Below are 101,247 nucleotides of genomic sequence, written 5' to 3'. Positions count from 1 at the left end.
GCCGCTGAGCTGAATCCCCAGCCCTCTGTACTGGTTTTTAAGTTTATATTGCTCTGTCTTCACCTCTATTGCTTTTCTGTTTTTGCATTTTAATGTAGCATTATAACTACCAGTTTTTTGGCTTTTAGAGACAGGGTTTCACTATGCAGTGCAGGCTGGCCTTGAACTTACTTTGTAGACTCTGCCCAGCTTCTGTCTTCTCATATCCTTTTCAGTATCCTTTTTTGGAATATTGTAATTTTCAATGTAGAGATCTTTTATTTCCTTTGAAGGTGACTCTAAGGGATATTGAGTATTCCTTAGTATTGATTCATAAGTATTGCTAATTATTGATTCCTAAGAATTTTTTTGGATGCCGTTGGGAAGGATGTGGTTTTCCTAATTTCTCTCTCAGTGAGTTTGTTGTTTGTGTACAGGAATGCTATTGATTTTTGAGTGTTGACTTTGTATCCAGGTATGCTACTGAATTTAATTATTAAACCTATAATTCTTTTGTTAGAATTTTTGGGGTCTTCTATATAAAGTATTACATAGTCTGCAAATAATGATAATTTATTTTCTTCATGTCCTATCCATATTTATTTCATTTCTTTCTCTTGTCTAATTGCTCTGGATGAAGTTTCCAGAACTATATTAAACAGGAGTGGTTATAGTGGACCGCCTTGCCTTGTTTCTGATTTTAGAGTGAAAAGTTTCAGTTTTTGAGCACTTAGTATGATGCTGGCTGTTGGGTGTCATAAATGGCTTTTATCAGATTGAGGTAAAGATCATCTATTCCAATTTCTATAAGGTTTTTATGATGAAAGTGTGTTGGACTTTGTCAAATGTTTTTGTGCATCTATTGAGATCATATGATTTTTTCCCTTTGGTTCTGTTAATACAGCATATTAAGTTTATTGATTTGTGCATGTTGAGCCATTCCAGCATCTCTGGAATGAATCCTACTTGGTCATGGTGTATAATCTTGATTTGCTGCGTTCTGTTTGCCAGTATCTTATTAAGGTTTTTGCATCCATATTCATTAGGGAGATTGCTCTGTAGTTTTTGTTTATTTATTTTGTTTGTTTGTTTGTTTGTTTGGGTCCTTCTCTGGTTTAGGTACCAGGGTAATACTTGCTCCCAAGGATAATTTTTTTTCCAGGTATGATTTTAAAAGTATTGATTCTCTTTCAATTTCATTAAAGAATTTCAGCATTTAATGGCATTAGATCTCTAAATTTCTTGTAGAATTAAACAAGAATCCATCTGGCCCTGGGATTTTCTTTGTTGGTACATTTTTAATTATATTTTCAATTTCATTGACTGATATCAGGTTATTCAGAATTTTTATGTCTTTTTGATTCAGTTTTGGCAACTCATATGTGTCTAGGACTCTGTCCATTTCTTCTGTGTTTCTCATCTTATTCAAGTGTAGGTTCTTGAAGTAGATATTGATGATTTTCTCAGTTTCCACAAGATCCATTGTTGTTTCACCCTTTTTATTCCCAATTGCTTGAAGCTGAGTCTTATTTTTTTTCTTTTTGATAAAATTAGCTAGGAGCTTATCAATTTTATTTAATCTTTCAAAGAATCAACTCTTCCACTTATTGATTCCTTGTATTGTTTCTTTATGCTCTATTGCATTAATTTCTGCTCTGCTCTTTATAATTTTCTCTCTTATTTGAGCTTCGGGTTTGATTTGCTCTTCCTTCTGTAGGAGTTTGAGGTACAACAGTAAGTTGTTTATGTGAGCTTGTTCTGTTTTCCTGGTGTGAGAATTCACCACTATAAAGTTTCCTGCCAAGACTCCTTTCATTGTGTCTCATAAGTTCTGGTATATTGTATCAGCATTTTCATTTAATCTTAGATACTGGTTAATTTCTTCTGTGACCCACTGATTGTCCAGGAGAAAGTTATTTAATTTCCATGTATTTGTGTAGTTTCTGTGGTTTCTTTTGCCATTGATTCCAATTTCATTGCACTATGGTCAGATAACATGCATGGGATAATTTCAATTCCTTTGCACTTATTTAACCATGTTCTATGAGCTGGTCTATTTTGGAGAACATCCCACCTGCAGCTAAGAATGTGTATTCTGATGTTGTGGAGTGGGACACTCTATAGACATCTACTAAATTCATCTGTTCACAGATTTGTTTTATTCTGATATTTGTTTGTTGATTTTTTTTTGTCTAGTTGATCTATCTAATTGTGAGAGTGAAGTGTTAAGGTTCGCCCATGACAACTGCATTATTATTTAATTTTTCATGTCCATTAGTATTTGTTTTATATAGTTGGGTGCACCAGTATTTGGTGCATATATATTTATGGTTGTTATCTCTTCTTCTTGAAGTCTTCCCTTAGCAAGTATACTGTGAGCTTCTTTGTCACTTTTTATCATTTTTAACTTGAAGGTCACATTGCCTATAAATAGAATAGCTACCCTGCTTTTTTCTGGGATCCTGTGGCATGGAGTATTTCATTTTGAATTAAATATGTTTCTTGAATGCAACATAATGTCGAATCTTGCTTCTTGATCCATTCTGCCAGTCTGTTTCTTTTGATTGATGAATCAAGACCATTTAAATTGATGGTTGTATCAGATATGTATTGAATTATCTTTCTCACATTATTTTCTTTTTATTTCTTCCCTGTCTTTCCTCTGTTTACTTGTTTGCCATGCCTGGTGGCTTTTTTCTGTTGGTGTTCTTGTGACTGTGGTCTTTGTTTTTTCTTTCTACCATATGTTTCAGAGCAGCCTGAAAAGCTGATTTGGTGGTCACGAATTTCCACAAGTGTTCTCTGTCATGGAAGTATCTTATTTCTCCATAAATTATCAAAGATAGTTTAGTGGGGAACATCAATCTGGTTTGGAGGTTGTTTTCTTTTAGGGCTTTAAATACCTCATTCCAAGCTCTCCTTGACTGATGGTTTGTTCTGAGAAGTCTGCTGTGATTTTAATGGGCTTTCCTTTAGAGGGGATTTCTTTCCCTTCTCTAACTGCTTTTAATATTCTGTTTTTATGCTGAATTTCTGGAATCTTGATTATTTTATGTCTTGGTATAGATTATTTTGGTCATGGCTGTTTGGAGCTATATGCTTTGTTTATTTGTATGTCAAATTCTTAACATGTTTGGGTAGTTTTTTGCCATTATTTCTGTGAAGAACGATCTTTTTTATGGCATTTGCACTGTCCTCAGCTTTCTAATTTATACTAATCAACCTTCTGCTGTTCCTCTTTGCTTCTTGCAGCTGTTAGATTGATTTTTCATCATCTCTTGCTGTTTTTAAGATATATTTCTTTTCATGGCCACTAGTCACAGTTCTGTCTTCTAGATCTGATAGTCTATCCCCACCTTCCTTAAATCTGTTGCATATACTTCCAATGGATTATTTTAATCTGTTAGATTTCCATTAGGATGTGTTTCAAGGATTCCATTTCTTTCCTATGTTGGACATTTATGGTTTCCATCATTTTCCTAAGCTCTTTCACTTTTTATCTGTGTTTCTTCTAATATATTTCATTTTGATCATCATTTCTTTTTGTACCTATCTTAGTTGGGACAAAATATCCAACACCCAAAGATAAGGGGAGAAAGGTTTATTTAACTCACAATTTGTAAAGGGTCCAGCCTATAATAAACTGACTCCAAGGCAGGATGTCTTGGCAGGGGGAAACCATTCATGGGATGAAGATACCACAAGCATATGAAAGGAGAGAGTGAGAGGGAGAGAGAACTCTTTTTGGTCTTTTATCTTGTATGCATTCTACCCACTCTAATGTGGGTATAGCATTCACATTGTTAGTCCTAGCATTGAACCATGAATCAATCACAAAGTCTACAGACCCACCCCAATGACAGCATAAAGATTTGGGGAGGACATCTGGACATAAACCGTAACAGTATCTGACAGGTTTTTTTTTTTCCATTTGTTTTTTCACTTTTGTTGCTATCATTTTCTTTTATTTATTTATTTTTGGTACTGGGAATTGCTGTTATTTCAGAAAGTTCCAGTGCTTCACTTTAGATTTCTGTCTCGTTGAGCTCTGGCCTTATCCTGGGTGGGCTGGGAGGCTAGAGTTGCATTTTGCTACTGTCTTGTCATTTTCTATTTTATTTTGTTTTCTGTGTTAATGATTGTTGATTGCTTATAAAAGATAGCTTTTTCAATAGTATTAAACTTTTCCAAGAACACATCTGTTCTTCAGGTATGTCTTCAAGGTATAGATGGTTCTTTATGTCTGTCCCAGACACCTAACTTACCAATTTGTTAAGAATGAAAAGTTGGAACTTCTGGGAAGATGGCTGAGTGTCAAACAGCAGAGAAAACAGCCTTCCTGAGAGTCACCATCCAGACACTTGAGTATAGCACTGTGAGGAAGGAAAGAAGCAAGAAAATGGGCCCCCTGCACCTAGGAAGAATCTGAAGTGTGAGTTGAAACCCAGAGAGAGTGAAAATAAAAACTTCAAGGAAGAGGTGGGTATCTGGCAGCATCTTCGCACTGAGATTGTATCTACTCAGTGAGAGATGCTGTTTAAACCTGGGGATGCATGGTCACAGTGATGGTGATGGCTGGTGACCCCAGAGGCCTCTGCAGAGAGCTGCAGCAATGAAGGGGAACAGCAGACATGCAGGAATGTGCTGGCTGGTGCTGATGGGCCTGGTATTCTATGACTGAGATTAAGGATCACAGAAAATATGGTGGCACAGTGCCCAAGAACCAGGGACTAGGTAAAAAAAAGCAACAACTTCTCATCTCCAAAAAACTGAAGAGATAGGATCTTCCAACAGACTCAAAATCCAAAAACCAGCTACACTTGGAAGGTACCTCAGAGAAATAATCATCACCTAAGCATCCTAAATACTACCAATTAGCAATATACCACAGGCAACTTGCAAGCATCACCCCAGGAATTAAACTAAAAAACAGAGGAAAGGAAATGAGAAGACACTAAAGCAAAATGCAACCCAGACATCCAGTTCACCCAAGGCAAACCCAGAGAGCAATGAGGTGGGAGAATCAGAAAGTCCCCCACAAGGCTTCTCTGAAGTGGTAACGACAAAGCAATTTAATGAAGATTTGGGAAATAATGAAATCAGAAATAATCTCTTAGATAACTACAGAGATTACCAAAATACACACCATGATTAGTGACATTAGAGTAGACACAGACAAAAAATAGACAAGCTTAAGAAAATTATGGAAGATCAACATAGGAAAGAAAAGGAATCCATAAAACAGACTCATGCTGATATCCAGGAAAATAAAAACCCCATTGAAAGCATTTGAAGCAGATTAGGTCAAAGTGAGGGCAGGATGTCTATATTGAAGACATGCTTGCAGTTAGTGACCAGGAAAAGAAGGATTTCTCAAAAATAGAAGGGACCATGAGAAATCAATCCAGCAGCTGCTAGATGAGACAAAGAAGAATAATTTAAGTTTGACTGGAGTCAATGAAAAACAGAAGATACCACAAATGACATTTAAAAAATATTCACAGACATCATGACAGAAAATTTTCCTGATACAGAAAAAGAATTTGACATACAGATAAATAAGGCATACAGAGCTTCAATGAGCAATGATAAAAAAAAAATACAGCCTGGCATATCATAGTCAAGATCCCAGAAACTCAATACAAGATTAGAATCTTAAAGCTGTTAGAGAAAAGAAACAAATCACCTATGAAGGAAAGCCCATTAGAATTACTGCTGACTTCTCAGCACAAACTCTCAAGTCAAGGAGAGCTTGGAGTGAAGTACTTCAAATTCTAAAGGAAAATAGCTTTCAATCCAGATTGATGTACCCTGCAAATGATCTTTCTCTTTTTTTAAAATTTTATTTAAGGAGAAGAAGAAGAAAAAAAAAACAGAAAAGGGGTACAAGTTATACAGAATTTCAGAAAAAATAAACAGTAGGAAATCACTAGTTAATAGATTACATATTGTCATCTTAGAAATAGTTGTTCAAGTTACAAAATTAAAGCATATAAAGTGGACATTCAAACAGTGAGACTGCAAACAGTTCTGTTCAATGATCCAACAAAACGCAATAATATGTTTATCTATCTTATACACTTAAATATACATGCAGTTATATCCTTTAGAGCACTTTCTTTTCCTCTCTTTTGTACAATGACAATTACACATTTTGGGTTTTATTACCTCCCACAGTTCTTATTACTTTTTTTGAAGAGAATAAAACCAAATGTGACATAACAAAACAGAGTCAGTCAAATCAAAAGGATGGACATAATGCATAATGTAAAAACAAAATACAAGGTGATCAACAATGATTACCATAATGCCTCTTGCTATCTTAAAAAGAATTGCCTGTATCATCAGTTATAATAAAATTGAACAAAACAGTAAAGAACAAAACCAATAAAACCAAAACATTGGAGACATTATAAGACTTCAAAAGAAATAATAGTCAAACCAGAATGGGCGTCATAATGAATCTTATTGCCTTCACAGTTGTTGCCTATACTCTCGAACTTGGTAGTATCAAGCAAAACAGAATAGAGTAAAATCAGTCTAAACAAGATGGTGAGAGAAATACAGGGTTTCAAATCAAGTTAATAGGAAATCAAAGTGGGTTACTATAATACATCCTGCTTTTTTATTTTTCCTTAAATAAAAAAGTAAATAATAAAAAAGGAGATTGAGATAAAAGAGGACATAACAACAAAACAGCACATGTGAAAACATAACCATTTAAGCAAAATAGTGTTTCACCACCAGATATCCTGACATAAAAGTAAGTTACCATAGTGTCTCTGTCCTTGAAATCTTTGAGTATAATTTCATATACTGTAGCATCAAACATATCAAGACAATGTAAAACCATTCAAGAGAATGACTGTATTACAGGGTATTTAGAACCAACTAACAGAAAATGAACAATGGTTTCTGTATAATCTCCTTGCCTATAAAAGTTTTTGTTTATATTATCACATATAATAAAATCCAATAAGATACAACCTGTTAAGACTGATGGAGACAGAAGAACAAAAGCTTGATGGGACTTCAAAACAAGATGATATTAAATCAGCACTAGCTATTATGATGTCTTGTTTTCTCCAAAATAGCTATTCCTACCATCCAACCTTCTCTGCCTCATTTCTGTTGAGCTCTTTTTCTGTCATTAGTTGTCAGTTTGTCTTCATTTCGCTTTCTGCTCCATTCACTGTGGCCTCTCTGTCACTGTTTCTGGAATCTTGGTATTTTTCTTTTTTTAGAATGTCCTGTAGTATTCTCTGTAGAGTTGAATTGGTGGTTGCAAATTTCCCTAGTTACTCTTTATCCTGGGAGCACCTTGTTTTTCCATCAATTTCTAGGGACAGTTGTGCAGGATATATCAATCTTGGCTGGAGGTTATTATCTTTCAAAGCTTGAATTATTTTCCCCCACGTTCTTCATGATTTGATGGTCTGTGCCAAGAAGTCTGCTGTAATTCTGATGGGTGTTCCCTTGTAAGTGATCTGTTTCTTGTCTCTGACGGCTTTTAATATACTGTTCTTATATTGGATTTCTGGAATTTTGATTATTATATGCCTGGGTGTAGCTCTGTTTGGGTTGTATGTGGCTGGGGTCCTGTATGCCTCATACATCTGAGTATCTTTACCTTTTGCTAAATTAGGGAAATTCTCTGGGATTATTTCTGTGAATAGCTTTTGTAGTTCATTTGTTTGTGTCCCTACTCCTACTTTTACGTTCTTAAGTTATAGCTCCTCTTATCATCTTCTATCCTTTGTATTATTGCTGTTTGTTTTCTTGTTATTTTTAAGAAGTTTTTCATTTCATGCTCCCACATTACAAATCTGTCCTCCAGTTCAGATAATCTATCCTTAGTTTCTTTCAAGCTGTTATGCCAGCTTTCAGTAGAGTTTTTAGTTTCCTGGTAATCTCTTTGAACCTGCTTCACATATTCTATGTTTTCTCTATTTTCTCCATCAAATGATTCTCCCCTTTTTTTCTTTTCTTCCATTCTACCATCTGTTTTTTCTTGGGCGGTGCTTAGCATTTCTCTAACTATTCTACTTATATCTTGCTTTAGGTCATTAAATACTTCACTTTTGAACTCGTCTATGAGGCTCTGGAGATATCATTTTATGTCTATTGGTGCCATGTCTGATATTGCATGTTTTCTGTCCTCATTCTCCTTTGCATTTACCTTTCCTGGATCAGTGTTCTTAGGATTGGGGACTGAGGACCCTTTCTTGTTGCTCCCTCTTCCCATACTTTTTGTTCCTTCCATACAAGCGTATATAAGAGGGCCAGTTTCTTTCTTTGTCGGTTACAGTTTGTTTGAATCATGCCAGCTAGGTGTTACCACCCACTGCAGTGTACTAGGGAGACACAGACCTGGGTAGCCTCTGCTGGGCCCGCTCCTCCAGGTCAGTCAACCTACTGAAGTCTTCACTGCTAGGGTGCACCACCAGATCCTGGGACCTGGTTTGGGCTAGCCTACTAGGTCTTAGTCTGCAGCATCACCCAGGCCAAGCACTCCCCACCAATCCCGCCTGAGGGGGGAATATGTGACTGAAGTCACTGCAGCATCCTGTTCCGGCGAGTCTTCCCAGTCCCAGAATGTCCTCTGTTGAAGCCTCCTAGTCTATGGAAGCATCCCCGTTTCTCTCACTCACCACAGGTCGATGCAGAGCTCCCTGCCAGTCCTGCTCTCAACTCTGTTTGCCGATTTCTGCTCTCAGAAGTTTCGCCTCTCTGTCCCTGCTGTGCCGATTCAGACGCAGCAGCTGCAGCAAGAAATTCAAATCACAAGGGTTCCAGCTTTGGTGCTGAGATTTTATCTGTTCCAATTATAGCACTGGGATTGTATTTCCAGTTGATTTCTCCCAGCTTAGTTCGTTTCTGGGTCGGCAGGGTATATCTCCCCTTGCTTAGGACTCCTCACACTGCACCATTCCTGGATTCTAAGCTGGCTAACTCAGAGAGCCTCCATAGCTGCTGTTATCTATCTGCCATGTTCTCCCAGAAGGCCTGCAAGTGATCTTTCAAAATTGATGGAGAAATAAGATACTTTGATGACACAGAACATCTGAGGAATGTTATGACCACCAAACCAGCACTCCAAAATGTTCTGAAGGAAACGGTCTTAGTTACTTTTAACTTGTCAATGAGACAAAATACCTGATGACCAAAGTTGAGAAAGGAAAGGTTTATTTCTTACAGTTTTTGGAGGTTGCAGTCCATATTCAGTTGGCTCCAAGGCAGGGTGGCAGGGCGGGGCCACAGCTCATGGCAGCTGCAAACAGCAAGGCAGAAACCAGCAAGAGAGCAAGACACACCTTCTTCCTGCCATTACATCACATCCTGGCTCTACCCTTACGTGGATGTAGCACTGACACCATCAATCCAAGCACTATACAATGAACCAATCACAGATGCATAATGTAAATGCATGAGGCCTGGGGGCCATCAACATAAACCATGACAGACATTCTAGAAAGAGATAATAAGGATTGCAACTCCATGAATTCCAACAAAAGGAATCCACCAGGGAAGGCAAATAATTAGAGGGAAGGGGAAAAAAGCAGGGAGCCAACAACAGGAAAATAACATGATAAGGATAAGTCAGCACATATCAATTATAACCATCAATGTTAATGGTTGCAATTCATCAATCAAAAGACACAGACTGGCAGAATGGATCAAGAAGCAAGATCCAACAATATGCTGCTTATAAGAAACACATTTAATTAAAAAAAGAAATTCATAGACTGAAAGTCAAAGGATGAAAAACAATATTTCATGTGACAAGAATCTAGAAAAAAGCAGGGGTAACTATTCTGTTTGCAGACAAAGTGAATTTCAAGCCAAAACTGATTAAGAGATAAAGAAGGTCACTACATCCTTGTAAAGGGAATAATAACATTCATAAATATACACACAACAAATACCATTGCATTCAAATATATAAAACAAATAATAATGGGCATGCAAAATCAAATTAGCCCTAATATAAATGTATTGGGAGACTTCAAAACCCCAATGTCACAAAAAGACAGATCAATGAGGCAAAAAATTATAATGAAATATTACAACCAAATCAAATTTTTAAACAAATGGATTTAGTACAATTCTATAGAATGTTCTACCCCACAATATCAAAATATACTTTCTTCTCAGCTGCATACAGGATGGTCTCCAAAATAGATCACATAGTGGTTCATAGACCATGCTTAAGTAAATTAAAAGGAATTGAAATTATCCCATGCATACTATCAGACCACAGTGCAATGAAATTGGAAATCCATCCCAAAGGAAACAAGAAATTCACAAACACATGGAAAGTAAATAGCACCATACTGAACAACAAGTGGGTCACAGATGAAATTAAAGAAGAAATTAGTTTATATAGTTGAATGGTAATGACAATACAACATACTGGAATTTGTTGAACACAATGAAAGCAGTCTTAAGATGAAAATTTATAGCAGTAAATACCCATAGCAGGAAAACGGAACAAGTGCATATAAACAATTTAATGTTGAATCTCAAACTTCTAGAAAAAGAAGAGCAGACTAAGCTAAACGCTTGCACAAGGGAGGAAATTACAAAGAGCAGAACAGAAATCAACACACTGGAGACTAAAAGAATGTACAAAGGATCAAACAATTGAAGTTCTGCACAGTTAGGTATGAAAAGGGTAAAATCACAACAGATCCTGCAGAAATCCAGAAAATCATCTATACCTACTTTGAAAACTTATATTCTAATAAGATGGAAAATAAGAAGTGGACAGATTTCTATTACATGTGAATTGCCAAAGATGAAACAAGAAGATATATAAATTATAAATAATACAATATCAATGCGTGAAATTGAAGATGTAATTAAAAAATCAACAAAGAAAAGCCCAGGCCCTGACAGATCCACTGATGAATTCTACAAGCAATTTAGCAAAGAATCCCTCTTGATCTTCTTGATTATTTGCTGAATCTGTTTGCTAGCATTTTATTGTGGATTTTTATATCTATGTGCATTAGGAAGATTGGTCTGCAGTTTTCTTTTTTTTTTTTGGTTGGGTCTTTCACTGGTTTTGGTATCAAGGTAATACTTGTTTCCAGGAATGAGTTAGGATTGCTTTCCTTTCAATTTCATTAAAGAGTTTGAGGAGTATTAACATTAATTTTTTTCTAAATTTCTTGTAGAATATGTTGTACCCCAAAAAACAAGGCCCCAAGATGTTATTCAAGAAAAAGAAAAAAAAACAGGGCAAGACATCTTTTTAAAAAAAAAAGAGTGCTTTTATTTAAGCTGGCACCAGCGACACAGTGCAAATGGAGTTTGCAACGCTATGCAACTGGGTTAGAATTTTGACAGATTTTTTTATAGCAATTAAACTGCTAACATGATGAGAGCAAGATTGGGGAAGGCCTTTGTTCCCCTTTGCTTGAGGTCAGAGACCTTTTGCAGTTGGTGGTAGTCCTTTTTTTCTTCTTCTTCTTCTTAATTTACAGTCCTTGGTCTGCTAACTCCAGGAACTTTTGTTGCTCACAAAGCGAACAAAGGCTGACACAGCATCATTTGTCTCTCACAAAGGGAACAAAGGTTGACACAGCAAACAGGTTACTAAGGTAATGACACATACAGAACAGTATGGCAACGTGTCAGTTAATTAATCTATAACTACGTGGTCAGTGTTCCAGGTATATGGTTACTAGGGTGATAAGCATAGCAGAGAATGACAAAGCTCTTTGTGCTAACAAAAATCTTTTTAACTTTGCATTTTAGCTTTTTTGGGATGCTAGGATTACAGGCGTGAGCCACCACGCCTGGCTTGATCTTGTGAATTTTCACAGGTTTTGTAGTGATTTCACCCTTTTCATTCTTTGTTGCATGAATTTCGATTTTTTCTTTCCTTTTTGATAAGGTTGGCGAGAGGTTTATCACTGTTATTTATTTTCACTTTTATTTATTCTCTCAAAGAATCAGCTCTTTGATTCATTAATTTTTTATATTGTTTTCTTAGTCTCAAATGCATTTTCTTTTTCTTTTTCTTTTTCTTTTCTTTCTTTTTTTTTTTTTTTTTTTTTTTTTTTTTTGTCTTTTTCCTTTTTACTGGTACCGGGGATTGAACTCACGACTGCCTGCTTGCAAGGCAGGTGCTTATGCCGCTGAGCTAAATCCCCAGCCCCAAATGCATTAATTTCTGCTCTGATCTTTAAAACTTCCTTCCTTCTATGAGCTTTTAATTTGACTTGCTCTTCTTTTTCTAGATGCTCGAGGTACAGCATTAGGTTGTTTATTTGTGCTTGTTATATTTTCCCAATGTGAGAATTTACTGCTAAAAATTTCTCTGGTGGACTGCTTTCATTGTGCCCACAGATTCTGGTAAGTTGCATTTGCATTTTTGTTTGATTGTATATGTTGTTTAATTTCTTCTTTAATTTCACCTGTGGTCCATTGGTTTTTTGGGATGATGTTATTTAATTTCCATGCATTTATTGAGTTTTTTTGTTTCTTTTGCCACTAATTTCCAATTTCATTGCATTATGGGATATTATAATATGCATGGGATAATTTCAGTTCCATTGCATTTACTTAAACATGTTCTATAGGCTAGTATATGGTCTACTTTACAGAATGTCCCATATGCAGCAGCTGAGAATAATTCTGTTGTTCTGGGGTGGAACACTCTGTAAATGTGTACTAAGCCCATTTGTTCACAGATTTGATTCAGTTCCGTTATTTTTTGCTGATTTTTTGTCTAGTTGATCTATCTAATTGTGAGAGTGGGGTATGAGGTCCTCCATTATAATTATTACTTATTTGATTTTTCATATCTATTAATATTTTTCTTATATAGTTGGGTGCTCCTGTATTTGGTATGTATATATTTATGATTGTTATTTCTTCCCCTTGAATTTTTTCCCTAACAAGTATGCAGTGACCTTCTTTATGTTTTTTGATCATTGGCTTGAATTTCACATTGTGTAAAAACAAAATAGCTACTCCTGCTGTTTTTTGGGTTCCTGTTGCATGGAGTATTACTTTCCATCTTTTGACTTTTAGTCTATGAGTTCCATTTCAATTTAAATGTTTCTTGTATACAGCACATCACTAGATCTTGTTTCTTGATCCATTCTGCCACCTTGTTTATTGTGACAGGTGAATTGGGCCATTTATGATTATAACTGATATGAATTGACTTATCTTTGTCATGTTATTTTACTGCTGTTGTGGAAACATGTTTTAAAAAGATTCCACAGTGTCTGGGCCAGAGACATCTCTATCCCAGTTGGGACCTGTATTTGGGATTCATTAGTGTGGTGGAAAGAATGTGATCTTTGGAGCCAAAAGGGTGTGGATTTTACTTCAGGATGCTGTGTAGTTGCTTTTAAATAGCCATTTATTCAGTTGTAGAATAACTGATGAGCAGGAACAAGATGGGAAATAAGGTGTTCAGTAAGATGTGTGGTACAGTATATGCCACTAAATGGATTATCTTTTAATTTACTGAACAAAAAGCCTTGAAACCTAACTTCTCCCTTTCTTTCCTCAGTTGAATGTTCCTTGTGAAAGCCACACCCTGCTAGCTAGTCTCTGTTACCCTCCCTCCATTCCTCAAGTCATTTTGAACTTTTCCCAGTATCCTCAGGGGCCCCTGATATATATATATATATATATATATATATATATATATATATATATACCTTGCTTTCCCCAAGATAGTGACCCTTTTCATCTATTTAAATAGACAAATCCAGCTGAGTAGTGGTACATAGCTGCCATCCCAACTACGTGGGAGGCTGAGGTAGAGGACAGCAAATCAGAGTTCAACCCAGGTCACTTGGCAAGATTTGTCTCAAAATAAAAACTTTTAAAAAGGACTGGTGATGTAGTTCAGTGGCAGAGTACCTCCCCAGCATGTAAGTGCTATTCCTAGTACAGGGCTGGAGGATGCTGCTGTGGGGATGGATAAAACCCCATCAAATTCCATCTCGCTTTCTCTTCTGCAGTTAATCACTCTATCAGAACAGCTGAATATGTATTTTCTTAAATGGCGAAGGAATCTTTCACTGTTGGGTATCTATCTATCATTTATCTATCTATCTATCTATCTATCTATCTATCTATCTATCTATCTATCTACTATTCTCTTCAAGTTTACACCCTTCTACTTAAATAGATGAATAAACTGGCTTTACTTGTTAAAAACTCATCCTTCCAACTTACCATTCCATATTACCACTATCTTTGAAGTGTTCAATGAACTGTGCCTTGCTTGACTGTACTTTGTCATCTCCATTACCTGTTTTTGTTTTACTTCTATGCTGGGGATTGAACCCAGGACTCTGTGCATGCTAGGCAAATACTCTTTTTTTTTGTTTTTTGAGATAGGGTCTAACTATGTAGCTCAGGCTGATCTTGAACTTACTGTGTATCCAGGTTGGCCTCAAACTCACGGTGATCCTCCTGCCTCAGCTTCCCAAGTGCTGGGACTACAGGCATGGCACCACTCCTGGCCAGGCAAGCACTCTAGTGCTCAGTTACACCTCCAGCTCTTATTATTTTCAGACAAAGATCTTCCTGATTTCCCAGGCTGCTTTCAATTTGAATTTTTACTGACTTGGCCTCCCAAGTAGCTGAATTAAAATTATGCACTCTTATTTTTTAACTGCAAACTTGCTGTTTGTCTTCATATAACACTTCAAAAAAGACTTCCTAAAATCCAAATTGAAAGCCCTAATTTTTCAAGTTACCTGTCTCACTGAAAAGCTCTTTTGTTTGAAAAGCTCTCTTGACTTAGCTCCAGGGATATATTTTGACTTTCCAATCCAGTCTACAAAGAGTAATGTTTTAATCCTCCTAGTGCAAAGATTTAACAAGAGTATGCCTGAAAAATCCTTTAGGGCTACCTGCAACTATGGAATTAAACTTAAACCCTAGCTTACTGTTCAAGGCCCTGCAGCTGGAGTTTTCCTGACCTTTAATCCCATCTCTCTAAAATAGTCCCTTTATTCCATAATGGTTTGGCTTGGTATTCTTCATGTATTTCCAGAGCTTCACTGTCTCATTATTATGCCTGTTCTATTTTCTTGCTTTCAGTTAGGTCTCCTTCCAGGTTCAAATCAAATATTGCTTCTTGGCCTTTGGCTAAGATCAAGAGCAGATCAAATGCCACTTCCCAACTGGGCAGTGATGGCATGTGACTGAAGTCTAAGCTACTCTGGAGTGTGAGGAAGAAGAGTGAGGTGAGCCCAGGCTATCCGGGACAAAACAGCAAGACCCCACTTCACACACACACACACACACCCACACACACACACACACACACACACACACACAGACACACACACGGCTACTTCCGTCATGCAGCTAGTTAGATGTCGCATCTTAAGTATCTGTAGATAAAGTATTAACAAAACTGCCCTATAGACAAATTTGTGGGTTAATTTTCTAGCTTTATTCTTGGCAACACAGTGATATAGTGTATAATATAATAGGCAAAATTGTTCATGGTAAAAATGAGCCCTATTTGATAAATTACCACTAGAGTTGGAGAAGTTACAAATATCTGGAAGCCACAACCCTGTCTCTTGCAGAAATTTAGATATAATATCTAGAGTTCTGCTAAGAGAGGGCAGCTTTTGCATGTAAGGCTTCTTGGTCAGGTGGCTCTAGCAGTTGTGAACAGAGGGGAAATCTTGGATGGCCAGTGGGTCGCCAGGAGTGTTCCTGTGGAGGAGAAATGCTGGCTGCTGGGTCAGCCAGCTGTATGCCTCTGAGAAAAATAGTGTTAAGTGTGACCTCTTCAGGTCTTGTGAATCCAAACACTTGCTGGAGTCTAGAAAGGTTCTATTACCAGACATCAGATATCCATTATGTAGCTCAAAGCTGTTTATTTTATGGGGTTCCCCATACCCTTGGAGACTAAAAATGTCTCTTCTGTTTAGGAAAGTCTCTGTGGTAGCGCTATGCAAACTTGCTGCGAATCACTTAGACAATCTGAACCTATTTCTCTTTAATCACTTCCTATCTTGAAGAGTTGTTGTGGTGATTAAGGTAAGAAAGTATCTCCTTAGCAAAATGCTATGTCTGTTAACACTATCATCAGTATACTAACACATAAACTAATGTTTTCCCACTAATATAGTAATATTTATTGGACCTAATCAATCCATCTGCCAAATAGTAAAACTGATAAAAGGAGAGGGGTGTCCCCGATGCAAAGTTGAGGCAGCAATTTGGTCTGTCTTCAGGACAGTTCAGAGCTATCACTTTGTGCTTTGCTAAAACAGCAGCTGGGTGTGCTGGTGAACACCAGCAATCCCAGCACTCAAGAGGCTGAGGCAGGTGGGTCAGTCCTAGGTTTCAGGGCAGCCTGGGCTACATAGTGAGTTGAAGGCCAGCCTGCACTATGTAGGAGACAGTCGCACAAAACCAAAGAAACAGGATGTAAGATAGCTTGCCACCACTCCTACCCCAAACAGCAGGACCGAGAGCCACAATCTGCGCATTTAGTGAGTTGCTAGGAAATCTACTTAACCAGAGACCTGGAAATGGAATAATAGTTACAGTTTCCCTTCCATATTCCTGTGGCCTTAGGTCAACCACTGGACAGATGTAGCCATTACCGTAAACCATTTTACAAATTCTCAAGTACATGCACTGTTTCTTTTATATGAGAAACCCAAAATATAAATAATCAGCAAAACAGAAGATCTAGGACAATAGGAAGGAGATTTTTTTTCATATGGGAAAGGAAATAATGGAAGGGGGAAGGAGAAAAGGAAAGTAGATGGGGGAAAAAAGTAGAGCTGGGTGTGGTGGTGCATGCCTATAACCCCAGCCTTGGAGGCTGAGGCAGAACAAGGTAGGAGGATCTGAGTTCAGATGCCAGCCTGGGCTGCATGGTGAGTTCAAGGACAACCTGCACTACAAAGTGAGATCCTGCTCAAAAAAAAAAAAAAAAAAAGTTTAAGCAAACAAACCCTGCCAGAAATACATCTTTTGCAAATGTGAAGGGGACCGGGTACATTGGTGAATGCCTGTAATCCTGGCACTTGGGAAGCTGAGGCAGGAAGACTGCTGTGACTCTGAGGCCAATCTGGGCTGCACAGTGGGTTCAAGGCTAACTTGAACTACACAGGGAGACCTTGTTTCAAATAAAAAAGGAAAGGAGACCAAGAGTTGAAAGGAATACAGAGGGGAGAGGTAGAGTATCATAAGAAATTGAAATGTTACATGCATGTATCACATCCCCATGATAAATGTAAATTACTAACATATAGTAATAAAAACATTTTTAAAAAATGTTCTCAGGTATATAGAATAGGGTAGGTTATACAATCAGGAATTAAACAAAACTTTCCAACAGATTCCATGTACAGTTAACAGTCTTTCACCAACAGCCCCAAATCAAACCTGCATTACTTAAAAGTTGGGCAAAGGCAAGCAGTTTTCCAAACCTCACAGCATGCAGGCAGTGGTTGTGGTTCAGTCAACACTGGACGCTCTGCCTCAAATTTTACTTTAACATGAGTACTTTTTTTTTTCTTTTTGCTTTTTATTGGTACCGGGGATCGAACTCACGACTGCCTGCTTGCAAGGCAGGTGCTTATGCCGCTGAGCTAAATCCCCAGCCCCAGTACTTTTGTTCTTATACTGAAGAAATGTGTATTTCTCAGTATTTATTCCACTTTTTTTTTTGGTACCAGGGATCGAACTCATGACCTCACACTTGCCAGGCAGGCACTTAAGCCCCTGAGCTAAATCCCCAGCCCTATTTATTCCACTCTTTCATGCATTTTTTTTTTTTTTTTTTTTTTTTTTTTTTTGGTGCCAGAAATTAAACTTACAGTCTCCCGTTCGCCAGGTAGGGCTGATCTATATCCCTGAACCTCATATACTTTTAATGATATAAAACACTGCTCTCTTTGCTCCAATCACCCAATATTCAGGACCCAAATATTTTAGTCTTTTTTTTTGGTCTTTTTCGTTTTTATTGGTACCAGGGATTGAACTCACGACTGCCTGCTTCCAAGGAAGGCGCTTATGCCGCTGAGCTAAATCCCCAGCCCCAAATATTTTAGTCTTAAAAAAATAATCTCCTGCTAACCCAACTGTATGTATCTAGAATCAAGAGTGGCCATTCCCTCCAGATTTGCTGTAACTTTTTTTAAAAAATGTAACCAAGATCACTGTTAAAGACAAGTGAAAAACAGGATCACCTTAACCTTTGCTTGTGTTTTTTTTCTGAAATTTTACCTTTAAAATTTTGGTTGACTCAGCCAGGCTTGGTGGCACATGCCTGTAATCCCAGCACTCGGGAGGCTGAGGCAGGAGGGTCACTGTAAATTAGAGACCAGCCTGGACTACAAAGCAAGCTCAAGGCCAGCCTGAACTGCATAGTAAGACCCAGGCTCAAAAAACAAAAAAAGAAAAAAAAAATTGGCCTACTCAGTGAGACACACTGCTAAATTTGTTAGGTACCACAATTTTTATTTTTTGAAACAAGGTCTCATTTTGTGACAATCCTCCTGCCTCAGAACATTGTGCAGTCACAATGTTCAGCTAGTGTCCTAATTTTAATAATTTTTTCAGTGACACCATTTTTTAGCTGTTCTATTAAAGAATTAAGCACACATATATACTCAGACTTTGGTTTTGCATAGAACAGGGGAGGATTAGGCCAATCTTTTGATGTGTAGTGTCAACCGGTAAAGTGGTAAACAGAATCCAGGAGTATGCATGTACTTGATGACAGGATGTTTAATACAGTATGTTCAGCTGAGTGTGTGGCTCAGTAGTAGAGTTTTTGCCTTGCATGCAGAAGGCCCTGGGTTCAATCCCTAGCACTACCAAAAAAAAAAAAAAAAAAAGTATATTCAAGTCATACCACCACCTCATTCTTTAAAGTGAGATTATCTTGGAGTTTTCTGTGGATTTTCTCACCTTTACCGCTTCTATAGAGAAATGGGTAACTAGTACTGACTACTGCAGGTCTGAAAGGCACTAGGACCTCCCAGAGTACTTGCTCACCACTAAGGTGCTAACTTGGCTGTTGCTGCAAGCAAGCTATTTTACTAGTATTTTGCAGTCTGAAGGAAGATGGTGTGAAACCAACAGGCACTTGGTAGAAACTGTTCTTGAAATTGTGAAGCTTGATCTTTTCTCAGGCTAGCAATGTGCAATATCACAGTCTCTGATTCTGGGCAGGGAGCTGCAGTCAGTCGGCCACATGACCACAAGGAGGAACTCTCACCCTCTATCACTGCTGCTGAGCTGTAATGTGCTGTAAGTTCTGGTATCAAGTGCATCTGGACTTAACGACACTTTCAACATACAATGGGTTTACAGGACACAGCCACATTACAAGTCCACAAGTATCTGATGATGTCTGCATCAACATTAGATTAAACCTTAAAGCTACAATTGGGATTCACTAACCAGATAAATGAGGTAAAAGCATTATTAGTTTCCAATAAGCCACAAGAATATGTGTTGAGTACATAAACTTTCTTTGAATTGTTTTGAATATTGCCTACAGGCTTGAAAACTGATTGTGCTTTGCAAGAAAATTCAATGTTCAGAGACAATAAATAAAAAAAATCAGTCAGTGAGAAAATATAACTAAAGAACATTTATTTTTCACTAAGACATTTTCGTGAGGACATAACTAAACTTCGTCATCATCCCCATCCCATCTTAAAAGATTAGTACAGTGAATATTATAAAGCAGATATGAACAATCTGAAGGACTAGAACCAACACTGCCAAGGAAAAACTTCTATCTGAATCATCATAAAAATGTTTAAAAAACAAAAAAAAAAGAAAAGAAAAGAAAGAAAAAAGAAAAAGGGGCCAACGGGTTTTGGATGGAAGATCCTCACATCTAACATTTCATCTAACGCATTCAGGCCTGGCTAGAGTGTAACAAAATGGAAACAGGCTCACTATGATACAGAACTCCCCCTGCAACGCACTGTACACACTTGTGTTCCAGACCCACCCCCAGCCCCCTCATGTTTCCAGCCCAATTATTTCCCAGCCTGTTGGGCCTGCCGACGGAGGAGCACGTAGATCTTCTCTTTGATCCAGTCTTTGTTATAAGGCTGGTATGTCTGGGTATCAGCTCGGTAACTGAGGAATAGAAAAATCAAAGTTAGAGTGGTCAATTACTGTCATGTGTTTAAAACCCCAAATTATAACTTATTGAAATTGTGAAGCTTGATCATCTAGTATAATCTTAATAGTAAAATCATCTAGTATAATCTTAATAGTAAAAAGAAACAAACAAACAAACAAACCCCCAAGGCCTACAGCTCTTAAATGTACTATGTGTTAGGCATCTACTTCTCCACATAGTTCAACCAGAAAACATGTGTTCTTTCTCCCACATAGTTTTTAAAATAACTCCTTTAGTTATTAAAAAACAAACACTAGGACAAACTTTATTTTGGACAGTCTCCCTATGTTGTCTAGGCTGGCCTAGAATTTAAGGCGATCGATCCCTTTGCCTCCCAAGCGCCAGGACTATACATGTCTACCACATACTTGGCTTCAATTTGCTTTATTTCTCTTGAATTAACTAAGAAATGTCTAAAAACATTATTACAACAAAGATTTCTTGCTGTTTATCTTCCCCTGTAAAGTACTAATATAAGAACTTATAACCTATATTTTAGGATTTACTTTATAAAATACTAGAAATGTATGGAGGAGTTATGAGAAGACACAAACTCTAAATCATCTTTTATCACAAGACCAAGTGTGTGAAGGCTAACATAAGCAGCAAAACTCACACAGGATTCTGAAGGTTTTCAGAGCTCATGGTATACTCAATAGCCAGTCACAAGGAATTTTTACAGGACTAGAAAAATAGAAAAACCTAGCTGATCTGAAACTAAAATCTGGCAAGTTAAGTTATACACTCTTTCAGGAGTTCCCAAGAAGTTATAGAATAAAAAAGCAGACAGGCTAGCAATATAGCTCAGTGACATAAGCGCCTGCCTGGAAAGTACAAGGTCCTAAGTTCAATTCCTAGCACCACAAAAAAACACAATCCACTAGGGACTGCACAAATATAAAGCCCATATCAGTGTTTCAAAGCTCTGTGCCCAACTGGTGGGAACACTGCACAGCAACTGAGGTCAAAGATGTTAAAAATGAAGTTTACCTTACAGACAAGTTAGCTTGCCTAAAAAGATACCTCAGAGGCAGCCTAAAAAGTATCTAATTTATCAATGATTGTTTCACTGTGGCCAGAAGTGTTATTTTCTTATGTTCTATGCAAAAATTATGTAAGTGAAAATGATTAACTTGCCTTCAAGAACTAGATATTGCCTTGTTTATCTGAGTTAATTCACTTCATCCTTTTTATAAATCCACAAGTAGGTACAATTATTATTCCTTTTTATAAAAGCAACAAAAAAGGTTTAAAGAAGTAAAACAACCCAAGAGCTAGTGACACTGAACAGGTAGTAAACACGCTCAAAGTCAGTTCTCTCCCTTTAGTCCCTCAGCTAGAAATCTATGTGTCACATTTAAGCAAGGCAAACAAACTACCAAGTAGGCATGCTTTATATAATGACACCATATTCTTCCTCGGAATGTAAGATCAGAATCGACTTTATTAAAAATGCACAGGCTTTCTACTTTATAAACATCTCACCTTTGTTAATGCCCAGGAGCAGTATTTTAAAAAGTGAAATAATTTTGACTATAGCTTTGTTCATGCTTCCTCGTTACGTAAGTGCTGGTCTACTTTACTACTTCAGTGTGTGGTGAAACACATTAGAGTTACATTAACACTGACAAAAGACTCAAGGAGGAACCAAATTTCACAGAACTATCATACCTGAATGGTAGAGCTTATTTAGAACATTTCATGCCCCAACAAGGGTACTCTGGCTTGGTAACATTTCAGGATCTATTAACTTGCTTCCAACTCATGAAATAGCAATAAAGCTTTCTGTACAGAAAGCTGTGTTTTAATGTCTCTTAACTGGTAGTTGAAAATGAGACATTTAGATGGAAAGTATGTTTAACTGTCTGCAGAGGTGACTTTTTCAGCCTATTGTTACAGTCAATGAATGCAGCCTCATACAAGAACAGACTACAGTCAGGCATGGTAGCACATGTCTGTTACCCCAACACTTCGGAGGCTGAGGCACGAGGATTGCATGTTAAAGCCGAGACTGGCCAACTTAGGGAGAACTTCTCTCAGAATAATAAAGGGCTGGGGCTGTTGTTCAATGTGAAGGCTTGAGTTCAATCCCCAGTAACCCCCTCCTCCCCAAACACCAGATTCTGTGGGTCTAAACAGTGAAATCAGCAGGGTCTTCACTGAAACCAACTTGTCTGCCTGCTAGGAGGCACCTTTCATTACAACAACTGAGGATGAAAATCCTCTCACTGAAAATGATTATTTTCTTCTTAAAAGAAATATAGGTTACAAACAAAAATGATAAAACTTCTACTCCAATTATAAGGCATACCAACACTCTATGCCTAAATTTTATAATGTGTGCCCTGGGATTTGTCATGTCACAAAATAGAATCTTCCTCTTTATTTCTATAATGTTTTTTAGTGTAACAATTTTTTTTTCTTATGGTGCCAGGAACTGGACCTGGTGCCTTACACATGGAATATTCAAATAACCAATGGGACATAACCCAAATCGTGTTGGAAAAATGGTCCTAAATTTGAATTCAGTTCTCAAAATTTTCAGAGATTTGAAACAAATTTTCATCATTTGAGACAGAAACATGAGTTTAAACTGTACTTTAATATATGTCAGACTATAAACAGAACAACCACATGTATTACAAACTGATAAAGCCCAATAGTCATAGCTATACTGGTATCTTAATTTTGAGCTTGTTTATATTTAAATAATTTTAGTAAAATTTTTTTTCATTAAACACTTGGATGTTTTGAGCAAGTAAAACAAAATGACCCATCTGAAACACAACTAAGTATAAAAAGGAAAACTCAAAAACCCCAAGGAAATGATTGTCTTCCCCAGGAGCTGTTGAGGAGACAGCAAGCTGCAGCCTGCCTGGCTGCTGTGTGGATCCAGGATATGCTCGGGAGTAGGACCTGTATGCTCTCAACGCTGCTCCCTCAAGTTCCAGCACAGTGCCTAACATGTACTGTAGTAGGTGAACAAGCACCTAGGGCTGTCATTTCATCCTAAGGTGCTCCCATTTTCCTCTGTAAATTGAGCTGTTTATATTTTCTCATTCATGAATGGCTTGATGATTAAGTCTAGTAGTAGTAAGCAGATGGTCAAAACAAATGTTAACATGCATTAGAAATTCAAAAAATCTGAAGAATCTGAGAACAGAAAATATACAAGTCAAAAGAAAACTCCTCTGAATAAACCAAAATACATGTTTATCTAGAATAGGATTAAAATTAATTTCAATTCCTCTTATATTTAAGCTTTCCAAAAATGCCCTGAACAGTACTACTAGTTTTAGCCCTAAACCAACCGCTTTAAAACAAACACTGTAAGGAGGGCGTGTGTGTGTGTGTGTGTGTGTGTGTGTGTGTGAAGAACTATGAAAAGGATCATTATGTTTAGAAACAAAGATTGAGACACAGCTGGGCATAGTGGTACGTGCCTATAATCCCAGCACTACAAAGGCAGAGGGAGGCAGGCTGCCATGAATTTGAGGCCAGCCTGGGTTAGATAGTGAGTTTAAGGCCATCCTGAACTACTAGTGAGACCCATCTAAAAAAATAAACAAACAACAAAAAGAATCAGGATATTGAACTTCTGTATTCAAATTTACTGTATCAACTAGTAAAGTTTCTTAAGATATTCCTGTTCCTGACACTACGTTACCACTTTTATAATATGTAAGTGAAGTGTTAATTACCATACAGTATACAAAAAGCAAAGATTAGTAACAAGACAGTTAACCCGTAATACCATAAGTCGCCTCAAATAAGCAAACAGAAAAATACAAGTTAAGATATGGTGACTAATACTCACACAAGGCAACTGAGGTCTGCCAGATCATCAATAAAATCAAACAACTGACTGATATCATACGTGATAGAGGGGCTGTTGGGGTTCATTCTCTTCAGATGTTCTTCATACATTTTACAAACACCTAAGAGGAGGAGGAAAACTCAAGAATTTACAACTGCATAAATTATTACATGTTACGTTTATTTTATTAACTTGGGCTGAAAAACTTAAGTACTGCCTCTATCAGTTTAAAAAATTTTACAAATTCTTTGTAATGTTACTATTTTGTGTCTCAATAATAAAATGACTACTTCAGTGGAGCTAAAGGGACTTTAAAGCACTTGACTAGCAAGCATGAAGTCCTGGGTTCAATCCTGGGTAACACAGAAATCAACCAACCAAAACCAGTAACAAGTGCTTCTTAGTATCAGGTTGTTCAATAAATCTTTCTAAAGCCATAGGGTATATAAAGGAGACATCAAGTTTGTAAAGATGGATGAGAAATAAGACACTTTGGTGTTTTGCCTTCAAATTTTGGTGCACTGGTGAAACAAAAAAATCCAGCAATATGGCACCCAAGCTCCTAAGATTTAGAAACAGACAGACCTTAATTCCAACTCTGCCTTTACTAATCTTGAAATCTTGGGCAAACGACTCTACCTCATGAACTTTTACCCTTCAAACAGAAATAACAGTATGTCATAAGATTGTAAGGATTGTAAGAAACAAGGCATATGAAGCATGAACACATGTAAAAACTTATTATTTTAACCCAATAAAATGAGTGAAATCACACTATTAATGTAATTTGTACAGAATGCATTGCCCACTTTTATTTTTACTCAAGGAAACATTCCCCTCTCATATTCCATTCTACTATCTACTTTTTTTTCAGTACTGGTAATTGAACAGGTGGGCCTTCAGGCTGAGCTACATTTCCAGCCTTTCTTGTTTATTTCGAGTCAGTGTCTTAATAAATTGCAGTTACCCTGGCTGGCCTTGAACTTGCTATCCTCCTACTTCCCAGAATACTAAGATGGTGTGTACCATATGCAACTACCATGAAATACTTTTGAGACTACCATGATGAACCAGACAAAGCAACATAAATGTTAAATTACGTGGAGGATTGGATGTGGTGGTGCATGCCTATAATCCCAGCACTCTTGGATCTGAGGTAGGAGAATGGCAAATTCAAGCCCCACCTAGTAACTTAGTGACACCCTGTCTTAAAAAAAGTTACCTGGGCAAAACATGTTTTACACAGTAACCCACAGACCTTTATTGTACCTTACCTTTCTAAATTCCCTAATAAAAAGCAATATTCAATCACAGAACTATCAAGCAACTATCTTACAGTTTTTGATTGCTACTCATATACTACATTACACTCACCTATCACTCAGGAGTCACTGAACGGAAAGAAAATAAAAACCAGGAAAATGGATTCAGTGCTTATTTTAAAGAGGCAATGATCTACAGCTACCATTGTAATGGGAAAGACTGGATGCTTTTCTAGCAAGAAGACTGGACTATCTACTTCTTGCTGCATCTATTCAACATTTTACTAGGTTCTAGCCAGGTAGATCAGAACTGAAAAAGAGCTAACAGGCATTTCTATCAGAAAGGAAGAAGCACCATTATTTATATTTACAGATTACATAACCTTGTAGGTAGAAACTCTCAAGGAAGGAAACAAACACCCAGATATTCCTCATTTAATGACCGAATAGTGTCCTGCAACTTAGTAGACTTGGTCGCTAAATGAGGACTTCTATACAATAGGCACAGTACAATATTCAGAACAAAGAAATGGTCTGGAGATTCCAACCTGATGCCTTTGTTTTTATTTGTATAACTCTTACATTCAGTACTGTAATATGTAACAGAACATAAAACTACAGCATAGTGCTTGTCAGTGGCTTAGGGATGCGTGGGGCGGTATAGATAGATATGGGATTTTCAAACTAGTGAAATTATTCTGTATGATAGTCATGGTAGAAAAATGCTTTTATACATGTCAAAACCCTTAAAATGTTCAAAGTAAAGTGTGAACCCTAAAGTAAATTATGAGCATTAGTTAATAATGATAATGTACTGGTTTATCAACTGCAACAAATGCATCACATTAACACAAGATACACTAATAAAGGAAACTGGGAAGAGAAAAGAAAGGGTCTGTCAGATCTGTACTTTCTGATCAATTTTCCAATTTTCCCATAAAATTGCTCTAAAAGAAGAAAGACTATTTTTTCCCCAAATCCATTTATTTCAAGGAGAAAAACCAAAGGAAAAAACCCTAAAAATTTCAAAACATGTCAATCAGGGGCAACAATGGTACATATACTGTGCACTGTAACCCCCAAATCATTTACCCGGAGCACAAGACATTTGCATTCAATTGTCCGAACAACGCCAGCACAAATCTTTCTCTTTAGTGAATTCAGAGAAATCAGTAGTATAACTATCTTAACTATTTTTTAAATAAACATATACATATCCATACACATATGCTATTTCAAAGACAGACTATTAATTATAGAAAAAGTGAGGAAGCAGTTAGGGAGGAAAAGCTCTGCTTTACAGAGGAATATTAAGCGCAAGAAACAAAAACAGAAAATTACTATTCAGCAATCAACATGTATGGGAACTGACTCAATACTTACATTTTTACATTTCTTAATCTATTTTTTTTTTGAGGTGCTGGGGAATCAAGTATGTTAGGCAAGTAAGTTCTCTACCACTGAACTGTATCCCTAGACCCTCATTTTTAGAAACAGACAGACCTTAATTCCAACTCTCCTCTCCCCCAATCCTATACAGGTGACTAAATGCAAAACCTTATGTTCACTAGGCAAGTGCTGTTCTACTCACATCCCCAAGACATAAAACTATTTAAGTAGAAAATACACTACCATTTCTAGTGTAAAAAAATTATGACATTATGAAAACGTATAGAAGCTTACATGTATACTGTTGCATGAGAAAAGCCAGTAGGAAAAGACCAGGCATAATTAGGACATGCCTAATCCCAACCAGCTGCGAGACTAGGGAAGGAAGACAAATTTGAAGTCAGCCTAGGCAACTTAGTGAGAACCTGTCTCAAAATAAAAAGGGGGTGAAGATGTAACTCAGTGGTAGAGTTCTTCCCTAGCATGCATGAGATCCTGGGTTTAATTCCCAAAAGCAAGAGGAGTAGGGGAACAGAAAAAGTGAGACACAGAAAGGAGTATAGGTGTTAATTCAAACAAGTACACGCAGCCCTTCATTCACATGGGTCAACTAACTGAATCGATGGCATCTGGAGAAAAAAACTGCATCTGTACTAAACATACAGACTTTTGTATTTTCCTAAACAATGATGTTTTACAATTATTTATGTAGGACTTACACTGTACAGAGAATCATAAATAATCTAGAGATGATGTAAAGTATGTAGAAAGTAAGTGTAGAGTATATGTAAATACATTTTAGGTAACAGATTTGAGTATTTGCAGATTTTGCTATCTGCAAAAGGGTTCTGGAACAAGCCCCTCAAAAGGCACTGAGGAACAACCATATATGATAATCTAGAGAAGGCAGAATTATCAAGACAGTGAAGAGACCAGTGGCTCTCAGAGTTTGGAGGATGAGATAGAGAGAGACAAAAAGGTGAGACAAAGGATTTGTAAGATAGTGAAACTACTCTGTATGATACTGTAAGAGTGGATCCGATCTTGTGGATTTGGCAGAATGTATACAATTGTTGCAATTTTTTTTGTCTTTTTCTTCTTTTTTATCGGTAGCAGGGATCGAACTCACGACCACACACTTGCAAGGCAGGCACTTATGCCACTGAGCTAAATCCCCAGCCCCCGGGAATGTACACAATTGTACAAAGCAAAATAATGAACCCTAATGTAATATGGACTTTAATAAGGGAAGTCTATTTTCTGTTTCATTTTCCTACATCTTAAAGCATACTAATTAAAAAACACTGGAAAGATATGGAATTTTAAAAAAGGCTTTATAAAATCTACAATATGACGAGACAGTATCCCAGAATTAAAGATCAAACATGACAATTTAGATTCTATAAAGTTACATCAAGGGAGCAAATGCAGTTTACCTAAGTGCAAACAAAAATATCAGCAGAGGAATGAACTTGAAAAAGAGATCATGAAAGTTCCTTGTTCTTCTTTAAAATGAAAGGAAAAAAATCACAGCAGAATTTGATGGCAGTATGGACAGAATGACACCCTTTACCAGAAGGTATCCCTGGTTACAAATAGATTTTTTCACAGGTGTACTTACTGTTCGTTTTACTTAGATCATAAATCTAACCCAGTTAGTTTTGAATTATCAACAGTATTAAGGACATGTCCAACAGCAAAACAAAGTGACTATATAATCTTTGTGGAAGAAGTGAAGAATGGCTAGATGTGGTGGCATATGCCTGTAATCCCAAGAGGCTGAGAATCACTGGGAGTTCAATGCTAGCCTGAACTACCATACAGCAAGACCGTATCTCAAAAAATGGAGGGAGGAAAAAAAAAAAGGGGGAACAATGAATAATTTGCTAGAAAATATGTTAGGCGTGCATAATTGTTTAACTTGATATAAAGATTAAATGTAAGAATAAAACTAACTTATGAAAATCTAATTTATGTGCTCAATGATTTACTGAGTAAAAAAACTATAATCCTCTTCAGGGGGTGTCAGTTTATCAAATACACAATAAATTATGTTGATTTGTTCCATTAGCCCCTATTTTGTTTTATTTTCTAACACTGTGATGCAATGTATCCAAATCTCAATTTGGTTATTTAACAGGACTACTAGGTGCTAAAGGCATCCACAGAGGCCACCTTAACTCTATAGTGCTGGAATTTAACCAGAATAAACAAGATGCCGTAAAATATTTACATAATGAAGCACAGCATAATAAAAAGAAATTAACAGCTTTGGAAAGTCACTGAATATATGCATGAGCTTGATTTAAAATAATACCATAATCTTTGTAGCAGAAAAACATAGCATAATACATGAAATACCCCAAAATTACAGCTCATCCTACATACCTAGTTTCCTGCTCAGATTAACAATTCAAGAAATCTAGAGGGGGAAAAAACAAAACAAAACTAGTTTCGGGGGGTGGTGATGGTAGAGGGAGTTAACTGACTGACTGATTTTTCTATGTGTGGTACTGGGGACTGACCCCAAAGACACGCTACTCAAGCTGCATCCCCAGATCTTTCTACTTTTTAAGACAGCTGCCAACGCTGGCCTCAAACTTGTGTTGTTTCTGCCACAGCCTCCTCAGTAGGTGGGCAACATACTTAATAAGTATAGGCATAACACATTTTAAGAATAGCAGGGGGGAAAAAAAATCACTTAAAGATTTCTATACCTGGACTGGTGTGAAACTTACCTTCCATGCATTCATTAACAGATTCATAGTCAGCATAAGTTCTGCCTTCTGGCCTCTTGGTAGGTTGCACCAGCAAAATAGTATGAGACTGCAGGAGAAAAAAAAGATTTCAATTTAAGTTTCTAATTTATGGTTGAGAAATTCACAGTTGATAATAAAATTTAAATCTGTGACATGACTACTAGTTATTAAAACATAATTAGGCTATTCACCTTATAATATTTATGCCTTTGCTCAATTATTAGCAATTAAGATTTACAATTGCCTTACAGTCTTCCTTAGTCTCTAGGTCTTTAGTGATTGCTTTCTTGAATTCCAAGTATACTTACTGCCCATAAGTACTCAGCAAAAGCAACTTTCTACTGGCTTTTCTTTTGCTCCTTATCTTCCCAACCAAATTATAAACCTGTTATGGTTTTGTTTCTACGGGTCACCCCTTATGAAGTCCCTAATAAAAAAATTTAGATACTGGTGCATGAAAGGAGAGACAAAGGGACACATTGCAAACTTTGTATCTTTTTAAAAAAATAACAACAGTGGAATTACATTTTACCCAGTTGTTATACTCTAACATGGAAGTTTAAGGTAAACCAGCAATATAAACCAAATATATATAGTAAAAATAACCCTAAAAAACCTTTTAAGCTATCCACCTATTAGATCACTTACTTTAAATTGTTCTTATAACAAAATGAATGAGCAAATTAATTCATGCTCACTGATGCATGTTTTTGTTGGAGGGCCAATTTTAGGGTTCCTCAACGTTGACACTTTTTTTTGGTCTTTTTGAGATAGGGTTTCATATGCAGTTCAAGCTGGTCTTGAGCTCACTCATAGCTGAAGCTAATTTCCAATTTGCCTGCCTCAGCTTTCCCAGTGCTCGGATTATAGGCATGCACCACCCTACTGAAATTCTATCTCCATCCATTTTTTGGGGGGCAAGATTCATTACTTAAATACTAGTTTTATGCAATCATTGTAAACTCAATTTCAAGTTAAACTACTTACAATTTTTTTTTTTTCTTTTGCAATAAATTTTTTTTTGCTAAAAACATAAAATCTCATAATGGGCCCTTAGGGGTCAGAATTTTTAACTATCAACACATTGGAACTAAAATGACTGATATTTACTTTATGAATAACAGAAAAACAGCACTTGAATATTACATACAATTTGAAAGGTCATACTACTACTCCCTCCCCACTAACAACTAAGTAATTCTGATTAAAAGGTTGAGGGTTCTGAGTTAAAACTAGAACTTAGTGATGAGATAAACAGTAATTTTCACCTATAATGACCTGAACAAGGTATTTTGTTAAATTATGAGTAACAGACAAAGCAAAGCATTTTATTAGATTTGCTATAGAGCACACTTGGGGGGGGGGTACCAGGGATCAAACTTGAGACCTCATGCGTGCCAAGCAGGCACTTAAATCCCTGGCCCGAGCACACAATTTTTAATAAGCCAGTTATTCAAAAAAGGCAGTTTCAACATGTTGTTAAGAATAAAATCTTACAGAAACTACACTGGCATTTTTGGAAGAGCTTGTCCTGCACACTAGCTGTAGTACCTACTATCATACTCACTTTTTTACTCTAATACAAACAAAAGCAGTAATTTATCTGAAAAAGTAAACATATGGAAAGTTATACTGTATACTGCTTTTTATATACCGCCTTTAATAAACCTATGGGCAAACCTTAGTAATTTTGATATGTACTGCCCACAAAGATTAAAAACTACTATAATGCAATGTGATTAAATTTGGAAAACTAGTCAAAAAGCTTATTAAGTGACGGTGCATTTCTGTTAAAAATATTTTAGAGATTCTAACACCTAACAACATTCGATCATTTTAATCTTCACAGCTTAGTCTCTGAATCCTTGAGTCTTAATAAAAATCCAAATATATTTGTCTTATCAGCTACCTCCCTCTGAACAAACTCAGTCCTTCCCTTTCTCAGGGGAATGACCAAACCAATTATATACACACACGTACCTTTTATTTCCATTTACCACAATAGGCTAAAAAAGACTGCAACGGGCTGGGGATTTAGCTCAGCGGCATAAGCACCTGCCTTGCAAGCAGGCGGTCGTGAGTTCGATCCCTGGTACCGATAAAAATGAAAAAGACAAAAAAAAAAAAAAAAAAAAAAAAAAAAAAGACTGCAACACCCAAATGAGGAAAGTTATACAGGATTTCCTTAATCAAGCTTTATTCTCTGATGATCAAACAACAGTGATAGTTGCTAAAGAAGTTTTTCTTAAAAAAGTTCATAAAAATGAGCACAAAGAATCGTCATCCTAGTATTACAGAAATATTTACTCATTGGTTTCAACTGTTTCCCCCATCTCCAAATAAATAAATAAAAGCTTCCTTCACTCATTGTTCAATGAGAATGGACTGTCGATACTAGCAGTTGTTTCGTTCTCGTATTTTAATCTAAACATTTTAACACAATAATACGAAGGCAGAGAAAGAAGGAAACCCTGAGAAGAGTGATTTGGCCCAGGTCACACCGCTAGGTAAATTAAAATAGGAACTGAAACCCAGCCTCCACTTCGCTGCCCTCCGGAGATTACAGTGGAGTCAAACAATGACTTATCTCAACTAGCAAAGTACAACCCGAAGGAAGTTCCCCTCCCACAGTAACTGCATAGGATAACCTTGATTCCTCCTCATCCCCGCAAGCACCTCTCTTTTGTCGATTCACACACATAAGGAAGCCAATCAATACCCACTCTCTTCCAGCGCGGTCAGATCCCGTAGGCGCGCAGCTGAGCCCATCGCTCCAGACTCCAGCCCCACGAGAACATAAAGTTAAGAACAGGCTGGGACTGGTAGCGACACCACACAAGGCGCCGAGGGGCTTTGGATGAGACAAACTACTTTTTCCAGCTAGGAAACACTACAAAGCCATGGGACTCTGCCTGGCCCACCAGGGTGCATTAAGCTGGCGAACCTGCTTCAGGAAAGGGTTTGTTTTTATCCTTAGGCCATTGTTCTACAGCAGGCTGGAGTCTCTGAAGGGAGAAAGCAACCACCCCCGCCTCCCTCTACCGAGCAGTGGCAGTGAGAATGCATCCTCAGGCCCCCGGCACGCCATGGCCCAGCCAGCGGGCGGATGCTGGTCGGGGCCTACAGCCAGGCCGAAGTTTCGGCGGCGGGAAGGGAAAGGGTCGGCCCGCGCGCGGGAGGGGCAGGCACAAGCACGCTCGCGCTGGCTGGCTGCAAGCGGGAATAGAAAATGTACGAGGAACGGGTCGCCCCGGAGCCCATGGGCTCCGGTAGCCGTTGAGGCCTTTCTCACCATCGCGCCAAACTCTTTGCTGCAGCAAACGCCGACTCCACAAGCCACACACGAGCTCAGCCGCAACGCCGCCAACAGCCAATCTCCTCAAGAGAAGCCACCGGAACTCGTCCAAAAGACCATAGAGATGAGCACTCTTCCGGCAGCTAGAGAGGATGCTGACTCTGTTTCAGCCATCTTGGATAAGGGCAATGATTTAAGTAAGGGAAAGTTTCGGAGATGTAGAAAACATTATTTCTCTCAAGACTCTCTCTTCTGTATTGTAGTTCTTAGGCATATGCTAAAGTGGTCATCAGTTTACACTGGCTCCTCCCAAACATCTTTCACTGGCCCTATTAAAAAATGGCGGCAATATGCATTTCCCGGGCCATAGGTCGGTTGTAACCCGGAAGCAACCTTCTAAGGAGGGGGCGTTGAGACAATCCGGAAGTGAGTGTAATTGAAAAGGTGCCACTTGGCGGCCATGGCAGCTGTAGTATTGGCGACTCCGGGTCAAGGCCCGGCGAAGTGGAGTACTATGGGCAGCATCGGGTATAGGGCAAAGACAGCTTTATATCAGCGTAGCTGGTGAATCGCTGCAACCCATTGTTAAAGACTTGCAGGACTCCTTTCTCCAGTCTAGACTGGGAGGGGAGTGTGCTGGGGACCGGTGGGCTGGTCCCAGGCTTGCGGGAGTGGATCAGCTGCGGGGCCATCCGAGAAAGAAACGGGCTCTCAGACCACGCAGGAGAAGTTCGCTTGGGTTATCCTTCTTTTCTCGCTGCTATCCTAGACCTTGTGTGAGGTGGACCGTTGTACCACCCTCATTCCGAAGATTGAAGAAATTGCTCTTTCGAACAATTTCCACATCTGTTAACCCACGAGAATCCAGTGACTGGCGTCTAAGAACCTAAGGAGTGCTCAAAGTTTTCTCTGGTGCTAGTATCAGCGAAAAGGGGTCGTTTCCACGTACATTCAGAAGTGCCTCGTGAACACATCTGGTGAGGAGGCCAGAGGAACTGGAAAGTCCATTTATTCTCGTGGAACCACTGCACGTTTAAAGAGCCTAAACACCTTTTGGAGCGGCTGGATTTTAAAGTGTGGTGTTGGTGGGTGAATAGAGAGGACAGAATGGATGATTTCATCTCCATTAGTCTGCTTTCTCTGGCTATGTTAGTGGGATGTTACGTGGCTGGAATCATTCCCTTGGCTGTTAATTTCTCGGAGGTAAGAAATTCTCTATTTTCTGTCAGTTGTCAAGAAAGCTGCTAGACAGTAGTGACAGTCGCAAAGGGAAGCTGCTTATCTAATAGCGTTAAAGTCTCATTTAAAAGATCAGAAGACTTAAGTATAGAAACAAAACTCATATTCAGTTGTAGAAATTTTAATCTGGGGCAGGCATTTCACTGAAGATCCTGCAGTATTCTGAATATCCTAAAATTATATTAAGAAATATGCGACTCTGATTTCCCTTGGAGAGAGGCACCATAACATTTCTGTTGATTCCCAGAAGTTTCAGGGAATCGAGGTACCCAGGTTTTTTTTGTTTTTGTTTTTGTCTTTCTGAGACAGGGTCTCACTATACATACTGTTCACGCTGGCCTTGAGCTCACGTTGTAGCACAGGCTGGTCTCGAATTTGCAAAGATCCTCCTGCCTCAGCCTCCATAGTGCTGGGATTACAGACATGCGCCACCATGCCTGGCACCAAGATTTCTTTTTTTTAATCCCCCCCCCCAAAAAAAACCCCAAAAACAACCAAATGGAGAATAGTATTTGTCCATAGGAATCGAAATCCAGTATGATCATTTTTCTTTTTGAGAAAATCAAACTTTTTTATGGAAAACAAAGATTGTTCCTTTTGGGTACCTGTTCTACAGTCAGTAGTATAATAAATGCCGTTTAATACTCATAAACTAAAAGTTTAACACACAGGTTAGTTTGTTCTTCGCACACAGCTACATCTCTTTTTTTACTTTTTTAAACTTTGAGAAAGGGTGTTGTTAAATTGCCTAAAGATTTGAGATCTTCCTGGCTCAGCCACCCAGATTACAGGTTGGATTATAGTTGTGGGCCACCACACCCAGCTAAATTAGGTTGCTCTTAACTGTCTTTTGCTTTTAAAGAAGCAGAGCATTGGAATGGGTATGCTGAGGCTGTTTTCAAGTCTTTTGGCTTTGAAACAAACGTTTTGGTTAATATGTACTGACATTTTGTTTGATGTGTTGTCATTGCCTAAACAAGCATTACTAGGGAGTGAAGGATAGATGAAAATGTTGTTCTATGAAAATGCAAATAGAATCTTTAGATTGTCATAAAGAGTTCACAAAGTACACAGTGTTCAAGCCTTGGGGAGAAAAACTACATTCAGAAGAAAGGAGTTTTATGAGTTTGTCCTAGGGGTCAGCAGTAGCAAAGGCCCTGCCTCCATGGCAGTCTTGAAAGTACCCCCAGGGTAAACAGGAGGTGTGCTTGAGGTGGGAGTTAGGCTGAGGAAAACCCTGAAGAGACTGCTAGTGAAGAGTACATAGGGCAGGAAGGAAGGTGGGCCTCGGCATGCTAAGTGTGATAGAACTGGGAAGTCCACTGCTGGCCAGGAGGCTCGAATTGCTGCCCCATTTCTGTTTCCTTATCTGTATCCTTCAGTATCTAATACAACATTTTAATAGATTACGTGTGTTAAACTTTCTTCGCTTAAAAACTCACTGAGATGCAGATGAGGCAACTGAGACTCAGATTATGTAATCTGCACAAATTCACGAAGAATGTTAGAATCAGAGCCGTTTAAATCTAGGCTCTTCTGACTCAAAGCTATTTGCAGCTAGGTTCTTCTGACTCAGAACAGTTCTTGGCCGCTCTGTCCATTGCTGTAGAGGTATACAGTAGATATATAAGGCAGCCCATCTACAAATCCAGGCCACGGGCTTCCTTTGCTAGATTAGTAGGATATTTGCTTTTATTGTAATTTTTGGCCTCAAGGTGACAGCTGGGTAGAGCTGAGTAGCAGTGAATTATCACAGTAGTACCTGGCTTGTGAAGCCCACTGAACTCTTTTGGGTTACCTGCTTAGTACTTTGTGAGCCTGCTCTCTTTTCCTCTAATATAAACAGATTTTCCCTATAAAAAGTACAGAGAAATTAGGTTGACCTTGTTAGGCCTGATGTTTGTGAGATTGGATTGGTTTGTATGTTTAAAGATTTACTGAACTAATATTTACGAAGAATTATAATTAATTCAAATAAACAGCCTATACAATTTTTTTTTTTTAGTGGAGTCTCAGTATGTTGCCCAAGCTGGCCTGAAATCCCTGGTCCTCAAACACTGCTCCCACCTCAGCCTCCTGAGTAGCTGGGATTACAGGCCTGCACCACCCTGTTCAGCTGCAGCTTCTGATTGCTGTAAAATGCTTAACCACGATGAATGTATTTATTATATATCAAAAGTATACCAATAACATTTTTTAAATGCTTAGAACTTTTCCAATTTCTGTACTTTCTTGAACTTTGTAGAATATGTATTGAGTTAGGCAGGTATGTGCTGTTTTGTTTTGTTTTTCCACTAACAAGAAATATCTACATGAGTGGTGTTATTAATCAGGCCATTAATAAAGCTGTTAGTATACCATGTCGTTTGTAGCTTGCCAAATTGATAGGCAAGTGGTCTTTTTCTAACTATATGTCTTTTTTTTTTTTAAATTGGTCTTTTTGAGACAGAGTCTCACTTTGCAATTCAGATTGGCGTTGAGCTCACTCTGTACCCAGGCTGACCTCAAATTTGGCAATCCGCCTGCCTCAGCCTCCCAAGTGCTGGGATTACAAGCATGTGCCACCATGCCCAGCTCAATTGTATGTCTTAAAATGCGATAAATCAGCATTCATAATATCTGTTTGTCATTATAGCAGAAGCAATGCCTTTTGAACCATTTGAATAGAATAAATGTTGCATATAACTTTGTCAAAAACATTTTAGAATGCAGCTGTCATTTGCCATCTTCTGGAAACTAAACATTTTTTTCTAGGCAAATTATGCTATTACAGACTAATGCTCTATATCATGAAGCTAGTAAGATTTGTAAAAATGACTTCATATAAGAGGGACTTCAAAAAAAAAAGAGGGAAGCACAATTTCTGCCCTTTAGGAAATAGCTCCCCTAGTTTCTACATTAACTGAATGACATCTGTTTTTAAGGGGTTTTATTTTAGCTTTTCTCTAGGGACCAGTGTTATAACTAAGAAGACCAGACACCTACTTGTACAGTTCACTGTCTTTTATGTGAAAGATATTCTTTAAATTCATTGTCTTAATCTTGCTATAGCTTTGTTAGTCAATGCTTTCTTCTTCAGAATTTCTCTTAGAATTAATCAGATGACCAATTAAATTATTATCATTATCATTACTATTATTATTAGAGGCAAGGTTTCGATATACTGTTCAGGCTGGTCTCGAACTCACAGTGATCCTTCTGCCTTGGCTTTCTGAGTGCTGAGATTACAGGTTGCACCACCATGCCTGGCACTCAAACTATTAATTGTGGCAGGATTAGTATTTGGAAATGAGTTAAAATTAAGTAGTCTGAAATTGCCATAGCAGAATCCACTTCCCTTTACAGAGCATCAGGAGATGTAGGTGATATTCCTCAACTCCAACCAATTTTCCTAATACTTGCCTGACTTTCTTCCTTACCATTTGCCCTAGCAACTGTACCTTTATGTCTTAATGATTTATAAAATCATAAAAACAAGGAGACGAAAACTCTGATTTTTCAAATGTAGTTATAACTGACTAAGATGCTATTTCTTTCAGCAGATAGAAAAACTAAAACTTTTAAAGGAAGCCAAAGTATGCTGTCCACAATGAGGCCCTATCAGATAGCAGAGTTGGACACTCAAGTTTAATACCATATCATGTGTTTTGGATTCAGTTCTATGACAGGTTTTTTTGAAGGTGGGCTCTTAATTACAGTGCTACCTAGCACGTGAGTAGATTGAGATCACACATTCCCGAGTATAACCTCAGCTTAGTAGCTGCTCTGATTGATAAATGAAGTTGGGCCAAACAGATGGCCAAAGGTGGGATTTTAGGTTGACTGGCTGAGGATTATTATTGTTTAAAATTTCTATTCTAATCCAGGGGAACACATTTATAAAAACAAAACAAAGCTGAAAACAAAGAAACACATTAATCGTTACTAGACTCAACAGACAAAATTACTGCTATACTTGTAATAATCCATGTTGTTACAAAAGTTTCTGAAAGTTTTATGTACTTGTTTATGTACTTGTTGCAGAACACTTTGGATTTATAGTGCCACATTTGTTATTGATTGAAATAGTGTAAGTTCAGAAATAGGCAAGTGAAAGTTGTGCTCCGAATAGGGTGATTTTAGAATTTAGTAAGGTTAATAATGCACTAACTTCAGAAGGAGCCGTCTGAGACAGTGTAGTTCAAGATCTGTATCGCTCGAATGTGCTACCATACCTGGCTAGAACTTGCAAATGTTGAGATTTTTTTTTTTTTTTTTGAGACAGAGTCTCACTATGTAGTTTAGGATGGTTTTAAACTCACTCTGTAGCCCAGGCTGGCCTCCAGCTTGAGGCTATCCTCGTGCCAAGCCTCCTGAGTGCTAGGATTATAGGCATATGCCACCATGCCAGGGAGAAGAATTTTTAGTATAGTGCTAATTATAAAAATTTTGTTAAGATTTTCAGATTTATGCCGGGTGTCGTGGTGCAAGCCTATAATCTCAGAATTCGGGAGGAGGATTGTGGGGAATTCAAGACCAGTCTGAATTGCTTAGTGAGAACCTGTCTCAAAAATATTTTTCTCATATTTATAACTTTATGTTGATTAGATATGATTTAGGGGAACAGACTTCTAATAGTGAAGAAGCTCCTTCTCCTCCCCCTCATTCCCATCACAGAAACTCTTCAGCAATTTGTCTGGAATCCAAAATTTTCGCTTTGAGACTGGAACTCCAATGCACGTTGCCTGTTCAGGGATTCACTGGGAGAGACGTGAGCTTCTGCTGCAGCCTCCTGGCTTTTTGTATTTCTCTTAATATTTAACTTTCATTTCTTTGCTCCTGTTCTCATTTTAAACTTTGTTTCATCCTTTCACATTTTAAAGTTTTGTATCTGAATATAATATCTGATTCATTCATAGTAGGTATCTAGGGATTTACCACCAGATCAAAATTTATTGTATTCAAAAAACAATTTGTTCTGTGTACTTTTCCTCTGACATTTGGTTCTTTTTTGAAGTAGGTTTGACAAAGTTACATTTTTAAGGTCTTTTGTATTTTCTGGTATAATTATTCTTATTTTCTTATGGTAAAGCTTTTTACCTGTTTGGAATTTAATTTCTAAATGCTAAGACTTTAAACTTTGCAACTTCATCAATTTATTCATATCTGAAAAGCAATCAATATTTTGTCTTTCCTTAAATTTGAGCTATAAATTATTGTTTCATAAGGATTTTTAGTTAATAAAACTATATTTAGATAAAATAAATCTGTTTTTACAATGCTGAGAATTGCCTTGTGCATCTGGGTGATCCCTAGATAAAATAAAACCTGGCATACTCAGATTTGACACTATTTCTCTGAGAAACTTCCTTTTCTCCAGGATACTATATGGATAACATAACTGACTTACCTGCAGTAGTTCATCAAGCACTTTCTGTGTACCAGGCACTGAGGTGCACTTTTTTTTTCCTTTCTTTTTTGTGGTGCAGAGACTCAAAACCCAGGACCTCTCACAAGCTAAGCCCCCTGTCCAGATATGCATTATCTTACTTAACCCTCGGGACAAGACTATGAGATACTGGTAACTTCACGTTACAAGTGCTCACTCACATTTGCACACTCAAATTTGGGAGGTCACAAACTTTGGGAGAGGTGAGATTTGAAACTAAATCAGTTTGATTCCCCGTGCCAAAGCAGGACTGCTTCCTGGGTGATACTGCCTTTCCTAATGAACACTGTCAGAAAAGGAATGAGAATATGAACCTTGTGGATTGGTATTTTTAGCTTCCCACGTTAGGAACATCGCTAATGTTTACTTTCCACAGCATGTCTAGGCCTTCTGTTTAGTATAGCAAGACCTGAAAAACACCTGCCAGTTACCTGCTAAGTTGGAGCCTGAAGTAGTTCACATTTTGAACTATCCAAGGTTTTTTTTTTTTAATCGGTACCAGGGATCGAACTCATGACTGCGTGCTTACAAGGCAGGTGCTTATGCCGCTGAGCTAAATCTCCAGCCCCAAACTATCCAAGATTAATTTCACACTTGACATCTTTACAGTTTATTCAGTCCTAAATTGTGCAGTTGAAGAAGTGCCATCCCTTTTTTTTTTTGTCTTTTTGAGACAGGGTCTCTCTATGCAGTTCAGGCTGGCCTTTACCTCACTTTGTAGCCCAGGCTGGTCTTGAACTCACAACGATGCTCCTGCCTCAGCCTCCCGAGTGCTGGGAGTGCCATCCTTTTTGAAGGAAGATATGAAATAGATTCAGAATGTTTCCCTATGTGAAGGTCTTAATGGTTTTTGAAGAATTTAGAGATAAGACTTGAATGATAATGAGATTTAATATCCCTACAACTCGTGGACTTCTGAGTAACAAATAGTAATACAAAGTATGAGTACTGGGGCTTTTTAAAACCTATGTTAGAGCTGAATCAGCTCAGCAGCATAAGCACCTGCTTTGCAAGTGCACGGTTTTGAGTTCGATCCCTGGTACCGATTTAAAAAAAAAAAAAACCTATGGTAGAATTACAACTTTTTAATCCTCCTTGAATAATAATATTCAATTTCTAAATATTGAACCTGTTTGTATACCTTGTTGTACATTACTTTTATTAATTCTTTTTAGTATTGGGCATCCAACGTAGGACCTCAGCTTGCTAAACTAGCTGTACCTCAGCCCCTCATTCACACTTCATGCACTTGACAGAGGCAAACTGGCAAAAGAAGATGATCCCAGAAAAAACAATGCAATGGGTTTTGCTGAGAAGCATTTTAGCATAGATTCTGGTGGTGTGACTGCACAGGGCAGATAAATAAGAAACTCTGCCATTTACTGGCTGTGTGAGCCTGGGCAAATTGCTTAACTTTCTAGCTCTGCTTCCTCAATTTGTACAGTGGGGGGATAATAGAACTACCTACTTTATAGGGTTGCTGGGTAGATGAAATGAACTAAAATATGTAAATTGATTACAATAGAACATATGGCTGGGTGTAGGGCACTCACCTTTGATCCTAGCACTTGGGTGGCTGAGGCAGGAGGACAGCTGTGAGTTCAAGGCCAGCCTGGGCTACAAAGACTCCTTATCTCTACAAAACAAAATAAATAATAAGCATGTGGAATAGTAATAAAGCATGTGCAATGTACTAAGTATTTAACAAATGTTAGCTACAGTGGTAATGAAGAATATTTGTAGCGTCTCTCTTCTAGGGCTTGGTCATCTAGAAACCTCATTAATCTGAAGGATCAGAAAAGTCATTGATTAGCTGAGTAGCCTGAAGAGGAAGCTTTTTATTTGCTTTCTATTGTCCTTGGTTCTCACTTGAATTTGTGTATCATTTTATGCCATTCTTATAGTGTGCCACTTATCAATTTATTGCCTTTCAGTTCCAAATTTACTCTTCATTGATCTACAAAAATGCATCTGCACCCGTTTAAGTATTTTTCTTTTGCCAACTGGCAGGATGTTAAGCTTTGTCAATGAGAGGGTGCTGGAGAGAAATTGTAAGGGAAAAGGTTTTCCCCTCTCGGTTCTGGTGTGCTTGTTTAGCAGTGCCGAGACAGCTTCTGGCACTGATTCCTGGTGCTAGGCAGGCTCCCCTGCCTGGTGTGCGCTCCTGTGCTGTGCCAGGCTTCCTGGATGGCATGTGCCATACCCGCAGTCTTCAGCCTCCAGCAAGGCTTCTCCCCGCTGGCTTCCAGCAGTCAGCAGTTTCCACTGGCAGCCTCTTGGGTGGTTTTATAGGACAGCTGCCAGTAAGACGCTTTCCCATGAGTAGTTTTCCTGGGTACCCCAGAGTGTAGATTGCCAGCAGATCCCTCCTGCATGGCGGCTCTGAAACTTTTGTCATTTATTGCATGCTGGCCATGCCCTCTTCAACAGTTTGGATCTCAGCCTTGGCAGAGCCTTTTTGTGAGTGCATCTTTCTCTCAGTCCTAGGAAAGTAGCTGATTGCAGTAGCTGATCCTTATATCTACTGTCCTTTTTTTTTTTTTTTTAAGTGGTACCGGGGATCAAACTCATGACCTTGCACTTGCCAGGCAAGTGCTTTTAGGATTCTCTCTAGCCAGTTCCTTATTAAAGTTATTCTTTAGAGTTATTTGCTCTGTTCACATTACTTTGTGGTTTCTATTGATTGGACTTTGACTGATGAACTAGGTAATGAGAAGGGATCAAGAGATGGGGGGAAGAAAAGGATTTAAGATGTATACATGTGCCAGCTCCACACAAGGAATTATACATTATGTATTTAAAAAATCAAATAACCACTGAGGCTGAACAGTGAATCACATCTGGAATAAGATAAAACAGTCCAGCTGGGGCATAGTGGTACATACTTACTGTTCCAGTTGTGGAGGTGGCTGAAGCAGGAGGGTTGCTTGAGGCCAACATTTCAGGGCCATCCTGGGCAATGTAACAAGACCCTACCTATCACTTAAAAAAAAAAAAAGATTTAGGTATCATAATATATGGCAGCTGATCTTTGGAAATTCACTAGGAAGGCTTCCTGCTGGTTGATGTTCCCAGATGTTCTTGTTTTTCTAGAGCTGGAGATAGAGATTTTTATATAAAATCTCCCTTATTTTACCCTTTGACTCCTGATTGACATATCATGTCACTATGTGTGCCAAATAGCCTATGTTTGTGAGTTGCTAGTCTAGAATCTCAGAGTAAGACTATGTGATTTCTTAGCTGTCAGCAAACTGGGAACAGCAAACTGTAAGTGTTGGGGAACTAGCAGACGAAATATAGCAGAGTGACAGCAATATGGAAAAGCATGAAAAATAGTTCAGATTAGTACAGAACCTCAAAGCCCAGTTGTTGAAAACCACTTAGTAAAAGGGGAGATACATTGATGTATGTATCAAGTTCTGTTGATTTTAACAGTAATTTTGAAGAGGAAAAATTCTTACCCTATTTGTGGATGAGGAAACTGAGCCTCAAGCACAGTCACCATTTCTACAGCCCCATTCAAATTAACAATATTTTGTGGAAGTTTAGAAAGTATGTAAGAGGAAAATAAAATAATCTATCTTCTTCTTGTCCAGTTAGAATCACTAGTAATATTTTTCTTTCCATTCTTTCTGTTGTTTGCATTTTTAACATGGTTGTTTATGTGATATGTGTGTATTTTTACATTCTGTCTTTTTTTTAAAATCTGGTAGTAGTAGATCATAAGCATTACTCATTTATTATTAAAAACTTATTCTGAAGATTTTTTAATGTCTTCATTCCATTCCATTTTTTATGTACTCAAATTCTTCTTACCCATTTATTTTCAAGGTATTACTATACCATAATATTGGATGAATATTTTCATATCTAAAACTATGGTCAGATTTCAAATTATTTCCTCATTGGTACAGTAATAAAGTCAAAGGACACATACGCCCTTGAGATTTTCTATTGTCAACTTTTGAAAAATGCATTTTTCTAATAAATGTAAACAACATTGAATTCTCACAAATGTTATCATTGTTCATTTTTTAAATTTTACTAATAGGAAAGTATATTTTTATTATTTATGTTTCCTCACTTCACTTGGACTCTTTTTATATTACTGATACAATATTTATTGCCTATGTTTTCCCAAGTTCTTTCCTCATGGGTTTCTGCCTGTTTTTGTGGTCACGTGGGAAAATCTTACATTGAATTTCCATTTAGTTCTTTTATTTGTTTATTTTTTTTGGTACCAGGGATCAAACTTGAGCTTGCGCCTGCCAGACAGGGGTTTATGCCACTGAGCTAAATCCCTGGCCCTGTTTAGTTCTTTTAATTTAGAGAGGACTTTTATGTAAAAAGAAAAACAAATTAATAGTCTTACTGTCCAAGATTGGAGGAAGTAGTATTTAATAAAGTATTGCTTATTATTATCTCCTAGAAGATATTGAATAGCCTTTATGCCGAATGAACTGGGAAGCTTATATGCCCCTACTGTATACTGGATATTATTCACTTTGACTATTATCCAGGTGTCTGGATTTTGTTTTTTATTCTTGCAGGGGAGGTGCTCAGAGTTTTGTGTGCACATGGCTGATGATGTTGAATATAAGTAATAGCAACATTTACTCTGTGCTGAGTGTGTTAACTCCTGTGAACAGTAGTCGTAGCAGTGTGATTTACGGAAGAGGATGCTGAAGCATACAGGGATTAAAGATCTTGCTCAACTTCACAAAACTGCTTCATAGAACCAAAGTGCTTTTGGCCATGTAGTTTCATTTATAAGAATTGAAAGGGGCCAGGGATATAGTTTAGTGGCACAGCACCTGCCTGGCAAGCACAAGGTCCTGAGGTTGATTTCTGGCACCAAAAAACAAAGAACTTAATAAAATTCAGATCTGAATTTTCCTTTTTACATGTTAATGAGCAGAAAATACAGTGTATAAGTTAGTGTTAGAAAGTATTTCCTTCTTGAACCAGAGTTGTGAGAATGTGGAGAAATCTTTGTTGCCCAAATAGCAGTAATTCTGTACCCGATGATACCTGACCTCTTCTTCAGTGCCCAGAGCTTTCAAGGAATCAGTCTTGAAATAAGAGATGGGCCTTTGATTTTTTTAAGGAGCTTGCAGCTGATGCTTGGAGTTCTAAAATGGGCTTGAGTACAAGAGTAGAAATATGTTATTTTCAATATCAAAAGCTTTTTAAATTGTTGGCTATATTTAGTTAAACCAAATAATTTACTGACTTTTTCTATGAACAGGAAAAGAAAAACCATTTAACTGCCCTGGTGTCTGCCAAGAAAATTGAAATGACTTAAAAGCTTTGTACTGATAGCTAATGGCATTGAGTACAGCTGTTGTTTTAATTAATACAGCTGGTCGATCCTTTGGCGCAGTCAGGCTATGACTGTGAAGTTCTAAATGAGATAACATAAAACCAATGGCATGGCACAGTTCATGCCTCTCTTGAGGAAATATTTCATTACCCTGACAGAAGCTATTGCTTTGGGAACTCTCTTCGTCTTGGACTACACTAGGAATTTATAGGTTTTCATTTAAATTTAACGTTAGTGATTTACCATAGGCAAAGGAGAGGACCTGCCAGCATTTTGTTAGCATTGATAAACACTCAGTTTGAGGTTGAACCCTGAGTTGTGAAGCCCTGTGAAGGAATACAGCCATATAAATAACATGGAGCCAATTTCCAGGCTTGACACAGAGCAAATCTGAAAAAGTTGGAAATTGTAGCCCACGGCAGTGAAACTTAATTTTTGACTCCTGGTTCTTCTTTTCACATGTCATCTTGTGATATTGGTCACCATCAAAAGGCTTGTAGACATTCATCAAACTGATAAAAGTTTTGTAGAACAGTCTTTATATTGCTTTGCTGAAGTTGAAACGATGACTGAACAAAGTTTTGAGCTCCTTGGAAAAAGACAGATTTTACTGAAGATACATTAATGAGACAAATGACAGCATTGCTTCCCATTTGCTATGATGACATTCTATTATGGTCCTTCATTAAATATATCTTAAGCTGTGTCACCAATTCTGAATCAACAAATCATTTAAAATTCTTGATGTAGTTACACTTAAAAAGAATAGGTTTAAGACAGTTTCCCAGCATAGGGAACTAAAGAGGCCAGGACTCATGGTGTACATCTGTAATCTTAACACTTAGGAGACTAAGGCAGGATGAATTTGAGGAGGTAAGACCCTGTCTTTGAAAAAAAAAGGAAGACTCCACTGCATTAATGAATTTATTTATTTATTTATTGGTGCCCAGGATTGATTTTACTACCTTGAGTTTGCCAAGCAGGCGCTTACACTGCTGAGCTAAACCCCCAACACCCAATGAATTTATTTATATCATAGCCTGTAAAGTAAAGTGGCAACTACTAAGTCTGTAGGTCTTCCATGGTGCTGTGCATTTCATTCATTCTTTGAATACAGATTTAGGGAGAAACTTAAGGTGCAAGGTACTGTCCTACAAACTGAGCACTGATCACTAAATTGTCCTGTGCCGACAGAACTTACTGCATGGAGGGAAATGGATAAATAAGAAACAGTATTCAGTGGTTGTTTAACTTCGATTGGTTAATTAATGTGCTTTGTTTGATTTCAGACAGAACTAAAACATAATAATGCTTCACACTACCTTTCTTCTAAGGAAAAATTACAAGATCAGATGTTTCACTTAGGTTTTACCTTGCCATCTCTTCCTACAGACTCACATTCTTTGTTTCTGAATTTTTAACAGTATCATAATCTCATGCTTATGCTTAGGTCAGAGTTTTCCAGGGTTTTACAGTTTACTGATCAGTAATATTTTTGAAATTTGGAAGAATTTCAGGGTTTCCTGCTTTTAATTTTGCCAAGTAAGGACACTAGACAACAAAAACAGAAACTATGGTCACTGTTATTTTTTTAACAACAAAAAGTAAGACTTAATCTCAGCACAAAAAGTGGTCCTTCACTTTGACCAAAAAAGACTTTATGAATCACTCATTGTATTGTCTTTTCTTTATTTTGTTATGTACCTTTAGAATCTCAGTAGAGAGCAGCAGTTATAACTCGGTATGGTTGTAGTTTCCTCTTGATGTTGCTAAGGGCTTTTACTGATTCACACTATTTTAAGAGGTTATTTGAATGTTATCTTTTTCCAAAGGCAGATTTGATGTAACTGCAGGCATTGTGCTGTGTGATGGACACTGTCTTGGAACAATTTGGCAAGGATGCAGAGTAGAATATCCGCTCCAGTTATCCCTCTGCCGTGTCGATCAGCTATCGCTGTTATCAACCCTAGTTGATAACAGTTACCCAGTTATCAACCCCACCATGCGATCCTGAGCAATCGCTTCTCACCTTTGGCTTTTGGTTTTCCATGTACATATTGAGAACGATCATTTCTTATATTTTATTCCAGTTTTTGAGACAGGGTCTTACCATGTAGCCCAGGCTGGACTCTAACTTGTGGCAATCCTCCTCAGCTTCTCAGTTACTAGAATTGCAGGCCTGCCACCATCGCTGGCCTTACTCCAGTTCTTAAACTTGGGTTTTATGATAACTTTGATAACTAGTTTTCATATTTATTTGTGGTACTGAAGATTCAATTCAGAGCCTCATACATACTAGGAAAACATCACCCTCAGCCTCTTCTTCTCATTTTACTTTGAGACAAGGTTTCCCTAAGTTGCCCAGGCTGGCCTCAAGCTTGCAGAACTCCTGCTTTAGCCTCCCTCATGGCTGAGACTACAGGCATGCACCTTTGTACCAAGCTACTTTCCTTGTTAAAGCATGTGTCTCGTGTCTAACGGTTAGTAAAAACCTTTCGCTATGTCATACTAAAAATGTGAAATATGCTTTTGTTCATATTCCTTCAATAGAGAGTATTTAATTGTTCACCCATGATTAACATAAGGATGTAATGTCATGGCCATGAGGTTTCAGGATTTACTGTGATTTTTTTTTTTTTTGACAGTGTTATTAGCTGCATAGAGATTCAGCTATTTTCTCTCTTTTTAGGACCTTTGGGGAATTGTTATAAAATTTTTATTACAGAACATAACAAGAATTTGATCCATATAAGTTTTTTTATAAAACTTTTTTGCAGTTTTTTACAATTTTTGGCCTGTTTTTCATCTTTATATAAATGAACTAATAGAGTATACTTGTTTTATGCAAGTATTTTATAATGAGGTTTTTTTTTTTTTTTTTTTTTTTTTTGTCTTTTTGTCTTTTTGAGAGAGAGTCTCACTATGCAGTTCAGGCTGGCCTTGAGCTCACTTTGTAGCCCAGGCTGGTCTTGAACTTGCCACAATCCTCCTGCATCAGCCTCCCAAGTGCTGGGATTACAGGTGTGCACCACCACACCTGGCTTTTAAAAGTTTTGTTAGGGGCTGGGGATTTAGCTCAGCGGCATAAGTGCCTAAGTGCCTGCCTTTGCAAGCAGGCAGTTGTGAGTTCAATCCCTGGTACCGATAAAAACGAAAAAGACCAAAAAAAAAAAAAAAAAAAAGTTTTTTTTAACAATGTTTTTACAATTGTTTTCATAAAAAGAGTGAAAGTTCTGTAACTTAGTACTATTTGATTAATTTTAGCAAATATATACAAATGTAATTCACATCCCAATTCCGCTTGAAATTATGGGTAATTTCACCTTGAAAACAAGATTATCTAAAATAGTAAATTATTTTGATTACTACACAAGGCAGCATTTTAGGAGATTTATTTTACTTTTTAAAAAATTAACTTTGTGTATGTGTAGTAGTAGGTCTTTTTTTTTTTTTTGGCTTTTTCATTTTTATTGGTACCAGGGATTGAACTCACAACTGCCTGCTTGCAAGGCAGGCGCTTATGCCGCTGAGCTAAATCCCCAGCCCCTACTAGGTCTTGATCAAGGGCCTTGATGCATATTAGCCAAGTGCTTCACACTTAAGTCTTTTTCATTTTATTTGTTGAGACAGGGTCTTGCTAACTTATCCAGGCTTTCCTCGATCTTGTGATTGTCCTGGTGGCTAGGATTACAAGGTGTGCTATCATGACTGACCCCCAGTCATACAGTTGTTGACATAAAGTTGTGGTGCATTATTTTTAAGCAATAGTTAAGTGATGAATGAGATTGCTTAAGGAGAAAGTTATTGCAAGTCTCTTTTAGATTTCTACAAAGATCTCTAAGCTTGGTTTCGAAGAGCTATCATAAAGAAACTTTGTTAAGTTGAATAGTTCTAAAATAAATCCTTTTGGAGCCTCTGGCTAAGTAAGTTACTACTAGAGTTTTTTTTTGTGCAGTACTGGGGATTGAACTCACAACCTCATGTTTGCCAGGCAGGCACTTATGCCAGTGAGCTAAATCCCCAGCCCTCAGGTAATTTTTTAAAAAGATAAATATGTAAACCTAGCACAGCAACACACACCTGTAATCTCAACACTGGGAGGCTAAGGCAGGAGGATCACAAGTTCAAGCCCAGCCTGAGCAATTGAATGCCTTGGCAAGATCTTGTCTCAAAACAAACTAAAAGAGGACAAAGGATGTAATTCAGTGTGAAGGCCCTGAATTCAATTTCCAGTACTGGAAAAAATTTTTTATAAAGAAGTGAAAGACCTACCCTCTTGGTAAGTGCGGCTCTGAGATCTGGCCATGGTGGAACTTAGGCGGCTGCACAAGAAAGCAATTCGCCTGCCCTCTTGCTAAGCAGCCCTGGCGTGGGCCAGGAAGAGAACCAGCGGCTCCGTGAGCCTACTGGCGCACGGGCTGAGAATCAAATATCTGCACCCCACCCCCCATTAGCAACTGGGGATAGAGGTCTGGGAGCATCTCTTGGGAGGATGACCATATACAATATAGCAAATATGACGGATTTCCTTCTATCTTCTGTTTGAAGGCAAAGGTTGTTTTCACTGTTTGGTTTCTTTATGAGATTTTGCTCTATTCAGTATTCTCTTTCAGTTGGTTTTATAATGTTCTGTTTTTGGTTTGATTTTGCTGTGCCTAATTGACTGGACAACTATTGTGAAGATAATGAGATTATACCATAGTACCTATTACTACTATCCCAGTATCCTGCTGTGAAGTTCTGTACCAATTTCACTGCTTGTCTCGATTGGCTTTGTCGAGTCTTCTTCTATTGTATTTTTACTACCTTCAAAATAAAATTTAAAAAAAAGAAGTGAAGGATACAGATCTTAGTATAGTTTGGTTAATTTTAGCAAATATATACAAATGTAATTCACATACCAATCAAGATTTAGGGAATTTCCACCACTGAGAAAGCAATGTGGTCCTTCCCACTTGAGGTACCAGTTCTGTGTGTATAACTACATGATGAAATGAATGGCGTTCACATTCCCAGGTCAGTCCACGGTGCACTCGGCACTGCCATGCTCTCTGTTGGATCACATAGGGCAGCCACTTCTCTTGTTTGTCACTGTATATTACTTTGGCCTATTTTTCCTCATGTAAATAGCCTAATGGAGTGTATAGTTGTTTTATGCAAGGCTTCTTTCAAACATCAGGAAAATGTTTTGGGGATTCATTTATGTTGTTATAAGTAAATAGCAATAGCTTATGTCTTTTTATTGTTGAAATATGGCATTGCGTATATTGCAGGTTGTTTACCCATCCTTTTATAATGTTGACATTTGACCCACACTGTGACTATTGCCAGGTGTTGTGGTGCACACCCAAGTTCAAGGCCAGCCTAGATGACAATTGCAAGACTGTGTCTCCAAAATAATAAAAAAATTAATAGTAGAGATTGTGACCATTATTGTTAAAGCCTCTATGAATAAAAAGAGACTGCCAATTTCCAAAGTAGTTGCAGTATTTTATCCTATCAGTAATATGTAAGGATTTCCCTTGCTCTGTATCTTTGTTGTTAGGGTTATCCGATTTTCTAAATGTGGGCATTTTAAATAGGTGTGAAAAAATGCTTCACATAGTTTTGATTTGCATTTTTTCTGTTGACTAAATTTGTTCAAAACCTTTTCATGGATTTATTGTCTGTTCACATATATCTTTTGCAAGTTACCTGTTTAATGCTTTACCCATATTTTATTGGGCTGTTTCTCTTTTCCTACTGAGTTGTAAAAGTTTTAACGTTTCACCTACAGGTTCTCTGTTAGTTCCTTAGATTGGGTTCCCATAAAACCCACTCTGCAGAGAACTTGAGTGAGACATGGTCATGGGAACAACCCCTGTGAGACAGCGGGCCCGAGTAAAGCAGAGGGGAGAAGCGGGATGTAATTCAGTTGCGGTAGAGACCCAGCTCACCTCACAGGAGATGCTGCAGCTGAATGGCCCTGCAGATATCCTGCATTTTGAGGCCAGGGGGACAGGCTTTATACCTCCTTCCACAGTCTGAGAAGGTTTAGTTACCTCTGCTGACTGCCCGGGGGAGGGTATAACTTCAAGTTAGTCATTTGCCGTGGGCCGAGGTCAGCTTCTCAGAGGGACTCGGCTGTGAGCCATCAGTAGATAGCGCCCCCACAGCAGCCTGCAGAACAGGTGTCTCCTACCTAGTGGGGACTGAAGTGGGCAGTGTCACCATGGCATTCACCCCAGATACATGTATTTCCACTACAAATGTGTGTGTATTTGTGTGTGTGTACATACTTAGGTATACATGTATATGTAGATACATAGATATATATATAGAGAGAGAGACAGAGATAGGAATATATGTGTATATATATATTCAGGGTATTATTGTGTAGAATATATGTGTATATATATTCAGGGTATTATATTCAGACAGGGTAACTTGTCTATTTTCTTAATGAGTAAGCAAACATTTTATATTTGATGTTGAACTTTTTTCTTTTATGGATTGTGTTTTTTGTATCCTTGCTGAGAAATCTTTGCCAATCTTAAAACTGCAGATATTCTCATAGGTTTCTTCTCGTAACTTTTTTTTTGAGTTTTAAGTCTTAAATTTAGGGATATAATGAATCAAGAAATAGTTTATGTGCATGATGTGAGCAACTGCCTGAATAATTCTTGAAAGCAATAAGCTCTTACTATTTTTGATACATCTCTCGTCACTTTTCATCTTTTCTTAATTTGCCAAGCAGAGTCTCTCATATCTGTTTCCTGAGGTGGTGCAGAGTCAAAATGCTGACAGGACAGTTTTCCTTAGCAGCTTATTCATTAGTTTAAATTGTGACATTAAGAAACCAGTTCCCCCAAAGGAAATAGGTATGCTTGGCCAAGTTTCATTTTATCCTGACTTTTGTACCTTTTAAGGAGTGATACTTCACATTCTTATTTAAAAACAATGATAACTTCTATGAATTGGTTAGGGAGAATGATGCAGGAGTCACCATGTTACCTTCTATACAGAACTTTTTGCATCTTGCTTATGTTCCTGCTGTGACAGTTTTTCTTAAATGAACACTGGTCAGCAGTGCTTTGGGGAGAATTTAGTAACTTAAAGAATTGTAGAGTAACTGTGTTAATAGTAATGGAGCAACATTTGCTATCTACCTGTCACTTTCTTACATTGCCGCCTCTCTTCACAAGACGTATAGAAATGCTTTGATTTTACAGAAGGAAGGTTGAGGGACCGAGTTGTTAGCTGATCAGATCATGGGGCTAGTTCTGGCTCCTCGGCCACTGTGCAGCCACCAGCCTCATTCAGATCACTCGGTGTCACAGTGGCTAATGGCATCTTGATGGGAGGGTGGCACTTGGCTTGTATGGTAGGAAGGGAAGATTCTACCCTGCCATAGTCGGTGTTGACACTGCAGCTGTAGTTTGCCACTTTTGACTAGACGCGGTGAGATGTCGGTCTCTATCACTACCCTCACCCCACCTCCCGAACGAAGAGGACTTGAGGTTTCAACCATTTCACATACAGGCTGTATTTATAAAGGCTGGTTGGGCCCCAACATCACAGTCAGGAGAGAATTCAGTAGAATATCAGATGTAATATAACTCCTGTTGTTTTGCCAACATCAAGGAAACTGAAATGGAAAGGTGAAGCACATGATATGCCATGTTTTCAGAAGCAGTTCATAATTACTGTCTTGTAGTTTTGTTTTGTGAGGTGGGCATCAAACCAGGGCCTCATGCATGCTAAATGTGGTTTCCCCACTGAGCAATATACCACCTTGTACTTTCTAAGATTATTTCTCATAATTCTAAGATGCCAGAAAGCCATATTAGAGTACAATATTGCTTCCAGGAACTTTAAAACTAAACCTTTATTTGACAGGAGGCAGGCTCTAAAAGAACACAGTTGGGATTAGGCTGGATTAAAACCACAGAACAATTTTCCTATTGACATTAAAAATATTTTAATACTATGAATAATAGATGTTCATTGTAGATAAGTTATAAATGTTTCATAAATTATATATTATATATTGCATATGTGTTTATAAATTATAAATAAAACATTTATGTTTAATGTATACTGTACTTGTTCTATATATTATGAATGTACATTATATGAATATAATATACATGAATATACAATATACATATACATTATATGAATATAATTGTATATATACATGAATATACATTATAATGTACCATAATTTTTCATGGCTATGTGTTGTGGTACCATGATGAAGCATTATAGTTTCTTTAGCTATTCTCCTTTCTTGAACACTTAGGTTATCTTAAGTTTGCCCTCTTAATAAATTTCATGATCATTTTTGCTAAATTTTTAAAGATGCATTTCTAGAATTGAAGTTTTTCAGTCATAGAATTACTTTTTTTTTTTTTAAACACAGGAGAAAAGATAGTTATAGGAGAAGGTAAGGGGAAGGAGAGAAAGCATAAGTAAGAATTTACATTTTTGAGGCTTTAAATCTAAATAACCAAATAGTAGTCCAGATAGGTCGCTGATATTGGCTGTTTCAGAGTTTGCAGTGATAACCAACAGCCAGCTGCAGCACACATGCCACAGGTTTTCCCCCACTGGGATAATTTGTAGCAATTCACATTGCTTCTAGAGTTGCAAGCATATTCATTTCTCCCTTTCATGTATTTTAGACATTTTCCTCCATTGTCAGCCTGCTATTTTTTTAAAATTATGATCTATTTTGCCCAGACTGTCCTCGAATTCCTAAGCTCAAGGAGGCTTTGCCTCAGCTTTGTAAGTAGCTGGCACTTAGGCATGCTCCCCTGGGCCCAGCTGGTTTTTTAAAATTTGGTATTAATTATTCATGATGCTGACCATTTTCATGTTTACTAGCCATTGTTGCTGTTGATTACAAATATGGAACTCACTATCTTGATAATAGATACTTCAGATATTGTTCCCTGTTCATTAATAGCCTTTTCAATGGTTTCTTTTGTTTTCTTTCCAGGAGCGACTAAAGCTGGTGACTGTTTTGGGTGCTGGCCTGCTCTGTGGAACTGCACTGGCAGTCATTGTGCCTGAAGGAGTACATGCACTTTATGAAGATATTCTGGAGGGTGAGAAAGAGAAGAGCTTTATTTGAGATATATTAGTGGAAGGTTGTCAGAAGCAGGTAGCTAAGTGGTATTTTGGATATCTCATGATACTTTTGACATTGAATACATCCTTAGCAGTTTGTGAATTGAGTGCCCCAATTCATGAATACCACTTACCATTTATTTGTAATGACAAATAAGTTCCAGTCATTTTAACAGTTCTTTTTTAATGCCTACTCAAACCCGCCCCCCCACACACACACATCCCATATGGTAGGCTTGCAGCTGTAGTGTTCTTTGAGTAAGAATATATATAGATACACATATTCGGACTAGGGGCTCTTTACAGTAAAGTTTGTAGGTTAATTGATGAGGACTCAGTTGGCAAGAGCAATTACAAAATTAAAAGAGGCTTTGCCTGACTACCACTGATGGACAGAACAGTACCTGTGAGAGGGTAAGAACTCAGTAGTCAGCTGGGTTCACTCACCACCTTAGTGATTTGATCTTTCATGTCAGCTAGAAGGTCTGCTTAATTAACATTTGTGACTTAGCAAAACCAGTTACTATTATGAAACTTTACAATTACCTGTGAAGGGCTAAAACCAAAACTATTAAATCAGGGAACGGAACTCTTAAATGCCAATATCTATTAGACTTTAATAATAGTATGAAAGGTAGGCACCTTCCAGATTTTTTGCTAAGGACAGTAAGTCAGAAGCCCTGAAGCTGTCATACATCCTACTATGGAGAAAGACAATTTTCGTTACTATTGCACTGATACACTGTGTAGGTTATAAAACGTACTCCTGAAATAGAAAAACTTTGAAGTCTGAAATTTAAAGTTAAAATATACAGAAAAACAGTATTTGTTCTCATATTCCTGTGGATCCACTTGAATTTTTCTGGGATGTGACTATTGTACTGTAAAAGTCACTATCTTGGTCTACTAGAAAATATCTAGAACATGCTTGAATAGGCAATTCAAAATGTTTTTACTTGGCTTTGGAACTAAGGAAGAATTAAGGGTGGCAGTTATTTTTTGCACTTGTCTGGTAGTGAAAATTCCTTGAAGAAAGAGTGCCTTTTACAAAGACAGCTTAGTCTCTAACCTAGAATACTGAGTCAGAGTCTCTAAGGAAGGAACCCGAGAATATGTATTTTTAACAAGCTGACTATGCTTCTTACTGGACAAGTTTAGGAAACACTGGAATAGAGGTATGAACTGCTTCAGGTATAGTATGTGTGTGTTTTAATATGAAATATAATTCATATACCACATTGTGGGTACAGTTTTAAGGTTCAGTGTACTACTATGTGTCAGGTTGCATTCCTTTATTTTTAGTTTTCCTGAGTTTTGACCCCAAATAATTTTGTGGATTCATTTGAAAACAGAATACAAAGCACCTAGTAAATCTGCTTTTCTAAAAATAGGCATGTTAGTCTTTCACTTCGCATCATAGATTAGCTTGCAGCTCTAAACCATCATTTAATGTTTGTTTTTGCTGGAGATTGAACCCAAGGTGCTGTACCACTGAGAAGATCCCTAGCCTTACTTTCTTTCTTTCTTTCTTTTTTTTAAATTTTGAGATAGGATCTCACTGAGCTGCCCAGGCTTGCCTTATACTTGAGATCCTTGTGCCTCAACTTGCCAGGCATGAGCTACCATGCCTGACTTATTTAAATTTTTAAAAATCACTTTCACTTATTTTTTACTTTCACTCTTGTGATATGTATCTATGAATTTTAAAAAATGTAGAGTCATATTACCTCTGTGCTTGAAACAGAAAACAGTTCCGTATCCCCACTATCACCAACACACACACACACACACACACACACACACACACACACACACACACATATACACAAGTATTCCTTCATACTCTTCTTTATAGTTATGACAAAAGGATCTTTCCTTCACTTCCAACCCCTGACAACTTAACCTCTTTTCTACTGTAATAGTTTTGCCTCTTCAAAATGTCATATAAATGGAATCATGTAACTTTTGGGTATCACTTAGAATAATCTATTTGAGAATCTTTTTTTTTTTTTTGTCTTTTTCCTTTTTATCGGTACCAGAGATCGAACTCACGACTGCCTGCTTGCAAGGCAGGCGCTTATGCTGCTGAGCTAAATCACCAGCCCCTATTTGAGAATCTTCACATTATTCTTTGTACCAGTAGTTCGTGCCTTTTTATTTCTGAGTAGTATTTTGTTGTCTGGTAAACTGTTTGTCTGTTCCTTTACCAGTTGAAAGACATATGTGTTGTTTTCAGTTTTGGTGATTATGGGTAGAGTTACCGGGGCCAGGGATTTAGCTTAGTCTTTAACAGTATCTTTCACAGAATAGTTTTTTTTTTACAGAATAGTTTTTTAATTCTGATGAAGTTCAATTTGTCAGGACTAGGGGTTTAGCTCCGTGGCATAAGTGGCTGCCTGGCAAGTGCAAGGTTGAGAGTTAGATCCCCAGTATCCCTGCCACAAAAAAGGTGTCAGTTTCTCATTGCAAATTATGCTTTTGATGTTTTATCTAAACCCTATATGGTGCACCCAAATTCACAAAGTTTTTTTGCTACAATTTTTATAATTTTAAGTTATATCTAACTGTATGACCCACTGTGATATAATTTAGAACACAGTATTTGTTGGTTTGTTTTGTTTGTTTGTTTTTTGCATTGTGATGAATGTTCAGTAATTCTAAAATGATTCATTGAAAAGAGCACCGTTTTTCAATTGATTTGCTTCACATCTTTTTGAAAAATCCATTGACCATATTCCTGTTGATCTGCTGAATTTTCTATTCTATTTTGTTGATCTGTATGTTTGTACGTTATCATTGCTGCATTATCTTGTTGACTGCACCTAATAGAAGATCTTGAAATCAGATAGTAATGAGTCTTTCTTTGTTTTGGCTTTTCACAAAATCTTTTGCCTTTCTATAAAAACGTTAGTCCATTTGGCAGAGTGTACCAAAGAAAAAATCATGCCGGGATTCTGACTGAGTTCAATCTGTTAACTTAAGAGAGAATGATATTTTAAAAGCATGGTATTTTTGGCTGGGCATGGTGATGCATGCCTGCAATGACTGGGGAGACTGAAGTAGAAGGATCCCTACAAGTTCAAGGCCATCCTGGACTACAAGATCAGTTGAAGGCCAGCCTGAACTGCATAGCAAAGCCCTATGTCAGAAAGGATTAAAAAAAGAAAAAGAAAATGACAAGACAAAATAAACAAAAGAAAAAAAAACCCACAGTATTTTTTCAATTTCCTTCATTGTTGTTACAGTTTTAGCATACAGGGCTTCACATATCATTAGATTTACACCTAAATATTTTATGCTTGTATTGAGATTATAAATGATTAAGATTTCCAGAGCTATAGTTACTCTATAGAAATTTATTAAATTCACTTACTAGTCATGGATGCTTTTTTTGTAGATTCCTTATAACAACTCATACATGAACATCTTTTGTCTTAAAAACTACACATGTGCCAGAGGCTCCTCACTGCCGCTCTAGAAACGTTACCTGCATAGCTGCATGTGACGCAGGCAGAGGGCAAGGGAAGCGCTGGAACGATCAGCTGAGTTTCTTTCATGCTCTTCAGTCCTACTTGCGATGTCCAGAAAGATGTTTTGATTTGGTTTTGTGTGTGTGTGTGTGTGTGTGTGTGTGTGTGTGTGTGTAGGTAGGGATGCTCACTACCATGCTGCTGCCATGCAATTTATACAGCTAACATTGCCCTCCAGGTGGGACTAGGAAAGAAGAAAACTTACGAGGCAGAAAAGAGAAAGAACGCAAGTGCTTCCCTCTGTACCAACACCTATTAGCACTGCTTTTTTCGGCCCCGCTGGCCAAGTAGGATGGGATTTCTCTTCAAGTTTTTACTGCTTTGTTTCTTGGTATTGTAGTTGTTTATAGTCCTCAAGTATTGGTTTTTGTGTGTTTTGTTCAGCATTTTGCAGTGGGTAATTGAGGTTAAAGTGGGCTTACTCCCTCCAAGCCTGACCATTATCAGATGTTTCCATCATTCCTCTTAAGAAGTAAAATTTTTAAAAAAGTAAAATTTTAATATCTCTTTCTTTGTTGTAAATCAAGCCAACTTTTCTCCATGCTTCAAAGAAGGAGTTTGTTTGCATGTTACTACAGTCTATGGTTTCGTTCTTCATGGACCTTATAATTATGATAATTAACAGATACTTTTTCTTCAGAGTTCAGTATATAACGTTAACTAAGCACTCTGACACTTTAGTATTACTAAATACTAATTCATGTAAAAAAAAAAGTCACATAGTCTGCTATAATTATAACTCTAAAATCCCTGAAATTAGATGATTATCAGTTTTCGTGTAAGAGAACTCTACAGAAACGGATTTTAAAAACTTCAGAGTTAACTGCACCAAAACACTTCTAGATTTGATAGCCAGATTCCTTATTGCAGCTGGACAAAGTCAGCACTCAAAAATCAATAGCCTCCATGTATACATAAACTCACTGAGAAATTGGAGAAACAATACCTTTCACAATAGCATCTTAAAAAAAAAAAAAAACAAAGAGTTCGGAATCAATCTAATGAAGGAAGTCAAAGACCCAGTTCAAAAATGGGCATCTAAAATGAATAAGTACTTCTCAGGTGAAGAATTAGAAATAGCAGATAAAGATATAAAAAATGTTCAGCGTCACTGGTCATTCAAGAGATGCAACTTAAAACAACACTGAGATTCCATGTCACTCCAGAAAGAATGGCTGTTATCAAGAAATCAACCAATAACAAATGCGGACGGAGCTATGAGGAACAAGAAACCCTTCTCCACTGTTGGTGGGAGTGTCAACTGGTGCAGTCACTGTGGAAATCAGTGTGAAGATTCTTCAAAAAACTAGGATTAGAGGTTGCATTTGACTCAGCTATTCTTCTTCTGGGTGTCTTTCTGAAAGAACTAAAAGCATCATACCACAGTGGTACATGTACTGCCTTGTTCGTAACTGTATAGGTTACAATAGCTAAATCTTGGAAATAGCCCAATGCCCATCGATGGAAGATGGGTAAAGAAGATGTGGGGGTTTTTTAATGCAATGGAGTACTACTCTGCTATGCAGAAGGATAATCCTGAGACATTTGTAGCTAAGTGGATGCACTTTGAGACATACTTTTAAATGAAATAAATCAAACACACAAACATAAATATTGCATAGCTTCTCTAGTAAGAGAAATTGAATGTGTAAATAAGGACCAAAATGCATAATAAATATTGAGAAATAACAAGAAAATGTTCAAACAATAAGGGGGGAAAGGGAGGGGGAAGGAAAGAAGGGACAAGAAAGAAGGAAAAGTAGAAATTACACTTTTGTAAAAAAGAGAGGAAGAGGGGCTGGAAAGAGTAGAGGGGAATGGTTAAAAAATAGCAAGATTTACCGTATACAGCTACACATTCCCTATGAAGAATGTTACCACATGCATATCTAAAATATACCAGTAAAATAAAAATGGTTTTTTAAAGAAAGAACTTAGGGCAGGGATTTAGTTCAGTGGTGTAGGCATCTGCCTGGCAAGCAAAAGGTTGTGAGTTCAATCCCTGGTACCGAAAAAAAAAGAACTTCAGAGCTTACTGAGCATTTTCACGCTTGTTTGCTATGGAATCTAAATCTAAAACCGTCACAGTAATCCTTTGGAGTTTTCAAATTGGTGTGTTTAGGAATGCAGAACTGTTTGGGTTAAAGACCTAAGTATAAATGTACCATATGCATAACTGGGTAACTATGAAAATTGATATTTTCAGGAGTAGTTCAAGATAGATGATCTCATTAATTTTTACTTTATCTCTAAGAATGCTACATACCAGATTCCTTAGCAGGATACAAATTAATTGTGTCTTCTTTCATTTTCCTCTCCAGTTAAATTAAAAGGAAGGCCCTAACCAGAATAGACAAAAAGATAAAAGGCATTCAAATCAGAAAGGAGAAAGTAGAATGGGTTCCAAGAGTCAGGTGATCCAATATATAGAAAACCTTGAAGACTTTGCAGAAAAAACTGTTAGAACTAATTTAAAAATGCAGCAAAGTTACAGGGTACAAAATGCACACTGTATACTAACAATCAGTTATCTGAAAAGGAGATTACAAAATCAATCAGTTATAAATTCATAGCAAAAATATAATAGAAATAAGTTTAACCAAGGAGGTAGAAGATCTTGCACTGTAACACTGTAAGACATTGAAAATAAAGAAGACACAAATAAGATATCCTGTATCTTTTGGAAGAATTAATATTAAAATATGTACTACACAAAGTGATCTATAATTTGTATCAAATCCCAATGGCATTTTTCACGTAAATAGAAAAAAAAATCCTAAAATGCATGTGGAACTCAAAACACTAAAACTAAAGCATTTTAAAGAACAAAACTGGAGGTATCATACTCCCTATTTCATAATGGATGACAAGCTGTTCCGAATAAATGGCATAGTATCATAGAAACCGCCATATAGACCTCGGGAGTAGAGTAGAACCCAGACGTGAATCCATGCATTTTCAGTCTGTTGGTCTTTGACAGAGTCATCAGCTGCACACAGTGGGAAAATATCTCTTCAATAAATGGTGTTGGGGAAACTGAATATCCACATGCAGAAAATAAGATTGGACCTGTAATTCATACCACTATTAAAACCAACCCAAAATGAATTGAAGAATTAAATGTAAGACCTGAAACTGAAAGCTAGTGGAAGAAAACATAAGGGAAAAGGTTTATGATGCAGATTTGGATAGTGATTTTTTTTTTTTTTTTTGGTATATGACACAACTACAACAAAAATAGCCAAATGGGATTACATCAAATTAAAAAGCTTCTGGGCAACAAAAGAGACAATAACAGAGTAAAGAGATAACCTCAAAGTAGGAAAATGCAAACTGTACACTTGACAAGATGTAATATCCGGAATATAAACAACTCAATACGTTGCGGTAGCAGCAAAACAAATTTTTAAGAGGACAAAGAACTTGAATAGACATTTCTCAAAAGATGGCCTACACGTGGCCAATAGACATGTGGGAAAGTGTTTAATAGAGTTAATCATCAGAGAAATGCAAACCCAAACCACAGTTACACACTAACTCACACCTGTTAGAGTGGCAGTCATTAAAAAGAGGTAACAAGTGTTGGCAAGGACATAAAGAAGGATCCACTGTTGTGAATATGAAAGAACTGTATGGAAAGAAGTGTAGAAGTTCTTTAGAAAATGACAACTAGAACTACCATATAACTCAGTAATCCCCTCCTAACTGTAACCAAAGGCAATGAAATCAGTATACCAACGGTATCTGGATTCATGTTCATGGCATCCCATTCATAGGAGCCAGGATATGGAATTACTGTGTCCATCAGTGGAAGATGGGATAAAGAAGTTGTCAGACATGCACATGCACGATGGAATATAATTAGAAAAGAAAAATTCAAGCCTTGCGGTGAATGCCTATAATTTCAGCACTCTGAAGACTAAGTCAGGAAGGATTATGAGTTCAATGCCAACCAATTGCAAGAGAGAGAGAGAGAGAAGGAAGGGGAGAGGGAAAGAGAGAAAAGGACAAAATGAAAGAAATCCTGTCATTTGTGACAACATGGATGGCCCTAAAAAGATAATCTGCTAGGTAAAATAGACCATTCATAGAAAGACAAACAATGTGTTACCTCACTGCTGTGTGAGACTAAAGTGTCAGAAACTGAAGGGGTGGGACATGGCAGGTAGGGTGTGCACGTAAGTTTTACAGTTGTAATGTGTAACAGTGTAACTATAGTTGATGTCATACTATATACCTGGCATTTGCTGGGGGTAGGTCTTTTTCATTAGTACCTTTGCAGTACATGTTTCCATTCCTTGTGTGGGGTTGGTGTGTGTACATAGCACATCTTCATTCCTTTTTTCATCCCCTTTCCCTCCCCCCTCCCTCTGTCTCTTCATCTTCTTCCCATTTGAAAAAGTCTATCTCCCTATTCCTATTATGTCTTTTATTTTGCTCTTTATTTAGAAATATACAGGAAAAATACTAAGAATAAATGGGATATCAAATTTAAAAGCTTCTGCACAGTAAAATAAACAACCAGAGGAATGAACAGAAAACCTACAGAATAGAAAAACTTTTTGTTAGTTCTTCCTCAGACAGAGGACTACTACCAAAATATATAAAGTACTTGACACAACGAAGATCCCCCCAATAAAAACCCAATGACAAAAGGGCAACTGGCCGGGCCTGGTAGCTCACACCTGTAATCTCAACACTCGGAAAGCTAAGGCAGGAGGATCTTTGCACGTTGAAGATCAGCCTGTGCTACAAAGTGAGCTTCATAGTGAGACCCTGGCTCAAAAAGACCAAAAAAAAGCAACTGAAATGAATAAGACATTTACACATAGTGGAGTACTACTCTGCTATAAAAAATATGCTTGAGTCATTTGTAGGAAAAGGGATGCCCCCTGGGACCATCATGTTAAATGAATAAATCAAACACACAAGCTAAGTACAAAAACAGAAAACAAGGAAGGCAACTGTGATATTAAATGTGTTAATTGGATTAATTTTGGTAGCAAATATTCCTACAGTGTACAGTATTCACACAATAAGTTTATATACCTTAAACAATCTTTGTTAACTCGGTTCCAATAAAAATATGAATAAATGAGGGAGAGGTTAATGTATATAAATAACTCTTGCACTATCATTAATAAAAATAGAACTGTTTAAGACTCCCACTGTCATCTCTTCAATGTCTTCATTTTCTCTGCCAAGCTGCCTAGTCTTTGCTCTTTTCTCTGCCCCATCTCCCATCTTCTCAGCATTGTTTTGGTGCTGAGTATTATATCTGATCAAATAGTCAGGCCAAATACTTAACGTACAGTATTTGAAAATGAACCTCCCAAATTACCATATACCAGGCATTATGCAAATCTCTTCACATATACATTATTATCTAATTTAATCTTCACAGCAACCCCATCGGGTGGATACTGTTTTACAGATGAAGAAATCTAGAGGCCAGGGATTTAGCTCAGTGATGCCATGCCTGCCTGGCAAGTGTGAGGTCCGGAGTTCGATTTTCATTACCAAAAAATTTGTGTGTGTGTGTGTGTGTGTGTGTGTGTATGTAAAAATCTAACCCAAAGAGAGACTGATAGCTTACCCAAGATTCTTCGCCAGTGTCAGGACTGAGATTTGAACACAAGCAGCCTTACTCCAAAGCCCCCACTTAAAGGTACTCTGCTCTGTGGTATTCAGGGTAAGAAATTTAACATCACCAGTGACATGTTTGTCTGCTGAAGAGGTCAAAGTTTTCTAACAGAAACACAATAATATTTTGATCAGGGATTGCTTAACATACCTTTGTAATGTGTCAGCTTTATACTTTTGACTTTAATCAGCTTTTCTCTTTTATACTGGAAACTGTATCAAAGTGAAATAAGAAATACACTGGCCAATTATGGAAAATGTAGTGTTTATCTTTGCCAGGAGGGGAAAAAAAGAATGTAATAGAGAGCTGTAAAAGTTACAAGCTATGAATAGAAGTTAAGAAACTAAAAGTAATTATTTTTTTAAAATTTTATTTAAGGAGAAGAAAAAACAGAAAAAAGTACGGTACAAGTTATACAAAATTTCAAAAAAAATAAACTGTAGGAAATCACTAGTTAATAGATTGCATATTGTCATCTTAGAAATAGTTGTTCAAGTTACAAAATTAAAACATATAAAGTGAACATTCAAATAGTGAGACTGCAAACAGTTCTGTTCAATGATCCAACAAAAACTCAGTAATATGGTTATCTATCTTATACGCTTAAATATACATGCAGTTATATCCTTTAGAGCACTTTCTTTTCCTCTCTTTTGTAAATGACAATTGGGTTTTTGGGTTTTATTACTCCCACAGTTCTTACTACTTTTTTTTGAAGGAAACTAAAAGTAATTAACAGCAGCCAAGAATATGAACCAAAACTGGGATCATCTGAAAAAGAAGAGGAAAAAAAACAACAGCTAGCTTACCTCAAGGTTTGAGTCAAAGAATACCATATTTTGTCCTTTATAGAAGAGCATGTAATCTGAAGCAGATGTGTTCACAATCTTTTGAAAGAGTAAATTAATTCTGTTACATTTAATTTAGTGTATTTGTCTATGACATAGGAAAGCTGCAGGCCATACTGATAGAACTTACTAGAGAAATTCCTATGTAAAATCTGAGGAGAGAATTGTACCTGTAATGATTTGCTGAGCACTCATTCGGTAGCATGAGAGTATATGCTTGATGTGCCCATTAATAGCAGCGTAGGTTTGCATACTTCACAGAAGGGAGTGTGATGTAGAATATCTCCAATGAATTACCAACCAGGACCTTGAGTAAAGTAGGCACAAGAACCTAAAAGGTCTTGCATGAGTGAATAACTTACATTCACAACTTAATGTATTTTTAGATAAATGTCTGATATTTGAGGTTTCAGTTTTCACTAGGTTGAGTTTTATATCCTAACCTAGATGGAAAGATAGTTCTATTAATATTGAATATTTGGATCCCATTACTAAACTGTTTACTAATGGTTTTTATGTGACGTTTATTCATTAAAATTTTTGTTTTGTGTTGTTTTGTGTGTGTGCACACACATGCAGATTCTACTAAAATCAGTAATGCCTGCTATTGTCTATAACCCAATAACCATGTTATGTTTTTATATGTAATTAAGTTGCACTTAATGATAAATGTTCAGATCTTTTATCAAAAGCCTTAAAATGGTCCATTTATTTCAATCAATTTTTGTTTTGTGTTGCTGTTTTTCTTAGCAGTATTTTCCACCAAAATAAATGTTAATCGCTTCAAAATTATAACTTAGGAAATGGTATATTGCGATCAGTGATTGTGCTAAAAATGTTGGAACTCTTTGTTTAGTTTACTTCCAAAGTATATACCATATTTTGATGAATATCATTGGTTTTGACCGAATCACCCCTGAAAAGTTTCGGGAAGTAAGCTACTGAGTGCCCATCTGCTTAGTAAATAATCCAGTACCATTTTAAATCAAAAGCAAGTGATGCTACAGAATAAGAAAACCATGTTCTTATGGTTCATAAACTTGACTTAGGATTCAGTACCAAAGTGGAGTTCTAAGCTTTAGATAGAAAAAGCATTGTTGGAATAAGATATGGGATGATTTCATTACATTTTAATTTTGTATCAGTACATGTTTGCACTACTTAATGATTACATTTACCAGTGAAGATAAATAAGTACATGTACATACCTTAATATTTTTAAATTCCCCTTCTCCTTCTCTCCTCTATAGATCCTTTTCCTTCTTATTTGCAAAAGATCTATTCAAGATGTGGGAGAATTTTATACCCATTTAAATTTCTTTTCTTTTTTCTTTCTTTTTTTTTTTTTTTTTTTTTAATATTTTTACTGGTACCAGGGATCGAACTCACGACTGCCTGCTTGCAAGGCAGGCACTTATGCCGCTGAGCTAAATCCCCAGCCCCCCCATCTAAATTTCTAAATTCTGGTATCATTATATATCATAAAGCAAAATATTAACTGTCTTTTGGAAATTGTAATTAGGCTTAATGTTTAGTTTCAGAGTTGTAGGCACTCCAGAAGTGATTGTCTTTAAAAGTTATTATACAGGTTACAGGTAGTGTGACTAACATCCTTTAATAAGACATTAACCATGCATTTACTGAAACTCTTAGCATAACTTTTTACCTAATTTAACATATACCTGTTAACTAGTAAAGCTAGATTTTACTTATAAAGACTCGTGTGCATAATTTTCCTAAAACATCAGACTAAAAGTTACATATTATCTCCTAAAACATCAGACTAAAAGTTACATATTAGCTCCAGAATTTCTAGAGCTAGGCATAGTGGTTCGCATCTGTAATCCCAGCACTTTAGGAGGCTGAGAAAATAGGATTGAAGGTTCAAGGCAAGCCTGGGCAACTTAACAATTTAGTAAGATCCTATCTCAAAATAAAAAATTTTAAGAAGGGCTATGGTATAGTTCAGTGTGAACAACTGAGACAAAAAAATCTTTTGGGCTAGGAAATAATTAAGTGCCACAACTTTTAAAATGAAGTGCTTCACTAAAAAACTACAGATGTGAAGGCCAGTTTTGTTGATTATCTACAGGATTTCTGGCCACATATTGTTAGCAGTTCAGAAGTATTCTTTGTAATCCCTACCTTGAAGAAGTCACAACCATAGAAAATGAACAAATTAACAGTCACAGTGTTGGATATACTTTTCTGTCCATAGTGAGCCAGGGATTTAGTTCAGTGGTATAAGTGCCTGCCTGGCAAGCCTGAGGTTGTGGGTTTGATTCCCAGGACACCCCCCCCCGCCCCCCCCCAAAAAAGCTGGTAGTAAATCTGGTAGGCCCTATGGTATCAGTTGCACTCATTCAACTCTGCTGTTGTAACAGGAAAGTAGCTGTAGACAGTTAAAATGAACAAGTGAACATGGCTGTGTTCCAATCAACTTTATTTACAAAGCACCAACTCTTGGATGGCCTATAGTTTGCTGATGTCCCAATTCTGGTATAGTGAGGTAAGACCTAGAAAGAGACATGTCCATTAAGCTTTATACCCCACAAGAAAAGGACGATGGAGAAAATCTCAAGGAGGGCATTTGTAAGCTGAATTTGGAGGACAAAGTATTGGCCTAGAAAAATACTATGTCCGGTAGAGGATGAAATGAGAGCCCAGTTTGTTAAGTGAGTACATTATGAAAAGGTATTCAAATTTTCTCCAACAGTGTCTTTCCAAATAGTATTAAAATTACAAAATTTTGTGATTTATTTTTCCATTCTCAGGAGTGTATCACATGGCCAAATCACAGCCAACTCAGAATGGTAAACCCAGCCCCAGTAAAGCATTAAAGGAACCAAATTTAAAGGAAAAACACAGACATTTTATTTGCACAAAAGGAAAGGAAAAGACAGAAAACTACCCTGTGTGAGAGAGCGCATAATAGGGGATCCTGAGCTGGAGAATCCAAGGTCCCTTTGTTCTTGGCTGCTTTTATGAGGGGTCAAGCTCCCCTTGCCTTGAATTTGTCAATCTGATTGGTTCCCTGGACTGTATAGATGGATCCCAGGCCCCAAGATCTAAACCCCTTATGCCATTGTCTATGTCTACATACATATTCTCAAGTGAGTTTCATTTGATTTTCTTTGACCTTCAGAATTTTATCCTTACAGTTTATGGGTCTGTTAAAAAAAAGGACTGCATACAAGGTTGTGTTAGCAAGTAAAGAGGTTAGTACACTAAAGTAGTGGTCCCAAAATGGGACGTATATGTTTATCCCTTTTCATACATATAGTAGGTTTATAGATGTGTGCGTGTTTTAAGAGCTTTCTGAAATAAGCTTTCTTTTAAGCGACTGCCCCTGGCTCCTTTGCATTTTGTTGGAGATGGATGAAGGGCAGTTGCCTTGATTTTGAGCAACTGGCTTCCCCTATACTCTACTCAACTGGCTTGTCCGCCTCTCCTCCAGTCTTGTTAATTGCTTTCTGCAGTGAAGCTGTTACGCCTTCCAGTCAGAATTAGCCAGAAAGCTCAAGGAGGCCTTTGCCTAGTTAAAACTTCACACAGGTGACTTCTTAGAATCCATAAATAAGAATTAAATTATGGTTTTCCATATTAAAATGGAACCATCCCCCAAATAGAGTTGTCTCTACAGAGAACACAGTTTTCCCTCATGGTACTAGAGATTGAACCCAGAATCTTTGCACTGAGATACATCCTCAGTCCTTTTTATTTTTTATTTTATTTCTGAGATAGGCTTATGCTGAGTTGCCCAGACTGGGCTCAAAATTGTGATCCTCCTAGAGTGCTGGGATCACAAGTGCGTGCCACTGCCCAACTGAGAATCCAGGATTTTACTTCATTTGCCTCACTTTCCGGAATGTGAAATTATGCTAGACTATTCCTTGCATACAAAAGGAATCTACCTGAAAAATGACCGGAATGCTAGCTCAGTATTATATATCTGAGTCTACCATTTTGAGCTTGTAATTTTTTCTGAAATAATTATATACAAAAAAAAGTGTACATTGCAGGGTATGATAGTAAACACCTGTGATCCCAGTTACTTGAGAAGCTAAGGCAGGAGGATTGCATGATGCCAGGAGTTCAAGACCAGCCCAGGGAACATATCAAGATGCCCATTTCAAAAATAAGAAGGAAAGAAGAAGGGAGATTGGGTGGGGGAGAAAAAGTACTTGTCATACACATAGGAGAATATACTTATTGACAGTATATAGTTACATAATTTTCATAAGATAAACACAGTGGTGTTACCATGAGGCTACATTTTATTGCCCAACATCACTGATTCAAATCTTTTAGAATGCCTCTCTCAATTATTTTTAATCTCTGAGGTCTCAGTTCTTTGGTTTAAAATACACAGTGCTGATAATAATCTTGCTTGGGTGAAGGACAAGGTAGGCACTGTGTCCTGCCTACATTTTTCTCTTTAGGGCTTTATGGTATCTAGCTTGCTTTAAATGGCCACTGCAGCCTAGGCTTCTAATTTCTGCTTCTCATTCTGAAATCATCCATTTCTCCCTCTGGCAATCTCTCATAGTAATACTTTCAAAATGAAGGTAGCAATTCAGTAATCTTCAAATTAGTTTAGTAGGTTGAATTTGGGACCAGCAAGTAAAAAGAGACTAAAAGGAACAACGGGAAAGAGATAAAATGTAATAGTGCATTATAACTATTGTAAATTTATATATTTTGAAACTTTTGATTTAGTTTTTCATATATGATTACTAGATAATGTTGTAAAATTTATTTTTTACTGAGTCAGTCTTACTTTTTTGTTGTTGTTGTTGCTATGTTGTTGCTACCGGGGATCGAACTCACAACCGCACGCTTGCAAGGCAGGTGCTTATGCTGCTGAGCTAAACTCCTAGCCCTACTGAGTCAGTCTTAAAAACATTGCCATAAATTTTAAAAGTCACTTCATATTAAAGTGTTACTGGTTGCTGTTCATAGACCTTGTTTAAATTAATGAAATGAAAATTTGTTTTTTTGTGAATATCCCCTACCCTGCCACAGAAGTGCAATCTCATTTTAAGTGTTCTCATTTTAAAGTGCCAGTATAACTTAAATATATTACAATAAAAATATTATCCCTCATGAATGTGGATGCAGCAATCCTTTATCAAATATTAGCATTGAGTTCAGCAGAATATAAAAGGTATAATGCAATTTGGGTTAGATAGTGTTTACTGCCCAATTTAAAAGTGGTGTTGGATTAGTATCAAAAGGCCAATTCAGTTCAATAAATAAGATCGAGTAGAGAACTCATTTGATAATTCTTAACAGGTACAGAAAAGCATTTATATTTAACTCCCAGTCATCAAAAAAACAAACAAGGGGCCATGGATTTAGCTCAGTGGCATAAGTGCCTGCCTTGCAAGTGCACAGTTTTGAGTTTGATCCCCGATACCAAAACAAAGCGAAACAAAACAAAAAACCCCAGCAAACTAGGAAAGAAGAAACGTCCTGAGTTTGAGAAACAACAAATTTGAAAAACCCACAGGTAACGTTGCTAACAAAACAAGGTAGTCTCTTTTGAACCACTTCTATTTAACACTTTGTAGAATCCCAGCCAGATTTTAGCATGCAGTAGTGCCAGAAAAAGAAATAAAAAGCATAAAGATTGGAAAGAATGATGTCTTCACATGAGATGATCGTGTATGTAAAAATGGTTAAAACTTAAAACCCTGATAATATCAACTGTTGACCATGGTATGAAGCAACTAGAACTATCAGCATTGTTGGGTATGTGAAATGGTACAACCACTTTGGAAAGCACTATGTATGCTTTTTAGAAAGTTAGACATGCATACAACTCATCATTTCTGATCTTCGGTTTTTACCCAAGGGAAATGAAAATGTGACCACAGGAAGGCTTGTATCTGAGTGTTCATAGCAATTTTATTTATAATACTGTAGATCAGAATTAGAAATAACACAGATGTTCATCTGCAGCTGAATGGATAAACAAATTGAGATATACACTCAAACACTAACTAGACAAACTACTATTAAACACAAAGCATAAATAAACCTGATAACATTGTACCGAGGAAAAGAAGCCTTATACAAGAGACTATATGTGTATTGTATGAGTTCATTTATATCAAATCCTAGAACAGAAAAAACTCTGGAGACAAAAAACAAACCAATACTTGCTTATGCCTAGGATTAATATTGCTTCGAAAGAATACAGGGGAAATTTTTGGAAGTTTAAACATTATGTATCTTGGGCCTGGAGATTTAGCTTAGCTGCATAAGTACCTGCCTTGTAAGCAGGCGGTTGTGAGTTCGATCCCTGGTACCGATAAAAATGAAAAAGACCAAAAAAAAACATTGTGTATCTTCACTCTGGTTGTATTTACTGGAGGTTTTTATACTTGTGGCAGTTCACTGTATTTTTTTAGTTTTAAAAAACTCAGTAAAGTTTTTTGAAAAGGAATATTTAGACTTCTAATTTTAAAACATACATGTTGGAAAAGTTCTTCTGATTAAAAAATTCCCTAGCAGGATATACAAATCAAAACTACATTAGGATTCCATCTCACTCTGGTCAGAATGGCTATCATCAAGAATGCAAAAAAAACTCAATAAATGCTGATGAAGGTGGGAGGCTACCCTTCTACACTGTTGGTTAAATGTAAATGAGCCCAGCCATAGTGTGAAGATTTCTCAAACACTAGAAATACAGCTGCCATTCCATCCAGTGTTACTACTCTTTGGTATAAACCCAGAAGAACAGACATCAGCCTCCTATGAGTCTTGCATCCCTGTGTTCATTGTGGCACAATTCACAATAGCCAAAATATGGAACCAGCCTAAATGTATATCAACAAATGATTGAATCAATAAAATGTGATATAGCTAGCTAGATATTAGATATATACACACACAAAAGAGTATTGTCCATCCTCAAAGAATGAAATTCTGTCATTTGCAAGAAAATGGATCTAAAGACTATCATGTTGAGCAAAATAAACCATATACCGAAAGACAAATGTGCATATTCTCCCTAATATATGGAATCTTAAAAAGATGACAAAAATAGGAAGATAAGAGGTGTAAGGGATGATGGATATAAGCAAAATATATTTTAAAAGTATCAAATTGTTCAGGTATATTATTGTATGCCTGTAATCTCAGTACTCAGGAAGCTGAGGCAAAAGGATCACTAAGTTCAAGACTATCCTGGAATACATACCAAGACTGTCTTAACTGCCCCCAAATATATATATGGAGTATCTATTTGTCGGATGTCATTAACTATAATCAGTCTCCTAACAACCTAAAACTGAATTTAGAGTAAAGGATCTGTCTCCTAAACTACCCTGTTCTTACAGTTTCATATTAATGGCTGTCCACTGATGTTTTTTAAATTGTATGTTTAATTCTTTTTAAATTAAATTTTATTGGTACATTTTAGATATATGTAACAGTCACATTCATGATAATTTATATCTGTACATGATACGTTTTTCCCCACTCCTCACCCTCCCTTTAACTCTTCCTATTCAATTTGTTCTTTAGTTGCAATTTTTATATCAACTTAGGAATAAAACTAGATGAATATGTATTTATTATTACTGTTCTTCATTCACCTATTTTCATCAGAGTAAAACTTAGTACAGTTGGAGAATATTGGCATGAATTTCACAGACAAAAAGGAAAATACGAGAGTGATGTCCCTTTGGGAATATGACTGCTTTTTTGCATGGTGGTTTGCTTCCACTTCCCAGGTTTTGAGAATGATAGGCAGTCAGAAGTTCTGCATGCCAAAAGCAGAAGATACTTGGGAATTTTTCCATCGTGAACTTTTAAGTTGAAGGAGTTTATGATTGACTGGATTACAGTATAGAAAGTGGATGTCTTTAAAGTAAGTAGAGCTTGTAATACAAAAGAATGGAAGCTTCTACATGAAAATGTATTTAAGGGAAAAACATTGTCTCATTATCATTTATTTTGCTATAGGAAAACACCACCAAGCCAGTGAAACACAGAATGTGATTGCATCAGACAAAGCAGCAGAAATATCAGTTGTCCATGAACATGAGCACAGCCATGACCACACACAGCTGCATGCCTGCATCAGTGTGTCCCTTGTACTGGGCTTTGTTTTCATGTTGCTAGTGGACCAGATTGGCAGCTCCCACATGCATTCTACTGACGGTGAGTGGTTCCAAGGCCTTCTGGGCAGTGCAATAAATTTGGAAATATATAAGCAGTTGAATAATTCATACCATCAGTATCCTTATTTGAATGCTAAAATTCTTGTCCTCAGATGCTGTGGAACGTTTTATTCAGTTGGTGGAGCTAATGAGCTGTGATATGACACAAGGAAGTGTTTATTGATTTATTACTGTACTGTAAAGCTGTAACATTTGGTTGAGAGTTCTTAACCTGTTTTGTGCACTGTAGGCAGTCTGAAGCCTGTGGATCTTTTATTTTGATACTGTTTTTAAATGCATAAAGCACAATACATAGGATTACAGAGAGAACCAGTTATGTCAAAATACAGTTACCACAAAGTTAGAACAAATTCATAATACAGTATTGGATATTGTTACGGTTTATGTTCAGATCCCCCCAAGCCTCGTGCAATCATGGACACCATCAAATCTAGCATTTGTGATTGGTTCATTGTCTAACACTTGGATTGGTGGCATGAATGCTATGCCCACCCAGGGGTGGAGCCAGCATACAGTGTAATGGCGGGGAAAAGGCTCTCTCTCTCTCTCTCTTTCTCTCTCTCTCTCTCTCTCTCTCTCTTGTGCGGTTCATGCTTTTCTGTTTGCAGTGGCCATGAATGGCTGTCCCACCATACCACTTTGCTGCTTGGAACCAGCTGAATATGGATTGGAATCCTCAAGAACTGTAAGAAATAAACCTTCCATTGCTTCACTTTGGGTATCAGGTATTTTGTCTGAACAATGAGAGAAAAGTGACAAGACAGAATTTGGTACCAGGAGTGGGGTCATTGCTGTGACTATACCTGACCATATGGTTCAACAGCCTTTAGAAATGGCTTGTGGGAAGAGTTTGGAAAGGTTTGGAGATATTGCCTGAAAGAGTGGCATTGAAACAGCTTAGGTTGTTCTGTAGGGGAGATACTGGTCAGAACTCAGGAAACCAAAAGGCTGATAGAAAGTCTGGTGGTAAAGACCAGGCTTGGGAGGTTTCTGCTGGAAAGAACTGCATTGGTTGTTGGACTCCACGTGATGTGTGTTATGGCTTGGCAGAAAGTTTCTCTACATTTTGCTTGTGTCCAGAGACTTTGCCTGAGATGGAGGTTAAGGCCGATGAACTAATTAATCTGGCAGAAAAAATTTCAAGGCAGTCAAATGTTGAGGCAGTGGCATAGTTATTATTGGGGGCTTTTAATGTGATTTATGTTGCAAATCAAGAACAAAGAGCCCAGCAGGATGATTCGAAACATTATGAGTTTGACAAGAAATCTATGGATTGTAAAGAAATTGAGACCTTAATTGCTGAGAAGGAACAGAAAAATAAAAAAGGTGGCCTGCGGGACATCCCAGGAAGTAGCGGTCTCCACCTTTTACAGCCTCAAAACTACAAAAGGGAGACTTTTGCAGAAGAGAAAGCTACAGAGTGCCATATTCCAGAGTGGCAATGGAGGCCATATGAGGTTCCAAAATGGCAGTGACCGCATCAAATTCCAAAACGGTGATGGAATAAAGAAACTGTTCCTCACAGTCAGGTTCAGAGAGCTGAGCAATCCAGGGACTCCAACCCTACAGCCAAAAGAGAGGAAAGCCTGGCTACTGCTCCAGCTAACAGTGGACCGCAGCAGCATCCATGTGGCGCTGGTTTTAGGTGAATGGAAAATGCACGATCTGAGGTTAAGGTAGCTTCCATCCCAATTTCAGAAGGCATAGGCCAAGCAGCTTGCTCTTGAGTGGGCATTATGTAAGGCTGTGAGTGAGAAGCCAAAGATGCAGTGGGGTCCCTAGAAGTTTGGAAAAGCCAGGAATGTGGATCATCTAAGGAAAGCTATAAAGATTGAGCAGAAGGGGCTTCAGAGAGAACTGCAGGAGCTGAAATCTCTGGAAGTGCCATGGGAGTGGAATCACCAAAGCCTTTTGGAGCTTGCAGCCAGATTGCTTCAGATGCTGAGCATGGAACTCTAGGACTTAATGTTTGCTTTGCTGAGTTTTGGACTTGCTTTGGTTTCAATGCTTTGTATTCTCCTGTTTATAATTTTTGGAATGGTAATGTTTATCTTGTGCCACTGTATGTTGAAAGTGTTTATTTTTATTTAAGAGTTTACCTTATATCTCAGAGAGAAGACTTGGGACTTGGACTTTGTAAGAGAAACCATGCAGTAAAAAAAATGTAATGGTCACCTAGCAGATACTGGTTTGTATTAGAAGGAAGGACAAATAAGAAAACATACATTTACATGTCTTTACAAAAACAAAACACAAGAATCAGCTAGGAAACAAAGATATTGGTTACCTTTGCACAGTGGGGTGAAGGGTATGAGAGAACAGAAGGATTATAGGAGGACATGAACGTGCTTTTGATACATTTTTGGCTTTGGAAACTAATATTCGGTTCAAAAATAGGATGAAACCAACAAGGATGGGGCAGCTAACTGAACCAGATAAAATGTGTTTCAATAGATAACAGAATTGCATGGTTTTTTTAAAAAACGAATTCATGTAACTTATGGATGTAATATTTCACTGTAAACCTGAGTCTTGAAAAAAGCTGGGAGAGAACCATGAACAAATTCTGAACTCTAACAGGTTTTGCTTTTTGTAGTGGTATCAACAAACTAATTGTAAAACTATTTTAGAAGTATTATAGGATTACACAAAAAAGTAAATTGTTAATATTGGTGGAACTGGAGTACTCGGTATGAAAGAAGGAAAGCACAGATGTTGGAATGGAGAAAGTCAAGAAAGAACCCCTATAGGGGTGGATTGGAATTAGAGGCGTTAGATTCGTGAGTTCTAAAAAGTGTGTATGTATCTCTTAGCTTTGTCTGTAGACAGGGTGTAGACGTAAGACACCTGCAGTGGATTGGTAACTGATGTTCAATTTAAACACTTACCTGAACTCAGTCAGTGTGGTGCTGAGTGTGGATGGCCCACCTGAGGACTGTTGACAGCATAAAAAGGAGACCTGGAGATGAAGAGTAGCATTGTTCTAACTGTGGTTGTTTGGAGCCCTTGGTTCTCTTGGAGAAGCTTGTCATGCTGGCTCCCCCTGTATGAATTCAGCTGCTATCATCAGAGAAGCTTGGGACCTTGTTGCTGAGAATGGCTGAGGTTTACTTTGGGGGAGCTTTGGTCCTTACTTTTAGCATCACTTCCTGGCTCCGCATGGGAAGATTTGTGCTGTTTAGTCTCCAGGAGAAGTTTGTCATCCTGGCTTCCTGATGTGAATTTGACTGTTTGCATCTACAGAGGAGCTCAGGACCTCATTGTTGCTAAGAATGGCTGTGGTACTTTTCAGGGAGACATCAGTCCTTATTTTGAGCATCGCTTCTTGGCTCCACTGCAGAATCCTCAGTCTACTGGCACACATCCTTTTACTACGTTAGCATGTAGTACCCTGTGAAGCATCTAAAATGCTGATAGAAAACTCAGTGTTTCCAGCCTGAAGAACTAGAGGAAAAGATTCAGAACAGCCATAGCCCAAAATACAGAGTTTGCAATTGAAATGAAACAAAAACTTTTAGAGGAATAGAACAGAATCCAGAGTATTTATGAGACAACTGATTCAGTATCTGAAAAGAATTATTTCTACCAGTAAGCAGATTTTACTTGTCTAGACTGGGGATATAGATCAGCAGCACAGCATCTGCCTGGCAAGTGCAAGATCATGAGTTCAAGTCCCAGTACCCCCCCCCAATTTACTATGATTTGTATGTATCTCTTAGCTTTGTCTGTACTTTGATTATGTAAGATAATATCCTTTCTCTTAGGAGGTATACATTGCATTCCTACTGTCTTATCGCTGTTTCAATTCATTTCATTGCTCTGTTTTATTCCCTTTAAAATTTAAAAAAGAAAATCCAATATCTAGAAATAAAAAGATTCATTGTGTATAAAGAACATGAATTATAAGTTATGAACCAAATGGGTAAAATACTAGTTACTGAAAAGTACAAAACTAGGAACATTAATCTGATCATCTGGTAAAACTCTTGTTGATTTTTCAGTACACTTTCCAAAAGTAAAATCTTATCATGGAAAATTGATTTAGGAGTAAATGGTTGTATTTAGGTACTTTATTTCAAATAGCAGGTGAAAAGCACCCTCTGCTGGATGATATCTGACTCTGGCTACATTACATAATTGCGCACAGTGGTGTCAATGACATTCTTTTTGTGCTTATCAGTTTTAATCTAAACTTTGTCAGCCAGGAGGATGAGGCAGATGTAGCATTGTGAGTTACAACCTTCCCAAGTCCCCCTCTGGCTACAGCTTTTGCCATCAGAGAAGCATCCAGGAAGGCAGGTGGCAACTGCAAGAACCTCAGTGTAGACTTCGTAGGCTGACACTGTGAGAGCAGAAAAATGGAATCTCACTGTGTTCATGTCAGCGGCTTCTTAGCACAGTTGCCCTGGGGCTTGGGAAGAATCCAGGAGAAGACAGTCTTTCACACTGAGGCCAGGAGCCCAGTTCAGCTACACAGAAGGTGTGAATTCAGTCTTTATTGGACCTTGTGGTTCCTGCCAAGCCAGGGCATCTTGAGAGTGGTAACAATACTTGAAGTTTTGGTTGAAGCTATTGAACAGAGACTGAAACCCAGTGACAGAAGATATAGTCCAGAATCGTGGTGATCAAAGGCCTGAAGAATGGGTCTGTTGGACAGCAACTCTGCAGGAGGCTATAAAATGGCTGCCAGGAAACTTCAGGACAGTTAACCTGGACCTGAATAAAGTTAGCCAGAGTTGTGAATCTATGCTACTTAGGACCAAAACAATTTTTTTTTAATTTAAAATATATTGAATATGTCCAATAGTGCCCTTTAATTCTATACAAAGAATTAAATGTAGCATTTTAATCTTCATTCTTATCTCTGAGTCACTGTTTTTTGCCAGCTTTCATGTGTCTGATGACATTGTTTTACAAGGGCTAGAGGTATATCTTAGTGACATAAGCACCTGCCTGGAAAGCACAAGATCCTAAGTTTGATTCCTGGTACAAACAAAACAAAACATTGTTTTAGATATTCTCTGCAGTTTTATGCATTATCAGATATTAGTAATCAGGCATGGTGGCACATGCCTGTCATCCCAGCACTCTGGAAGGAGGATCACAGGGTCAAGCCTGGCCTGGGCGACTCAGTGAGACACTGTCACAAAATTAAACTAAAAAGAAGAGGGCTAAGATGTAGCCTAATGTGAAGGCCTTGGGTCAAATCTCCAGTACTGAGGGGGAAAATGTAAAATGTGTCTATTAAATGTATGCTAAAATAGTCTTTTCCTATAAATTTATAAAAACTATTTTAAGTCATCTAATTTTGATTAAGTTGCTATTTAAACTACCATAAGGCTGTGATATGTATAAAAGCCAAAGCAAGCTTGTCGCATAGAGCAATTGACTGTTCTCTATTGACTATTGAAATAGTTATCTTAGAGGCCCTAGCTTTTACTTCTTGCAGAGTTTTTAAAGGATGGAAAAATTCATTAATAGAAAGCAACATGTTACTTTCTTTACACACGTACTTCCATATAAACCCTTATTTCTGTCTGCTAGGTTCCACATTCTGTGAGACATGCTAAAAAGAAGGCAAGTAATGAGAAATGCCTTCTTTATAATCAGTGTGGGGGCATAAGACATATTTAAGTGAAAATGACTTTCTGTGTTTCCATGGGATACAGAAGAACTTTGAAGTAGCCTGTGGATACAGGATACCTAGAATTTAGGTCAAGGCCAGAGCCTTGTTTTGTTGTTGTTGTTGTTGTTGTTGTTGTTGTTGTTGTTTTTTTTTTTTAGCTAGAATTAATCTTTATCCTTTTGTTTTGTTGTTGTTTGTTTTCCAGTTTTTGAGACAGGGCCTCACCATATAGTTCAGACTGACCTTGAACTCACTGTATAGTACAGGCTGGCTTCAAACTCATAACTCAGCCTCGCGAGAGCTGGGATTACAGGTGTGTGCCACCATTCCTGGCTTTTTTATCCTTTCTTTAGGAAGGTGATCTTAAAATTAGACTTTGAGCAATGTCTAGATTTTAAGTTAGCCAACTAAAAGATTTAGGACATGTCAAGAATTGGGGTGACCTTGGAGATGGGCTGGCTCAGCTTAAAACCCAGAACTGCTATCAGCTCCATCTAGCAGATCCCAGCTTAGCTCAGACCTACAAAAATTGCTTGGACGAGGACAAGCTCAGTGAGTCTGGTCTCAGAGGAGGTCTGCTAAGATCATCCACTACCCCACCAAAAAGCTACTGCTGGCTTGCTGGGTCAGCTGCACAGACCAGGACTCTATCTCCACATGTTGTCTACTCGTGAAGCCAGAGAGGACCCCGGAAGTAGACTATCTTTTTCTTTTTTTTTTTCCTCTTTCTCATTTATTCTTTGACCTTGTTTTTTTATGAGTGTGAATGTGGCCTATTTGTGGTCGTGGTTCTGTTGTGTTCTTCCTTTTATCTTTTCCATCTCTCTTTTCCTTCAGTCTTCTGTACCAGTTTCCCCAAGTTGGCATGATCCACCTTTGTCCTCCAACCTTGTTTCTAATCTCTTCCTCTTCTTCCACTTCTCTATTTTCTCCTTAAAACATTTTTCTTTTATGGTACCTGGGATCGAACTCACTGCCTAACACTTGCAAGGCAGGCACTTATGCCACTGAGCTAAATCCCCAGCCCCTTCCTTGAATTTTTTTTTTTTCTTTTTCGTTTTTATCGGTACCAGGGATCGAACTCATGACCACCTGCTTGCAAGGCAGGTGCTTATGCCGCTGAGCTAAATCCCCAGCCCCCCCCCCCCCCGCCCCTTCCTTAATCCACTTTAAATTCTAACCCCTGAGGGCAAAGTTGACTTGTATACTGCATATACTGGTTTGTTTTAGATTTTATTACATAACCACAAATCTAGTTCATAGAGTCAAAAATAGCAAATTGTTAACTCAGTTTTTCATTTGCTAAGATGTGTTTGATGCTACTGGTTTCACTACAGCCACAATTGACATAATTGTCCTAAACAGCTGTTGGCTCTGGTATTCCATGACTGAAATTGAGTGAGAGTCACAGAAAATACTTTGGCATAGTGTCAAAGAATCGGGGATTAGCCAAACAAGCAGCAGTTTCTTATCTCCAACACACTGAAGAGGTAGGATCTTCCAAAAAATCTCAAAACTCAAAAACCAGCTTCACCTGGAAGATACCTCAACATGTAGGGATCCTTCATACTGACAGTACAGCAACCCCCCATAGGCAGTTCACAAGCATCACTCTAGGAATTAAATGAAAAAAAAGAAAGAAAAAAATGAGAAGATACTTAAACTGCAACCCCAGACATCAAGTTCACCAAAGGCAAATCCAGGGAGCAATGAGGTGGGACAATCCAAGAGCCCCCCCACCCCCCAACCTGGTCTCCTTGAAGTGGTAACAACAAAGTATTGAATGAGGCTCTGGAAAAAATGAAATCAGAAATAATCTCTCAGATAACTGCAGAGATTACCACAATACATACGATACTTAACGGCATTAGAGCAGACACAAAAAAATAGACAAACTTAAGAAAATTATGGAAAATCAGCATAGGAAAGAAATGGAATCCACGAAGCAGATTCAAGGAGAATAAAAACTCCATTGAAAGTATTTGAAGCAGATTAGGTCAGTGTGAGGACAGGATCTCAGATATTAAAGCCTGTAGTTAGCAACAAGGAAAAGAAAGATTTCTCAAAACTAGCAAAAGACCATGAAAAATCATCCAGTAGCTCTTCAATGAGACAAAGTATAATAATTTTAATTTGATTGGAGTCAGTGAAAAAGTAGGAGATACCACTAATAATATTAAAAAAGTGTTCACAGATGTTGCAGCAGAAAACTTGCCTGGTAGAGAAAAAGAATTAGACATGCAGATAAGTGAGGCACATAGTACTTCAGTTAGCCATGATCAAAAAAATTCTACAGCCAGGCATATCATCGTCAGGATCCCAGAAATTCAACACAAGAATAGAGTGTTAAAAACTGTTACGGAAAAGAAACAAATCACCTATGTAGAAAGGCCCATTAGAATCACAATTGACTTCTCAACACAGACTTTCAATTCAAGGAGTATTTACGGTGAAATATTCAAAGTCTAAAAGAAACAACAAGCCTTTGTACCCCACTAAATTACCTTTTAAAACTGGCGGAGAAGCCAGATGTGCTGGCACACACCTGTAATCACCGCATTCAAGAAGCTAAGGCAGGAGGGTCCTTGGGAGTTTGTGACCAGCCTGAGCTGCAAAGTGACATCAAGGCCAGTCTGAACTTATGTCTCAAAAAGACAAAAAAAAAAAAAAAAAAAAAAACCTGATGAAGAAATAAGATACTTTGATGACAAAGAACATCTGAGAAAATTTATAATCACCAAACTAGCACCCCAGAATGTTGTGAAGGACATTCTAGAAAGAGACGATAAGGACATCGCTCCATAAACCCCAACAGAAGGAATCCACCAGGCAAGGTGACGCAAACAATTAGAGGGGGGAAAAAAGGCAGGGAACCGGCAACAGGAAAAAAACATGACAAGAATAAGACAATACATATCAGTTATAACTATCAGTGTTAATGGTCTCAATTCACCAATCAGAAGACACAAATTGCCAGAATGGATCAAGAAGCAAGATCCAACAATATGCTGCTTACAACAAACACATTTAATTCAAAAAGAAATTCATAGGCTAAAAATAGGATGGAGAATAATACTCGTATGTGACAAAAACCCAGAAAAAAGCAGTGGTAGCTATTCTGTTGGCAGACAAAGTGAATTTCAAGCCCAGACTGATGAACAGAGCTAAAGAAGACTACCACATCCTCATCAAGGGAACAATCTAAGAGGAAGAAATAATAATCATAAATAGATATGTAACAAATACCAGTGCACTGAATTATATAAAACATAATGATGGACATGAAAAATCAAATAAGCTGTAACAGTTGTATTGTGATATCTCAATACCCCATTGTCACAAAAAGATCAACTAGACAAAAATTAATAATGAAATATTAGAACTGAACCTAACTTCTGAAAAAATAGACTTAGTAGATGTCTACAAAGTGTTCCACCCTACATCAGAATACACATTCTTCTCAGCTACACATGGAATGTTCTTCAAAACAGACCATATACTGGCTCATAGAACATGCTTAAGTAAATGCAAAGGAACTAAAATTATCCCATGCATACTCTCAGATCACAATGCAATGAAATTGGTAATCCATGGCAAAAGAAACTACAAGAACTTCATAAACAAATGGAAATAGCACCCTACTGAACAACCAGTGGGTCACAGATGAAATTAAAGAAGAAATTAAGACAATTTTTACAGTTGAATGATAATAGCAATACTATATACTAGAATTTATGCGACACAATGAAAGCAGTGTTAAAAGGAAAATTTATAGCAGTAAATACCCATATCAGGAAAACAGAACAAGTGCATATAAACAACTTCTTGTTGAACTTCAGACTTCTAGAAAAAGAAGAGCAGGCTAAGCCAAAAGCTTGTATGAGGGAGAAATTATAAAGATCAGACCAGAAATTAATACATTGGGAACTAAAAAATAATACAAAGAATCAATGAATCAAAGAGGTGATTCTTTGAAAGATTAAAAAAATTGACAAACCCTTAGCCAACCTTATCCCAAAAAAGGAAAGAAAAGACTCAAATATGTGTAATTAGGAATGAAAAGAGAAATCACAGCAGACCCTAAAGAAATCCAGAAAATCATCTATACTTCCTTGGAACACTTGTACTCTAAGATGAAAACTACAGAAGAAATGGACAGATTCCTAGGTACATATGAATTACCAAAGCTGAATCAAGAAGATACAAAAATCCTTAATAACTCAATTTCAATCAATGAAATTGAAGATGCAACACAAAAGCCTGTCAATAAAAAAAAAAGCCCAGGCTCTGACCCATTCACTGCTGTATTCTATGAGAAATTTAGAGAAGACCTAACCACTACATCTCAAACTCTTCAGTGAAATTGAATGGGAAGCAATACTCCCAGATTCATTCTTGGAGGCAAGCATTACACTGATACTAAAACCAGAAAAGATGCTAACTAAAGAAAGAATTACAGGCCAATCTTCCTAATGAACATTGATGCAAAAATGCTCAATATGATAACTGACAAGCAGACTGCAGCAAATCATCAAGAAGATTATACACCATGATCAAGTGGGACTCATCTCACAGATGGAGGGTTGGTTCAACATCCATAAATGTAATATACCATATTAACAGAGCCAAAGACAAAAATCACATGATCATCTCAAATAGATACAGAAAAAGCTTTTGACAAAGTCCAGCACCCATTCATGATTTAAAAAAAAAAAAAAAAACTTCCAAAAATCAGAATAGATGGTCCTTATCTCAATTGGTCTGAAGATGCAGCTTGCTAGGTAGCAGGGTAAAGAGCCTTTCTGAGAAAAACAACTCAGACACTAGAATTTAACATCATGAAGAAGACCAGATGACAGGAGAGGGATTCTCATGACCCAGGAAGAAACTGAGGAAAAGAAAAAAAAGTAAGTGAAAACGTGGATGAAAGGCTGGAACCAGATATTCTCACTGGGGCCGGTCCTGCCCTGTCTGGGCGCACCTTGGAGTCAGACGACTTACAGTCATGCTGAAGTCACGGCCACCACAATTGGGAGTTGGTGAACCCAGGGCCTTTGGTGGGAGGATGCGGCACAACGGAGAGTGGAACCAAAGTGGAGAGCTGCAGTAGCCTGTGGTGAGTGCTACCATTTGGCTCCCGCAGAGTGGGTGACCAGCTGGACAACATATTGGAGTTGAGCAGGATGGGCCCGAACCCGGAACCACAGTGACATCAGTCAGCTGCCCCTGGCCCAAAGAGGACTGGTGGTATCTGCTTGGGCTGGGTCACACCCCTGGTCTGGATCCAATAGCCAGGGATAAAACTGTCCTGAACCTGTGACGTCTGCACCTCACAGACTGACGTGCTGAAGACACTTGCCGGTTGACTGGCTCAGAGGAGAGGGGCCAGCCCACATTGTCCCTGTGTGCACCTCAGATCAACAGTAAACTGGAGAGGATAGCAATCCCCTAGCCAGTACGCTCCAGAAAAACTGTAAGCAATACAGAAAGGGCCTGAGACCTCCACCATACACCTATCTGAAAGAAACCAGAAACAACAAGAAAAAGCCTTCAGCTGCTGACCCAGGGAAAATAAGTCCAGGAGAGGTAAATAGAAAAGAGATTAAGGGCAGCAATCATGCAATATCAGCCACAGCACCAGGGGAAATAAATAAATACTTTCATGACCACATAGACGAATTTAAAACTGAAATTCTAATTCAAATGAGGCAAGATAAAAAGATTAATAAAAAAATGCTCTCAAGAAGACACAGATGGAAGAATGGAGGAACCCAGAAAAAGGAGAAAAACCTTTGATGAAGAATATAATAAACAAAATCTAGAATACATGAAATAGATCCAAAGAGATTACCAGGAAATTAAAAACTTCATTGAAAGCTGGCAAAATTCCTTGACAGAAACTACAGTTAGACTTTCGAAACTTGAAGATGGATTTGCAATGTGTGATCGTGAAAGAAAAGATCTCTTAAAAATAATAAGGAACCAGGAAGTAACAATACAAAGGCAAGAAGATGACAAGAGGATCTATAACTTAAGAATAAAAAAATATGAGCAAAGAAGCAGGAGTAACCACAAATGAATTAAAAAGGCTATTCACAGAAATAAGTAAGGAAAACTTCCTAAGCATAGGAAAAAGAAAATGATACCCAGAAGAATGAAGCATGCAGAACTCTAGCCAGCTACAGCCAAAACAGGTCTACACCCAGACATATAATAATCAAGATCCCAGAAATTCATCACAAGAACAGAATATTAAAAGTGGTCAGAGAAAAGAAACAGATCACCTATAAAGGAAAACCCATCAGAGTCACTACAGACTTCTCGACAGAAACTATCAAATCAAGAAGAGGTTGGAGCGAAGTATTCCAAGTCCTGAAAAAAAATAACCTCCAGCCCAAATTGATGTACCCTGAAAAACTGTCTGTCAGAATTAATGGAGAAACAAGATGTTTCCATGACAAAGAGGAACTATGAGAGTTCGTGACTACCAATCCAACCCTACAAAAAATGCTGAAGGACATGAGAGAGAGAGAGAAAATACCAGGATTCCAGCAACAGTGGCAGAAAGGCCTCAATGAATGGGGCAGACAGTGGAATGAAGGAGAAAAGTAGACAATCAACAGCAGAAAAATTGCATAGAAGAGATGAGGCAGAGAAGGTTGGCTATAATCTGTAATATAGATGGCCTTGATATACTAACAAAAAGAAACACAGGCAGAGTAAATCAAGAGATAGGGTCCATTGAGATGCTCTGAATAGGAAATATAATCAACCTAAAAGAGGGTGAATGAACTAAAAGTCAAAGATGAGAAAACGATGCTCTGTGTGATAGGGAACCAGAAAAATGATTTTCTTGTGTGATAGAGACAGCTCATCCAACAGCTGCAAATAGGTTGGAAAGTCATGACACTTTTGTGCATTGGAGAAACTACTCTGCTATAAGGAAGGAAAACTTTGAGGCTTTAGTAGATAAAGGAATACAGCTCAAGATCAAGCTCAGGCGTAAAAAGGTTCAGTACCACTTAAGTAGATAATGGATTGCCCCCCCAACCTAAAATCTAAAGGAGTTACTGGGCCCCAGAATGTACAGTGTACTCTGTGAAAGTGAAAGGGGAGGAATTGTTTAAAAAAAGAAGGCAGAGGGCATTGTTAACAGTGTATCAGTGTAACAGTGTTAACAGTGTAATTTAAAAGCCACATTAGTCTTATCGCTATTTAGTTTGATTTTATTCTGTTCCAGTCTGTCTACTCATATTAGATTTGAGGGCACAGACAGCTATCCCCAAAATAGCAGGATATACTATAGTAACTATCTTTAATTTCCTATTAGCCTAAACTGAAGCCCTATAATAATTATACTGTCTTACTACAACTGATCTTATTTAAATCTGGTTTGTTAGATCACTGTTTTCTCTTGACTGACTATTCGAATTTAGTATGCTTGATAGTATTAAGTCTAAGAGTAGAGGCAACTACTCTGAAGATGACAAGATGCAATAGGATGCCCATTCCAGTTTGATTATTAACTGCTTTTGAACTCCTATAATGTTTTATTTTTATTAATATTGCTATGTAGTGCTATGTTCAATTATATTATACCTGATGATACAGAAAATTCTATTGAAAATAACAACAGACATCATAGTAACTAGTGTAGATCACCTAGTATTGTGGTTTTATATGTCTTTTTTCATTTCATATTTTTCTAGCAATTTGTTTTGTTATCTTGTTTTGATCTGTTTTTCCCTATAATACAGAAAGAATAGGTATACATGTAGAGATTCACGCATGTGTAAAACTTCTAAACAGTTTACGAGAGTAACAGTTTACAAGAACAGGTTATATAATGCATGGTGTAATGAACAGATAATCTGAAGAAGAGATACTAAGATACCCAGTGCCAATTCTGTAGCATTATGATATAAAATCTAGCAATACTATTATTCGCTGTTCAGAGTGATATTAGTCTATTGTCTTTTGTTTAATTTCAACATACGTAAAGTTATGGACAGCTGTTTCGAAGAGAATGAGACACATTATCGCAGCCATTGTTGACTTCCCTATTGTCTGATCTTGAAAAACTAAAATGCCTCATCATCCTGCTCTGATCAGTATAGTACTATATTGTTCAGTATGTGTTCACTATGTGTGAAAATATGGACAACTATTTGGAAGAAAACAAGAGACAATATGATAGACAGTGAAGATCCCAAGTGGTCTTGCTTTGAAATCTGTGTTTCTTAAATTGTTTTCTTATTATCTGTTTTGTTCTGGTTTGTTCTCTTTAAAATAAAAAAAAAATTTTTTAAAAGATGGTCCTTATTTCAATCCTATAAAAGCCATCTGTGACAAGCCAACAGCCAATATCATACTAAATGGACATAAATGAAAGCTTTCTCTCTAAAATCAGAAACAAGTCAAAGATGTCCACTGTCTCCACTGTCAACATAGTCCTGGAAAGCTTTTTTTAAAATTATTTTTATTTTTTTTTTAAATACTTTGTCCTGGAAAGCTTAACCAGAGCAATTAGACAAGAGAAAGAAATAAAAGGAATAAAGATAAGAAAGGAAGAAGTTAAACTATCGTTATTTGCAGATGACATCATACTTTCTACATAGAAGATCCCAAAAACCACTAAAAAAAAACTGATAGATTTAAAAAACAAATTCAGTAGCATAGCTGGATACAAAGGCAACACTTAAAAATCAGTAGTCTTCCTGAATATGAATAACAAACTCACTGAGAGAGAAATCAGAGAAACAACATCTTTTACAACAGCATCTAAAAAAATAAAATACTTAGGAATCAATCCTAATGAAGGATATAAAAGACCTCTACATTGAAAACTACAGTACTCTGATAAAGAAGATGGAAGAGGATATTAGAAAATGAAGAGACATCTTGTGCTCTTGGGTAGGAAGAACCAATATAGTAAAAATGGCCTTCTAAAACTGTTATATAGATTCATTGCAATCCCAATAAAATTCCAATAGCATATCTTACAGAATTAGAGAAGACAATCCTAAAATTCATCTGGAACTAGAAGAGACCTAGAATAGCAAGGACTTGTCTTTGATAAAGGTGCCAAACACATTCATTGGAAGAAAGATAGCCTCTTTAATAAATGGTGCTGGAAAAACTGGCTCTCCACATGCTGAAGATTAAAGTTGGACCCATATTTTTCACCATGCACTAAACTAAATTCTGAATGGATCAAAGGTCTAAATATTAAAACAGAAACATTAAATCTGCTTGAAGTTATAGTAGGTAAAACTCTTGAAGACTTTGGTGCAGGCAAACACTTTATGAATTAAACCCCATTTGCACAAGAACTGTCACCAAAAAAATTAACAACTGGGATCTTGTCTTACTAAAATTAAAGCTTTTTCACAGCAAGAGAAACGAACAGAATGAAGCGGCAACCCACAATGTGGGAGAAAATGTTTGCTAGCTGTTCTTAAACAAAGGATTATTGTCAAGAACATGTAAAGAATGCAGAAAATTGTCCTCCCAGATTTAAAGACTCAATCTAAAAATAGGCATCTGAATTGAGTACACACTTCTCAGATGAAGAAATATAAACAGCAAATAAATACATGAAAAAATGTTCAAGATCACTGGTCATTCAAGAGATGCAAATTAAAACAACAGTGACATTCCACTTCACTCCAGAAAGGGAAACTCTTATCAGGATATCAACCAATCAAAAATGCTAGAGGGGCTATAGGGAAAAAGGAACACTTTTCCACTGTTGGGAGTATAGAATGGTGCAAATCAGTGTAGAGAATACTCAAAAAACTAGGATTGGAGGTCCCATTTGACCCAGCTACTCCTCTCCTGGGTATCTTCCCAGAAGAATTACAAACATCGTACTGTTGTAATAGCTAGATCTTGGAAACAATCTAAATGCCTATCAAATGAGTAATGGATAAAAAAGATGTGGTACTTTCCTACAATGGAGTACCACTCAGCCATAAAGAAAGACAAATTTGAGACTTGTATAGGTAAATGGAATTAACTTGACCATACTCATCAACAAAATAAATCAGACCTGCATATGTAGACATCGTATTGTCTCACTAGTATGAGAAGCTGAAACTATGCATATGTATGTATGTATAATGTGTGTGTACATACATATGTATATACATATATAAAATTATAGGTAAGATAGTTATAGTACTGATTTCTGTGAGTTCATTGAAGAGAAGGGTTTGTGCCAGTGCTGATCAGATAATTGAATGTAGACATTTTGTGCTGTGGGTGACTGATTTGGGGATGTCAGTGTGCACAGTTGATGTACCATGTTGTCTTCTGATTGTTGTGTTATAAATTTTTTTCCTCTTTAAAATAAAATGGATTTTAAAAAAAGAATTAGGAATGAGATTTAGTGGGGATAAGAATGTTTTGTTATTTTGGTCTACATAGGGATTTAACTGGTCTAGATGGTGATAAATACTGTAGTACTAGTTGATAATGGTGAGAGCCTACCTTGGAGAACAGTTCAGACAGTTTGCAAAGCAGCAGATTTTTAACTAGTTAATGGATACAACAGACTGGTATTATTTTCAAAAGGTGATGCTACTGTGAGATGAATTAGATCAGACGGAGATGAAAAAGATGGGAAAACCCGTGGGTGCCTATTGCAAATTTAGGTTTGAGTTAGGATGGTGACAATAAAATGAAGAGGGGCAAATGTAACAGATGTTAGAATGAAGACCAAAGTTAGGTGACTGGAGAAGAGGAAGGACTAGCAGTTATGAAGTGTGGTGGAAATATGTGGTGATTTTTTAATTTTAAAAATGCATTGACTTCCAGGAGAACATGGTGGATAGATAACAGCAGCTACAGAGGCTCTCTGAGATAGCCAGCTTAGATTCCAGGAATGGTGCAATATGTGGAGTCCTAAGCAAGGGCAGATATACTCTGCCAACCCAGAAACAAACTAAGCTGAGAGAAACCAACTGGAAATGCAATCCTGGTGCTACAACTGGAACAACTAAAGTCTCAGTGCTGAAGCTGAAACCTGTGCCTCTGGAAACTGCAGCTTGAATTTCCTGCCACCGCTGCTGCATCTGAATCGGCACAGCAGGGCTAGAGATGCGAGTGCTCTGAAAGCAGGAATCAGCGAACCGAATTGAGAGCAGAGCTGGTGAGGAGCCCTGCATCGACCTGCGGTGAGCAAGAGGAACAAAGACCCTTCCATAGACTAAGAGGCTCCAACAGAGGACATTCTGAGACTGGGCAGACTAGCCGGAACAGGACGCTGCAGTGACTTCAGTCATATATTCCCCTCACAGGCGGGATTGGTGGGGAGCGCTTGACCTGGGTGGCGCCACGGACTAAGACCCAGTAGGCTACCCCAAACCAAGGTCCCTGCGCCTGGCAGTGTATCCTAATGCAGTGAAACCTTCAGCAGGTTGACTGACCTGGAGGGGCCGGCCCAGCAGAGGCTGCCCAGGTCTGTGTCTCCCTAGTACACTGCAGTGGGCGGGAACACCTAGCCGGCACTATTCAAACAAACTGTAACAGACAAAGAAAGAAACTGGGCCTCCTATATTCACTTATATAGAAGGAACAAAAAGTATGGGAAGAGGGAGCAATAAGAAAGGGTCCTCAGTCCCCAATCCTGAGAACACTGATCTAGGAAAGGTAAATGCAAAGGAGAATGAGGACAGAAAACATGCAATATCAGGCACGGCACCAATAGACATAAAGCGATATCTCCGGGATCTCATAGACAAGTTCAAAAGTGAAGTATTTAACCAAGTAAAGCAAGATATAAGTAGAATAGTTAAAGAAATGCTAAGCACCTCCCAAGAAAAAAACAGATGGTGGAATGGAAGAACAGAAAAAGGGAGAATTGTTTGATGGAGAAAATAGAGAAAATGTAGAATACATGAAGCAGGTTCAAAGAGATTACCAGGAAACTAAAACTGTATGAAAGCTGGTATAACAGCTTGAAAGAAACTAAAGATAGATTATCTGAACTAGAGGACATATTTGTAATTTGGGAGCATGAAATGAAAAACTTCTTAAAAATAAGGAAACAAGCAATAACAATACAAAGGCTAGAAGATGATAAGAGGATCTGTAGCTTAAGAATTAAGAATGTAAAGGAAGAAGCAGGGATACAAACAAATGAAATGCAAAGGCTATTCACAGAAATAATCAAGGAATATGGGAAAAGGTAAAGATACTCAGATTTATGAGGCATACAGAACCACAGCCACCTACAACCCAAACAGAACTACACCCAGGATATAATAATCAAAATTACAGAAATCCAATATAAGAACAGAATATTAAAAAGCTGTCAGAGATAAGAAACAGATCACTTACAAGGGAATATCCATCAGAATTACAGCAGACTTCTCGGCACAAACCATCAAATCACGAAGAGCATGGGGTGAAATAATTCAAGCTTTGAAAGACAATAACCTCCAGCCAAGATTGATATATCCTGCACAACTGTCCTTAGACATTAATGGAGAAACAAGGTGCTTCCAGGATAAAGAGGAACTAGGGAAATTTGCAACCACCAATTCATCTCTACAGAGAATACTGCAGGACATTCTAAAAGAGAAAAATACCAGGATTCCAGAAATAGTGGCAGAGAGGCCACAATGAATGGAGCAGAAAGCAAAATGAAGAAGACAAACTGACAACTAATGACAGAAAAAGAGCTCAACAGAAATGAGGCAGAGAAGGTTGGATGGTAGGAACAGCTATTTTGGAGAAAAAAAGACATCATAATAGGTAGTGATGATTTAATATCATCTTGTTTTGAAGTCCCATCAAGCTTTTGTTCTTCTGTCTCCATTGGTCTTAACATCTTGTATCTTACTGGATTTTATTATATATGATAATATAAACAAAAACTTTTATAGACAAGGAGATTATACAGAAACCATTGTTCACTTTCTGTTGGTTGGTTCTAAATACCCAGTAATACGGTCATTCTCTTGAATGGTTTTATATTGTCTTGATATGTTTGATGCTACAATATACAAAGTTATACTTAAAGATTTCAAGGAAAGAGACACTATGGTAACCACTTTTATGTCGGGATATCTTGTGGTGAAACACTATTTTGCTTAAATGGTTATGTTCCGACCTGTGCTATTTTGTTGTTATGTCCTCTTTTTATCTCAATCTCTTTTTTTATTATTTTTTTATTTTTATCTTTAATTAAGGGAAAAATAAAAAATATCAGGGTATATTATAGTAACCCATTTTGATTTCCTATTAACTTGATTTGAAACCCTGTATTGCTCTGACCATCTTGTCTTAACTGATTTTCCTCTATTCTGTTTTGCTTGATACTACCAAGTTTGAGAGTATAGGCAACAACTGTGAAGACAGTAAGATTCACTATGATGCCCATTCTGGTTTGACTATTATCTTCTTTTGAAGTCCTATAATGTCTCCAATGATTTGGTTTTATTGGTTTTGTTCTTTACTGTTTTGTTCAATTTTATTATAACTAATGATATAGGCAATTCTTTTTAAGATAGCAAGAGGCATCATGGTAACCATTGTTGATCACCTTGTATTCTGTTTTTACATTATGTACTATGTCCATCCTTTTGATTTGAGTGACTCTGTTTTGTTATGTCACATTTGGTTTTATTCTCTTCAAAAAAAAGTAATAAGAACTGTGGGAGTAATAAAACCCAAAATGTGTAATTGTTATTGTACAAAAGAGAGGAAAAGAAAGTGCTCTAAAGGATATAACTGCATGTATATTTAAGTGTATAAGATAGATAACCATATTACTGAGTTTTGTTGGATCACTGAACAGAACTGTTTGCAGTCTCACTGTTTGAATGTCCACTTTATATGCTTTAATTTTGTAACTTGAACAACTATTTCTAAGATGACAGTATATAATCTATTAACTAGTGATTTCCTACTGTTTATTTTTTTTTAATTCTGTATAACTTGTACCCTTTTTCTGTTTTTTTTTTTCCTTTACTCCTTAAATAAAATTTTTTAAAAATGCATCACAGTAAAAGACACATTGCCATGAATGCCCCTCAAGATATTCTCCCTGGTTTTGGATACACTTAATCTCATCTTTCCTGCCTGTTTCTGAAGCAGTTTTGAAAGTCCCCTTTCATGAGTGTCTTTATGAATTGTGATCATAAATACAGGGAATGCTGCTGCCAGATGCCATCTGATGGAAAGACTGGCTCATAAAAACTTCCCAGTGTGTCCTTATCCACCTTATTCACCAGACCTGGCATTGTTTGACTTTTGAAAAGGCTCTTCTCCAAAGTCAAAATGATGGTGAAAAGTAAACATTTTGAATCAGTTTAGGACATTGAGGCAGCCAGGACAGCACAGCTAAAGATATTCATGAAACAGGACTTCAGAACTGCTTCTGAAAGTAGCCAGAATGATGGTATCTAACCTGAGGGAGGGCATGTTATGAAGGAGATTGGTGGCAATGTGTCTCTTACTACAATTTTAAAAGAATAAATATTTACCATAGCTTTCAATCATACCTCACATGGGTCAGGGAAGAAGCAGTCAAGACCCTAGAGCACTTTCCACAGGTACGGAGAGTAAAGGAGGTGAGGCTGGTGGACCTCACTCATGGCAGGGTTTTAGTTGATCTCTAAGAGAAGCCCTGGGAAAGGGAAAACTCCCTTCTATGCGGTCTTTAAGGTAAGGGAAACACCTAAGGTTTTGAAGCAGCAAGAGAAAAGACAATAGTGAGGGAAGTAATCATCTCCCACTTAAAGAGATTTCAAAACCTTCATCTAGGGGCTGGAGATTTAACTCAGCGGCATAAGTGCCTGGTTTGCAAGCAGGCAGTCGTGAGTTCAATCCCTGGATCCGATTAAAAAAAAAAAAACCTTCATCTAGCCAGGAATGGTGTTGCACGTCTGTAATCCTAGCACTTGGGAGGCTAAAATAGGAAGATCTTTGTGAGTTCAATGCCAGCCTGAATTACAAAGCGAGACCCTGTCCCAAAAACAGCAAAAAAAATATCCCGTGAGTTTCTGTCTCATATTCTCCTTTCTCATTCTCCCTGCAGATCCAGAAACAGCAAGGTCTAACAGTTCCAAAATCACTACCACACTGGGTCTGGTCGTCCATGCTGCAGGTAGGGATGGGCTTTCTTCCTGCACTCGGGAAAGCTGGGTGTTTGCTGAGACCTTCCATACAGAACAGTTTAGGCTGGCCTTTGGGGAAGGTGCTTAGTATTTGTGCCAGGTTTACGAGCTAAGCATGATTTTAAAAGGTTGTATTAGAACACAGCAATGCCCACATGTTTATGTATTATCGATGGCTGCTTTTGGAGGCTAAATGATCCATAAAGCCTCAAGTATTTCTTGGGCCTGGCTGTTTAGTAGTTTACTGACCTGTGCCCTAGGTCTCATCAGGAAAAGATCCCTGTCACCTCTGGCACATGTCTACACACAGTCTCAGGGAAAGAAGGGATGTGGCATGCAAAAGGTGCCAGCATTGCTAATGGGGCATACTTCAGAACCACAACCCAAATCTGGTAACAAAGGAGGGCATTGAGAGGTGGCATGGTGTTATCCAGAAATTTCTGGTATGACATTCCTTCCTATTAAAATTCCCTCATTCAGCCATTATGCTTTAGGGTAAATCGGAAGGGTCAAGACCTAGTGTCTTTATCAGTAATATGCAGAGATGCTTCCCTTGAAATTCTTTGGCTTTCTGTTCTTACAGTTTAATTGTCTAATCAGTGAATTTTTGAGCTTCATATCTTTTCCATTAACAGCACTAAAAATAAATGGCATACTGAATACTGTGGGCCAGGCACTAAGCTCTTTACATAATATATCACTTAATCGTCATCAAAACCCAGAGAAATCTGTACTTCGTTGAACCCATTTTACAGATGTGAAGACTGAAGGCCATAAAGGTTAAGTAACGTCAGATCAGACCCAGCTCTACCAGACTCTAAGGCGCCCTGTGCCCACAGCCACTCCATTGCTATTGTTGTTTAAGCATTTTATGTTCTGTTGTTTCCAAATTTAGCTGATGGTGTTGCTTTGGGAGCAGCAGCTTCTACTTCACAGACTAGTGTCCAGCTAATTGTGTTTGTGGCAATAATGCTACATAAGGTAAGTTAAGAATTAATATGGAATATATTCATGCTTAAAATTTCTCTTGATCTTTAATGTTTTTATGGAAACAATTTTTTCCTCATTCATTTTGGAGAATTATATAGATTGTTTATAGTGATTTTTTTGCTACCATTAAAATTCTTACTGAGGGGCTTTTTTTTGTCATCATATACACAAACTTAAATTCTCTAGATTTCTATATCTTGTGAAGTTTTTTTCATAAGTATTTCTCTCTTCTTGACTCTTTCCTGCCATTCAAGAAACATTCACTTAGCTTAGAACATTAATTTCTAAAAGGCGAAGAGCTTGGTTTCATGCTGTGTCTGGGGTTTTGCTGTGAGACTTCATAGTCAGTGATGTTACTTCTTCATGTGGGAGCAAGCCATACTCGGAGAGTGATAGCAAGGTGTAACTGTTCATTTCCAGGCCCCAGCAGCTTTTGGGCTGGTTTCCTTCTTAATGCATGCTGGCCTGGAGCGGAATCGAATCAGAAAGCACTTGCTGGTCTTTGCGCTCGCAGCACCGGTTATGTCCATGGTGACATACTTAGGACTAAGTAAGGTAAGTCGGGCCATCCCTAGCTTATCTAGACATGTGTCTTGTTCCTTTGTGGCCTATTTGAACTTCAAAGCCTCTTATGTCACATCTTCCAACAGAATTACTTTTCTAAACTAAAGATCTAAAGCAGAAGTAGGGGCTGGGGATTTAGCTCAGCGGCATAAGTGCCTTCCTGGCAAGTGTGTAGTCGTGAGTTCGATCCCTGGTACCGATAAAAATGGAAAAGACAAAAAAAAGCAGAAGTAAAACCTATACAAGGGAAACATCTTAATCCTGTCAGTCCTTGATAAAATAAATTTCCTTATTTAATTTGAAGTCCAAGCAATTTGTATAAGTTCATGATAGAACTTCAAGATGTAAAGGGCTGAGGATTTAGCTCAGCAGTATAAGTGCCTGCCTGCCAAGTATGAGATTGCAAGTTCGATCCTCAGTACCGGGGGGAAAAAAGAACTTCTAGATGTAAGATAATGCATTACTTACACTTAACCAGCCATGCTTATTTTATTTGACAGATAAGTGTTTAGTGTTGCATAAATATGTGGAGCATGCATGACAAGCCACGTGGCAGTGTTCAGCAGAGTAAGGAGTGAGCAGAGTGGTTGTGTTCAACTAAATCTCAAATTCCTTGCACTTCCAGCTCTCGTATCACCTGCTAGTATCTAGTTCTTATCATTGAACATAGCTTCTGACATCTGTCAGTTGTCAGCTCAGCACCTGTGCTTTGTCCCTTTCCCAACCTGGACCTTCCCGTGCCTTAGAATTCTATTTATCTGGGCTATAATTTTCCCAATGTTACCTAAATGTCAGCTGCCAGGCTCTCAGAGGAAAAATTTAAACCAAACTGACTCAGGCCTAGTTCAGAGGAACTGCTTTCCCCTATAAACCCTCCATGAAGGCCATTGATTCATCGTTGTACTCTACAGGTTTTCCTTGTTTAATGCCATACCTTAACAGTTTACCTTCAACAGTTCTTTTGGCTTAAAACCAAGTCATGCTGTTCAGTTCTTGCATCCTACGTTTGGACTTAAGACCCAGGAATATGAGCAGCAGTGGAATGACCGCTTCTACAGTGTCATACTATAGTTTCTGCTGATTGCACTGCTCTGTTAAACATTTCAGTACTGTACTACATGTAAGAGTTACGCAAAGTCGTCAAGTTGGGATTTCCCTTGACCATTTCTTTGTTCTGAATAGTGTAATGTATCTACTATATACAGTCCCTCCTTTAGTGACCAGTTCACTTAACAACCTGGTTGGGACTCAGTCATTCAATGACTGAAATGGGACTCAGTCATTAAATGAGGAGTGTTTGTATAGTGAAACCTGTATAAAAGATACAGAGTGCTAAGCTGCTGTTACTCAAGGCTTTGCTGCTCTTGATTGCTAATAAATGAGTAGTTACAAACACCTTTCCATTCTGCTAAAGAGTCTTCTCTTTCAGTGACTCTTGGTCAACTGATTGATGTAAGTTTTAGAATTTTTTATAGGAAGGTACTGATAATTCTTAGGCATGGAGTTCCATGCTGCATTAGTGGCTGGTGCTTAAACTTTTAATTAATCACCTAGTCCATAGACCTGCTTTTTAAATAGAAAAGGCTGAAATTATTTGAAGATTAACACATCAGGTCCTTCTACACTCTGTGAGTAACCTCTACATCTTCATTACTACTGTGTCTCAAGTATCTGGCTGACAGCCTGGCTTAGAGAATATTTGTTAAATATTAGTAGGATAAATTAATATCTGAAATGTAATGTCTGCATTATTTTATTGTTAATGACATCTCAAGAATAATACTGGCAAACTCTGGTCAACCAGCACTTAAAGTTTTTTTTTTTTTTTTGGATAGCAGTTATAGTGAATATAGTTGATGGTACTGTATTTTTCAAACCTGATATATATATTTCAAATATCCTTACCACAAAAGCACTAAATATTTAGAGATAATGAGATAATGTGTTAATTGGCTTGGTTTAATTATTCCAGATTATATTCATAAATCACATCATTTTATACCCTACAAGTATATATAATTATAAACTGTCAATTTTCAATAATTTTTGAAAAAAGCAATTATGTATATCACTGATCTTCTTAAATTGGAAGCACCCATAAAGAACATAGACTACTCAGGTCTCAGGATGTGTTTGGTGTCCCAAACCACACCAGGATTTACTACTGAGGGTTTTTAATGGAGACTTCTTCATGACCCCAACCTTTACTTAATTTTTCCTCTTTCTCTCTTTTTATTAACAGAGCAGTAAAGAAGCCCTTTCAGAAGTTAATGCCACTGGAATGGCCATGCTTTTCTCTGCTGGGACATTTATTTATGTTGCCACCGTACATGTGCTCCCTGAGGTGGGCGGAATGGGGCACAGCCACAAGCCTGACAGCGCTGGAGGGAGAGGCCTCAGCCGCCTGGAGGTGGCAGCCTTGGTTCTGGGCTGCCTCATCCCACTATTCCTGTCCATAGGACACCAGCATTAAACATCTGGGCCCCAGCCTCAGCCCATGGCCTTTTGCCACACAGTGAGAACAGCCGGCACCTGTCAGCCACTCACTTCCTCAGTCTCTGTCTCGCCTTGCCCATCTCCACCTGTATCCCTAGAGCCCGGAGGGAGGTGAGAGTCGATCCTGGAGTGATGGACAAGTGAATAGCGTAGGAGCAGCGCATTGTGACTAGGTAGAGGCTTGTGTTGTCGTTTAAAGGGCCCTTGACACATTGAGTTTTGATGTTTCTCTTAACCCTATTCTCAGGGAAGATGGAATTTAGTTTTAAGGAAAAGTAGGAAGTTCATACAATGAAATAGTCATTAAAAACACACAGTGTTCTGTAAGTAAAGTAAATCTCTTAGAGGCTCTGCCACTTTACCCCTTGATTTTTGGCATGGTTCTCACCGTGTGAGATTGGTACTTTTACATCAGTGCCACACACTTTAATAGAAGGTCATAGCACCCACTCAGATGCTGAAGGTCATTGCAGTTAATTTGCAACTACAGCAAGGGAAAGAAGGGCTGGACACCTTGAAAACTGAATTATGCTCAAAGGAGTATCTATTGAAAGGGGACACCTAGAGAGACTTCCATGCTTCCTTTGCATGTGTCTAAATACAGCCTGCCATCCCGTCCTGGGGATAGCAGTGGGACTAGCTTCAGAAGAGGTGGGTGCTCTTTTGGAGCATTTCTTTCTAGTTTCCTTTGCAAAGTACTTGCCTCCAGCACATTCTTACAGAGGAACCAAGTTCTAGTAGATGTGGGCTGAGGCTTTCCTCCAGTAACTGCTGATCACACTATCTTTGGAAATGAAGGGGAGGCTAAATTTTAAGTCAATTTGGGTAGTTACTGACATTTTTGTAGTCACCTTATTTAGAAGACTATCAAAAATCTTAATTTTTTCTTCCAGTATTTCTTTTATCAGGTCAGCTGTCCCTGTGGTTAAGCACTTGTCCAGTGTGGGAGCATTGTGCTTGCTCACGTAAACACCCACAGCATGAAGGAAGTCTGGCTGTGTCATAAGAGAGAAGTGTCTGCCCAGTAGCTTAAAGCTTCTCAAAATCATGTCTTATGTATTCCTCTTAGGTTATCTCCTAGCTTTTCCCTTTGGCCTGTTGTACAATTTGCTGCTCACTGTTGGTGGCACTATTCATACTTGCGTGAGATGAATGCTTAATGAGAACAACCACTTTTTGAACTGTGATGATGAAGATAATATTGTCTCTGTTCTATTGCCTTCAAAGAAGTTACTTTTGTGTCAAATGCAGCATCCTTAAGTTCTCAAAATATCACCTCCTTGTGTGTGAATTGACATACTGTCTAATATTCTGATAATTTAAACAGTCAAGGCAGCAAAAGTATTTAACAAACTAAGGTAATTTTTCCATGTTTGCCAAAACCCATATAAATCCTGTTTTGTCAATTAAGTGTATAATATGTATTCCTAATTTATTTTGATTTTCTGTACCATTTCAAAACAAATTTTTTACATTAAGAAGGAACCAAGACTAGTTTCTTCAGGGCAGTGGGTTTGTTTGTCAAATGTGTTACATAATGCATAAACCAGCATGCCTGTGATTTCTTTTTTTTCCCCCTAGATTTGTCACTGTCAGCAGCTGTGGAATTAAACTTGTGTGCCCTCTGCTGGTTGCAATGAAGAACATAGCATAAATAGTATACAGTTTGAATAGTAGCTGGCAACCATTGCACATGATAACGTTAAAACTAAGGGAAGGCCCTGTAGGAAAAGTCTGAGCCACTCTCCTGATTAGAAGGTAACAGCTGACCCATAGAAGGTTTCAGGTGTCACCTTGTCCTTCAAAGTATGGTTGCCTAGATTCTCTCCAGAAACTTACTTTGTCAAAGAAATAGATTTTTTTTGTCTGATTTGGTTTTGACAGAAGTAATTTCTATCCTATTGTGTGTGCAGAAATTTGTTGTGCTGGCCAAAGCCTCTTTCAGCAGTGCCTTGCCATCACACTTAAAAGTTTGGCTAGAATATCTTGTTGAAAGGGCATTGAACTCTGGAAAGGATTGAACCATCAGACTTCCAAATTTGCCTTCCCCTCTGGACCTCAATATTTACCAGCTCTCAGAAGACTTGGGCTTTTTCTTAGTCTTAAAGCTGCAGCCTCAGGAATTGCTTGTTCCTCCCCTGGTCAGCAGGCAAAAATAGCCATACATCTCACAGGGCTCAAATGCATCTTCAGGCAGCAGGGATCCATGTAGCAGGGGCCTCTACCAAGGAAGAGTTTGCTCCACGGTGGGCAGAGTCTCAGGAGAGGCCATCTCAGTGTTAGCCTGCGCACATTTCGGTTGTTTTTCTCTTGTTTAAACTGCCTCCTTAGCTGTGGATGCCTTAATGCTGTAGCACATTTGAGAACATTAACAATACTTACATTGCTGCCATGACTACTGGAATTATTGGCTACCAAAGAGATGCAATTGACGATGAAAAGCGTGGTCCATCCTTCTTCACAACCAAAGTCAACCTTTATTGCAATTTGAGTCCTTTTGCTTGATAGGCATAGACTTTCTTCAGATTCGAAATGCTCTCTGAAATGCCAAAATAAGTTGATAAATCCTACTGTCCTATTTCCCCCCACTTGTTTTCCAGTTAGTTGCTTCTCGTTCTCATATCAGCAAGGCAGGGATGTCCCAGGTTTCATTCAGTTTTGCTATGCATCTTGTTGCCAGATTTTGTCTGTCTGTTTGTCTGTCTTTCTTTCCTTTTTTTGCATAGGTTCTGTACTGGAATGTAAAGAGTTGAAAATGGTACTACCTACAGAGGCTGTGTTCTCTTTCACTCTTTACATCCTTATTTCCTAGTTCAAAACAGCCCAGTCACCTTGCTCCATATTTTGAATCATTAGAGGAAAAAAAGGAACTGTTTTGTGGTGTCATTTCTTATAGAAAGGAGAAAATATAATTATGTTTTTTACCAGCCTACTTCTCAGTGTCACTGCCTGGTTTTTCTCTTTTTCAAGGATTAGAACTAGGAGGACACACCGGCATCGGAGTGTGTTAAGCCCCAGACACAGATGGTAGCTAGGTACCAGGAACTGTATGCCAACAGCACAAGTCCCAAAGATTGTGCCTGCCTCTTGGGCCCAGAGCCCCTTGGGAGCCTGAGAATCACAGCCACTTCTTCCCAAACTGCTGCAGTGCAAAGCAAGACCATAGTTGTTCAAGAGAGGAACCTTCTTTGCATCAGAAGTGTTTTGCTCAGAACAGAACTGCACATCATCCATAGAGTGCAACTGGAGATGCTATGAAATTAAAGCCGATGATGTAACCTCTCTGTACCTAAGACATCTTAACTATCTCAGGAGACCTGAAGGAGATTTGTCTTTGTGGGAAAGGACTGGCCAACTATTTAGGAATCTCTTGATAAACTCGCCTAACACAGCTGCTTAACACACAGATACCAGCTTTGATCTGCATCAGGTGGTGTGTTCCCGCAAGCTGGGAGTCTTCATGGGATGGTAACTCTGCAGTTTCCCTGGTTTGGTGGCCTAAACAAAGTTTTAAATGTCCCCTTTTTTGGATCCTTTGTATACATGAAATCATTCCATAGATGGCTGCCTTATAATTTTGTCTCTTTCCATTTTAATTGTGAATGGTTTAAAAGAATTGCTGTTTTCTGATTTGTTTTATGATATTAAATTTTTATTAGTGCCTACCCTACATGAGTGACTCATTACTTATTCGTTGGCAGTGTTTCTTTCTGACAACCAGAATTGACTCACATTTAAAATTCAAAAAAGTACTGAGAAGCTGTGAAGGCTGGTGGAAAGTACCTACCACATGCTCATCCTTTAACAAGGGAAGAGGGAAAATTAGGGACTGTACCGACTGCTCCCAGAAATACAAGTTTGTTGACACTTTTTTTTGCTTTGTTGTTATAGATCGCAAGTATGATTTACGGAGGTAGCTTTTTCCCTCCAAAAAGGAGAAGCAGGCAGCAGATACCAGTCACGAATTCATTTCAAACAACAGAGTCATTCTGTGTGCATAGAGACACTCTGAGCAACTGACTCTAGAAATAAAGATTAAAATAGAAGTGCAACTTGTGAAACCGGTCATTGCACTCCTTCTGTGGACTTTATTGCCATGATGGTTTTTTTGTTTGTTTGTTTGTTTGTTTGTTTTGTCTTGTCTTGTTGTAAGACAGGGTCTTGTTATGTAGTTCAGGCTTCCTTGAACTTGGAACAATCCTCTTGCCTCAGCCTCCCAAGTGTTGAGATTATAGGGATGCTGTGTGGCTTATTTTTAATTTAAGTATAAATATATGCTATATATAGCAGTATATCATTGAAATGTATTATTTGAGTCAGTTGGGCACACACCTGTGTTTCCAGCTACTCAAGAGGCTGAAGCAGGAGGATCACCGAAGGCCAGATGTGATGGTGCATCCCTGTAATCCCAGCACTCTGTAGGCTGAAGCAGAAGGGATACTGAGTTCAAAGCCAGCTTG

The 101,247-nt window shown here is 37.7% G+C and overlaps 2 protein-coding genes across 5 annotated transcripts; one reads left to right on the top strand and one right to left on the bottom strand.

Moving 5' to 3' along the window:
* Window positions 1–19,582: 19,582 nt before the first annotated feature.
* Window positions 19,583–32,814, bottom strand: Erh (ERH mRNA splicing and mitosis factor). Its single transcript, XM_003472293.5, has 4 exons — window positions 32,663–32,814; window positions 29,350–29,437; window positions 23,961–24,081; window positions 19,583–20,097 (listed from the first exon to the last, which is right to left on the bottom strand). Exons 1-4 carry the CDS (start codon window positions 32,663–32,665, stop codon window positions 19,995–19,997), a joined length of 315 nt encoding a protein of 104 aa, XP_003472341.2. The 5' UTR covers window positions 32,666–32,814; the 3' UTR covers window positions 19,583–19,994.
* Window positions 32,815–33,092: 278 nt separating this feature from the next.
* Window positions 33,093–100,457, top strand: Slc39a9 (solute carrier family 39 member 9). 4 transcript variants are annotated; one of them, XR_216341.4, is made up of 8 exons: window positions 33,093–33,868; window positions 53,639–53,747; window positions 71,769–71,966; window positions 92,659–92,727; window positions 93,633–93,718; window positions 94,148–94,282; window positions 96,534–96,898; window positions 99,758–100,457. XR_216341.4 is itself a non-coding variant. In XM_003472379.5 (7 exons), exons 1-7 carry the CDS (start codon window positions 33,773–33,775, stop codon window positions 96,762–96,764), a joined length of 924 nt encoding a protein of 307 aa, XP_003472427.1. In that variant the 5' UTR covers window positions 33,093–33,772; the 3' UTR covers window positions 96,765–100,457. The 4 variants fall into 4 exon arrangements, 2 of the variants coding, with proteins under 2 accessions (XP_003472427.1, XP_063097225.1); XR_010044890.1 differs by having other exon boundaries at window positions 96,534–96,960; XM_003472379.5 differs by having other exon boundaries at window positions 96,534–100,457.
* The last annotated feature ends 790 nt before the right edge of the window (window positions 100,458–101,247 follow it).

The sequence above is a fragment of the Cavia porcellus genome, unplaced genomic scaffold, assembly GCF_034190915.1.
Source record: "Cavia porcellus strain 051 isolate PalLab524CR breed Dunkin Hartley unplaced genomic scaffold, mCavPor4.1 scaffold_31, whole genome shotgun sequence".
Classification (NCBI taxonomy): Eukaryota; Metazoa; Chordata; class Mammalia; order Rodentia; family Caviidae; genus Cavia; species Cavia porcellus.
This window is presented reverse-complemented; position numbering and strand designations above follow the sequence as displayed.

Coding starts and splice junctions, on each gene's coding strand:
- Erh (XM_003472293.5), bottom strand. Junction 24,082..29,349: donor TGTTAATGAATGCATGGAAG/GTAAGTTTCACA, acceptor TCCTCCTCTTAG/GTGTTTGTAAAATGTATGAA. Junction 20,098..23,960: donor GCAGACCTCAGTTGCCTTGT/GTGAGTATTAGT, acceptor TCTATTCCTCAG/TTACCGAGCTGATACCCAGA.
- Slc39a9 (XM_003472379.5), top strand. CDS start 33,773: ATGGATGATTTCATCTCCATTAGTCTGCTTTCTCTGGCTATGTTAGTG. Junction 71,967..92,658: donor CCACATGCATTCTACTGACG/GTGAGTGGTTCC, acceptor TTCTCCCTGCAG/ATCCAGAAACAGCAAGGTCT. Junction 92,728..93,632: donor TCTGGTCGTCCATGCTGCAG/GTAGGGATGGGC, acceptor TTCCAAATTTAG/CTGATGGTGTTGCTTTGGGA.